This window comes from Mobula hypostoma, chromosome 7 (assembly GCF_963921235.1).
Source record: "Mobula hypostoma chromosome 7, sMobHyp1.1, whole genome shotgun sequence".
In the NCBI taxonomy this organism is placed as follows: domain Eukaryota; kingdom Metazoa; phylum Chordata; class Chondrichthyes; order Myliobatiformes; family Myliobatidae; genus Mobula; species Mobula hypostoma.
The window spans coordinates 47,752,696-47,896,874 of NC_086103.1; the positions used below are offsets into that span (position 1 = coordinate 47,752,696).

Consider the following 144,179-nt stretch of genomic DNA (forward strand, 5'->3'; position numbering starts at 1 on the left):
TTTTTGATACTGCTGATATATTGAACATGCAATCAAGCTATAAATCTATTCTCAGATATAGATGTAAACAGTTATTTGATACCTGGCAAAAAATTAAAAAGAATCTTTTTCAAAATACATATCAGTGATTTGGCTAAAACAAGACATTATGTAGAAATTTCTACACAGAGAATTATACTTTCTCCCAAGGGGTTATTCTGGTTCTTGAAAGTTCACTATCAAAGACAGCAGGTGAATTTCATATTTACACAAGAACACGGAAAGAAAGCTATAATTTAAGCAAATCTACATTGGGATCTTGCTCTTCATCCTATTTAGTTCATTTATCTTTATCCTTCCCATGCTTCCTTTGTATATTTTAATACAGTTTCAAAAAATGATTTAACTCCTTTTAAGATAATTATCCGTTGCAACAATCATATATGGCAAAGAATTCCGCATTCTACTGACCACTTACTACATATTTTTCCCTCAACTTCAATTGTTTTATGATTAATGTAGATTTGTGACCAGTCAATGCAACATTATTGGAGACCGTTTGTTTTCTTATGGTCCTTATTTACTTCTAAAACCTTTACAAGTAGAGGTTTTAAAAGTCTTAAGTCAAACTCTCTTTATATGCAAGTTCCTCTTCCTTTGTAACACCTTGGTAAATGTATGCCATTTAGATGCCATTCTTAAAATGTCTGGATCTTGTTCAAATTGAATAACAGCTCCCTCCCTTGTTAGTATTTCAGTGTTCTACTGACCTCCATTATTGAGTATAATCTCATCAAATATACCTTCAGGTGTCGATATGACTTCCCCACTGTATACCTTAGAGTCAGAGTTATAGCATTCAAACAGGTATTTCAGCCTATGGTACTCGTACCTATCAAACATCCTTTTGCACTAATTCAATACTTATCCTCTCTTCTATATTTTTTTCATTTAAGATGCTCCTTACAACATATCCTTTGAATCAAAATTTATCCTAATATGTTCCAGTACAGTCAATATCGAGTACTGTTTGATAATATTCTTCTGTTTTGCTTCAGGGTATTTTGTAACATTAAAGGTGCAACTTAAATGCAAGTTGTTATTTTCAGTACTAATGAGAAATTGCCATTTTAACAAACTCAAGTAGTTGTATTTTATTTACATATGGTCTGTGTATCATTTCTCTATATTAATTTTATCATTTCAAACACGAGATCTTTCCCTGTTTTTTCTCTCCTTAAGTATTTGAAACTTTGCCACAATGAACTGGTCATGACATATATTGGTTCAGATTATGAATTTTTTTAAAAATCACAATAACTTGCCATTCAGTTATTTTTTTTTTCTAATTTTGAAACCATACATTTTGTTCATTGAAGAGCTACTGACTTGGAAGTCAATTCAGTGTTAATCTGTCTTAAATTGTCATAAACTTGCTCCTGCAGGAAATGTGGCAAGACAACGGTGACTCCTTCACTTTGGTTTCTAACTTAGGCCCAGAGCAAAAGAGCACTAAGTATACATTCCAATAAATTCTCCTTTCACCTTTTAAAATTAAAATTTTCCACACACAGCAACAAATTTAAATTATGTGAAACAAGTGCTTTTCATCTTCAGAACCCCTAATAGGATAACATTTAGAACTATTGACTAGATGTGGAACTATCTTTACCAGAAAGGATCACTACCACTAAGTATAACTTGGAATAGGTAATAAACCAGTGACATTCAGATGCCAAGAAATGAATTAGTAAAAAATAATTAACATTTCTTGGAATGAGATGGGCACTGAGGCAGACTTGCCCCCAAAAATTCCAACTTTGTTGTGAATGAAATCATTGGAATGAAATGCCATTTCAGTTTTAAAGAGCATCAGTATTGGCATCAGCAAAATTATGAGAGAGAAGGTCCTCCTGCTAGTGGCATCATTAAAATGTATTTTAATCTATTGTACTTGAAAGCTCCCAGCCACAATAAATTTATTATCAGAGATATGGCATGAGTGTTCTTTTAAATAAACATTTTCTTCCCAACTTTTTGACTGAAAGATGTGTAAACTTTTCACCTAATCCTAATGCAACTTCAAAGATTCCTTTATAATTGAAATGACTGTAAACAAGGATACAAATGAAACTGCTTCACTACTGTAACTTTCACTGACCAATGAAAACAAAAACTCAAATATTTTAACGCAAGGGTAGGTATCCCAGTTAAAGATACCTTGGTTTTAAAACAATGACCAAGTGGTTAATGATGTGGATGAACTTGTTCAAGGTTCCTTTTCAATTAAAACAATCAATGAGTAACTATTTTTCACAAATTAATAACTTTCCATTTTGTGATCAGAACAATTTCATTTTATTTCTTGCAGCAACTCCATCCAATGTTAGACATCGACATTCCAAGTCTCTTTCACTGGGAACATGACCACGAGTAGTGAATTATCCTGTCAAAATACAAATGAAGAATGGTGAAAGTCTGAAAAATTGCAACAAACCATTAGGTGCAGCTAATCCATTTAACAAGGTAATAATTGAAAATGCCAAAAATCCAAAATAAAAAGAGCAAACATTGGCAATGCTTAGCAGGTCAGGCAACATCTGTGGAAAAAGGAAGTGATTAGGTCAAAGACCCTCAGAACTGAAAAAGAACTAGAAAAATTCCTGATGAGGGCTTTTCAAACTGAAACATTAGCTCTGTTTTTTTAAAGAAAAAGTGACCTGCTGAATACTTACAACATTTTCTGTTTTCATTGAACTGTGTAACATTTTGTTAGCATTTTATCTTGATAATTTTCATAAGCATTGCATTTTAAAAAGGGAGGGAAAAAGTAGTATAGCACAAAGTAGAAATAATGGAATTCTACATCTTAGCCATGCTGCAGTATTAGAATTGTATATTTGCCATGGTACAATTTTAGAATTCCATAATACAAAGATGAAAATTGAGGTTTGCACATCCACAAAAATAAAGTTCATTCCAGAAAATGTCAATACTAAATGGCTGATCTCCAATTGCAATAATATAGTGTCCAGAACATTGTTTGATTGCTAAACTGAATCTTTCCTTTCAAGGCCACAGCTCACATATGTCCAATGTTTACATGGTATAATACATCCCTGTGTTGGCGCGTGGCCAAGTGGTTAAGGCATCGGTCTAGTGATCTGAAGGTCGCTAGTTCGAGCCTCAACTGAGGCAGTGTGTTGTGTCCTTGAGCAAAGCACTTAACCACACATAGCTCTGCAACGACACTGGTGCCAAGCTGTATCAGCCCTAGTGCCCTTCCCTTGGACAACATCAGTGGCGTGGAGAGGGGAGACTTGTAGCATGGGCAACTGACAGTCTTCCATACAACCTTGCCTAGGCCTGCGCCCTGGAAACCTTCCAAGGCACTAATCCATGGTCTCACGAGACTAACGGATGCCTATATTATAATACATCCCACAATCTATTCGAGACCCACTAGGAATGAAAGCTCCTTAACATCACATATACTCAAAACATCAGCACTTGATAAAGAGGCAAAATTACAATCAAATTAACCACATGAAGCAATGCCAGTTACCGGCACCTCAGCAAATTTTGCTACCACAGTTGAGGCCTAGCAGAAAATTCCGTGACAGATCTCAACATAACTGGGCCCTTGCTTTTACTGGCAATTTCTGGTATTCCCTTCCCCCCACCCTCTCCAAAAAGAGGCTATTCAAAAGTTTGGTACAATGTATAAATACATTAAATTGTTGACTTCCAAATAGAACAGTGAGGCCTGGGGTCTGTGGTAGGAAAATCTGGGCTATAGGAGAGGGGATCAGTAAACATTTAGTAGAAGATCTTCCAGTAGTATCTTTCTTGAAGTAATGAGTCCAAAACTGGACACTACTCCAGATGGGATCTGACCAAAGCCTCTGAGAGCAGATATATGTACTAAAGAGGGGACTAAAGCTGCACAAGGAAGGATCGATCATTATTTTTCAAGTCATAGGTACAACTGAATTTCTATGTTTGTTCCAAGAAAACTACAATGCAAAACTGGCCTGATCAGATCTTCATATAGACCAAGGAGGGTGTAAGTGGTGTAACCCTCACCAATCCTAGTAAGGTTTTCCAAAAGGTGAATCAGACAGCAGGCTCAGCCAGGGGATTAGAGGCCAGGAAAGCGGTAGAAGTGGCTTGGTAATCCTATATGTGATAGATGTCATTCCGAGATATCTTCTTTAACTCATATGTTTTGGTCATGTCCTCTTTTAAAAAAACACTGGAAGGATATCTTTGATATTATTTCAACTGTTTTGAGTATTGATTTACAACCCCACCCCATTACTGCAATTTTTGGTTTACCAATGATAGAACCAAATCTTTTAATATCTTCAGCTTGTCGGATGGTTGCATTTCTTACACTAATGGCCAGAAGACCCATTTTGCTGAATTGGAAAGAGATCAAACACCCCATCACATTTCATTGGTTCTCTCAAACTATGTTGTGTTTAAATTTAGAAAAAATTAGAAGTGTTATTTATGATCCCTCTATTAATTTTGAAAAGACCTGGAGGCCATTCATTCAATACTTTCATATGATGTAATTTGACCTTTTCCAAACCTACTCTATTTCTTTTTAGTATATGTTGAGGGGAGCGGAGTCAACGACACTAATGGTTTTTTTGATGTTTCACAACAGCCCATGTCTTTTTTTTCTGCAGTTTAGTTAGTCAATTTTGTAGATTAGTTTTTTTTGTGGGGGGGTATATTTTTTTTCCTTTTTCATGTTAATTTGTTTATATATAATATTTGTATCCTGTAAGATTGGGAGGTTTAATATCCATGTATTAACTGGCTTTATACTTATATATGATAATTACAACAATGTAATCCCAATAACTTTGTCTGATTACTGTTATGTTAATCTTTATCACTACGATACTAATAAAAAGATTGAAAAAGAAAAGAAGTGGCTTGGCACAGGGTTTCCCAAACGGCAGCTATGAGTTTGGGGTGGTGATGGAAATTTGCTTTCACTGGGGCAATATGGCTGCAAGCACACACCCATTTTTAAATGGGTCCATCTTTAAAACTTCAGTGAAAACAAAAAGTTCCAACCCATGCCCTGTGTGATTCTGATGTAATTCCATCCTGATTCCACTGGAAAATGTATATACATTTTTAAATTGAACATTTGGATACAGAAAAGTTTAGGGATTTCAAAAATAGTTTTGTTCATAAAAAATATAACTAGTTTAAAAAACTCGCTTCAGACCATAAAAGACCATAAGACAAAGGAGCAGAATTAGGCCATTTGGCCCATCGAGTCTGCTCTGCTACTCAATCATGGCTGATTTATTATCCCTCTCAACTCCATACTCCTGCCTTCTTCTCGTAACCTTTTACACCCTTATTAATTAAGAAACTATTGTTATACTTATACTTCCCTAGACTATATTCCATCTGCCACTTCTTGCCTATTCTCCAAATCTGTCCTTTTGCAGACACCTTGCTTACTCAACACTACCTGCCCCTCCACCCATCTTTGTATCATCCACAAACTTCACCATAATGCCATCATTTCCATCATCCAAATCATTAACATACAACCTGAAAAGAATCTGCCCCAACACTGAACCCTGTGGAACACCAGGAGTCACTGGCAGCCCATGAGAAAAGGCCCCTTTGTTTCCACTCTGCCTCCTGCCAGTCAGACAATCTTCTAATCTTTCCCGTACCATGGGCCCTTAACTCACCTAGCAGCCTCATGAGTGGCACCTCATCAAAGCCCTTCTGAAAATCCACGTAAACAACATCCCCTGACTCTTCTTTGTCTATCCTTCCAGTTATTTCCTCAAAAAAAAATTCCAACAGATTAGACAGACAAGATTTCTCTTTAAGATTCAATGTGCATTTATTATCAAAAGAATGTATAAATCATGCATCCTTGAGATTTGTTTGCTTAACGGGCAGTCACAAAGTAAGGAATCCAAAAGAACCCAATTTAAAAAATTAAGACCAACCCCCAGAGCCACAAAGAAAGAGAAAAAAACAGATCATGCAGATAGTAGAAGTGAGCAACAACAGCAGCATTCAGAACCAAACTGAGTCCTTAGATCCCAATCCCTGGAGCAGCCCGGAGTGGTCCCAAAGCCTCGGAATTCATATCATATTGGCAGGGCAAATCACCGCAAAGCTCACAGTCACAAAGCACAGCAGCCAAGGGCACCCTCACAGCATTAGCATCGCAGGGAGAGGAGACCCCAGACTATCTGGGCTGTCATGGTTAAGGAAACCATGTTGACTTTGGCCTATTTTGTCATGTGCCTGCAAGTACCCCGAAACCTCATCCTTAATAAATGGACTCCAGCATCTTTCCAACCATTAAAGGCAAGTTAACTGACCAATGATTTTCTGTCTATTGCCTCCCTTCCTTCTTAAAGATGGAAGGGATGAGAGAAGATAGTCATGGAGGAATGTGCAAATAAGGATGCTAAAAAATTAGAAGCAATCAAATGGAATTTTTTGTGGAGTAAGTGCACAGACAACAGAAGCTGTTTATTTAAGTTTACAGCCTTTAAAAACCTATCATAAGAATACTTTTCAGCCCAATAACTTTGCTCATTAGGAACTCGTGATGTAAGTAATTTGAACCTTTAAACCTACTCCACAATTCAGTGAGATCACAAATGAACTGTGACCCAATTCCACACATTAGCCTTTGTGCCACATCCCATAATACATTGATTAAACAAAAAATCTATCCATCTTAGTTTTAAAATTAAGAATCTAGTCGTATCCTGCTGGTTTCAGATAATCTTCTACTCTATATTTAGAAGTATTTTCTAACTTCACCTCCAATAGGCTTGGCTCCAATAATTTTTAGATGTGCCCCCCTTTTTCCAGATATTAAAGACAGGTAGAAAGTGACAAACAATCAACTTCCCCTGAAGTTTGCTATTTTGCAACTTTAATCATGTCACAAACTAAATTCCCAGGAATAGAATCCCAGTTGTATAATTTCTGATTGTAACTCAATACCTGTAAGTCTGGATATTTAGGGAGAAAGCTTTGTCATCTTTACACTATATAGTATTTTAAATACAGATAAATATTACAAGATGTTGCATGAAAACATGACCAACTAAAACTTTGTTTTTGAGCCACATTCACAAAGAGGCAAATGGCAGGGGTTTCAATATAGGAGAAAACAGTAAAGAGGATTGAAGAAGACTTCCAAATACATTTTACTTGAGACACTTGTTTACTTCAAATAATGTTTCAATAGTTTATTTATAATCTTAGACATGGTTTCATAATGGTAAATTAGAAGGTGGTACAGCAATTAATGCTGCTGAGTCACAGCTCCAGATACCTGGGTTCAGACCATTTCCAGTAATGCCTGAGAGCAAGTTTTAGCTTGCCCCCACCACCCCCCATGACCACATGGGTTTCCCCTCTTTGCTTTTTCCCAAAGATATATTGGATACTGTGAAATTACTCTTGTGTGGGTGGATTGTCAGAGTGTTAGGGTGGAGACAATAGATCTGCGAAGGAGAATGGCTTACAGAGAGCCAAATGGAATTAACAGGACTGATCTGATAGCTAGTATCCACTCAAGTGTTCACTTTATGTGATGCAAGGAAAAAGAAAATCTGCATAAATCACATAACTGGTGATGAAGTCTGTGTGTGAACACTATTGACTTACCATTTATTCTTTCAATTCAAGGAGATATTTATGTCAGGTGCTTTTTGTAGATATCGGTATTCAGACTAGAGGGAGAAAATAAATCAAAATTCAATTTTTAACCACCATGTTAGCTGTTTAGACTGTTGATGTAATTCACAATGAAAATTAACTTGCTGTACTTGATTTGTTTATGCATTTATTTTGCTCCTTCTGAAGGTGATGATTTATATTGAGCATAGTTCCATTAGCATCAGGTATTCATTGGCATCTCTTCCAAGTAATCATCCTTAAAGTGAAAATTGCTGTTGACATCCTCATTAATTCCTCTGTTACCTCTTGAGCTGATTCTTCCAACTGACTCCTAGCAAGTCTCTCACATTCTGTTTTGAGATCATCCGAATCTTTGCTATAAGTGTCCTAACCTGCACCGTATCTTGTTTACCCATCACTCATACTCATCAGTCACTCATCAGTCATAGAAATGTGCAGCACAGAAACAGGCCCTCAGCCCATCCAACCCATGCCAAATCCTTTAAACTCCCTACTCCCATTGACCAACATGTTCTTAAAATGTTGACATCGTGCTCTCACATGCACCACTTGTGCTGGCAACTCATTCCACACTCTCACAAGTGAAGTTTCCCCTCATGTTCCCCTTAAACTTTTCACTTCTGGTCAAGCAGCCAACTGAATCTTGAAGTTTCCATGCGCACATTGAGATACCTCTATGCCCTTGAGCTTTCCTATCTTCAAGGTGCGCAACCTTCCAGTCTTTTAATTCTATCCTGATACTGAGATAATTAGCAACAGAGAAAGGAAAATTAGGAAAATCTTCTCCAGGCCATAGTTACATGTTCCACCGCAAATGAGTTACAATGTGGTAGAATCAACCACTTTCCCTTAGTGGAATATTTATAGACCTGGATGAAAAAGTGAGTCCAGAGGAGGTATCAGATACTGCATGCAGTGAACCAAAGAATAACTTTAATCAGTAGATTTTTTAAGTTAGTCTGAGAAGATTAATATTGGTGAAGACAAGAATGATGAACATGTGGGTCTTTGTGGATAATAAGACATGTCGGCTCCACTTTTGACAAAGGAGAGTTTGTGGAGCATGGGCTAAGTCAGTAAGACCATATTGAACACACAAGTGGAAAAAATAGCTGTCAAGGGCATGAAGCACAGGGTTTCAGCAAATTATGCTGCAAATTTGGAAATAAAAAGTCTTGATTACAGAGGGAAATCAGAAGTTTGAAGCACGGGTAGGGCCATAACAGGATCCTCACCCAAGAAACAAAATAGACTACTTTAAGTTTGTAAGTTGTAGGATGCTTACCATAACTGGACAGCTTTAAATGCTTTAAATTTTCCAAAGTTGACCTGAAGATGTTGACTAAACAAGACTTTATAACAGATACAAATCTGTGATACAGTTAAGAATGATACCAAACATATTCTGTATCTTAATTGTTGTGTTATCATGTCTCCAGTAGCTGTTCTATATTCATTTTAACCCCCCCCCCAAAACAATACTACTTACCACACTCTATAGGTTCCCGATGAGTCACATGTTAAGTTACTCACCAGCCTGCCAATATGATCAGCTTCCAAGTTCATCTGGGCTGGATATATTTGATCCTGCAGTTCTCTTAATGCCATGAGGTGGCACTACATTTATAAACTATTTTAGGACAACGGATCATTAAAGAAAAATATAGTTGAGTTGATAAGGGAGCTGTAATGGTGGCAATGAATACAAGGAAAATAGATGGCAAAATCAGAGATTCAGAGATTGCACATTAGTATGCATACATAACAATGAGAGATTGAATGTGTTAAATGCCAACAAAAACTGAAGACAGTAAGGGATAACTCAATGTGAATAATGCCAAAGAGTACGTTACTTATGATCTAAGAGAAAGCAATTTCAGTGGAGCAAGAAAAGCAGGACATTTCTGACAAGAACCTATGAAGTTGAGAGACCACAACGCTCTGCACATAACATAAGAGAAATTAGAGACAGAACAGTGGAAAGCATGGATGAAACAAATTCAGCCAGGAATTAGATAGATAGATATACTTTATTAATCCCGAGGGAAATTTGGTTTCATTACAGCCGCACCAACCAAAAATAGAGCGTAAGTATAGCAATGCAAAAACCACCAACAATCAAACAGCAAAATGCAAACTATGCCAGATGGAAAATAAGTCCAGGACCAGTCTATTGGCTCAGGGTGTCTGACCCTCCACGGGAGGAGCTGCACGTTCGATGGCCACAGGCAGGAACGACCTCCCGTGCCGCCAAGTGTTGTATCACGGTGGAATCAGATGTAGACTAAGGTAGATATCAAACCAGCGAATACCGTAAAGAATGGGTGAAAACTGAAACTCAAATCTGAGGTTTCAGCTGCAATTATTGGAAGACTATAATGACCCCTGGGTAGCCAGAAAAGGGAGAGAGAAATAAAGTTAATTGTTGTGAACTTCTGAGTTGGGTTCTCTGAACTGAATAATGAAGTTGCACCAATTAAAACTACAATTATGTGTATCATATGCATAAGATGAATTAAATTTGTTCCTACATTTTTTAAGATCTCTTTGCAACTTCGTTCTTTACATATTGTTAAACACTTCTGTTGTGCTATAAAAGACTTGTGTACAGATGACAGAAAAAGAATAATTTATGCTTAGGCTCTAAATTTACTTAATCCTAAATCACTCGGACATGAACACATCCACTTCCTGCGCTTGGCTACTGCCAGTTTTGGTGGTAATCTACATGGATTAAGCCAGTTTTGGCAGTAATCTACGTGAATTAAGCCATGCTAAGAACAGAATGGCTGCACATTTGACTTGACTGAATTGACAATTTTTTACATGTGAATAAACTGGCTGACAAATGTGCATATGACTGAACCTAATGTGTGTGTGTGTGTGTGTGTAAGTGGGCTGGCTGCTGTCTAAATATGAGTGCGCGGCTAGACTAACTGCTGTCTGCACTTTGATCGGCTGACTGGTGGCACAGTTGGGCCATCAGATGGATAAGTGTAACCCAGTCAAGTGTGATGGACTGCATTGGCTGCAAGTACTAGAATAAGGATTTACAATTGGATTTCCTCTGTCTTTTGTAGAACTCTCTGCTTCTCTCAAACCAGGGAAATGGCATGTGACTGTTGGTTGTACATGGCTGCACTGCTTATACAAGGGTAGGCTGGCTGATGCCTGCATGTGACTGAGTTAGTTATAAGCTAAATGCAGACAAATTGTGTACGTGAAACCAAGCTGTTCAACTGCTCTTTGTACTCATTCAGTGTAATAATACTCTTGGAAGGGCTAAGCTGTAAACCAAGAATGTGTTTAAGTTAGGTTGATGATCAAACAGAGCAAGACAGATTGCAAATCTATTTGAACTCATGAAGCTGTATTTATTTGCTTTTCAGGAACAGATAGATTTCATTTCAAGCCAGATGAGATGCTTAACAAGAGTGAAAGTTTACTCTCAAATTCTAATAGATGGTTCCTTATCTCCCAGTAGCACGGTGTGAAATTAAAGCTGGCTTCCATGAATGGCAAGCAGAAAGGAAAATAACACAAACTGAGGTCTGTTTAAAATGCATAGGAAGCAGGATTTAAAAGCTCATTTGTCTGAACTTAATTTTACTCACTTAAGTTGTTGAAAATATAAAGATCTATTGAGATAAAATATTTCAGGCACTGTTCAAGGTTTAGTACGAAGAAATATTCTTGCTGAAGTGCAAGACATGCTTCAGTTTTAGACTGGATTTTAATCTTAATCTCTTGATGTATATGAACGGGCAAGTTATTAATATTAACTACAATGGGCGAGGGTGTTGTATTGTCCTCTTTCATTATTACATCTGCCAGGTTTCCAGAATGACAGAAGCCATTATTCCAGCAATAAAAGATGTGAAATCCTGATCCCGATGACACTATCAGTAATATTAAGAGGCGATCCAACACAGCAGTGTGATAATGTTGGCAGAAATCAGCATCAGGATAGCAGAGGCCCAAATAATTTTTCTTCTGGACCAGGAGGACCAAGAATGTCCATTAATGTTGGATCTCTTCACTGGTGGGTATTTCCTGTCCTTTGCTGCCTCCGTCTACATCAATAAACCACCTCACACTGATCTCCCCTCAAGCACGTGACTTCCTGAGTACTGTTCCTTGCACTGTCAATCTCCTGCTTAATTTCTCATTCATGCCACAAATTTTTAAATAACTTCTGCTGAATTCAGACAGTATAGAGGGCCAGAAGTGCACGGGTTCTCACACTGAGATGTTTATAGGATGTAAATACCTAGCTTCAAATATATCCAGAGTGAAATTTAGGATTTATGCTGCAGCTGTCCATCAGGTAGCCCTACATTATATACAAGCACTATAACACTGGATTGTTGGACTGTAAAAATCATTCACATATTTCTCGTCATAAAAAAAATTTCAACAATAGTCTTTTGCAAAGGTCAAACCCCCCAATGTTTAACAAAACGGATAGTGATATCATCTTCACTGAGCAACTTACCTGCAGAACAGCAGCACTGCCTCTTCATTACTCTTATTGCTATGTTAGAGCCTGAACCTCTTTTACACATCACATAAACATATTGTATAGAGCATTTAACAAAGTAATTTTACTTATGAACATACTTTACCATTTTCATTTAGAAAGTAAGCAGACTTTCTGCAGAAACTGAGGGATTTTCCAGCTGAATTTACTCCACACATGATTTAAGTGATCTTACATGCACTTAATCCATTTTTTGGTGGATGGAAGTGCCTGACATTGCAGCACAAAATGCTATAAAATTTGTGTACTTGTTCAAGTGTTGTGTGTTGCCAGTATGCAGCCTGGTGTTTAACTATACACATGCCATTAACTAATTGAAATGGTGTTCTAATCTCATGCTCAATCCTATTTAGAAGAAGGAAGTCATTTGTTGAAAGGAAATCGTCACTGTTCAGTTTCCACCTGGTCACAGAATGAGGGGGATTATACAACCACTAGGTGGCTGCAAAGATCTCAAATTTCATATTCAATATATTTCTACATATATAAAAAAAGAGAAAAAGTACTCACATCTTCACTTTCAATACTCGAAATATCCTTCTCTGGGTTTTTTTCCTCCATTTCTTTTCTCTCTCTCTCTGGCATTACATCATCAAGCCAGCTTAGGTCATGTCTACTGAAGATGCATTCCATTGACTTTCGTATCCCCACCAAAGCCAGGAGCTGTCACCCATCCAATTTCAAACTTAGTCATTTAAGAAAACTTGATTCAAACCATCAAACATTTTAATGTGTTTTAGCAAATAGTAGAAAGCATTGAGATAGCTATTGTTATTAAAAGTAAGTTCATGCTCATATATTGCTGGCACAGATAACACATTTTTCCTGAGAAATACCAGCAGTTGCATTTCATTTCACAAGTGTCAAAAGCATGAGATTCCCACATGAACATGGAGGTCCCAACTTCATCACAGGCGATCGCTGTGTACTGATAACTATACTGCGCCATTGGTCTCTACACCGATTACTTAGTGTCTTCTATAAAGGATATCTATTTTGTTGTCTGGTCTGATCTACATGTGACATTAGATTAAAGAACCTTGGCAACACCCCATATAGAATACAAAATAAAACTCAATGTATCATCACACAACTACTCTCGGAATCAACCTAATGAATGTACACAAGGTGTCCAAAATAAGTATACTCTTCAGGGCCACAAACTGTGTAAAATTAATCTACAGTACTGTGCAAAAGTCTTTGGGTGCCTAAGACTTTTGCTCAGTACTGTATTTGTCAATGTGGAGCAGAGGGAGTTTGTAAATCTGGTGGGAGCAAAGGATGTTGGGAATGGAAAGAGTGGAGTGCCACAGGAGGGGTGTGGGACAGGTGGCAGAAAAGGAATGTCAAGGATAGGGGAGGGTGCAGGTGCGGACACACCCAGCCCTGGGTCACCAGGCAAGGTCATTTGATTCCAAGCAATTGGTTTACTGATCATTACAAAATGTCTCTCTGCTGCTTCCTGCTCCCTCTCCTCCTCTCCCTTCCCTTTTTCTCAACCATGATTCCCATCTCCCTGCCCCCTTCCCACTCGCAGTCACAATAGAGACCCATAATCAGAATTAGGTTTATCGTCAGTCACACACCAATGAAATTTGCAGCAGCACAGTGTAATACGTAAAACAACAACAGTACTGAGCAAAATCCTTAGGCACCCTAGCCAAGTACAGTATATGTGTATAGGAATTTACTGTACTGTATTTGCCATATTGACCATTGTAATACGCAACCACAATATGTCACACAAAACTGTGAGTGTGATCAACAGCTAGTGTTCCCTGTGTGAACATTGTAACCAAGGTACTACCAATTATTTATACTGATCCTGGCATAAACACCCAGGAAAGGCTCCAGGGATCTCTCTCTTCATGGCAACAGAATATAGGGCGGAGAAAAGGCAGAACAGCTAGTCATACTTGCAGGCAGTGCAGAGAAGGTGTCGATCTTTGCTATTGGGAATAACATGGAGAAATTCACGAAAGGTGATATTTAAAATAACTCCAGGGTATTTAAAAAATGGACAGTGACTAAATAGTCTCGATTATCCAAAGTTATAGTGTTGTGATGAGAATAGCAGCAGATTTAGTTAAAAAAAGTTTGAATACATTTACAATAATGCCTACTTCAAGAGCTAGTCAAAATTAATTATGTTTCCTTTATTTAAAATATCATCATTGCTCTTTGTGTGGGTTTGAATTTCACTCTCGGGGGCCAATTATTGTTGGCAAGGGGCAATGCACAAGATAGAGTGGTGGGCAAATTCTTTAAGATTTAGTACAAAGGGTGTGTATTTCATAAATCTCAGCTGTTTGGGATAGTTATCCAAATCTGCAAATACCAACTCAAAGAAGTAATGAGTGTGATAGGAGAGAAATGCCATGCTTAAATTCAAACAAATGGATCCATTGGAAATCAAGAGCAAGAAATTCTTAGGTATTCATGGGATCAATAAGTAAGCGGAAGAAGAACACATCAGCCAAGTTACTGATGTTTAACAATATTACCCAAGAGCAGATAGTGAGGGATTTCTTCTGTACAATTTACGTAGCTAGTTGTGACAGTGTATGCATACACCAGCCCAATGCTGCAAGATTACTGCAGTTCTACACCTCCCTCTCTGTTGACCCAGAGCCTGAGATGATGTTTGCCAGCACCACAAGCAGTTAGCTGTATCAATAAACACATGTCCTGGTCGCTAGACAAAGAACCTTTGTCATAACAGGAAGACAGTTCCTCACATTTCACAGTAATATCAACTGGCAATTATGCATCCTTCATTGGAAAGAACAGTACAGTATCTATCAAAACAAAATGTTTCTACAAGTGTGACTTCTAAGTTGCCTGAATTTGAAGTGGGTCTGATATTTGGTCTACTAATGCATGGCTTTAAAGTGAATTTTAAATACAATAAGATCTCTCAGAACCCCAAACTATATTTCCCTGTACAACTGAACTCCCCTTACACAAAAGAATGAAACAGATCTTTGCAAAATTGCTCAAAAATGTTGTCAAAAAACTTTTGAGAGTTGGAAAGTGGAATGAATCGTAGCTCTATTTTGACTTGAGCACAGAGACCAGACTTAAATTTTAATGATTCACAAACTCTTAAGTTATAAGACTGCAAGGGGTGAGAAACAGTGAGGTGCGAGACAATGGAAGGCTTTGAAAACAAAACCAAGATTATAATTTAACAAATATCTATTATAATCATATGGTCAACCATTTAAGTAAGACTGAATGCCAAGATACTTGAGTGATATTCACTTTGTGCTGTGGATTATCTGAATCTTCAGGAGCAGGAAGGGAATGTTATTCGCATAATGCCACATGATGAAAACCAATACCTATCTCAGCACCACTCAGAGAAAATAAAACAAACATACGTTTAGATGAAGAAACTTGAACAATACCTTCAATAAGCAAGGAAAGGGGAATAAATTCGGAAATTTAAACAATATAAGGGCATCATTTGGGACTAGTCTAAACAATGGTTGAGTGAACAATTGATTCTGTTATGTGTGGCGCAGGACACAAGCTTGCTGTTGCGATTCATTTCACCACACACCTACCCCCATAGAAAATTCACAAGGTTATCATCTGGAATTGGTTATTGCCCTGGAAATTTACATCACAGCTCCAGACTGGAATGATTCCTCAACATTCATCGTGCTGGAACCACTCAGCAGGTCTTAACTGAAACGTTGACTCTTGTCTTTCCACAGACGGTGTCCGACGTGAGGTTTTTTTTTGTCAGCTCTTGGGATTTTAATTTTACATGTTTATGGTGAGTATGTCCATGATCCACACATTTCCACTTACCATTACTGGAAAGATTATTGCAGCATCCGTTGATTTCAGAACCCATAAGACAACCAAACACAAGAACTGGATTAATGTGAATAGATGAACACGGCGCAGCGGGACGTGACGCAAGTATATTAAATCAGGCTGGTGATTGGGAGGTGTCAACAGCAGCTTCAGTCTATCCATGAACTATAAAAAAGACAAGTAGCAGGGAATTAATATTGTGCTTGTTTCCTCTGGACAATATCAATTAGTTTGTTTTTGCCTCTTGTCTTCCACCACTTTTTTCAAACCACCTTATTAGGCCCGATCGTCCGGTGCATGAGTACTTGCGTTTGTTTCGCCAAGGGAATGTTAATTTGTTAATCCCATGGATCAGGAGGTGTAGTTTTGGGCCTTCGTGTCAGCGAGCAGTCTCACTGTTCATGGTTTAAATGCTTTGTGTTTTTATTTACTCTGTAAACTAGTTGAGTGAGATCAGGGCCATTCCCTGGCTTGGATCTGTCTGAAATTCGGGATTGGGAGAAGTGGGTGAACTATTGGGTCTATATAACTAGCTGAAATACGAGTTAACACACAGACAATGCAATCAAGATAAAACTTGAACCAGGTGATTTAAATAGTTTCAAAATCCTGTTTTCACATTTGAAATAGGAACGCCAGTGGAATTTTCCAGCTGAGAAGGCAAGGTTTGCAGTTTCGCCCCACTCAGAACAAGGTAGGACCAAGCTACCCCTGAGGTTTCACTCAATCATCCGTGGTGGCAGAAATGATGAGTTTAAGGGCGGGTCCTATGGCGTGAACTGCCCAGTGTAGTCAGAGGTTCGCCAACTTGTCTGCAACCAACGTTTGAGATGCAGCTGCGGGCAGTGACAAGTGGACACGGACAATCTGGCCGCGTCTGGTTCTTTTATCGTATTTTCAGAATTTCATGAAATATCGTTTACTATGAATTGTGCTCCTTTTGTGAGGAACTTTGAACCCAACATCAAAATCCACGTACTTTATCAAGTTTGACCTTTGGTAATACAGCTCAATTACGACTGAAGAGTTACCCAAATAAAAAAAGTTCTTTTCATCAAGGTAACAACATTCTTTCCTCAATTATAATGCTGTTGAGAATTTCAACAATTAAATGAAATGTATCCAGAAATTCTTTGGACAATTATGGTGAAAATTAACTTATTGTGACCTCCCCGACTCACACTTTAAGTCAGTTTAAGATAATGTAAATTAAATTCTGGTGACTGGTGCCACATCACTACATTGTATCGAGGGATATTTTCAACCTCAAGGTTCCAGCTGGGAGAAGGGACATAACGTTTCCTTTCATATGTTCTTCCACCTCCTTCATATGCCACTCCACTGAAACAGATCATAGATCTACAAAGGTGCATGCCCTGCTGGGCCAAGGATTCCCCATATCATACTGAAGATACTATTAATGATTATTTATTCATTTAAACACTCAACCTTCTGGTGCTGAGAATTCTAACTTGCACGATTCCGCAGCTATTGCGTGTACCCGTCCCTCACTGACCTCATGAAGCCCAAAGTAAAGTACTCTGTAGCGCAGAAACAAAACGACTGCCGCTGCCTGCAACCCTAAGGATTTGTTATACTTGCATGATGCATCCCCAGCTCCAATGATTGCTCCAAAAGTCAAATCCTTTACTCGATCATTTATTAGCACTTGGAAAATGTAAAATCTTGAAGTGGTGAAACTTAAGTGTACCCAAGTATAAGCTAAACGTTATCGAGCGGTCAGCAAAAGATATGACATCTGCTGGTCCCAAGCTATAAACTGGGACGAGCAAAGCATGAATATGGGACTTATTCCCTTCACTTTTACCATGCCCTCACTCTTGTGACTAGTTACCACAATAATCACACAACACAGAATATAGTGCAGATAGAGAACAGATGTATGGCTCCTACATACTACTCAGACAGTGCTTCAGAACGTTAAGATCACCTGGCCTCAGGGTCACTAAAAGATTGCTATTAGGTCTTAATGCTGTATTAAATATTAAAAATAACAGGCTCAGAGGTTCCTGTTTGGTACACCCCTTTGGAGAAGGCACCTTTTCCCTAATAGTGATTAAACCTTAAGTAGTTTGAGTGAATATGAAGGAAATGTGTAAAGCAACCTATTACTGCTGGTGACCAAATCCTGGTGATTGGTGAATAAACTATTATTTGGTCTATGCAAGGCTACAAGGGGAAGCATGCATCTAGTGTATAATGTGAGTTGTATTCTCAGTTTCTGTATTTTTGGTAACAGTTGCACATACATATACTGGTTGCAAGAAAAAGTTTGTGAACCTTTTGCAATTACCTGGTTGACTTATTTACTCAGAAAATCGAGCCAGATCTTCATCTACATCACAATAATACCCAAACACAATTTGCCTAAACTAATAACAAAAAATCATTCTTTTTCATGTTTTTATTGAACACATTGTTTAATCATTCACAGTCCAGGCTGGAAAAAGTATGTGAACCCTTGTATTTAATAACTGGTAAACCTCCTTTAGCAGCAATAACCTCCACCAAATATTCCCTATAGCTGCTGATCAGACTTACACAATGGCAAGGAGGAATTTTAGACCATTCCTCCATACAAAAATGTTTCAGTTCATCAATATTTCTGGGATACCTTGCATGAACAGCCCTCTTCAGGTCATGCCCCAACATCTCAATTGGGTTAAGGTCTGGACTCTGACTTGGCCATTCCAAAACATGAATTTTCTTATTTTTAAACCATTATGTTGTTCATTTACTCTTGTGTTTTGGATCAGTGTCTTGTTGCGTCATCCAACTTCTATTAAGCTTCAGGTGACGGACTGCTACCCTGACATTCTCCTGTAAAATGTCTTGATACAATTTGAATTCATTGTTCCCTCAATGATTGCAAGCTGTCCACACCCTGAGGCAGCAAAGCAGCCCCAAACCACGATGCTCTTTCCACCATGCTTCACAGTTGGGATGAGTCTTTGGTGTTGGTGTGCAGTGCCCTTTCTCCTCCAAACATAGCAGTGTGCATTTCTGCCAAGAAGTTCAACTTTTGTCTCATCTGTCCACAGAACATTGCCCCAAAAGCATTGTAGAACATCCAGGTAGTCTTTTGCATACTTGAGATGTGCAGCAATGTTATTTTTTGAGAACAGTGGTTTCCTCCCATGAACACCATTCTTGTTCAGTGGACACATGAACAGAGACTGCAACAAGTCCGAGAGATTTCTGCGGGTCTTTTGCTGTTACCCTTGGATTCTTTTTCATCTCCTTCAGCATTGCACGTTGTGCAGTTGGTGTGATCTTTACAGGACACCCACTTCTAGGGAAAGCAACAACAGTACTGAGTTTCCTCCATTTGTAGACAATTTTTCTTACTGTGGACTGAAGACCACTTAGGTCTTTAGAAATGTTTTTGTAGCGTTTCCAGCTTCATGCAGCTCTATAATTCTTCTAAAGTCCTCTGAAAGTTGTTTTGATCAAGGCATGGTGCACATAAACAGATCTTTCTTGAGAAGAGCAGGCTCTGTCAGTAACCTGACTTTGTGTCTTTTTTTATAGGGCAGGACACCTCTGCAACCCACGCCTCCAATCTCATCTCATTGGTTGGAACACCTGACTCAAAATAGCTTTTGTAGAAGGCATTATCCCAGAGTTTCACATACTTTTTGAACCTAGAATGTGATTGTTTAAATGGTGTTCTCTGTATTGATGAGAAGAAGTACAATTGTCTGTGTTATTAGTTTAGACAGATTGTGTTTGTCTATTATTGTGACTTGGATGAAGATCAGATCACGTTTTATGAGTAATTAATGCAGAAAACCAAAAAATTGCAAAGGGTTCACAAACTTTTTCTTGCAACTGTATATCCTTTGAAATATGTATACAGTATATAGTATATATAGGGATATATGGTATAGAAGTCTGCCAATTGCTGATCTTTCTAAATGTAAAGCATAGCATGCTATGTAGGCTAATTTTAAAGATCTTTTCGGCATAATGCATTGTAATGCTACTGGAAGTCTGCCTTACTATATATTTCTGGACTGAACAGATGTGGGAATAGCTAATGATTGACGAAGTACTATTAATTTGGAAATAAGATCTCACTTGCTGACTGTAACAGTTAGTACTTTAGCTACTTTAGCAGTGATTCCTCTCTGTCATTATTGTCTGATTCAACTTCTTGCTCTGGTCGTCACATCAATAGTCATTTTGGAGTCCTAGAATCATGCAACACAGAAACAGGCCCTGCAAAGCACCCTTCCATTCAGACGATCTATATTACTCCCATTTACCAGCACTTTGCAGAGATAAGTTTTGGAGAGATCAGCAGACACCATGAGATATTCCTTAGTTTTTTTGGCAGAAGTAACAAACTACCATTTCAGAATAGTGAACCCACACTTAGCTGTGGCCCATGTGAATCAAAACATTATCAAATCTCTCCTCTTTCGCTTCCACGTGTTTACTTGAGAAAAAGTTCATGGGCATACGCTTGGTTCCTTAAAAATAACAGATGAAATTTTCTTGAAATTCCTGATAACATTGCCTGCAACAGAATGGCTAGATCAGGAAAGCTACAAGGGCAATGTGGGCAATTCAGTTCCTGTCAGGTCTACACATGCAGGCTCCTCCCAGTCTCCATCCAGCTAATAGGAGTCACCTGCCACTAATTTCCAGTGCTTCACCTTCAACCTATATAAACCCTGCTCTCATCCACCTTCCTTGTTTGCTTATCAAACTATCCAGTCGCTCCTAGCCTTCAGGTACCCTGTTGAGTGAAATATCTGTTCTCTATTGTTTTGTGGCCCCTTGTGGCTTGTTATTTTACAGTTTATTATTTAAGTTATCATTCGCTGCTAGTTGTCTCTACTGCTCTGCATTTGGGTTAAACCTTTACATTCCATGCAGTAGATCATATGTATGTTTTTGGAATGATGGCTTTCTATATTCAAGAATACCAATGCATTTGTGATAGTGACAAATAATGTCAATAACATCTTGCATGCTTAGAAATATAACCAAATAACATAAGTTAAATGATTTCTTTAGTTGAATTTATTTTGGAAAACAGCAGTACAAGAATGATCTGCTTGATAAAAATCTTGATGCAATGGATATTTACTGGCAGTATAAAACTTCAGAATAACAGTATCATTGATAGCCACTGATAGAGCTGTCCCTAAAATGGAAAGAAATCTTACAGCCATGAATAAAAGTGGCTTAATAAGGTTGTATCTGTCCTGTAAGATGCTTTCCTTACTTATCAGACTTCAGAATCTGTAGTCTTATGTTGTCTCCACATATCACCTCCCAAATTAAGCTTTCCACCTGCCCATGACCCACTCCTTGTCAGCTCCTGCCTCCCTACCACCTTACCTCATTATACTGCCTATATCCCCTCTACACTCTCAGTGCTAATGCTGGGTCTCAAGCTTAAATGTTGACTATCCTTCTAACTCCACAGTTGCTGCCTAACCATTGAGTTCCTCTAGTAGCTTGTATTTTGCACAATGGGAACAAGTTGCCAACTAAGCTTTATGGCCAGAGTAGGAATGAATAACACCAGAAAGCCTAATAACACACTAGAGGAAAACACATTTAAAATAGAGAGAAGCGAGGAAGTGGGGAGTGGGAAGGGAATATGAGAGGCGTTGCAGTGAGGAAATAGAGGAAAGAGGATTAAATAAACTATACAAGAAGCCTTGCTGTGAAATTGCATCACAGAAGTAATTTGTTTGAAAGAAACAGATGTATCCTTGTTTATTCAATGACTCACAGTTGCTCACAGGTGTCCATTGTGAAAAAAGGGAAAAATGCAATCTGTGAACTTCTGAGTACTCATCTGACATTAATTTCTAAGAAGTTTGGTGTGCCCAAGGGAGAGTCAGTTGTCAATTGTTTAATGTACAAGTCTCTTCCACATATCCATTACATATAAATCCATAAAGTTAAAAGTAATAAACTAAGCTGAAACAAGAACATTAATGATGATGGTTGTGAAATGCATATACAAAAGAAATGTCCCACTTATTCCATCAATTGTTCTATAAAACACTAGCTTTAGGATTTTTGTTGCCTTTATTATTGTTTCCATAAATATGAAGATCACCACTCATTATTGTCTAATCTGAATCTTAACTGTACTTGTGACAATGAGACTTTAGATATTAAGAAATATATATTATATAGGACTATCATATTTGCTGTGGTTGATTTAAAAAATCTGAACCACAGCAACAGCAGAAATTTGCAAATATTAAAATCTGAATGGTTTTGATGGCCAGTTCTCCATAGCATACAGTTATACAACTCTTTTATATTAAAAAAAAGCCCTTCAGTTCAACTTGTCCAATGCCAACCAAGGTGCCTACCCAAGCTAGTTCCATTTGCCTGCATTTGGCCCATATCCCTCTACATGTACCTGTCCAAATGCTTCCACCCTTTGCGTTTAAAAAATTTTCCCCCCAAGATCCCCCTTAAATCCTTTCCCGCTCATCTTAAACCTGTGCTCCCTAGTAATAGATCTCCCTGGTCTGGGAAACTGACTGTGACCATTCATCTTCTCTAAGCTCCTCATCATTCTATAAACTTCTATAAGGTCACCCCCTAAATTGCTTCACTACAGGAAAAAATGTACCCTAACCAATTTTTCCTCATAATTCAAATCTTCCAATCCTGGCAACATCCTTATGAATGTTTTCTGCACCCTCTAGTTCAATAAAATTCTTCCTATAGCATAGTGACCAGAACTGCAAAAAATACTCCAAGTGCAGTTTCATCAATGTCTTGTATAGCTGTGAAGTGACACTCCAACTCGTACTCAGTGGGACAGATGATGAAGGCAAACATGCCTTATGCCTTTTTTCACCACCCTATCTACCTGTTCCTGATCATCACAACTCATTGCATTGAAACATTTTTCTTAATGTTACACTCAGTTCTTTTTTTATTGATCATCTTTAATCTGTTATCCCCCAACACTTTTGCCTGTGGCAACAATTTCTCTCGTTCTCATTTTGCCCACTCGTAATTTTCAAGAGTTCCATCAAATCTCTTCCCTGTGGAGAACAGCCCAATTTCTCTGAGCTAACCACAAAACTTAAGTCCCTCTTCCCCAACACAAATCTAGGCAATCCCTCCCACACCCTCTTCAAGGTCTTCACATATTAATGTGAAATAGACACAATCCTTCAATAAAGTAGACGCAATTCTTCAATTGCAGCCTGTCTTCTGTTAGGTCTATAAACTCAGCCTAGGGGACAAAAAATAATGAAGAGTGCGAATGGAAAACTTTTCTATGTTCGGAAGATCAGAAGTCTCAATGCATCTTCAGATAATGTGTTCTGACTGTTTATAGCAAGCTTATTGTCATCTAGGTAATTTAAATCATCAAAAGGAAACTTCAGCTTGTCTATAAACAAACACAGATGAGACAGGCACTGCGGCCCAGCAATCCCGAACTTTGGACTTAGTAACTTGTCAATGTCTCCACTAGGAAATTTAAATACTTCCAGAATTATACAGCTAGTCTTGGTAATGGTGATATGCTCTTTCTCATTCTGGCCATATATATGTGACTGAATAAACATGTCTAATAACTATCTTCTAGAACTCACTTCTTGGAAAAATTTAGATGCCCAGGATATAACTAGTTAATGTAGAGGGGAATTGATCTGTATTACCCAAATAAGCATTAATTAATCATGACGCTTGTCATTCAACATAAAAAAAAATTATGTGACTGTAAGCAAGTAAAAGTACCCCCATAATTCCTTCCATCTGAGAAGCAAAAAAATGGATAACTTAGCATCAAACCAGGAATATCACCTTATGTGCATTGTCAGCCCATATAAATAAACATACTATTAACTATAAATGTTTTTTCTTTGGCTTTAAGGTGGATTTGAAATAATAATACAGGTCATAATAATATCACAATCACTAGGGAAAAAATTCAGTGTTACCAGTTAAAATTCAATGCCTGTCAGCTGACACTGCTAAAATGTTTTAAGCAATGATAGTTTTATAAGAATGAGAAGTTGAAGGATGAGGTGTTTGGAAAAAGCAAGGGCTTGCAGTTTTCTGTGAATATATTATTTACTAAATTCAGGTAGAAAGCACATAACAAGTTGGCTGAAGCATTATGGAAATAGATACCAGAAGCTGTCAGTACAGGCACGACACTGCAAGATCCACCACACCAGTCAAAAAGTTGCACAAATTTTCTTGAAAATCTAAAATGCGTCCCTGGAGTGATTTAAATTGCTCACTGGTTCAATTAAAATTGCTCCTTTTATTTTTGCAGTTCCATTAAGAAAGGAATGAATTACTCAACCTTCATGAATAGAATATCAGCAAGCTTTCCAAATCAATTGAAAATCTGCAAATATAGCAGCAGTTACTTCGTGGTTTGAAGGATCAAGTCACGAAAATTTAAAACCTGATTAGAAGTAATTATTTTCTCTTTCAGAAAATTGATAATTGGCCTTCAGTCTCTTCACTGTTCCTGGGCTGAATTAAAACAGCAACCAGAGTCTAAAATAATATGCAGGCAAAATAATAGTAATCATCATCTGAAGCAATGGGAGTAGCCTCTTGTTAGTAGTATTTCGTCCAGAAAAATCTTGCCAGTGTCATATTTATGCAATAACAGTAATAATTTGGAGTTCAACCTCGGGAAAATAAACTAGAGATAATAATCTCTCTCACAGACACACACACCAACCCCCACACAGACCCTGACCCTACTTAAACATAATGGAATGTTTTCTCGAATAGTTTTAAAGAAAATGTGTTTTTAAAAATCTCGTGTTTATGAATTGTTAAAGTTTTATTGTCTCTTCTCATAGCCAGAAATATAGTTAAGAGTAGCAAAAAAAAAACACCCCATTTATGGGCTAAGTTCCTGGTGGAAATAGTATGTTGTAAAGTTAACCATGTACTTGCCAATGTTTCTGACAGGAAAGGAGGGAATGGAGAATCGTTGAAAGGGATTCTCCTGTTACAGGGTGTCACCATTTGACTCCGCCCACACTATCTCTCACACATACAAGCCTTGAAACTTAGAACACTGGATCTTATTTTATTATCCTGTTCTTCACCCTCTAACCATTCCTTAATTTAATAATGAATCACCTATTGAATGTTTTGTACTATGTTAAACAACCAACTCTTAGTGAAATTTGAAATTTTAATTTTGATTCTGTTTCCACACATTTTGCCTGACCTTTTGGGTAATGATAGCACTTTTTGTTTTTATTAACCCTAGGGCCAAGAAAATGTGGCTGTTATGATATGATTAACATAAAAGTGCAACAGTCTGAGTCATGGAAATTGGAAATTTGTCCCATCAATCATTTACACTAATTTTACACATATCCCATTTTATTCTTCTAACAATTCCATCAATTTTCTGGAGAAGAAGAATATCAGAGTTGTGTTGTACATGCATACTTTGATGACAAAATGACCTTTGAACTTCCCCCAAGTTCTACCACCCACCCAAACACAAGGGAATTTACGTGACCAGTTGACTATCAGCCCACGTGCCTTTGAAATACAAGAAGAAGCTGTAGCACCCAGAGGAAAGCCAGGTGGCATCAGAGAGAATGTGTAAACTCCAGACAGACAGCACCAGGAGTCAGGATTGATCCCAGGTCACTACAGCTGTCGGGCAGCTGCATCCCTGTGTCACCCCACCTGACATCTATTTTGCAAAGTAGCAATGAATTATCAACAGCAAAAATATAAAATCTAGACTTAGAGGGACACAAGACACACAAAATAAATTGACCAAGGCAAAAATAAGGATAGAAGAGAGACGACAAATGTCATTTGTGCAACTGCTTCATCCACCTTTTTTGTAAAAATCCTGAAAGTTGAATTATTGTTTCCTTTCTTCTTAATAGTTGATTATGATTTGTTGAGGAAGAGCAATTCTTCGCAGCCTCCTCCACAACTGGGAAACAGTAGGCCTTTGGTTCATGACACTGTAGCCTGAAATGCTGTCCACTCTTGCTGCAGGCAACCTCCATAATGCAAAGTTAGATCTCTCCAGGGTGCTGCATTTGAAATCCAATCTTTTTCAAATTGGAAGGATGATTTCTGAGGCTATTTGCAGACACAAAACCTTAATTTATTTTCTCTTATCTTTTATTTTGGCAAATGATTGGATGGAGTGATGGACCAAATATATAATTTATACATCTGTATTGTAATACAGCTTTGTATAAGGTGCCACATAAAAGATTTATCCATAGGGAGGCATTGAGTTGGAAGTAATATCGATAGAGGATTGGTTAACTAACAGAAGGCAGAGAGTTGGGATAAATGAGTGTTTTTCAGGTTAATGATAAGTGATGAACAGAGTGCCACAGGGGTCTGTGTTCGGCCAGCAACTGTTCATGATATACATGAATGTTTTGGAAGAGTGGACCAGGTGTAGCAGGTCTAAGTTTGCTAATAGAGTGGAAAAGCAAATTGCACAGAGGATGTGGAGAGGCTAAGTAAGTGGGCAAGGGTCTGGCAGATGGACTACCACATTGCTAAGTGCAAGGTCATCCACTTTGGAAGGAAAAATAAAAGATCGGATCATTATTTAAATGATGAAAGATTTCAGCGTGCTGTTGTGCAGAGGGACTTTTGGAGAATGGGTGCATGAACCACAAAAAGTTGATATACAGGTGCAACAGATTATCAGGAAAGGAAAATGGAATGTTGGCCTCCATTATAAAGGGATTGAATTTAAGAACAAGGAAGTTATGCTCCAACTGTACAGGATACTGGTGTGGCCACACCTGGAGTATTGCATTCAATTCTGGTCTCCTTACCTGAAGAAAGATATACTGGCTTTGGAGGTGGTGCAGAGGAGATTCACCAGTTTGATTCTGGAGATGATAGGGTTAGCTTATGAGAAGAGATTGAGTTGCCTAGGACTATACTCGCTGGAATTCAGAAGAATGAGAGAGGATCTTATCGAAACATACTGACTTATCAATGGGATAGATAAGATAGAGACAGAAATGTTTTTTCCACAGTGAGACTAGAACTAGGGGATATAGTCTTTAGATTCAGGGAAATAGATTTAGGATGGAGATGAGGAGAGTGCCAAAGGGACCTTTTCCCAGAGAGTAGTGAAAATGGGGAATTCTCTGCCCATGGAAGCAGTAGAGGCTACCTCATCTAAGACACAGTTAGATATACTGCATTTTTACATAGCAGGGGAAAATGCAGATGGGTGGAGCTGTGTCCACAGCTAGATCAGGTAGAAGGCCTACTCCTTCTCTTGCTTCTTATGTTCTTATTGTATATTCATTAGTTTTAATCCACTCACATTATTGCATTACACATTTTTGTAAGAAGTGGGTGTACAATATAAGTGAAAGAAAGCATAATGCTATTAAAGTTACAGTATTTTATTTAAATGGTAGAGAAAGTAATGTAAGTTGAAGCAATGAGACAACATTAAAGAGAATAGCGAGACAGGAGGGTGGTATAAAGACTGAATTAAAGACTAGTAGAATATCAGAAACAGCAAAAACATTGCTGAAATCAGAAATATTCTTTGGGGAAGGACAAGGGTCACTTAACAATTTCTCTTTTGGCCCCTCCCTTTTTCTCCAAAGTCAAGGTATAGCCATGGGCATCCAAAATGGCCCCAGCTATACCTGTCTTTTTGTTGGGCTATGTGGAACAGTCCATGTTCCACATCTTCCATGGTAATGCTCTTCATTGACGCATTCTGTGCTTCATTGACAACAGCATTGGTGTTGCTTCATGCACCCACGCTGAGCTCGTCAATTTCCAACTTCCAATTTCCACCCCTTCCTTAAATTCACTTGATCCATTTCTGACACCTCCCTCCCCTTTCTTGATCTGTTTACAGATATCTTTCATAAACCTACCAACTCCCACAGCTATCTTGACTAAACCTCTTCTCAATCTGTCTCTTGTAAAAATGCTATTCCCTTATCTCCGTTCCTCTATCTCCACCACATCTGTCCCCGGGATGAGGCTTTCCTTTCCAGGACATCAGAGATATCCTCCTCCTTCAAAGAACAGGTTTTCCTTCATCCATCATTGATGCTCCCTTCATCTGCATCTCCCCCATTTCCCAGAAATCTGCCCTCACCCCATCTTCTCACTGCTTTGACAGGGTTAGAGTTTCTCTTGTCCTTACCTGCCACCCCTGGTGCCTTTTACTGGCACCTTGAAATCAGTCACTTCAGGCAGATGGGCCTCATCAGCCATGATTGACAGCTCATCTAGGAGAAGGAAAACTCTGATCTCGAAACTCCACTACCTTGAGGCTATACCCAATGGGGAAGGCTTCGGGAGTAAACCCCGAGGGAAAAATTCAGAGCTGGAGTTCCTAATGCAGTCCTACATTGAGTTCAATGCTGATTGGCAACTCCTGAGACACCACAGGTGCCACACTGTATCAGTTCCTGCCTTTCCTTTGGATTCATCAGATGCATGGAGAGGGGGAGTCTGCTGCATGGGCAGCAGCTTGTTCTCCATATTGTACCTCTCTGGCTTGTGTATCATGTAGATAGCTAGGATGCAATATCCACGATCAACCCCAGTCAACCGAGGGCCTCAGATGCTACCTGACTTACTGAGTTCCTTCAGCATTTTATGTGTGTTGCTCTGGATTTCTACCATTTGCAGAATCTTTTGCATCCATAAAATAATGTATGTTTCACTAAAATGTTACTTGTTTCTCCTGAAGTGAAACATTTGCAACTAGCTCAGACTCAATTGTTGCCACTCAGGAAATCTGGGAGGGTACTTATGGTCAGGAATCACCCTTCTGCATCATCAGATAATCATCAAATGAAATAATTCCCTTTGCATCCCAGAAAATTCAGTTTATTTTGTTCTGAGGAGTACCATCTTTGGTAAATTCTATTACACAACTCATTTTATTTGACATCCTCACCACCATGGTACAATCAGTCCCTCACCACCAATCTCAACCCCTGATTACACTGGATCTATGATCAAGTCCTATATCTCTGCAACTCCTCTTCCTCACTCATCAACTCTCCAGGACTCTGTGTGAAGACATTTCTTACTCCTATTTATTCCTGCTCTAATCTGGTCCCTGCACAAGGGGCCGTGAAAGGAGAACCAGTTGACATGGTGTCATTGGATTTCCAGAAGGCATGTGTAAATTAGCATGGCCCCCCCATCCATAAGTTATTTCCCCCAACCCTATGAAACACTATCTTATTTCAGAAGGCATTATCAAAATGATAATCTCATCAAATATCTAAATAAAAATAGTAGCTTATCAAATGCCTTTTGAAATAAGATAATGGTTCATAGGGTTGGGGGTAATAAGTTATAATGGATTGAGGCCTTGGTAATTTGCACCTGCTGTTCACCAATAAAACAGTGAACCGAACTTCCAGCATACCACATTAACAATGTCCAAAAAGGGTCGTACGATCACAAGAAAAGTGACCATGACAGTCACTTGCTATTAGACTGTATGCCTCCTTTGATACAGGCAGCAGCGCGCTGCACTCCTCCTTCAATTTCTCTGCCAACGAGCAACTCGCTGACAGGGCAGACCTGCAGTACTTTAGTCATAGTCATACTTTATTGATCCCGGGGGAAATTGGTTTTCGTTACAGTTGCCCCGTAAATAATAAATAGTAATAAAACCATAAATAGTTAAATAGTAATATGTAAATTATACCAGTAAATAAGTCCAGGACCAGCCTATTGGCTCAGGGTGTCTGACCCTTCAAGGGAGGAGTTGTAAAGTTTGATGGCCACAGGCAGGAATGACTTCCTATGACGCTCTGTGTTGCATCTCGGTGGAATGAGTCTCTGGCTGAATGTACTCCTGTGCCCAACCAGTACATTATGTAGTGGATGGGAGACATTGTCCAAGATGGCATGCAACTTAGACAGCATCCTCTTTTCAGACACCACCGTCAGAGAGTCCAGTTCCATTCCCACAACATCACTGGCCTTACGAATGAGTTTGTTGATTCTGTTGGTGTCTGCTACCCTCAGCCTGCTGCCCCAGCACACAACAGCAAACATGATAGTACTGGCCACCACAGACTCGTAGTTTAAGTTCTTAATGTATAGCAGGCTCATTGTGATGCTTAAAAATACATCTAAATTCAACAGAAGCATCTTTTGTTGACCCCGCAAAAGCTGCTGTGACTGATCGGGCCGCCATTTTACTGGAAGTAACAAAAGTGAAGTGGACTAGATACCTCAGTTGTCATTTCAGAGTAGTGGTTACTAAATCCAAAAGAAGAGCACCATAAACACTGATCTTTGAAAGTTTTCAAGTTCATTGCAGTGGATCTTCATAATGGAAAGTTTAATTTCATAGCTCCTTTAAGTTAACAGCTAATAATGTTTAGGAACGAGAGGCAAATGACCTTACCTGAACGCTGCTGAGAGCAGATACACCCATATACATAAAGATTCCATACAGCACTGGCATGGGCACATACTGAGGAACAACACAAATTCAGTTATCAATTATTTTTCAGGCTCTAGCACCACTAAATAATTTAAGTTTGCTGTTAAAGTATCAGTGCTTGTGTATTAATGCTACCTTAAGAATTGGAGCCAGGAAGAGCGATAAACCAATGAGAATAAAAATAACCAGCCCACTCACTCTCTGTTCCCTGAAAAACATATCAAGTAGCAAAGACTTAGAGAATAAGTTTAATTTTAACAACAAATAGGAACAATTATATTCTTATTCTTGGAATTTTTTTATTCAGTGCAATTGTGAACAATAGCCAGATCAGAAATGCTGATCAAGTCAGCTAGTTCCCAAAGAGAACTCTGATAGGCCAATCAGATTTTTCACTGCTGCTCAGCGATAGAACACAAAAAAAATCATATGTACAATTAAGAAACATTTAAAAATAGTAGAAATACTGGAGTCATGATGATCCTGATGAAGTCTGCTGGAGAGAGACATTTATACACGTGCTGTCCTCCATAATTCAAAGAGATTGAAGGATAAGGTTGCAGGGTGACAAAATGTGGCAGGAGCACTTGGAAATAAAAACTAATCCCTACTGGGAATAGACTCATATGGATAAAAACTGCAGTGCAATTATAAAGCAAAAAGTTAATGATATTTAAAATACATTAGCTGAAAAGCTGGATTATACAACACATGTTGTTGAGTGAAAAAAATGGCTGTCTACAATTCTCTTTCAACGCTGGCATGTACTGCACACTGCATTATTCGGAGTGCACTATAGAAGTTGAGGTTATCTGCTTAAAACTACCTTTGGATCATTACTTAAAAGATCCAGGGAAAGAACATCTTTTTCAGGCCCTGTGCTCAAGTACTTGCTGACTGATTACAGCATTCAGCATTCTCAAGCAAAAAGCAGAGAGTGCATTAGTTTTCAAGGGGATCGATTGAATTGCCAACAACAATGAGAAAGAATGAGCAGAATATGGAAGCAGGAGAAATCTGGCTGTTCGTCCCTCGCCTCTCCTGATTACCACTTCCCTGCCAAGGCCCTCAGCCAGCATAACCAATGTCGTGCTCTCTGTATGATTCCGGGCTGCGCTGAGGACCATGACTGGTTCCAGAGCTCATGAAACCTTTTCAGAGAGGATAATAAGCCAATTTGATTAAATAACCTGCTGAAAAGAATACTTGACCTGCTTAAGCCACAGGATAATTGCCTAAGTCTCCATTCGTCATGACCTTTCTGCAACTATTAACTTGCTCAATATGCTTTCCTCCACCTTTGATGCCCCCTTTCCATGAAAACAATTATTATTGCCCCCCCAGCATCTCCAGCTGATAAAAACTCTCGTCCTTGTTCTGTTAAATACAAGTTATGCATAAGTGAATGGATATGCACACAGCTGCTTTAGTAGTTCATCACCACACAGCATAAAATTGTGTTTCCTGCAGCTATCTTTCAAAATGATCATCCAGGAATTCAAAGAAATCTTTTGTATATTTTGCTTATTGCAAAACATTCTTAATTCTTTATCCCTCCATCCTCATTTTTAACAAAGTACAAAGAGTGCACAGATTTTGCTACGAAGATTGAGACCATTTGGTAAGGTCCCTCGGCATTTGCCCAGCAGGTCAAGCACCTAAGGTTCCTGCCAGTTCAAGTTCTACACCTGCAAATTCTCTCCTACCTCCCTCCTCTACAAGCCTAAGTATCTGCAATCTGGATCCTGCTTCCTTGACCCCATTCCCACTACAATTCTGATCACACAACTTCCTTTCCAGGCTCCATGACTGCTGATATTATTAATGTTTCTCTCACCAAGAAAACAATCCCCAGCACTTTCACATCTGTCGTCATTAGGCCATTACAAAAACGCTGCTGCCTATGTCCAAACTTGTATTGTGCTCTGTATTTTGATAGGCAGTGTTTTATACAATCAAATTTTCTTTAATAACAATCTTGTGAAATGTTTTGGAATATTTTGCCACATTGAAAGTGGTGTATAAATACAAATTATCAATGTTTTATGTTGTATCTATATTTTATCTTCCTTTGTTTTTTCATGTGTCAGCTGTGCTTTGTTACAATTCCGCAGAGAATAGAACTGCCCTCAGACCTTATCCAGTAGAGCATTCTTCACATGTGAGCTAATACAGTGAATATTATCAAATTATTTTAATTTGGAAAATCTCACAGCTATTACTAATCCTGGAAAATCACTGAGAGAAACAAACCTGACTGTCAACCTGAAAATACTGTACATTATTTGTCAAATAATGCAAGAAAACACCTTTCTGAAAACTGATTATATCTCATGTCTTTCAGTATTGTGTGATTTTATTTGCCTTCATATGTTTTCTTGTTTCTGCAATTATTTATACAAATTATTTTAGTTTACAGATATTAAAATTTCTGTATAACCTATATACTAGTAAATTAATTTAACCTTTGTCTTAACCTTTACTTATTTGTTCAAAGACAAAGTACTTCAGTCTTCAAAAGCCACTGGGAAACAGAGTGCAGATTCTATATATTTATTAATGAACATTTTTGTTTTTTAAAAAAGGTATTCATCATTGAATCTGCGGCACAAGCACATCTAAATCAGGACATCAACCGGCTGACAAAAAATGCTTAAGTGAAACAGTTCTAGCCAGTCCATCAATTCTAGATATAACTTACAGTTCAGAAATGTGCTGAACATGAATGTAATCAGTTCATAACACAAAAAGAAAACAATTCCTATCATACAAGTACATGCATTTATCTGAAGACAAGTGTAATTATTTATGTACTGTTTCCATAATTCTATATTAAATCCTCAGAATATTGCTCAACATACCTCACTCCCATAAATGTGGGTTCTATACCAGGGGCAGATTTTTCAGTCTCCATTTTCAAGCTGTCTATGTGCGCAAGGGATATTACAGTTGCAGACACGTACCAGGGCAGAGCCATGAATGAAGTAGGAATCAAAAGAAGAGCTATCCAGAACAGGTCTAGGTGAAAGCCAGCACCTTTCTGTGGGGTAATTGTCACAGTTTGAATTGGGGAAACAAAGAAATGCTATGAATTAAATCTGTCCAAATTATATTACCAGAGTGTTTATCTTCACTTCCATATTTTCAAAACATAAGGTAAAATCTTTTGCTGGAGTAGGACAGTGATTCTATTTGTAATAGTATAAAATAAAATTGTTTCCCTCACAGCAATTCTTTTGAATTTTCAGTTAGCTTATCATGAGAGTAGTTCTATTCCTGTTCCATGATAAACAGCTTTGGTCAACCTTTATCCATTCAATAGAAATAAATATCAAATGATGTGAGTTTCATGGTATGAAATTCCTATCAGAAAGGTCTATTTGCTAACCTCATAAGGTACATCCATTAAGTTGTCTTTCTGTACTGAAACATACAGTTGCTTTGTTCTCTTACCAGCTTACCAAAGAATAATTAAAATGTGATCCATGTTAATGTTAAATTAAATAGCGGACATACTGTAAATGCTAGCGTAATAATTTTTACTGTAGATAGTGAAAGGAACACAATGCAAAAAATATTTATTATTTATTTGATCCATCTTCCTTCTTTTTGCTGTGCTTGCCCTTGTTTTATAAAATGTTTTGCCACTATGCTATGGTAAAATATTGTATTTTTTTGCTTGTTCCTCTTCCAAGTGATATGTTTTCATATGCATACCCAGGCAGTTGACATTAGTAAGATGTTTAGTTACTTCTGGTGTAATACCCAGCCTTGAAAACATTTTCATCAGATATTCACACTCCTGCAGTATCAGATACTGAAAACAAAACATCAAGCACAGTGACCTCCAGGTTTTTCCCAAATGGCAAGGAATGTTGATCAATAACATATTTAATATATTTAATTGGAGATAATCAGATGAAATGGTGTCAAGACAAAGAGAAATTCAAGGTGACAACCAAAACCTACTGAAATAGAAGGGATTTAAAAGAGGAGGGATAGGTGTGTATACACACCAAGGATATGGTGAAACTGAAGAATTTGAGGATTTTAAGGATCAATCATCAGGTGTAAGAAGAAAAAAGCATGAACATCAAAGTTGAGAAAAAGGATGCACAAACATCCAGGCTCACAATGAATATCTGTAATGCCTGTTCTTCTCTGTGCAATCAGTGCTGGTTTAGTTCCTCTTGAATCCAACATGCATTGGGACATTTGTTGCATCCCACTCCAGATATTATACTGAAGAGAGCCAACATGCATTGGTGGTGTGATGGGTAACCACATCATGACTTCAATCAGTATGCAATACTGATTTGTTTCTAGTACTGCTGATTTGGAAAGTACTACTCTAACCAACAGCCTCTGAACAGCATGAAGCTTTCCTTTGAACCCCGCCAGCTGGGCAACTGAAGGGGTCAGCCATCACTGCTTAAAGAGATTATCAACTGCCACAGGTTAGGTAGCATTTGAAAATGTTATAATTATAAGAGTATTTATCAAAGAATCACAGAATTATGTGCATAGGATTTAATGCAAACTTTAAGTTCTTTTAAATTTGCACAGAAAATTATGAAACTTTACACTCATATATGCCGCCTGGCCCACTAAGTACTTCCAGTATTTTCTATTTCGGTTTGATAAAAGATTAATCGTGGTTTCAAAATGTATGAACTAATCAGTTCCTCCAAGACATGAATGTACCGTATTTGTAGTCATTCCCCTTTGACTACGGCATGGCTGGGAACAGGAGCAAAGGGTCACATTGCTGGAAGACTTGGAGGGTGGTCAAACTCATTCAGCTGGAGGCCATGGAAATCCAGGGTGTTCAGAAAGAGTCCTTTTACCTAGTCCTCAATAAGGAACTAAAACAACTTCACTAAGGACATTCTGAAGTACTGTCACAACCACGGACTCGGTCATGGGGTCTGGGCGCCCTCGCAGTTGGACAGCTGAGAGGGATTGAACATGCACGTTCCAATCAAGTAGGGTTTCTTTGTGATTGTGTTTAACCCCTATCCTTCATTTCAGTCTTGTGGGGGCATGACCAAAACACAGTGACCGCAATGTTCCCTGCTTACCCTAGTCCTCGTTCCAGGAAAGAAGACTACAGTTTAGATTGACACGGAAAAGGAGTGCAATTAATTTATTATTAAGTTACCACTTCCAAGTCACAGTTTTGGCCTTAGCTTTTAGTTTGAGAGTTTAATTAATGGCCCCGTTGGCCAGCTTTATTATAAACTTTTTGTTCTGCACAATTCTTATTAAAGTTCAGTGAACTTTTTAACCCACTTTAGCATCTCCCTTTCTGCACTTGGGTTATCACCACATACCATGTCAAATATAATGCATCAATCTTACACAGAGAATAGAGGTAGATCATCATTATTCTGGCTGGAGGTCCAGGAGTAATGGTGTTCACAACAATTGGTGTTGGGATCTCTGTTGTTTGTGATATATATCAATGATTTGGATGAAAATATATCATTTATTTTGTATCATGGAATTAGCAAGTTTGCAAATAGCAACAAAAATGGAGGAATTTCAGACAGTGTAAAGGACGATTAGAGAATACAGCTGCATATAGATCGGTTACAGATATGGGCAGAGAAGTGGCAGATGAAGTTTAGCTCTTCCAAGTGTGAGCTATTGGTCTTTGGCAGATCAAAGGTGAGGAGAAAGAATGCAGTTGATGGTAGGCCCCTTAATAGCATTAAGGTTCAGAGGGATCTTGGGGTCCAGGTCTGTAGTTCACTGAAAAAGGCTATGCAAGTGGATAAGATGGTAATGAGGGCATGTGCAATGTTTGCTTCATTGATTAGGGTGTTGTACTTAAGAGCAAAGAAATCATGCTGCAACTATATAAAACTTTTGTTAGAATGCATTTGGAGTAGTGTGTGCAGTTCTGGTCGCCTCAGTATAGGAAGGATGTTGAGATTGTGGTGCAGAAGAAGTTTATTGTGGAAGACTGAGAGGAGACCTGGTAAGAAGTTTTTTTTAAGTTCTGAGAAGGATAGGTTGACTGGGCTGTATCCACTACTTTTTGAAGGCTTTTCCATTCGTACTTCCGTACCAGGCCATGATGCAACCAGTCCATATATTGTGAAATATATGTGAAATGTGAAAAAGACTAAGGAGCTGGTGGTAGACCTGAGGAGAGCTAAGGTACCGGTGACCCCTGTTTCCATCCAGGGGGTCAGTGTGGACATGGTGGAGGATTACAAATACCTGGGGATATGAATTGACAATAAACTGGACTGGTCAAAGAGCACTGAGGCTGTCTACAAGAAGGGTCAGAGTCGTCTCTATTTCCTGGGGAGACTGAGGTCCTTTAACATCTGCTGGACGATGCTGAGGATGTTCTACAAGTCTGTGGTGGCCAGTGCTATCACATTTGCTGTTGTGTGCTGAGGCAGCAGGCTGAGGGTAGCAGACACCAACAGAATCGACAAACTCATTCGTAAGGCCAGTGATGTTGTGGGGATGGAACTGGACTCTCTCACGGTGGTGTCTGAAAAGAGGATGCTGTCTAAGTTGCATGCCATCTTGGACAATGTCTCCCATCCACTACATAATGTACTGGTTGGCACAGGAGTACATTCAGCCAGAGACTCATTCCACCGAGATGCAACACAGAGCGTCATAGGAAGTCATTCCTGCCGGTGGCCATCAAACTTTACAACTCCTCCCTTGGAGGGTCAGACACCCTGAGCCAATAGGCTGGTCCTGCACTTATTTCATAATTTACTGGCATAATTCACATAATACTATTTAACTATTTATGGTTTTATTACTATATTATTTATGGTGCAACTGTAACGAAAACCAATTTCCCCCAGGATCAATAAAGTATGACTATGACTATATTCTCCACTACACATCTATAGAAGTTTGTAAAAGTTTTGGATGACATGACAAATCTTCACAAACCTCTAAGAAAGTAGTGACACTGCTGTGCTTTCTTAATAATGGCATTTGCGTGAGGGACCCAGGACAGATCCTCTGAAATGATAACCCCGAGGAAATTAAAGTTGCTGACCCTCTCCACCTCATCCCTTGATGAGGACTGGCTCATGGACCTTTGGTTTCCTCATGCTGAAGTCAGTAATTATCTCCTTGGTCTTGCTGACGTTAACTGAGAGGTTGTTGTTGTGGCACCACTCAGCCAGATTTTCAATCTCCCTCCTATATGCTGATTCATCACCACCTTTTCACTTGGCCAATGACAGTGGTGACATCGGCAAACTTAAATATGGTATCGGAGCTGTGCTTAGCCTCACAGTCATAAGTAAAAAGTGAGTAGAGCAGGGGGCTAAGCACACGGCCCTGTGGTGCACCTGTGCTGATGGAGATTGTGGAGAAGAGTTGTTGCCAATCTGAACTGACTGTGTTCTGTAAGTGAGGAAATCAAGGATCCAGTTGCTCTAAGAGGTATTGAGGCCCAGGACTTTAAGCTTATTGATTAGTTTTGAGGGAATGATGGTATTGAATGCTGAGCTGTAGTCATTGAAAAGCATCCTGATGCATGCATCTTTGCTATCAGATGTTCGATGTTTGAGTGAAGAACCATTGAAATGGCATCTGCTGTTGACCTGTTGTGATGGTAGACTAATTGGAGTGGATCCTAGTCATTTCTCAGGCAGGAGTTGATGTTTCATCACCAATCTGTCATCATTGTGATATAAGTGCTACTGGATGATAGTCATTAAGGCAGGTTACCATGTTCATTTTGGGCACTGGTATAACTCTGACTGCCAAAGAGAGAGGTCAAAGGTATCAGTGAGCACTCCAGCCAGTTAAATTGCACAAGTCTTCAGTACTCAGCCAGTTATCCGACTGTGCCGGATGCTTTCCACGGGTTCACCCTCCTGAAGGATGCTGTCACGTCGGCCTCAGAGACAGAAACCACAGGGTCATCAGAGGCTGTGGTAATTCGTGAAGGTTCCTCCATATTTTGATGGACAAAGTGAGCATAAAATGCACTGAGTTCATCTGGACATGAAAACTCGTCACCAATGTCACTTGGTTTCACTTAGTAAGAGGTAATAGCATTCAGGTCTTGCCACAGCTGTCAAAATCCTTCAGTAATTCAAGTTTGGTCCAAAATTGCCACTTCACATGTGACACACATCAAAGTTGCTGGTGAACGCAGCAGGCCAGGCAGCATCTATAGGAAGAGGCGCAGTCGACGTTTCAGGCCAAGACCCTTCGTCAGGATTTTTTTTTGCGTTTAACTTCACATGTGAGATAGCTTTCTGGAGATCTTGGTATTTAATTTGATCACCAGACCTGAATGCCCCTGATCTTGCCCTCAGCAGATTGCAGATCTCATGATTTATCTAGGGCTTCTGGTTAGGGAAGACACTGAATTATTTTGTGGGGACACATTCATGTACGACTGTTTTTATGAAGTCTATGACAACCCAGGTGTATTTGTTCAGTTCTTCTGAGTCCTTGAACACACCCCAGTCTACAGAGGAGCAGAATTTGTTCCCCAGGGTAGAAATGCCAAGCACCTGAGGATATATTAAGATTGGAGAGGAAATGCTTAAAGGCGATATTAGGGGCAAGTTTTTTTTTGTGCAAGTGCCTGGAATGGTTACCAGGGGTAGTGGTGGCATCAGGCTATTTAGTGAAGTTTAAGAGGCTTTTAGATAGACGCATGAATATAAAGGCAATGGAAGGGTATGGATGATAAATAGGAGAGAATATCTAAAATAAATTGGCATCAAGATCAGCACAAGATTATGGGCCAAATTGTTGTACAGCAGGGCAAGGACTGCACTTCGGTAGCTGTGAAAATGTCATGATAATTGACTTTTGAACTGTGGTTTACTTTCACATCAAAACAGGAAATATTTGAGACATCACCATCAAATACTGCAATAACTGCATTACTACATTGGATTCTCTGACATCGTCTGCAGAAAGAGAGCACTGGATACTTGTTCTTGCCAGGCAGAACAAACGTATGGCTTCCTACGGAATACAGACTTCCCATTGTGCAGATTGCTTCCATTTGCTTGCAAAGCTCTTTCTGTTTGTTACATGTCAAGCCTGAGATGTACCGCAATTGAAATGATGCCACTCCTTCGATGTCCAGCTGCTGTGCAGACATGCATCAAAGATCACGTGCCAATTTCCATATACTCAGAGGCATCTACACTTGACAGTTTGTAGCTGCGTAACAATAAGACTACAGGTATATACTGACATGATTCCAACGCACAACTTTAATAAACAGAAAAGGTCATGCTATCATATGAAATGTTGGAAAACTGATCATTAATATGTTGATGCAATTGTAAGGACTACTCTGGAGAAATTCCAAAATACTCAGCAGAACAGACTTAAAGATTTCTGGTAGTTGCTGTATGGTGTTCATCCTGACCTTCGTGGGAGCACTTCTCCTGACACCGGTTAGCTGGTAGGCAACCGATAAACAAAAGCATTGGGAAGAGCAGGTAAAAAGTCAGATCTTCCTGACTTTGTCAGAAGAGCAATTTGGGAACAAGCCATCCAAATGCAGAGGAGATACCCCAAATAGTTTCCTGGACTGGACAACTTTAGTTATGAAAGGAAGTTGGACAGGTTGGGCTTACTTTCTCTGGAGAAATGGAGGCTGAGGGGTGATCTAAATATGCAAGAATATGAATGGCATAGCCAGGCAAAATCTTTTTCCATTGGTAGGGATATCAACAACATAAAGGCATAGGTTTAAAGTGTTAAATGTGCAAATTTCATCTTTTTACAGTGTGGTTGACTGTCAGAAGAGTTAATGGAATGAGATAGAATTATTACATTTAAGAGGCATTTAGACAGACAATTAAATAGGCAAGACATGGAAGGAAACAGTCCTCATGTAGATAAATGGGATTCGTGTAGATGGGCAAAAAGCTAGGTAGGGGCATGGTGGGTTGAAGGGCCCATTTTTGTGCTCTTTGGTTCTGTGACTCTGAATTAAGTTGACTATCATACCATATGTCAATGGCAATAAACTTGAACTTACACATATGAGATTACATGCGAGATCAGAGTACTCATCTTCAAATACCAACAGCACAACCCAGCTCAAGTACACTTAAATTCACAAAATTCCTCTTGTTAGATTCATAACATAAGACTATTCAGCTCATTTCTTCTGATGCAGAAAACACCAAAGTCGAAGTTTATTATCAAAGTGTCACCATATACAACCCTGAGATTAATTTTCTTGCAGGCATTCACATTAAATACTAGAAACAAAATAGGACAGATAACAGCCAATCTGCAAAGACTGTGCAAACTGTACAAAACAAGAGAAAAATAGTAACAATAAATAAATAAGAAATAAATATCGAGAAAATGAGTTGGAGAGTCCTTGGAAGTGAATGTATGGATTGTGGGGACAGTTCATTGATGGATTGAGTGAAGTTATCCACTCTGGTTCAAAAGCCTGATGGCTGTGGGGTAATAACAGTTCTGAAACTGGTGATGTGGTCGAAAGACTCCTATACCTTCTTCCTGATAGCAGCAGTGAAAAGAGAGCATGACCTGGATGGTGGGGAATCTTGATGATTGATGTTGTTTTCCTGTGACAGCACCCCATGTAGATGTGCTCAATGGTGGGGATGGCTTTACTCATAATAATCTGGGCCGTATCCACTACTTTTAGCAGGCTTCTCCAGTTTTAGGGTATTGATGTTTCCATACCGGGTATACCTTCCACCACATATCTATAGAAGTTTGTCAAAGTTTACCAATTTTTTTGCAGACTTCTAAAAAAGTAAAGGTACTGTCGTGCTTTCTACGTGCTGGATCCACGTCAGATCCTCTGAAATGATAACACTGAGAAATCTAAAGTTCCTGACCCTCTTCACCTCTGATTCTCTGATGAGCACTGGCTCGTGGACCTCTGGTTCCCTCCTCCTTAAGTCAACAATCAAATACCTGGTCTTGTCGACATTGAGTGAGAGGTTGTTGTTGCACTATTCAGCCAGATTTTCAATCTCCCTCCTATGAACTGATTTGTCAGCATTTTTGATTCAGCCAACGGCAGTAGTGTCATCAACGAACTTATTGGGGCTGTGCTTAGCCTCACAGTCAGAAGTATAAAGTGAGTAGAGCAGAGGTCTAAGCACACAGCCTTGTCATTTATGTCATTTACATATTAACGTTATTGCTGTCTTCAGACCAGTAGGGAGAGATTACCACCACTAATCAGTCCTAATATCCTTTATGATTGTAATTGTGATTGTTGGTGTAATTTAAAGGTTAGCCCTGAGGCATTCCAGAGGGAAAAGGATATTGGGAGGTGTTTCAGTCAATGAAATTAAATAAGTAAACACGATGAATTCTGCAGATGCTGGAAATTCAAGCAACACACATCAAAGTTGCTGGTGAACGCAGCAGGGTCCTGACGAAGGGTCTCGGCCCGAAACGTCAACTGTACCTCTTTCTAGAGATGCTGCCTGGCCTGCTGCGTTCACCAGCAACTTTGATGTGTGTTGCTGAAATTAAACAAGTCTCAGGATTATGAGCAAGCTTCGACTAACTGTACTAAAATTTATCACAAGGAATATTCAGTGCCTATAAAAAGTATTCACCCCCCTCCCCCGGAAGTTTTCATGTTTTATTGTTCTACAACATTGAATCACAGTGGATTTAATTTGGCTTTTTTGACTCTGATCAACAGAAAAAGCCTCTTTCATGTCAATCGAAAACAAATCTCTACAATGTGATCTAAGTTAATTGCAAAGATAAAACACAAAATAATTGATTGTGTAAGTATTCAAACCCCCCCCCCCAGTTGAATATGACACACTAAATCATCACTGGTGCAGCCAATTTGTTTTAGAAGTTGCATAATTAGTTAAATAGATATTTGTTTTCGGAGATCTGTGGTGTAGTCAAGGGGTTTCAATTGATTGTAGTAAAAGTACACCTGTATCTGGAAGGTCCAACCGCTGATGAATCAGTATCCTGGCAAAAACTACATCATGATGACAAAAGAACACTCCAAGCAACTCCATGAAAAAGGTTATTGAAAAGCACAAGTCAGGAGATGGATACAAGAAAATTTCCAAATCACTTCCAAATCCCTTGGAGTACAGTTAAGTCAATCATCAATAAATGGAAAGTATATGAAATAACTGTAAATCTACCTAGAGCAAGCAGTCCTCAAAAATTGAGTGACTGTGCAAGAAGGGGACTAGTAAGGGACACCACCAGCAGACCTATGACAACTCTGGAGGAGTCACAAGCTTCAGAGGCTGAGATGGGAGAGACCATGCATAAAACAACTATTGCCTGGGTGCTTCACCAGTTACAGCTTTATGGAACAGTGGCAAAGAGAACGCCACTGTTGAAAAAATCTCCCATGAAATCTTGGCTAGAATTTGCCGGATGGCATGTGAGAGACTCTGAAGTCAGCTGGAAGAAGGCTCTATGGTCAGGTGAAACCAAAAATTGAGCTTTTTGGCCATCAGACTAAATAATACTTCTGGTGTTAGCCAAACACCGCACATCATCAAAAACACACCATCCCTACCGTGAAGTATGGTGGTTGCTACATTGTGCTGTGGGAATACTTCACTGCACCAGGCCCTGGAAGACTTGTGAAGGTAGAGGGTAAAATGAATGCAGCAAAATACAGGAAACTCCTGGAGGAAAACCTGTTGCAGTCTGAACGAGAACTGCAACTTGGGAGATTTGTTTTTTCAGCAATACAATGATCCCAAGCATAAAGCCAAGGTTACACAGGAATGGCTTACAAACAACAAAGTCAATGTCCTGGAGTGGCCAAGTCAGAGCTCAGACCTCAATCCAATTGAGAATTTGTGGCTGCACTTGAAAAGGGCAGTTCACTCACGATCCCCATGCAATCTGACAAAACTTGAACAGCTTTGTAAAGAAGAATGGGGGAAAATTGCAATATCCAGATGTGCAAAGCCAATAGAGACCTATCCACACAGACTCATTGAAACTACTGAATGCTGAAAGGACTAGATAGGGTGAATGTGGAGAGGATGTTTCCAAAGGTGGGGGTATCTAGAACTAGAGGAGTTCTAGAATTGAGGAGCGAACTTTTAGAATAGAGGTAAGGAGGAGTCTTTTTAGCCAGAGGTTGGAGAATCTGTGGAATGCTCGTCACAGACAGCAGTGGAGGCCAAGTCCATGGGTATATCTAAGGCGGAAGTTGATCGTTTCCTGATCGGTCAGGGCATCAAAGGATACGGTGAGTAGGCAGGTGCATGGGGTTGAGTGGGATCCGGGATCAGCCATGATGAAATGGCCTAATTTTGCTCCTATGTCTTATGGTCTTAGGGACTCAAAGCTGCAATTGCTGCTAAAGGTGTATCTACTAAATACTGACTTGAAGGGGGTGTACTTATGCAATCAATTATTTTGTGTTTTATATTTGTAGTTAATTCAGATCACTTTTTAGAGATGTGCATTCATTTTGACACAAAGGTATTTTTCTGTTGATCAGAGTCAAAAAAGCCAAATTAGATCCACTGTGATTCAATATTGTAAAATAACGAAACATGAGAATGTCTTGGGGGGAGCGGGGTGAATACTTTTTATAGGCACTGTAGAGAGTATATTCAGCAACTAAAGGAGAAACTTGAACTGAATAAACAAGAAATGAAAAAATGGATGATATAAAATAGTAAATGAAGTAAATAAAACAATACAGAATTTCTAAAGAATTAAACACCATTTATAAATTTGCAGATGATGAGAAGGAGGCATACAGGAGTCAGATAGATTGGCTGGTTGAGTGGTGTTGTAACAACAACCTCAAACTCAGTGTCAGTAAGGCCAAGGAATCGATTGTGGACTTCTGGAAGGGGAAATGAGGAGAACATTTACCATTCCTTACTGAGGGACCAATGATGGAAAGAGTGGGCAGCCTCAAGTTTCTGGGTTTTAGTATCTCAGAGGATCTGTCTTGGGCCTAATGTATGGATGCAATCACAAAGAAGGCACTCTGGTGACTCTACTTCATTGGGAGATTGAGGATATTTGGTAAGTAAACAAAGACTCCTGTAAATTTCTGTAGATGTATGGGGAAGAGCATTCTGACTGTTTGTGTTACAGCCTGGTACGGAGACTACGGTGCAAAGGATCTCAAGAAGCTGCAGAGGTTGTAGACTTATCCGGTTCTATCCTACCATCGAGGACTTCTTTAAGAGGCAGTGCCTCAAGAAAATAGCATCCACTATCCCGGACATGCTCTCTCCTCATTACTACCATTGAGCAGGAGGTACAAGAGCCTAAAGACCACACTCCACTGTCAGACTTCTGAATGGTCCACGGACACTACTGTATTATTCCTTACTTGAACTATTTAATTATTTTGAAGTTCCTAGTAATTTAATGTCTTTGCCCTGTACTGCGGCTGCAAAACAACAAATTTCACGTTGTATAAGAAGGTGCTAAACAACCTAATTCTGACTTGGAAGTTTGATTGTGGAGGATGAAAATATCCTGCGTATTAGATAAGCAGCAAGGAATTTCTTTGCTTCTGCCCATGTTAAAACATCATAATATCTGGTCAATGTTTTTCTAATTTTTTTGCAAATGAAGGTGGAAGTGATATTAATTTTTAAACAGAAGAGTTTATGGTAAAATCAACAAGGGTAGTTATGGAGCAACTAATAGGTTTGAGTAATGTTATTTTTTAAAGAAACGATAGAATGGATAAACAGAATACATTTTATGTTGAAAACCAAACTATTTAGTCTAAGGAACTAAATTAAAGAACTGTTTCCAGTGGCACCATTAAGATGATGACTCGTGCGAGCAGCTCCAAAGGAAATCTTCAAATATTCCTGTTTAAGACTAATACAGCCAAAATCCACAGCTACAGCCATGAACGATACAGTAAACAACATCGTTCTAAAATCTATCGCTACTCAAAGTCGATGATTCTTGGAGGGCAGACCCCAGACACAAGCATGGTTTTCCTTTAAGACAGTGGAAGAGAGGATGATGTGCTGGATTAAAAGTTTGTTTAAGGAGAAGAGGGCTCCAGCTTCCACTATCACCGATACAGCTGGTCAAAGGCCTCTGAGCAAAACTGTTGTAACAAAGGGATATCAGAGTCTGTTCTGTTCTTTGTTTCACGGAGACTTAGCTACCCCCTGCAATTCTGGTCACAGCGATACAGCTCACTGGCTTCACGACTCATCACCAAGATAGGACTGTTGAGTCTTTCAAAGGCAGACGGGGTGGAGTATTTTGTATGATCAACTCCTTGTGGTGCGCAAACATGGTGGTTCTGTCCCAGTCCTGCTCATCCAATCTGGAACATCTAGCGATCATCAATTTTATCTGCCACAGGAGTTTTCAGCCATCACCTTGGTAGATGTGTACATTCCACCTCAAGCCCACGTCAAAAAGGCTCTTGACGAAATGAGTGACATAATCAACAGGCATAAAACCGTGCACCCTGATACCTTTCCCATCATTTTGGGAGATTTTAACTAGGTCAGCTTGAAAAAGTCCCTAAATAATTATCACCAACGTATCACTAATGGAGCCAGAGAAGCCAACACACTGAACCACTGTTATACTATCATTAACAATGCTTACCATGCCATCCCACACCTACCCTTTGCAAAGTGTGTTCATCTAGGCAGAGGCCGAAGCACCAACAGACAGGATCAAGAAAGTATGGACAAGGGAAGCGGAGGAGCACTTACAGGGCTTTTTGAGTCAGTGGACTGGACAGTATTCAGGGATTCATCTTTGAGTCTGAATAAATTCACCACAGTGGACACCAGCTTCATCAAAGCCGATGTGGACGAGCATCAGCCTACGAGAACATTCTGTAGATATCTGAATCAAAACCCGTGGATGAACCAAGAGATTCATAGACTACTGAGCGTTAGATTTGTGGCATTCAAGTCTGGTGATCTAGGACTATACAAGAAATCGAGGTATGCCTTACAGAGGGCTGTCTCAAGAGCAAAAGAACAATTCCGATTAAGGTCAGAGGTGGAATCGGATGCATGCCAACTCTAGCAAGATTTACAGGCCATTACCTCCTACAAAGCAAAGCTTAACCTTATGAATGGCAGAGATGCTTCACTCCCAGATGAGCTCAACACCTTTTATGTTCGCTTTGAAAGGGAGAATAAAACTACAGCTATGAAGATACCTACAGCGTCCAATGACCCTTTGATCTCTGCCATGGAGGCCAACATCATAACATCTTTCATGAGGGTGAACCCTGGCAAGCAGACAGGCCCCGACAGTGTACTTGATAGGAGTCTGAATACCTGTGCCAACCAACTGGTAGGAGTTCAAAGACATTCTTGCTCTCTCATTGCTACAGTTGGAAGTTCCAGGCTGCTTCTGAAGGGCAACATTCAGACCATGCCTACGAAGAGCAGGGTGAGCTGCTTAATGACTATTGTTCAGTGGCGCTCACTTCTACGGTGGTGAAGTGCACAGAGAAGTTGGTTACAGCTAGAATCAACCCCTGCCTAAGCAAGGACCTGGACCCAGTGCAATTTGCCTATCGCCACAGTAGGTCTACAGCAGATGTGATCTCATTGGATCTTCACGCAGCCTTGGATCACCAAGACAACATTAATACTTAGGTCAGGTTTATTGACTACAGCTGAGCATTTAACACAATCATTCCTACAGCTCTGATCAAAAAGCTCCAAACCCTGGGCTCTGTGCCTCCCTCTGCAACTGGATCCTCGATTTCCTCACTGGAAGGCCACAGTCTGGGTGGATCAGAAATGAACTTCTCCGCCTCACTGATGATCATCACTGGTGCACCTCAAGGATGAGTGCTTAGCCCACTGCTCTACTCTCTCTACACCCACAACTGTGTGGCTAGGCACAGCTCAAATCCCATGTGGAAGTTTGCTGATGACACAACTGTTACTGGCAGAATCTCAGATGGTGACAAGAGGGTGTGCAGGAGTGAGATATACCAGCTAGCTGAGTGATGCTGTAACAACAACCTTGCACTCAATGTCAGTAAGACCGCAGAATTGATTGTAGACCTCAGAAAGGGTAAGACGAGGGATAACACACCTGTCTTCATCGAGGGAGCAGAAGAGGAAAGGGGGAGCAATTTCAGGTTCTTAGGTATCAATATCACTGACAATCTATCCTGGACCCAATCTATCGATGCAGTTACAAAGAAGGCTCGACAGTGGCTATATTTCATTAGGAGTTTGAGGAGATTTGGTATATCACCAAAGACTCTCGCAAATTTCTACAGAGGTACCATGGAGAGCATTCTTACTGGCTGCGTCACCGTCTGGTATGGGGGGCATGCCACAGGATTGAAATAAGCTGCAGAAAGTTGTGAACTTCGTCGCTCCATCATGGACACTAACCTCAGCAGCATCCAGGACATCTTTAAGGAACAATGCCCCAAAAAGGTGGTGTCCATCAATAAGGACCCCCATCACCCAGGACATGCCCTCTTCTCATTGCTGCCATCAGAATGCACACACTCAATGGTTCAGGAAAAGCTTCCTCCCCTCTGCCATCCCATTTCTGAATGGACATGAACCCATGAACATGACTTTGCTACATTTTTTTCTGTTTTTGAACTACTTACTTAATTTAACTTTTTTTAAAAGGTACATATTTCTTACTGAAGTTTACAGTTTTTAGTATTATGCTTTGCAATGTACTGCTGCCGTGTAACAACAATTTCATTCTGAGATGAAACCAAATGAGTGAAAATCTGGTTGAATATGAAACAAAGCACCAGGGTAAAAAGTTGATTAGTCTTCAAGTGTATAGCTGATTAGAATGAATTTTGGGCAAAATGTAGTGAAATATCATTCAAAATACAGGAATGGGTTTAAAGAAGACTAGGAATTTAGCAGGGTAGTAATATTTGCAATTTAATATCATTCATTAAAATTAGAAAAAATATGCCAAGGAAAAAGACAAGGCATGGAAACATACATTTAAAAACAATGTTTCTGAAAGGACATGTTAATTGAATTTTAGATTTTAAAAGTAAAGGTGTGGAATATAGCAGTACACTAATGACGATGAATTTTTCCAAGTCATTATTTCTGTTACAGTTAAAATACAACACAGTTTGGAGCTTCCTAATAAATAAAGGCATTAAAATCAAAGAACTTTCAACATAGATTTGCAAAAACGTCCTTAGGAGTTCAAACCTATAGTTATAATAAAAGAAAGAAAATACTGCATCTTTTCCTATTAAAGTGGAGGTGGATATTAAATTGAGATTTATAAATTGATGAGAATATTAATTAAATAAAATTTCTTTCCGATGTTTGGTGAATCAATCACAAAGGGTCTTTAATACCATTAACAATGAAGATGGATGTTGAGAGAGAGAGAGTAATTAAAGCATAGACTATTGTTTTCTTTTGAGGAAACATTTGCTAAATATTTACAATGGCAAATGGTGTATGTCTAGCAAGAACTCAGAAATCTCTATGTGCAATTTACTCAATCTGTTCTAGCAGCCAGTGAATATTTTGTAACTGTTGAGTGGTGTCACAGCAACAATGTCAGTAAGATGAAAGAGCTGATTGTGGACTTCAGGAAGGGTAAGACAGGGGGAACACAAACTAATTTTCACAGAGGGATCAGAAGTGGAGAGATCAAGCAATTTAAGTTCCTGGGTGTCCAGATCTCTGAGGATCTAACCTGGTCCCAACATATCGATGCAGCTATAAAAAAGATGAGACAACAGCTATATTTCATTAGGAGTTTGACGAGATTTGGTTTGCCAACTAAAACACTTGAAAACCTCAAGAATGTACTGTGGAGAGTATTCTGACAAGCTGCATCACTGTCTGGTACAGGGGGGTGCAGGTGCTACTGCACAGGACCAAAAGAAGCTACAGAAAGTTGTAAAGTTAGTCAGCTCCATCTTGGGTACCAACATCTGTAGTACCCAAGACATCTTCAAGGAGCGGTGCCTCAGAAAGGCGATGTCCATTATTAAGGACCCCCATCACCCAGGACATACCCTCTTCTCACTGTTACTGTCAGGAAGGAGGTACAGAAGCCTGAAGGCACACACTCAGCAATTCAAAAACAGCTTCTTCCCCTCTGCAATCCGATTCCTAAATGGACATTGAACCCATGAACACTACCTCACTTCTTTTAATATACATTATTTCTGTTTTTGCACTATTTTTAATATTTTCAATATACATATACATACTGTAATTGGTTTACTTATTTATTTATTAACTCTTTTTTTCTATATTGTCATGAATTGTATTGAACTGCTGCTGCTAAGTTAACAAATTTCACAACACATGCCACTGATAATAGACCTGACTTTGATTAGGTTTAGATTGATCATCTCCAAAAGAGCATGCATAAATGATTTGCTTCAAATGATTTTAATACATTTCATTTACAGGACAACATAATTGCAGACATTTTAAGTCATTAACAAAAACAACAATTCTATCCAAATATTTTGAAATAATGTTGGAACTGTCTGGTGATAGTTGAGAGGAATCACCCTGCAAAGGTTTAATTGATGCAGTGGCTAAACAAACAATCAAAAACAGAGACAAATTGATGGCATACCTTGAGCTTATGTTCTTTACGGTTCAAGATGACTGCAGTAATCTGCTGATCCATAAACACAAGTATTGTGACGAGTAAAGCAGGCACAATCGCAACGAGGCATATCCACCATTCATTTGCTCCAAATGGATACACAAACCACCCTCTGCTTGGATTTGTTGGCTTTAAAAAAAAGGTCACTATTTATTGCACTGTAGTTCTAAAAATTAAGGCATTAAAATATGCTAATCCCAAAAGTTAACTGAAACAAAAAGAATTGTGTTTTTTTCTGTAACTCTAACGGTTCATTGGTTATTATAAGGCAATCAAAACTTGAAGGATTTTGTGATGGCAGAATTTAATATTAGGTTATTACATTTTGAACAGTGTTAATATTAGAAGTTTTAGAATGCTGCATTGTATTTTGGAGATTGCACTATGTGAATCTATGTTATGCAAATGATGCTACCCTTTTACCTGAGGGTAAACAAAGTATGAGAAAATAAGAATGTGCACTGTCAGTTGTATCGCTCTTAGATAATTGAGATAGATAAGAGTTTTCATCTGCCTGGAAATATCGGTGTTTTCAGAGCAACAAATATATTTTAATGTTCTAAATTTGGAAAAGGCTTTGTACAATAAAACTCCAATAATCCATTATCCTATGTCTGCACAGTGCCTTGTGCGATAAAGCAAATAACTAAAATGCAGATTGTGAACATTCATATTCTCCCAAAGTGCAATTTAAATGTTACACACATTCAATTTTCAAAAATAAGCAGAAAATCACAAAATATTCAACTGAGCACAGAGAATATTATTCCTTGGTTGAAGTAATGGATGGTGCCTGCACAATATGCTGTAGAAACAGAGTGAAATAAAACTCTGGTGTCTTGGACATGTCACTTGTGACTTTGTGCATGCTTGTGACTTTGTGTCACCAGAATGGTGGGTTTTTCAAACTATGGGGTAATGCTCCTATCAATATACCAACACACTTGGCATTCACGTTTCTTTTACATTTGTAAATTAGTGTTTTCTGTGAAGCAGGCGAGCTTAAGAGACAGGGGAAACAGGGACCTTGTGAGTTTGAAACATATTTAGGACTGGGACCCCAGCGTGTTTGAAAGGAGCATTGTAACTGCTACCAGGCGAGCCTGATGCTGAACCATGAGTACTTTGAAGAACAAGATTGCAGATTATTGGAATTTTACTATAGCATATATGACAGACTTTAGAAACAATGAGTACACAGTACTGAATCAAATTTACAAAGCAAAAAATGTTTTATTGAATAGTAGAATTACTTTCCTATAAATAGTCAATTAAGTAATCTAGTTGCAGACACAGACTGGGTAGCTAATTATTTCTGATGTTCAGTAACACAAACCTTGAGCTCACTTGGCACGATGAGTTTGGGGGTGTCCACGCCAACAAGTATATCAACTCCACAGAAGATCAGTATTGACAAAATTATGGAAAAGTCACTGATTAACTTCCTGACCTAAGGAAGAAATCAGTAAAACATATACCAAAATTGACATTCCCCAAAACAATTTAAAATGATATAATTTGGTCTACCTGATTCATTATAAGGCAAGCAAAGCCTTCTAAACCAAATACTATAGTAATGGATTCAGTTTCTTTCCTTGTAATATCTTCATGAATACATTGAGACATAGCAAATGTATATAACTAATTAAGTATTTTCTGAAAGACTGAACCCTTAAACCATTTACCTGTTAAGACAAGCTAGCAGATTGAATGCTAGCAATGTCACATTGCTATAAATCATGCACATCACGTGAATCTCATACTGGTTTTCAGACTCTCTTTACCCTGAACCTTTGTTTATTAAAACACACAGAAAAAGTTCACCCCCAAAGAGCAGAGTTAATAACTATAGTGATAAACAACAGGAATTCTGCAGATGCTGGAAATTCAAGCAACATACATCAAAGTTGCTGGTGAACGCAGCAGGCCAAGCAGCATCTCTAGGAAGAGGTGCAGTCGACATTTCAGGCCGAGACCCTTCGTCAGGACTAACTGAAGGAAGAGTGAGTAAGGGATTTGAAAGTTGGAGGGGGAGGGGGAGATCCAAACTGGTAGGAGAAGACAGGAGGGGGAGGGATAGAGCCGAGAGCTGGACAGGTGACAGGCAAAAGGGGATACGAGAGGATCATGGGACAGGAGGTCCGGGAAGAAAGACGGGGGGGGGTGACCCAGAGGATGGGCAAGAGGTATATTCAGAGGGACAGAGGGAGAAAAAGGAGAGTGAGAGAAAGAATGTGTGCATAAAAATAAGTAACAGATGGGGTACGAGGGGGAGGTGGGGCCTTAGCGGAAGTTAGAGAAGTCGATGTTCATGCCATCAGGTTGGAGGCTACCCAGACGGAATATAAGGTGTTGTTCCTCCAACCTGAGTGTGGCTTCATCTTTATAGTAGAGGAGGCCGTGGATAGACATGTCAGAATGGGAATGGGATGTGGAATTAAAATGTGTGGCCACTGGGAGATCCTGCTTTCTCTGGCAGACAGAGCGTAGATGTTCAGCAAGGCGGTCTCCCAGTCTGCGTCGGGTCTCGCCAATATATAAAAGGCCACATCGGGAGCACCGGATGCAGTATATCACCCCAGTCGACTCACAGGTGAAGTGATGCCTCACCTGGAAGGACTGTTTGGGGCCCTGAATGGTGGTAAGGGAGGAAGTGTAAGGTCATGTGTAGCACTTGTTCCGCTTACATGGATAAGTGCCAGGAGGGAGATCAGTGGGGTGGGATGAGGGGGACGAATGGACAAGGGAGTTGTGTAGGGAGCGATCCCTGCGGAATGCAGAGAGAGGTGGGGAGGGAAAGATGTGCTTAGTGGTGGGATCCCGTTGGAGGTGGCGGAAGTTACGGAGAATAATATGTTGGACCTGGAGGCTGGTGGGGTGGTAGGTGAGGACCAGGGGAACCCTATTCCTAGTGGGGTGGTGGGAGGATGGAGTGAGAGCAGATGTACGTGAAATGGGGGAGATGCGTTTAAGAGCAGAGTTGATAGTGGAGGAAGGGAAGCCCCTTTCTTTAAAAAAGGAAGACATCTCCCTCGTCCTAGAATGAAAAGCCTCATCCTGAGAGCAGATGCGGCGGAGACGGAGGAATTGCGAGAAGGGGATGGCATTTTTGCAAACAGGGTGAGAAGAGGAATAGTCCAGATAGCTGTGAGAGTCAGTAGGCTTATAGTAGACATCAGTGGATAAGCTGTCTCCAGAGACAGAGACAGAAAGATCTAGAAAGGGGAGGGAGGTGTCGGAAATGGACCAGGTAAACTTGAGGGCAGGGTGAAAGTTGGAGGCAAAGTTAATAAAGTCAACGAGTTCTGCATGCGTGCAGGAAGCAGCGCCAATGCAGTCGTCAATGTAGCGAAGGAAAAGTGGGGGACAGATACCAGAATAGGCACGGAACATAGATTGTTCCACAAACCCAACAAAAAGGCAGGCATAGCTAGGACCCATATGGGTGCCCATAGCTACACCTTTAGTTTGGAGGAAGTGGGAAGAGCCAAAGTAGAAGTTATTAAGAGTAAGGACTAATTCCACTAGACGGAGCAGAGTGGTGGTAGAGGGGAACTGATTAGGTCTGGAATCCAAAAAGAAGCGTAAAGCTTTGAGACCTTCCTGATGGGGGATGGAAGTATATAAGGACTGGACATCCATGGTGAAAATAAAGCGGTGGGGGCCAGGGAACTTAAAATCATCGAAAAGTTTAAGAGCGTGAGAAGTGTCACGAACATAGGTCGGAAGGGATTGAACAAGGGGTGATAAAACAGTGTCAAGGTATGCAGAAATGAGTTCGGTGGGGCAGGAGCAAGCTGAGACAATAGGTCGGCCAGGACAGGCAGGTTTGTGGATCTTGGGTAGGAGGTAGAAACGGGAAGTGCGGGGTGTGGGAACTATAAGGTTGGTAGCAGTGGATGGGAGATCCCCTGAGCGGATAAAGTCTATCTTGGGTAGGAGGTAGAAACGGGAAGTGCGAGGTGTGGGGTAGGAGGTAGAAACGGGAAGTGCGGGGTGTGGGAACTATAGTGATAGTCAGGTTTAGATCATCCCTGATATTTATCTCAACAAAACATGCTTCAGTGAAACTCAGTGCAATCAGCACATATCAATCCATTCTTCATCAATCAATTTGCATTGGTTTCCTGAAGGAATGTGTTCAGGAATGAGAAAACTAGCTGACATCTTCTCTGAGTCATTAAATTTACATGGAACATTTGAAAAAGAGCATATCCATATTCTTACAATTTCCAGGTAACATATAATGTCAAATTGGATTCCAGGTTAATTGCAAACAACAGAAAACTTGAATTCCAGAAACCCAGATCTCAATAATATTCCCCTGATCTCCTGAAAGGGGGTTAGATAAAGATTCAGAGAAAAAGGAAGAGAAATGTCCAAATATCTCCAATATGCACAGTGAGAGCCTTTGAAATAGTGTTGCAATGGGGCCGTTATCTGGGTTTTTATTATGTTCATCAGATCTATACATTTACGCTGTACAGTTATAGAACGTAGAAAATCTACAACATATTACAGGCCCTTCAGCCCAGAATGTTGTGCCGACCATGTAACCTACTGCAGAAGCTGCCTGGAATTTCCCTACTGCAGAGCACCCTATTTTTCAAAGCTCCATGTACCTATCTAAGAGTCTCTTTAAAGACATCTGATAAGGCTGAATTTGCTTGGGCTTGGGAAACCCAATTAAGTAGCTGTCAGCTTCCAAATGTAAGAACATGTTACAGTTCCTTTGTTAGAAGGAAAACTGCGGTCTTTCCAACCTCACAGAAAAGCATTCCAACATAGCTATTGCTGCTCTTGCAACCTCCTGCCACAATCACCAACTTCATACATCCTTAACCCAAATCCCAGAATGTAACTTTCCCCAATCTAGTAACCATGTCTGAATCAGGCTGTGGTTTCAAGTCCAAAGACTTAAGTACAAACATCTACTGTGAAATACAGAGGCTGCATTGCAGAGGTGATATCTTTTGGTGAGAATTTCAATCAGTCTTTCTTTTGAGGTCTGAACAGAGGAATAGTAACAGTTTTCCCAACAGATTCTACCAGATAAATTCTGTGCAAAAATGTTATTTTAGGTTTCTTTGTAAACCAGGAGGAGCAGGAGTACCTCCAGCCCACCTCCTCCCAATCATCTTCAGATCCTCTCATTCCGCTGACTGTAGCAAACTCCCTCTGCCAGTCCCTGACCATGGGTCGCAGCTTGAAAATTCCCCTCTTTCCCACAAGCTGCAGGGTGCAATGTGCTGGATCTGGGCAGGACTCCAGAAATATTTGTGTGCGTGAAGCACACATGAAACCTACATGTTCATTTCCAGCCTGGTATATTGCCATCTTTGAGAAAGTTACACCCCATAAGCACCCCAACGTTCCATTAAAATTTACTCCAAAAGTTTTGGTTTTTTTTGGTCTGCTAACCAGTCCTAATTAAGTATGAACTCCCCTGTCCAGAATTACTGTGTTCATGTTGCTAAAATTAGTTGTGTAACAGTCACATGATTTAGTTATTTTTAGTTTCAGAACTGCCTGGAGGCAAATTTTCTAGCATACATATTCTTTCCTAGCTGAAGTTGCTTTTAAAGTGGCAGTCTTTCCCTGAGTAACCACTCCTATCAGATTCTATTTTATTTCAGCCTGATTGAAGTCAAACTGATGCCACAGAACATATGCCAATACTGTATTGTGCAACAGGTCAATAGATTAGCTAGTTATAAACTGGCAAACTGAGATGGAAATCACAGGTCTTTGAAATTATTCTTTCTTGTACAGGAGAATTATTATATAAAATGCATACCGCAGTTGGAAAATATCGGCTTGTTTTAAAGTTCTTCAGTGACATGGAACAAACAAATGTTCCAAAGAATAGAATAAAAGAAATCAGTGCAATATCTGGAATATAATCACAGGTTTCACCAGCTAGTTGTCCTCCAAACTTCAGACAATCCTTTTTTGTCAGTGAGGACCAGTTGCCAGATTCCAAGTCGAACTAAAGTGAAACAAAAATGAATAAATGGGCATGTGAAACATCTTGTGAGTATTAATTAAGCACATCTAGAAGTCACAAAAATGTTTCAAAACAAATTTATAATTTGAAAATCATCCTGTATTTTGTTACAAAAAATGTTATTTCCAAATCTAACTGTGTCACATGAAACTAGAAATATAATAACACTCCCAAAAAATATCACAATAAGAGTTCAACTGAGACTAAATGCAAAATCAGTACCAATTAATTATACAAGCTCCTGATCTGGTACAGAAACTGATGAGTTCACCTCTCCCACATCCAGGTAAAAGTAGGTTAACCACTTCAGATTATAGTGAAGAAAAATCATTTGAAATTCCCAGTTCTAGTTTCTCCTCCAGTGACATGCAATAGAATGGCAATTATGCACATGCACATCTGTACAATTACTGAGATGTAGCTGTTGCTTACTGGCAGTTGGGGGAGTGACGGTGACGTGGGGGTAAGTAATCAAAGTAAATCAACATTTGGGTGGTTATAGGAGGGATAACAAGAGGGAGAACTGGCAAAGTTTTTACACTGTTAGAGTGTGGCAACTTTGAATTTCCAACTTGGGGTGTTAGAGGTTGAAAATTAGGCAACAGCGGAATCAGGAAAAAGGCAAATTGGAAATCTGGAATTTTGGAGGATATTGTGGGAAGGGCCATAAATGGGGCAGTTTAGTATGATTTAAGAAAAGGGACATAAACATGAAAATAAGTGATTAACCTGCTTAGCTGGCAAATCAGTGACACAAAACGACATGGAAATATTGGGGGAAAAATACGATTTTGATAGTATCACACCGGGAGGAAAAAGCATTAGTCAATTGAAATACAAGGCAATAAAGCTCTGTTCATTCATTAGCACCCTGACGGCAATCTAATTATCAGTGAACTCAGGGACCTACTACAGTTGCCTTTTCTATTAAATCCTTTTGGACAAGAAGGTCGTAAAAGGTTCAGATTTATCTTTTATAGGGAAGCAGAGTGAGAATTAATCTCCAGGCTTCATCTATGCGCTTCAAAAACATCAATTTACCATTCATGAGAACTACATCTGCCACACCGTGCAGTGACTTCAGGCTATGTGGCCACCTGTTGGCCAAAATTCTCTTTATGCTCAGACAGGCAACATGAGTTCTGATATACGTACACACCCTGACAACAATAATTTGTAAACAAAGATTTTGGAATGCATTATTGAAGGAACACTACATAATTGTAGTTCACTATTCGGCAACAACTTCTTGAAAGGGGAGAAAAGTGAAAAATGCTTATTTCTACTTGGAGAATAAACTTACAGTTATGTTGTAGGAGACGGGGCCAAGTTCAAAGTTTGCCTCAGTTGTTTTGTTAAATAGACTTGAAACATTACCTGAAAGATTTCCACAAAATGAAATATAATAAACAAATTCTGGCTCCTTTCAATGCTCACTGACAATTTCTTTCTGTGTAATCTTACCTGTTTCAGACGGTAGACAAGAGCAGTGATATAGTGTAACATGGTCAACATTATAATCAGAATTGATTGGATAATTCTTGGCCAAAATAAACATTTTCTTAAAAGCATCGTGGATGAAAATGAAGCTGATTAACGTGCAGAAGCCTTCCTCAGTGAAACGCGTGAAGTATTGGATTAGGTAGCTGGCCTCAGTGGCAACCAGGAGGAGGCAAAAGAATGCTGTCCATAGTCCAATCCAAAGACGAAACTCCAAATAGTCAAGCTTATGATCACTGTGAATTCAGAATTTTAAAAATATATAAAAAGAACACCAATCAAGAGCATTTAAATAAACTGAAATTCCCTTTCCACCATGTGGTTTTAAACAGTTCCCCGCAAGGTTTATTGAACTCACTAAACTGTAATGCAACAAAAGAGCAGTAATGTTCAAATTATGTACCAGATTTGTACAGCTAATGCACTGAAGTAAGATCATTTTCAGCTGTCTTTTTACCTAAACTATATCCTCCTTTTTAGTGAAGACTATATTCTGAGATTAAACCTTTTCCAAAAATTCTCGAGAATTCAGAGATTCGGTTCCTGAAACAAAGATCGCCAGATCTAGTTTCAGTGGTGTGTTAGCTCATGCCATCTGAGGACTGAAAATTTACAGCCTCTGCTCTAGCTGTGAAATTGTGAAAAAGATGCCCAATACTTAAGCCTCCTGATATATACAGCTTAATGAGAGCACATACATTTATAAGGCATAATATATGGCAAAGTTTCCCAAAGGAAAACTCACTTTCAATTCTGTGTGCAAAATATTCATGCTTTTTTTTTCCAAGAGTAAGTGTTCTTTTCCATTATGGAACTAGATAGGGGTGAAAAAGGACAGGTGCACAAATTTGTATCCATCAAATCACAAAATCCTTTCAGGTTTATAGATTTATTTTCTGTTGAAAATGCCATTCAAGTAGTGCAAATTGACAAAAAATTGTGTAACGCAAATTTTCTTTAATTTTTAAGAACCTCACATGTATCAACCAAAATGGCTCAAATTGTTAATTGGATAGGATAGGGATAGGGGGCATATAGGAAGACAGTTTCTGGAAAGGTGTAATAATAACAGGGTTGTCATGGTGGGAGATTTTAATTTCCCAAATATTGACTGGCACCTCCCTAGAGCAAGGGGCTTAGATGGGGTGGAATTTGTTAGGTGTGTTCAGGAGGTTTCCTGACACTATATGTAGATAAGCCTACAAGAAGAGAGGCTGTACTTGATCTGGTATTGGGAAATGAACCTGGCCAGGTGTCAGGGCTCAGTGGGAGAGGATTTTGGAGATTGTGATCACAATTCTATCTCCTTTACCATAGCATTGGAGAGAGATAGGGACAGACAAATTCGGAAAGCATTTAATTGGAGTAAGAGGAAATATGAAGCTATCAGGCAGGAACTTGGAAGCATAAATTGGGAACAGATGTTCTCAGGGAAATGTATGGCAGAAATGTGGCAAATGTGCAAGGGATATTTGTGTGGCATTCTGCATAGTTACGTTCCAATGAGACAGGGAAAAGATGGTGGGGTACGGGAACCATGGTGTACAAAGGCTGTTGTAAATCTCATCAAGAAGAAAAGAAAAGCTTATGAGAGATTCAAAAAATTGGGTAATGATAGAGATTTAGAAGGTTATAAGGCTAGCAGGATGGAGTTTAAGAATGAAATTAGAAGAGACAGGCGGGGCCATGAGAAGGCCTTGGCGAGCAGGATTAAAGAAAACCCAAAGGCATTCTACAAGTACTGTATACAAAGAGCAAGAGGATAAGACATGAGAGAATAGGACCAATCAAGTGTGACAGTGGAAAACTGTGTATGGAACCGGAGGAGATGGCAGAAGTACTTAATGAGTACTTTGCTTCAGTATTCACTATGGAAAAGGATCTTGGCAATTGTGGGGATGACTTACTGCAGACTGAATTGCTTGAGCATACAGATTTAGATACTAAGAAAGAGGATGTACTGGAGCTTTTGGAAAAGTCACCGGGACCTTTCGAGATGTACCCTAGGCTACTGTGAGAGGCGAGAGAGGAAATTGCTGAGCCTCTGGCGATGATCTTTGCATCATCAGTGGGGACTGGAGAGATTCTGGAGGATTGGAGTGTTGCGAATGTTGTTCCCTTATTCATGAAAAGGAGCAGAGATAGCCCAGGAAATTATAGACCAGTGAGTCTTACTTCAGTGGTTGGTAAGTTGATGGAAAGGATCCTGAGAGGCAGGATTCATGAACATTTGGAGAGGCATACTGTGATTAGGAATAGTCAGCATGGCTTTGTCAAAGGCAGGTCGTGCCTTACGAGCTTAAGTGAATTTTTTGAGGATGTGACTAAACACATTAATGGAGGTAGAGCATTAGATATAGTATATATGGATTTCAGCAAGGCATTTGATAAGGTACACCATGCCAGGCTTATTGAGAAAATAAAGAGGCATGGGATACAAGAGGACATTGCTTTGTGGATCCAGAACTGGCTTGCCCACAGAAGGCAAAGAGCGGTTGTAGACAGGTCATATTCTGCATGGAGGTCGGTGACCAGTGGTGTGCCTCAGGGATCTGTTCTGGGACCCCTACTCTTTGTGATTCTTATAAATGACCTGGATGAGGAAGTGGATGGATGGGTTAGTAAATTTGCTGATGACACAAAGGTTGGGGGTGTTGTGGATGGTGTGGAGGGCTGTCAGAGGTTACAGTGGGACATTGATAGGATGCAAAACTGGGCTGAGAAATGGCAGATGGAGTTCAACCCAGATAAGTGTGAAGTAGTTCATTTTGGTAGGTCAAATATGATGGCAGAATATAGTATTAATGGTAAGACTCTTGGCAGTGTGGAGGATCAGAGGGATCTTGGGGTCCGAGTCCATAGGACACTCAAAGCTGCTGCGCAGGTTGACTGTGTGGTTAAGAAGGCATACGGCGTATTGGCCTTCATCAATCATGGGATTGAGTTTAGGAGCCGAGAGATAACGTTGCAGCTACATAGAAGACTGGTTAGACCCCACTTGGAGTACTGTGCTCAGTTCTGGTCACCTCACTACAGGAAGGATGTGGAGACCATAGAAAGGCTGCAGAGGAGATTTACAAGGATGTTGCCTGGATTGAGGAGCATGCCTTATGAGAATAGGTTGAGTGAATTTGGCCTTTTCTCCTTGGAGCGACAGAGGATGAGAGGTAACCTGATAGAGGTGTATAAGATGATGAGAGGCATTAATCGTGTGGATAGTCAGAGGCTTCTTCCCAGGGCTGAAATGGCTAGCATGAGAGGGCACAGTTTTAAGGTGCTTGGAAGTAGGTACAGAGGAGATGTCAGGGGTAAGTTTTTTACGCAGAGAGCGGTGAGTGCGTGGAATGCGCTGCCGACGACAGTGGTGGAGGCAGGCATGATAGGGTCTTTTAAGAGACTCCTGCATTGGTGCATGGAGCTTAGAAAAATAGAGGGCTATGGGTAACCTCGGTAATTTCTAAGGTAAGGACATGTTTGGCACAGCTTTGCAGGTTTTCTATGTTTCTATGTTAAGAAGTAAATGACATTTATCCTAGCTTTAAAATCCAAGATAATTGGCATGATTCCCAAGCTTTCATATTCTTCCATGCAAACAAAAAGTGAGTTGAATAAGCATTGCTTGGTAGGCCAGTGATATTACAGACTAAGCGAAGGAACTTGTGTGTAAATTAATTATCCGCAGTGGCATCCAAACATGAACTGTGTAAACAAATGCTTCAAGTACTAATGTATCATAAATTCAGAGAACATGCAAGCTACTTTGTAAACTTTACTAACAATTTAGGATTTTCAATCTCTCTCAGCACTCAGATTCCTAATAAAATTCTATCATGTAACACAAATAAACATCAGATTCCAAGATAGTGGATACTGCCAAAAGGAATAATTTCAATTAAGTCTCAATTCTCTTATATAGAGAGAGACAGTAAAAAATGTCAAATAGTGATGTTGAGTGGATGACATCAATTTCAGCTCTCATATTCTCTACAATTAAGCAGTTTGCTGATTGTCCAAAATAAATACGAACGACATTATTGAAGTAGTGAAGAATGAATATGGAGAAAAAGAACAGGTCCCAAAATAGTTTCAGAAATTAACAATAAAGATTCTGCCTTTTGTTTCACTTTGGTATCATTGTAACTCATCTGCTACATCTGTTTCCATTCCAAATGCATTCCCTTACACAGTACGCCCAACAAAAAAATGACACATTTTAAATTAATTATTGTACAATTTTTCTGGCATATTCACAGCAGAAAAGAACAGAGATCAAAACATAATAACTGTACCTGCTAAAGTTGAATAAAAGGCGCTCAAAGACTAACACAGGGCCAGTGCTGCCCAGAATTGTTAATGGTTGACCAGCAAAGAGACAAAATACTGCTCCAGCTATTGCAGTTCCGAGAAAGCTCTCCACTACTCCCTAAAATAAGATATAATTATTATCATTTTTAAACTAAAAGCAAAATAATTCAGAAGCTGGAAATGCAAAACAAACACATAAAATGCTAAGAAAGTCCAAAAGGTCAGGCATTATTTCTGGAGAAACAGGCAAAGTTAATACTTCAGGTCTATGACCTGTCATCATAAACTTGTTTTGTTTTCTGTACTTACTATCAGCAGAGGAAGAAAACAAAGCAAGAAAAAGCAGGAAGAAATAATCAGAGAATGATCAGTCAAACGTATTAGGAAGGAATAAACAAAGAGAAAAACTGTAAGGGAAAAGCTCAGAAAGGATGGAGGCACTGCTGCAATTTCAACTTGCCTACCTACTTGGGCCCTTCGCTCCCTGCAATTTAAACCCACATTTTAAAATATTGTCGTATGTACAGAAACCATAATTCAAAGCAAACACCAGATTTTTCTTTCTTTTGGTAAGTTAACGTATCACATTATTAACCATCGATTAGAACTGCAAAGACTGATACAATCCAGTAAAACTGGTAATCACAAATTGTGCAATTCAGAATTGGATCATGGGGACTCTGATGTGCCTCATCAGAAGATCAGGTGCCAGTTCTTGGGATTACAGTTGTCTTTTCTTCAACAGTATAAGAACCCAAAAGCCCAGAATGGGAGCAGGTTGAAGAATTAAAGTGACACAGGACTAAATGGAATTGTCCTGAAACATGGTCCTCCAATCTGTATTTGCTTTCTTCAGCTTAAGAGGTAACTCTATAGGAACACTAAATGACATACACTAAATTGGAAGAGGCTGGAAATTTAACATAAAGTAGATAGTCAGCTGAGCGGGAAGCAACTGAGAAAGGAGAAATGGCTGGATCTGGTCGAAAATATTAATTGTTTCTTTCTCCAGAGGGTGGAAGGTCTGACATCCAGAGCCTGTGATGAAATTGATTCTGGAGAGCTTTGCAGGTGGCAAAGAGCAGAAACTGAATAGTTAAGGTGGATTTGGAGACCATGGTGGACAAGCTGTAAAAGCGAAGAAAGGCCCTTCACCCACAGGAAACTCTTCATACGCGTAATGAAACGACAGTGGAAGAAGATAGGAAATGGAGATGTACAGATTTCAGATTCAGATTTACTTATCACATATACATCAAAACATACAGTGAAATGCATCATTTGCATTAGCAACCAAGACAACCTAGGTATGCACTGGGGCAGCCTGCAACATAGCATGACCACAGTTCTCAGCAGAACTACACAGAACACAACTCAATGTAACAAGCAACAAAACAACAACAGCAAGTCAAGCCCCTTTCCTCACTTTCACCCTCCCTCCCACCCACCAACACACTCAGACAATCTTCCAACTCCAGGACAGGCCATCAGACTACTGATCGGCCTTCGGGCTCCAACCTTCATATTGACCCCCAGTCTAGTCGATGATGGGACCCGAAATTCCGGGCTTGAGCTCCAGGTGCGCTGACTGATCAGCCCCCCGTGCTTGCTCATGCCACCCGGTTGCGCGTAGCAGAGGCCTGACCTGAGGATGGCCTTCGTCACCCGTCCACGACACTGGATGATATCAGGGCCGCAAGGACTTGGACGTTCAGTGACCTCACATGAACAATTATGTTAATTATATATGTACATCATCCACCTCCCACCAAATGGAGTAGGTACCTCACACATGGCACAATGCAATTCCTCTGGCCAGACACTGTAAACTAGTACTGTATATAAATATAAGTCACAATATTGTATTACTAATAAAATAAATGAAGTAAAATACAAACCTGCATATTATCAGTTGCGTCTCCCAATATGCCTCCAAATGTAATTACATTTGTTACACTGGCCAAGTAGATGAACAGAATAGCTGAAAGGCACTGAAGGTTCATACCATCATAGAAGTCACTGGCAAACCATGGTGCTTTTCTTTTGATATCATTAACAAATCCCCCAAAAAACCTAACGAGGAGACAAAATTATTTGTATTTGCAAATTGAGAATGGGTTTTAACAATTAAAGGGACAATGCAAGGTTACAGTAATTTTAGTATATTTTGCTCTCTGTTACCCCAGTAAATTAAATGATAAATGCTGACCATCAACACTGGTGCACCTCAAAGTGTGTGCATAGCCCATTGCTCGACTCTTTCTACACTCGTGATCGTGTAGTTAGGCATAATTCAAACGGCATCTATAAATCTATAAGTTTGCCAACGCAACAACTGTTGTTGACAGAATCTCAGATGGTGACATGGAGATGTACAGGAGTGAGATAGACCACTGAGTAGTATTGTACTCAACATCAGTATGACAAAGGAATAGATTGTGAACTTCAGGAAGGGGAAGTGCGCAGCTTCAAGTTCCTGGGTGTCAGTGTCTTTCTATCCTGGGCCCAGCATATTGATGCAATGATGAAGAAGGCACATCAGCGGCTAGACTTTATTCGGAGTTGGATGAGATTTGGTTTGTCACCAAAGACCATCACAATTTCATGGCGTATGTCTGTGATAATAACTCTCATTCTGATAAATGTATTGCTTATTTTCAAACTGGGTCACAGAAGCTAAGGTTCAAATACAGATCTGTGCTGAGTACTCAGCTCAAATATATTATGTCTTGGAAATAAATCTGAAGAAACCTATGTATTATATACTCACTTTCCTGTTTTCTTCAAATCTTCAGCAACATGCAGAGTACTCCCATACCTCTCTTCATGAATACGACCTCCTTTGTGAATGCAAGATTTAGAACTACGGGAATATGCAGATTTTCTGCAAGATAAATGTTAAGAATAACAAAGAGGGACTTAACTGCGATGCATTTCAAAACAAATAGACTCAGATGTCATTTATACTAGAGAGTCGGAAAAAATAGCAAGTAAATTTACAAATCGTGAATAATAATTGTCATTAAACACTCAGGAGTCATATCTAGAAATAGATTCAAAAGCAGTGGCAAATCAGACACATAACCTCTTTTCAATTTTAATAAAATCATTAATATTTTGCATTGTGATTAAAATAATGAAATTGAGGAATAATTAAAGGAAATTAGCTGGTAGACTAATAAAATAAAATTGTTATGCTTGTATAAGACCTTCCAATGCCTTTTCTGTGGTGGTCTATTTACCTGTGTTTAATTAAGTACAATTTGGTCAAGAAAGAGAGAATGCTGCTTCAACAACTTTTTGTCTTTGAGGAAGTGACATGAAATTTGGACAATGACCAACCCTATGGTGTTACGTTTTACAACTCCAGAAACTAATTGAAGTAAAAACACAGGGGCCCTGGGATGCTTGTGTACCTAGTTATTCTTTTAGTGTGACGCTCAAATATGACGTGCCATGATGATGTATGTCATTCACATATCTTTACATATAACCAGTATTGAATTATGTAAACAAACAAGAATCAAGCAAAATATTTACAATATTACTCGAATATTACTGAAATATTAAATACAAATTACATATGGTACCTTGATTAGCAAAATATTTTCTAATCTTTCTTTCTTTTTAAATCTTTTTATTGAATAAGTATACAAAAAGGTAAGCCATATAAACATTAATACAATGTTAAAATATAATAAAATTACAGAAGGTATCAATACCAAAAAAGAATACTACAAACAATGTAATTTAAACATAAGAAACCAAGATAACATAATAGTATACTAAATTTTATATATATATCAATAATATTTTCTAATCAAATTCAAATTTGTGAAGAACCAAAAACCCTAAGAATGGATAAACATTAGTTAAAGCTTAGAAAAGATTTCACCACGTAATTCTATGTTCACGTAGCGAAAAGTACTAAATGTGTTAACACACAATCTGCTGGATGACCTTGTTGGATTGAGCAGCATTGATGGGAGGTAAAAAATTGTCAATATTTCTGGCCGAAACCCTGCATCAGGACAGAGTAAGGAGAATGGGAATGGCATGAAAGGATTATGAGGCAATTGATAGACTGAGGAGGGAGGGCAGGTATTGCTAGGTAGGGGCGGGGAGCAGGGATTGGAGTTGGAAGACTGGCAAGTGAATCACAGGTGGAGGGGAGAAAAAACAACAGAAATGGGTTGCTTCAGGGCATGGTAACACACATAAAATGAAGAAAATAACTAATGTGTGTACTCCTTGAATGCCATTTAAGTATTATAAGGATGAACGAGATAGAGACCCAGGAATATTGGTGGACTCAAAAGACAATGTGTCCAATCGATTCAGGCCAATTAATAAATCCAACAGAAGTTATAGAGCCATAACAATTAAATCATAACTCATAGCAGTTAAGTGACATGCTGTAATTTTTGCAGAGGGATATGCCTCTGATTCTGATTGTCAGAAGGTGAGAGATACATTCCAATGTGGAGAGAATGACTGAGCTGATCCCCTGTGTCAGGATCATGTGCTGTAATAGATACTGCAGAAACATTTTATTCTCATGGCATGGGAACATCATTGGCAATGTCTGCATTTATACTAATTCCCCTTGAACTGAGGAGGCAATTAGAACACAATCACATTGGTAAGACCATAAGATATAGGAATAGAAGTAGCCCATTTGGCCCATCGAGTCTGCTCCGCCATTTCATCATGGTTGATCCATTTCCCCCTCAACCCCATTCTCCTGCCTTCTCCCCGTAACATTTCACACCCTGGCTAATCAAGAACCTATCAAATTAGGTCTTAAATACACCCAGTGACCTGGCCTCCATAGCCATCTATGGCAACAAATTCCACAGATTCACTACCCTCTGGCTAAAAAATTTCCCCTCATCTCCGTTCTAAATGGACTTCCCTCTATTCTAAAGTTGTGCTAGACTCCCCCACTATAGGAAACATCCTCTCCACATCCACTCTATCTACCTTTCAACACTTGACAGGTTTAAATGAGATCCCCTCCTCATGCTTCTAAATTCCAGCAAGTGCAAGCCCAAAGCCATCAAACCCTCCTCATACCATTACCCTTTCATTCCTGGAATTCTTTTCATGAACCTCCTTTGAACCCTCTCCAATGTCAGCACATCCTTTGCTAGATATGGGGCCCAAATCTGCTCACAATACTCCAAGCGAGGCCTCACCAGTACCTTATAAAGCTTCAGTATTACATCTTTGCTGTTATATTCTAGTCCTCTTTATATGAATGCTAACATTGCTTTTGCCTTCCACACTACCATAAGCTCAGAGTTACATATCGGCTTGACCAGGTAAGAATAGCAAAGAGCAAAGGTTTCAGTAAACACAACAGTTCTTAAAAAAATTTCAGTCCAGTAGTTTCATAATTATCATCAATAAGATGATGTTCTAAAAAGGTAGAGCTACTATATTTGATGAATTTTAATTCCTCTTTTGTTTCAATGGAATTTAAACATACATCTTTGGATTAATAGTCTGGAGCTTTAGCTTCTGATCCAGTAACTAAACCATTGCCGTTAATATTGAGAAAACAGAAAATGTTAATATAAGATATGATATCAGTCATTTTAAACCTTAAGAAGGGAGACTAGGTATTAGAACCTCATTGATACACTAAGTGTGGGCTTAGTAGCAATATCTGTTTATATTGAGTTAAATGCGTGGTAGTTAAGAGAAGATAAGAGGTAAGAGAAGATTGGAATTGGGTTCTACTTCTGAATCACACTTTAGAACCCACTGTTAGAGCTTGCTAGAAAAAAGTGTTGATGATTGAACAATATGCCTGATTCATGAAATTGTTTTTATTTTTGGTGACTGGAATTCTTACCATTTGGCTCCAGATGAACCTTCTGGATGAAAGCACTGCCCTCATCTTCAAGGTGACCTAGTCTGCTCAAGCAGCAAGAACCTTATTCAGTGGAGGAAGGTTTTCAATTCATTACTGATCTGTTTTTAGGTCTACAAGTATTCAGTGGAGGAAGGTTTTCAATTCTTTACTGATCTGTTTTTAGGTCTACAAGTATTTTGAATTTGATAAGTAAAGATGGGACAGAGCATCACATCTGCCTGCTGTACCTACCTACCCATACTTACCAATTTCAAGTTGGAAGGTTGCTAGAATCTCTTACTGCCACCAATCCAACTGTCCATTAGGCGGCAGCACTGGGAGCTGAATCTCCCAGCCTTCATGTTGAAGAGCAGTCAAACGGATGTACAAAAGAACAAAAATAAGTCTCATCAATTTGTACAGCGTTTACCTCTTGTGTACTGACGGAAGTAGCTTCGGTGGTTCTATCCGTAAAGTGGGATCCAGCCTCCCGGGAGGAAGCACAGTTACCTCATCAAGGAAATCATCAAATCCAACTAGAAGGTCTTCTCTTGCTTTTGCTTTGAATGCCACAATATGGAATAACTGCAAAGTAAATTATTTATTACTTCATCTGACAATTAGTTAACGAAGTATCTACAAATATTTCTTTAAAAATAATTACCAATAACACATCTTTCAAATTATTTTGTGGGGACTTAGTATCAAGGATATTTTAACATAAAATTAAGAAATGTTTATGCTGCTCATGCAAATTTTTTTTTCCAGAGTAAACTTACTAAATAGGAAAATAACGGCCCAGAATCTGCTACAAATATAGTTGTAAAAATTTCTGCACCATGAAGTGGATGTAAGTCATCCAGCAGTTGTAATTTTGAGCTGTAGATTGGTATGAGTTGCTGAAAGAATTGTGATATTCTATAGTGACCCTCATGCAGAGAGTAAATCAAACTTTTTGGTGAGTTCCATGAACCTGCTGCATTTCTATAAAATAGTCTGTTAAATTCACCACAGTAAGTAAGGGTTGCTAATTAACAGCATTAAATACCATCTGAATGAAAATATTAAAATTCCTGTAATAACTGACTTAAATGTTAAACTACAGTTTTTATTCTTATAGCTGCTAAAATACAGTACATCAAAGGACTTTACAAAATTGTTTATTTTTCCCATGTATCCTTTCTGTCTCTTCTGTTCTCTCTTAATTAAGTAATTATTTCCTTTGATTATACTTTTTACATCTGGTTTGATATTAATTCCCAAACACAATCCTTTTCCGTGCCCTCTTAAATCTTTGTTCAATCCTTAAATCTCATGGTTCTTTGAACATTGAAGAAAATATGCAAACTCCACACAGACAGGACACAAGGACAAAATCAAATGTGTCCTAGAGCTGAGAGGCAGTAGAACTATCTGCTGCACCATCATGTGATTACCCATTGTCTTACATAAAAGAGACCCAAATGCTAATTTTATATCACAAATACTATCACAAAGTCCATGAGTTATAACTTGTACAGTAAACATATTATTGTGTTAAAACCCAGTTATTGGGTTAAACCAAAATCTTTATATTTATTATGTACTCTAGCTTGCCTCATCTGTAAGTAAAATTCCAACAGCTCTCCCAATATGATGATAAATCATTGCCTTTGCTATTGGCCCCAGAAGAATGAAGAGAAATCTGAAATAGAAAGAGAAATATTCAAGATTAAAGTATATTTATAATCAGAGAATGTATAAGTGATACAAACTTGAGATTTACTTGCTCACAGGTAAACACAAAGCAAGAAACCTGAAAGAACCCAATTAAAAAAAAAGAATACAAATAAAAATAAAAGACCAACACTCGATGCGCAAGAGAAAAAAACATGGAAACAATTGTGGTGAACAATAATTTTATTGAAGCAAAATATGAACTAATTTGTTGCAGACTTAATTCTGCATTTTAAAGAATTTTGTTCAGTGTCACCTTAAATATAACCAGCAACAATAATAGTTTTGAAAATACATTACTACAGTTTGCCTCGCATAATTTATCATTATTTACTCAACTGAAAATTGAATCTACCCAAAATAATTTACAAGATACCTCAGTACTTAATGTATTAATCAAAGACAAATAGCACAGAAAGGTGTGTCTGTGCTGGAGATTTAGAAAATAATTCTAAAAAATTGAAAAAAAACAAACTCTGCTCTGATAAAGGGAGTCATGACTCATTACTTCTCCCTGGCAAGCTATTGGCTGATGCTATACAAACATTAGTTTTACTATGCAAAATTAAATCATAAAACTTGGCAGAGAAAGTGATGCCCATAAAACTTTGGCTTTCAATATTTTGCACATATTTACATATTGAAAAATGTGAAAATTCCATGTTGAATTTTGCTTAAATAGAATTCATGTTCTTACAGTTTACTAGGACAAGCTAATTTTACTAAAATAACAATGTTTTAATGAATACTACATTCAATATATGAGTGCAAAGAGCTATCTAAGAGAACAACAAAAAGCAAATGTCACAATTGTTAAAATTGAGATACAATTTCCATTTAAAGAGGGCAGACACTTGCAGTGCAACACGTGAAGTAGTGTTTAGTTTACAACATAAAATACATTGTTGGGTAATGGGAGTCAAAATGTCACACACTTAGTCAATCTGCTGGAACAGAAAGCACCAGCTGCTGTGGGTCATAAGTAATGAGTCATACGGTATAAAAAGGATTTGAGCTGGATCTTTAGGGAGGGACTAAAATTAATCCCACTCTCCCTGTTCAAAAGAAGAAGAAATAAAAGGGATTATCATTTCTGATGTCTATCTAGTAGCTTGCTGTTGAAAGACGGGCATTTCTAGTACACTGATTAGAAAACGAATCAGATGAACGATAGCGATTTTCCCAACTGTCCCTGCTTGGCCTTGAAAATACCATTGGAAAAATAAGGAAAAGATCTATCAAAAAATATCTTGAAGTAAGCCACTAGGGACAGGCTGATGTAATCAGTGATATGAATAACATTTGCAATATGCGAAGCTAATTCTACACAAATGTATGTGATGCAATATACTTACCTGGTTGGCAGAGGCACTTCTGTAAGAGCCCCAAGGATCACTGCCTGTTTTAGTCGAACAAAGGCAACAAATGGCTTATCCAGAAAGTCTACTTCACCTACAAGCACATTAATGGCTTCAGCACCCTCCGGGATGTGCTTTTTGAACTTATTTTCCAGCTACGTAAATCAGAGATTTTTGATTGTGAGATATAGATGTATGAAATAACTTAAGTAAAATTATAAGAGAATTCATATTCTTTTGTATGAATTCAACATAGACCAAAACAATAACGTTATTTTCTTTTCAGCAACCAAACATTAAAAAACAATCGAACTAATGTTGCACGTCTAACAATGAACAGAACTGAATACCCTTGCAAAAGACTTCAATTATTTTTTAAACAAACATTTCAGCAAAGAGAGATCCTGGGTATATCTGCTTAATGCAAAAGCCATAGTTACAGGTCATAATAAGAATTAGGAATGAGGTTGATGGAAAAAGATTTCCAGGTGGGAAATTATTATATTGCCTGCAGGTTCAACTGATATTACAATTGGAAGTTTTTTTTTGTTTAGTTGGATTGTCACTTGATGCTGAGATTGACTGACAGGATCTCCTTTGCCTGCTGGGAAAATGTGGCGCACAGACCGAGGCCAGGGAGTGAAAGATGGGGAGAGCATGTGCAGGCTCTTCGGATCAGGGTTATTAAGGTGAGATGGACATTATGGAGGTGGGAATGGGGGAGGGAATCACTGAAGATCAAGGAGAGAAATTTTCAAGTTGGAGTTGCAATAGAATTTTTAAAATTAATATTACCGAAAATTTACAATACTGAAGGAAGCCTTAGGCTCTTTGTGAATTTGCCAGAGGGTACGGAACTGAAATGGAAATTGTGGAGTGTATCAACAATGATCACAAGACAACAATCCCAAGTGAGATATTACTCCTGGAAGAGTAATCCTGAGCTAGACAATAAACATACAAATGTTTTCAAGCCTAATTGCAAAGGTGTGGTGCACACAGAAACAAGTGCTCAATGGTATGAATCGGGCTTACAATACATCTCAGTTCACAGATTAACAAAATATTTTTATGGGAGAGTAATTGATTGTACAAATCATTGCCACTACAGCATGAATATGGGAGCACTGCTAATACTGTCAAAATGATCAAAAAGGCCTGCAATTCTAACTTTTGTTTAATAAGGGCAAAAAGACCCTAATAGGTGTTATCTACAGGGCCCAAACAGTAGCATGGATATTGGGTGCAAGTTGAATAGGGAGTTAACAATGGCATGTGGCAAAGGAAACGTCACAGTAGTTATGGGGGATTTCAACATGCAGGTGAACTGGGAAAATCAGGTTGGTACTGGACCCCAGGATAGGGAGTTTGTAGAGTGCCTACGGGATGCATTTTTGGAGCAGCTTGTACAAGAGCCAACCAGGGATAAGGCTATTCTGGATTTAGTGTTGTGTAATGAACAGGATTTGATAAGTGATCTTGAAGTAAAGGAGCCATTAGGAGGTAGTGACCATAATATGATAAGTTTTTATCTGCAAGTTGAGAGGGATAAGGGCAGATCAGAAGTGTCAGTATTGCAGTTGAACAAAGGAGACTATGGAGCCGTGAGGGAGGAGCTGGCCAAAGTTGACTGGTCGGATATCCTAGCAGAAAAGACAGTGAAACAGCAATGGCAGGTATTCTTGGGAATAATGCACATGCAAAATCAGTTCAACCCCCGGAGAAGGAAGGATTCAAAGGGGGGAAAGTGGCCACAGTGGTTGACAAAGGAAGTCAGAGATAGCATAGCATTAAAAAAGAAGTATAACAGAGCTAAGGTGAGTGGGAAGACGGATGATTGGGAAATTTTTAAGGAGAGACAGAACTTAACTAAAAAGGCAATACGGGGAGAAAAAATGAGGTATGAACGCAAGCTAGCTGGGAATATAAAGGAGGATAGCAAAAGTTTTTTTAGGTATGTGAAGAGAAGGAAGATAGTTAAGAACAATGTTGGGCCCTTGAAGAATGAATTGGGAGAAATTGTTATGGGAAACAGAGAAATGGCAGACGAATTTAATAAGTACTTTGGATCTGTCTTCACTACGGAAGACACAAGCAATCTCCCAGATGTATGGATGGGCCAAGGACATAGGGTAACAGAGGAACTGAAACAGATTGACATTAGGAAGGAAACGGTGATGAGTAGACTGATGGGACTGAAGGCTAACAAATCCCCAGGTCCAGATGGTCTGCATCCTAGGGTACTAAAGAAGGTGGCTCTGGAAATTGCGGATGCATTGGTGATCATTTTCCAATGTTCCTTAGATTCAGTATCAGTTCCTGAGGATTGGCGAATGGCTAATGTTATCCCACTTTTTAAGAAAGGAGGGAGGGAGAAAACAGAGAACTATTGCCCTGTTAGCCTAACATCAGTAGTGGGGAAGATGCTAGAGTCCATTATTAAAGATGAAATAGCGGCATATCTTGATAGCAGTGATAAGATTGGGCCGAGCCAGCATGGATTTACCAAGGGTAAATCATGTTTGACTAATCTATTGGAGTTTTTCGAGGATGTAACCAGGAAGATAGACACAGGAGATCCAGTGGATGTGGTGTACCTTGACTTTCAGAAGGCATTTGATAAGGTACCACATAGGAGATTGGTGGGTAAAATCAGAGCTCATGGCATTGGGGGGAGGATATTGACATAGATAGAAAACTGGTTGGCAGATAGAAAGCAAAGTGTAGCAGTGAATGGGTGTTTCTCGGAATGGCAGGTGGTGGCTAGTGGGGTGCCACAGGGCTCGGTATTGGGACCACAGCTGTTTATGATTTACGTCAATGATTTAGAGGAAGGCATTGTGAATAACATCAGCAAGTTTGCTGATGATACTAAGCTAGGTGGCAGTATGACATGTGATGAGGATGTTAGGAGAATTCAAGGTGACTTGGATAGGCTGGGTGAGTGGGCAGAAACTTGGCAGATGGCATTTAATGTGAATAAGTGTGAGGTTATTCACTTTGGGAGCAAGAACAGGAAGGCAGATTATTATCTGAACGGTGTGGAGTTAGGTAAGGGAGAAATACAAAGAGATCTAGGAGTACTTGTTCATCAGTCTCTGAAGGTGAATGAGCAAGTGCAGCAGGCAGTGAAGAAGGCTACTGGAATGTTGGCCTTTATTACAAAGGGAATTGAGTACAAGAGCAAGGAAATCCTTTTGCATTTGTACAGGGCCCTGGTGAGACCACACCTGGAGTATTGTGTGCAGTTTTGGTCTCCAGGGTTAAGGAAGGACATCCTGGCTGTGGAGGAGGTGCAGCGTAGGTTCAGTAGGTTAATTCCTGGGGTGTCCGGACTGTCTTACGCAGAGAGGTTAGAGAGACTGGGCTTGTACACGCTGGAATTAAAGAGATTGAGGGGGGATCTGATTGAGACATATAAGATTATTAAGGGATTGGACAAGATAGAGGCAGGAAATATGATCCAGATGCTGGGAGAGTCCAGTACCAGAGGGCATGGTTTAAGAATAAGGGGTAGGTCATTTAGGACAGAGTTGAGGAGGAACTTCTTCTCCCAGAGAGTTGTGGAGGTGTGGAACGCGCTGCCTCAGAAGGCAGCGGAGGCCAATTCTGTGAATGCTTTCAAGAAGGAGCTAGATAGGTATCTTATGGATAGGGGAATCAAGGGTTATGGGGACAAGGCGGGAACCGGGTATTGATAGTAGATGATCAGCCATGATCTCAGAATGGCGGTGCAGGCTCGAGGGGCTGAATGGTCTACTTCTGCACCTATTGTCTATTGTCTATTGTCTAATTAGATTTACTGACAATGAAATTCATGGAACATTAAAAAACCCTGTTTTCCTGTCACTTGCTTTTCATTAGAGGCTGAGGTGGAAACCACATCAGCATTCACGACTAAATTGGTCAGGGAGATGAAGGAAAGCATGACAAGGGTCATGGCAGCCAACTGGACAATTATGATCAATTTATGGTTAAAAGTAAAGATCAAAGAGATTTAGTTGCACCAAATGACCATTATACAGCTTTTATGGGTTAGAAATTGTGCCTTAAAAGTGTTTGGACCCTATATTGTTTGACATAAGGCCAACAGGCTATGAAAAGCTACTGCATGTGAAGCCCAGAGCATCATGGACAAGAAAGCAAGCTGAGTAAGCCCCTGACACACACGAAAAAAGCCCATCATCCATGTACACCTTCCATTGTGCAGACTCAACCTCATGGAGGGAATCAATTGTGCAAGGGATTGAGGATGATTGGAGAGGAGGGCCACAGTGGTGGGGAGAGAGACCCTGTGTGGGGGAAAAGATCATGGATGAGGGAGAGAAAATCGGAGAGAGAGGTAGTCTATCACTGGAGAGAGATGGACAATTACAGTAAAAATGAGAGCTAAGAGGTAAAGAATAATTATGGGGTTGTGGTGTTAAGAGAGAGACAGTATGATCTGTCAGAATGTGTCTGAATTCTTACATTAGTAGCCCACTTCCAGATTTTTGTTCTGGGTGTCCTGTGAACATGATATGTATGAGTATGATATTAATTCAGTAGGTAAAATAAGGGGAAAGATATGCTCTTGGAATTTCAGTTTAAGACAAGGAGCGATAGTCAGGTAGGGAGATCAAGATACAGGATTTGCCCTGGGAGGGGTACCCTAACGATATTAGCAGCAAGAGGGAAGATAGCATTGATCACTAAGGAAGAACACCGAAAGAAAAACTATCTAGAAGAAGCCACAAACATCTTTGAAGCAGCCTCAGTTAGATCAATCCCCTTAAAATAACTCCAAATTAAGCCTCAATTCTTTGCATGCCAGAGGACTCTAAACTCCATGTGTCGCAGTTGCACATTAAAGTTTTGTACTGGAGATTTCTAAACAGGTATTAGGTGTTTGGCATTATTTTCCCTACTGAATTAACGTCATACTCATGCACATCATATTCACAGGAGATCCAGAACAAAAATCTAGAAGTGGGCTACTAATGTAAGAAGTCAGACTCATTCATTTATCAATTGAGTTTTGATCAAATTCAAGTGAGTACCAAAAATATTGGGCTATTCAAAATCGAATTTTGAGCCCAATATATTTCTTGCAATTCTTTCTCATCAGTCATCTGCATATGACAAGTCACGTATCACAAATGTATACATAAATTATATGAATGGTGTGTTAAGCTTAAAAGAAACAAAAACAATTCATATACCGATTATGTTGATTTGCTTATTTAAAAAACTCCAAAATACCCTCAAATTGACATTTGTTTTGTAAAAGCAAAAGCTTATAAGGAAATGTGATGTGTTGTATTTTGAAATATTATCCTATCCTTACCTGTTCCTGGAGTGGTTTCTCCGAGATTTCATTAGAAATATCTGTAGTTCTGTTATAATTCATGGGAGCAGATTTACCTAAAAAGGAAAGTAAATCCTCTGCTCAGGTTGATTTTTCATTTGTTTATCCACACTGAAAATATTCTGATGTCATTTGCAGACCAAAATTAAACAGCTTTTGTGTAAGTTGGAATATGTAGTTGGTCAAAATGTGTGCAATTTCAGTCATTATGCATGCATATTATGCTGCACTAGCTCAATCTTACTGAGAAAATGGTTCATTTTTAGTCACCGTAGACATAACAAAAAGATGGGGGCAGAGGAGACCAACAAAAGTTACTTCTAGGGTGAAGGGCACAAAGGAAGACGGGTACTTTCCAGTCTTACAGCATTTAGAGGTAAGTATAGGGTAACACGTGTAAGAAGTGTGACATCACTGCAGGACATATTGTGTTTGTGTGCACAATCGGTGAAGAAACCAGACATATTTTTAGCTGAAACTAGGAAACCTCAGGGAAGTATACATTACATTGACAATGGGAATGGAAAAGAATTGGAGCAGGCTGAAGTAACAAAATTGTTGAATGAGTCAAGCAACTCCTGGTGGTAGGATGGGTCTTAAAATTAATTATTAATCACAGTAATGTTACTGGGAACCAAGTCTCAACTCAAGCACGGAGAATTAAAGGCTACCGTATACTGATTGCCAAATCTAATCTTGTAACTGTTGAAACAGGAACAATGCAAGATTGTATCTAAATCGTTCATCGCTCTAAGGGTCACTTTGTATTTATGATAACATGTGTGAGCCCTTTAAGTTTTCTGTAAAAATGATCGAAATGCTCAGCAAGACAACCAATATAATTGAATTTGAGGGAGGTGGGGGAACTATGCCCCCTCCAAATGAAGTAATGTGAGAGCATGAGCAAGTATTCTTACTAATTGATATAAACACAGGTATTTATGCCACTTTAGCAGATAAGACAAGATAAGGCACTTGACAAGGGAAGAAAGAACCTGCTTCACAGCTGTTGCCTGCAGCCATTGGGCTCCTGGACTCCCGGACCAGCTGCAGTGCTGAACTCGCTATGTGGCTGTGGACTCACTTTCAGGGACTCAGCCGTTCATCTTCTGTTAATTGGTTGTTTGCTTTTTTTTTAAAATTGATTGCACAATTTGTTCTTTCTTTTTTGCACATTGGATGTATGACTATCTTTGAGATGTGGGGTTTTTTTGTGTGAGTTCTATTGTTTCTTTGTTTTATGGCTGCCTGTAAGAAGATGAATCTCAAGGCTGTTAGTGATTTACAAACATTGATAATAAATGTACTTTCAACTTCGAAAGCAATGCAAAGTCACTTTATACAGCACCTTTAGCGATTATAGAAAGTTATAAATTCAGAACCAAGAACTAAAGGTCTGGCAAGACCATTAATAATTATATAATTCTGTTTAAGAATCTGTCCCGACATTGTAATTTTGGTAGCTTCCTGAATAGAACCATCAATGCTCCAATTACTCTTAGATAGCAACGGGTAGGTCACATTCTTCATGTTCTTGACATCAGACCTCTGAAATAGATACTCTGAGCTGTATCACATCAAGAGGGTACCAGGAGGAGAAAAGAAATCCATCAACACTGTCCTCAAAGCCTCCTTTTAAAGGTATAAAACCCTATTAAATTATAGGAAACTCTAGTTTATAAATGCTGGAAATGGAGGAACACCACTCAGAATTTGCAGTTCCTTTGACAAGAACATAAAAGGTGTTCAGCATAGGTGGCAAAATGAGCAACTACCTGCCATTTTATCCTTCCCAACAAGCACCTTCTGCTCCAAGTTTGGTAGAGTTTGGGTAGGCAATCAACACTATATTTGCTTTTAAGATGATGTTTTAAATGCACAGACGAGAGAAATTTTGAAAACTGAAAGATGTACTCAGGGGGCTTCATGTTGAGGTTTATAATATTAAGGTCCAAACTCTAAATGCACATTTGTGCATAAAGAAGTAATTTATGTTAGCCTAAAAGTGAGCATAGAAGTTTACAACTAGTTGAAGTTGATTGTTGTATGAAGACACTGACATGAACATAAAGAATGGAATATTCATCCACATGCAGCACAGGACGAAATCAAAAGAAACTGCAGAAGCTAGAAATCTAAAGTAAAAGTAAAAAATGCCAGAAGTGCTCAACAGGTCAGCCTGCACCTGTGGGAAAAGACCATCAACATTGTTTTCAGTGCGTGATCATGGGATGAAGTGAACTACAGAAAGTTGTAAAATTAGTCAGTTCCATGGTGGGTCCTAGCCTCTGTAGTACCCAAGACATCTTCAAGGAGCAGTGCCGCAGAAAGGCAGCTTCCATCACTAAGGACCCCCACCACTCAGGACGTGCCCTCTTCTCATTGTTACCATCAGTAAGGAGGTACAGAAGCCTGAAGACACAAACTCAGTGATTTCTGAACAGCTTCTTCCCCTCTGCCATCTGATTTCTGAATGAACATTGAACCCATGGACACTACCTCACTACTTACCATTTCTCTGTTTACACGATTTATTATAATTTAATTATTTAATATGCATATATCTCCTTACTGTAATTCAGTCTTTTTCTATACTTATCATGTACTGCTGCCGCAAAGTTAACAAATTTTACAAAATATGCTGGTGATACTAAACCAGGTTCTGATTCTAATCCTGCACTGTACTGTTCTATTAGCATGTTCTCTTTCAAAAAGCTAAAATAAGCACATGGGGAATTTGATATCCTTCTGTGTTGCTGCCCATGATTTCACTAGTTGACCTGTAGAACACCTTTCTCTGACTTCCAACATTCCAGGTTCTTGATTTTTGTCACATTATCACAGAAGTATCAAACTCACATGAGAACCTCCCTGTAAACTGGGAAAAAAATGTTTCATTTTCAAAGACAAATCCCACAGACACATTGGGAAAACACGCCAGAGCAGGCTTTACCTATTAAATCATGCACCAAAGTTCATTAGTATCTTTGGGAAATGAAAATAAAGATGATTTGGAGCACAAATCCAATCTCAATCTTCTCTATTAACCAAGAATTCCCAGAGACACCATTGACACAGAACTGGGAGAAAGTCATTCTACCACATACTTCAGCAAACAACAAGTTGCAGAAATTGGATACAAAGAGGAGAAAATTATAGATAGAATTGCTTAAAAGTAGTAACTTACTTGTACAGGAAATTCTCCTCCCTAAATCAACCATAACCTGTATTCTGGACTTTTTTGTGTGGTGCTTATGACCCCTAAGAAGGATATATGTGACTTTTTCCTTGAGTTCACTTCTAAGATTGCCATTTATGATTTCTTTGTTGACAATGATCTCTGAAATCAAAACAAATATGACAGTTAAATTTTATAATTAACTTTAAACTCATGAATATGTCAAACAATTACCAAAACCTCTTATTTTTTCATTGTTTTGAAAGCATACATTTATTAGGAACATACTTTATCATGGATCAAGATTCTAATAGGATGATTCAAAATGTGATTTTGTCAGCCTGGTAAGTACGTGTTGGTTTTGAGGCATCATAGCAGAAGTGAGTGAAAAAGAATGTAGAAAAAGGAAACAAGCAGGTTTTGACTAACAGACAGAAAAAAATGTCTCGGGCAGGAATGGCTGCTGAGTGTGCTGGGTGTTAGGTTTTTCAAAAAGGATAGGGAGGGAGGCAAAAGAGTTGGGGGCATCGTATGTGATAGTACCATGATTGCAGACAAGAAGGAAGTCATGGATGTCTACTGAGTCAGTGTGGGTGGAAGTCAGAAACTGGAAGCGGGCAATAACTCTACTGGGTGTTTTTATAGACCCCCCCAATAGTAACGGAGACATCGAGGAGTAGACAGGGAGGCAGATTCTGGAATGGTGCAATAATAATAGGGTTGTTGTGGGAGATGATTTCAACTTTCCTAATATTGACTAGAAACTCCTTAGAGCAAGGGGTTTGGATGGGGTGGAGTTTGTTAGGTGTGTTCAGGAAGGTTTCCTAATGCAATATGTAGATAAGTCAACTAGAAAAGAAGCTGTTCTTGATCTGGCATTGGGAAATGAACATGGTCAGGTGTCAGATCTCTCAGTGGGAGAGCATTTTGGAGGTAGTGATCACAACTCTATCTCCTTTACCATAGTGCTGGAGAGGGATAGGAGCAGACAATTTGGGAGAACATTCACTTGGGGGAGAAATATGATGCTGTTAGGCAGAAACTTGGGAGCAGATGTTCTCAGGGAAATGCATGGCAGAAATGTGGCAAATGTTCAGGGAACATTTGCATGGCATCCTGCATAGGTATGTTCCATTGAGGCAGGGAAAGGATGGTAGAGTTAAAGAACCATGGTATACAAAGTATGTAGAAAATCTAGTTAAGAAGAAAAGCTTATGAAAGGTTCAAGAAACTAGGTACTGTTAGAGCTTTAGAAAATTACAAGGTTGCCAGGAAGGAGCCTAAGAATGAAATTAGGAGAGTCAGAAGGGGCCATGAGAAGGCCTTGGCGAGCAGGATTAAGGACATCCCCAAGGCATTCTACAAGTATGTGAAGAACAAGAGGATAAGCCGCGTGAGAATAGGACCAATCAGGTGAAATAGTGGAAACATGTGCATGAAGTCAGAGGTACTTAATGAATACTTTGTTTCAGTGTTTACCAGGGGAAAGGACCTTGGCATTTGTGGGGATAACTTACAGTGGGCTGAAATGCTTGAACATATAGACATTAGGAAAGAGGATGCGCTGGAGCTTTTGAAAAGCATTAAATCAGATAAGTCGTTGGGTTCTGACCAGATATTCCCCAGACTACAGTGGAAAGTGAGGGAGGAGATTGCTGAGCCTCTGACGATGATCTTTGCATCATCAATAGGGATGGGAGAAGTACCAGAGGATTGGAGGGTTGCAAATGTTGTTTCTTTGTTCAAGAAAGGGAGTAGAGATAGCCCAAGAAATTAAAGATCAGTGAGTCTTACTTCAGTGGTGGGCAAGCTGTTGGAGAAGATCCTGAGAGGCAGGATTTATGAACATTTGGAGTGACATAATCTGATTAGGGATAATCAGCATGGCTTTGTCAAGGGCAGGTCGTACTTTTCAAGCTTGATTGATTTTTTTGAGGGTGTAACGAAACATATTGATAAAGGTACAGCAGAGGATGTAGTGTATATAGATTTTAGAAAAGCACTTGATAAGGTTCCACATGCAAGCCTCATTCAGAAAGTAAGGAGGCATGGAATCCAAGGAGACCTTGCTTTATGGATCCAGAATTGGTTTGCCCGCAGAAGGCAAAGGGTGGCTGTAGATGGTTCGTATGCTGCATGAAGGACGGTGACCAGTGGTGTGCCTCAGGGATCTGATCTGGGACCCTTCCTCTTTGTGATTTTTATAAATGACCTAGATGAGGATGTACAAGGGTGGGTTAAGTAAGTTTGTTGATGACACAAAGGTTGGGGGTGTTGTGGATAGTCTGGAGGGTTGTCAGAGGTTACAACGGGACATCGATAGGATGCAGAACTGGTCTGAGAAGTGGCAGATGCAGTTCAACCTAGGTAAGTGTGAAGTGGTTCATTTTGGTAGGTCAAATTTGAAGTCAGAGTATAATATTAATGGTAAGACTTTGGCAGTGTGAAGGATCAGAAAGATCTTGGGATCTGTGTCCGTGGGACACTCAACGCTGCTGCGCAAGTTGACAGTGTTGTTAAGAAGGCATATGGTGTGTTGGCATTCATCAACTGTGGGATTGAGTTCATGAGCCGTGAGGTAATGTTACAGTTATATAAGACATTAGTTTGATCCCACTTGGAGTACTGTGTTCAGTTCTGGTCATCTCACTACAGGAAGGATGTGGATGCTATTGAGTGCAGAGGAGATTTACAAGGATGTTGCCTGAATTAGAGAGCATGCCTTACGAGGATAGGTTGAGTAAACTTGGCCTTTTCTCCTTGGAGTGACGGAGGATGAGAGTTGACCAGATAGATTGTATAAGATGATGAGAGGCAGTGATTGTGTGAATAGCAGAGGCTTTTTCCCATGGCTGAAATGGCTAACATGAAAGGGCATAGTTTTAATGTGCTTAGAAGTAGGTACTGGGAGATGTCAGAGGTACGTTTTTCACTCCGAGAGTGGTGGGTTTGTGGCATGTACTGCCAGCGACAGTGGTAGAAGTGGATACAACAGGGTCTTTTAAGAAACTCTTAGGCAGGCACATGGAGCTTAGAAAATCAGAGGGCTATCCTGTAGGGAAATTCTCGGCAGTTTCTTGGTTACGTGGTTAGCCCAACAATGTGGGCCGAAGGTGCCTGTAATGTGCTGTAGATTTCTATGTTCTATGTTCCATGTTTCTTTGGCTACTGAGGAAACCAAGGCAAATGATGCTGTGAAGGAAGGTGAAACAGAGATTGAAGGTCAGACGATTTGTGGTGTGGGCTCAAAGGACAGAATGGTCTCCTCCTACTCTTATTTCTCATGATCCTAATGGAACTGTGGCTGATTTCTCTCTCCCTCGGACCACATGACCAAATGTAACATCTCACTTACTGCCTGGATGAAATTAGCTGAAAGAAAACCTCAACGTGAACTCGACTGTACCTCTTCCTAGAGATGCTGCCTGGCCTGCTGCGTTCACCAGCAACTTTGATGTGTGTTGCTTGAATTTCCAGCATCTGCAGAATTCCTCGTGTGAACCTCAAACTATTGCCCAACACTACAACAGCTCTTCTATTTATTGAAACATGGTCTTGGATCTTCATAAATTACTGCTGGTGTATGAGCGGATATGACTAACTGAGTAACATTTTAACCTGATGATAATAGACTTGAAATTGCATGTACAATTCTAAAAAATCATTTTAATTAACAGCTTGATAATAATAACTCCTGATTTTGATAAGATGATGTTAATTTGAAAACAAAATAGATGTTCTTCTGAACTTTGCCTCCTTATCGGAATATTATCTTCAACCCCTGCAGTTGCACGCAATCCACATAGAAAATGTTTTCTTGGTAGTTATTTTTCCAAAAGTGAATATGTACAGTAGACAGTCTAATTGCTGCAGTGGAAAAGGCATTCACAGCTATACTTCAATATTTCCTTCGTAAGACCACTAGATGGCTTTAACAAAGAATAATGATTAATTTTGGTCTCCCTGTCTAGAGTGTGTTTGATCCATTCAAATGTAATCTCAAGACTCTTACTCTAAAAATATTTTTTAAAACTTGAAATTGCATATTTTAACAGATAAGGGTGAAAGCAGGATATTTTTGTATGGTGTTTGGTACAATCGACACTATAGCTGTCCTAATCTTCGGTTTTATTTTATTCTTTATTTTATGAAGCAAAATATTGTATTCAGTTTTATTCAGGGTTCCAAATCATTGAGTGAGCTAACTGTTCCCTGGTGCAATGTGTAACTTTCATTTACAGAAGTCTAGTTTCATAACTTAATCTAAATTATGAACCTACAATCCAAAACATCTCACCCTGTTAAAGATATTGGCACATTTCTCATATTCCTATTGTCTATATGCCTTTAAATATGGGAAGCGAGTAGTCCAAAGGTCACATGGAGAACAAAAAGTAGTTCATGAATTATTGGTTCCTAATTTATCTGATTTCCAGAAGGATCTAAGTTTATGTGCTGAGGTTTGAAAATCAAAGTCAAATGATGACCAGGTCTCCGAGTGCCAGTTTTACCTCTGCCTGCATTGTAACAGCATATTCCTGCAGAGATAGCTTCCAGTATGAATTTGAAGTTGTCTGTGCCCAGCTGCACTTGGGGAGAAAGATGGAAGGATTTGGAAGACATTTTGTTTCTCTGCGTTATATCATTTCTGTTTGTTGGAAAACTTGCAAATGTATCAGTTAGGATTTGGTCACTTAACCCCTTGAGATTTTTCTGCCACTTAATTGGAATTGCAGCTGATTTCATTGTATCAGCTGCTCTGCATTCCTATCTACCCCTAGTAACCTTCCACCCCTTATCAAGAATTTATCTATCGCTGACTTGAAATGTCAAAAATGCCTTCTAAGACTCAAGACCATCTGAAAGGAAAAAAATGCCTCATCTCTCTCTGGGTGGATAACCTCTTATTTTTGAACAGTACCTCCTAATTCTCCAGTAGATTATCCCACAAGGGAAATAGCCTCTCCACAATCACTTTGTCAAGATCAGCTGAGGGTGACAGTGTAATACAGACTGAGGTTAGATTTACAATGTCTTGTGTGAATAACTAAATAGTACAAGTTTTGGAAATGCTCAAAAACTACATACAATTAGCTCTTTGTTCTTAAAATAGTTGGGGCCAAGTCCCCTTACGGACTTTGATCTCCTGCTAGAAACAAAGAGAACTTTTTTTCCCAGTTGCTTACTGGGGTTTTCCATCATCTAGGTTCAAACCCAAATAACTTCATATCTTCACAGACACAAGGAAATCTGCAGATGTTGGAAATTCAAGCAACACACACAAAAATTGCTGGTGGAACGCAGCAGGGCAGGCAGCGTCTCTAGGAAGAGATACAGTTGATGAGATACAGAGATAGTAAGAGATTTGAAAGTGGGAGGGGGAGGGGGAGATCCGAAATGATAGGAGAAGACAGGAGGGGAGGTGTGTATCAAAGAGTTGGAAAGTTGATTGGCAAAAGGGATATGAGAGGCTGGAGAAGGGAGAGGATCATGGGACAGGCAGCCTGGGGTGAAAGAGAAGGGAGGAGGGGAGCCCGGAGGGTGGAGAGCAGGCAAGGAGTTATAGTGAGAGGGACAGAGGGAGAAAAAACGGAGAGAAAGAAAGGGGAGGAATTATAATAAATAAATAAATAAATAAATAAATAAGGGATGGGGTGCGAAGGGGAGGAAGGCCATTAACAGAAGTTGGAGAAGTCAATGTTCATGCCATCAGGTTGGAGGCTACCCAGATGGAATATAAGGTGTTGTTCCTCCAACCTGAGTGTGGCTCCATCTTTACATTAGAGGAGGCCGTGGATAGACATGCAGAATGGGAATGGGACGTGGAATTAAAATGTGTGGCCACTGGGAGATCCTGCTTTCTCTGGCAGACAGAGCGTAGGTGTTCAGCGAAATGGTCTCCCAGTCTGTGTTGGGTCTGGTCAATATATAGAAGGCCGCATCGGCAGCACCAGATGCAGTATATCACCCCAGCCGACTCACAGATGAAGTGTCGCCTCACCTGGAAGGATTGTCCGAGGGCCCTGAATGTTGGTGAGGGAGGAAGTGTAAGGGCATGTGTACCACTTGTTCCACTTACAAGGATAAATGCCTGGATGGAAATCCAGAAATCCCACCTCTCCCGGAAGTTCCGGGAGTCTCCCACATATTGATAGTGGCTCGCTGATGCCTGGAAATTATATACAATATCCCGGAAATTGATTTTTTTTGAGAGGGAGAGTGAGAGCAAGCAACCTGATAGGTCTGCTTAGCACGAAGAGAGAACAATCAGTTTTCTCTGTGGGTGGGTTTTACAGTCGACCTCAAAAATAATGACAGTGTTGCTCGCTGCACTGTTTGCAACAGTGAATTTTCTATTGCCCATAGTGGGTTAAAATGTAAAAGACATGTTGAGCTGAGTTTAACAGGTGTCATTCGTTCATTAGCATAGCGAACGTTATTTAAACTAGCTGGCTGGCTGCTAAGGAGCTATGCTATTGATGTCCTACGTGATGAGGCCAAACTCCCCGTAGACTTGCTTGAAGTTGTAATAGAATAAACATGATAATATAATATAATATAAGTACATATTGTAATGTCACTTTTTCTGCATATACCCAACTTGGTTTACAGATTAGACAGAGTCACTAAACAAAGTATTACACACACCCTTGGAGGTCGACGGGGGGCGTCAGTATGATATGCGGTTGCGGGGGGCAGTGGTGCTACCTCCCTGAAATGAGTTTTTGCAGGGTGGGATGTCTAGAGATCGGTGGGAAGGGATGGGGGGGCAATGAATGGACAAGGGAGTCACGTAGGGAGCGATCCCTGCGGAAAGCGGGGGGGGGGGAGGGAAAGATTTGCTTGGTGGCAGAAGTTACGGAGAATTATATGTTGGACCCGGAGGCTGGTGGGGTGGTAGGTGAGGACCAGGGGAACCCTATTCCTAGTGGGGTGGCGGGAGGATGGGGTGAGAGCAGATGTGTGTGAAATGGGAGAGACGCGTTTGAGAGCAGAGTTGATGGTGGAGGAAGGGAAGCCTCTTTCTTTAAAAAAGGACATCTCCCTCGTCCTGGAATAAAAAGCCTCATCCTGAGAGCAGATGCGGCAGAGAAGGAGGAATTGCGAGAAGGGGATGGCATTTTTGCAAGAGACAGGGTGGGAAGAGGAATAGTCCAGGTAGCCGTGAGAGTCCGTAGGCTTATAGTAGACATCAGTAGATAAGCTGTCTCCAGAGATAGAGACAGAAAGATCAAGGAAGTGGAGGGAGGTGTCGGAAATGGACCAGGTAAACTTGAGGGCAGGGTGAAAGTTGGAGGCAAAGTTAATGAAGTCAACGAGCTCAGCATGCGTGCAGGAAGCAGCACCAATGCAGTCGTCAATGTAGCGAAGGAAAAGAGGAGGCAGATACCAGTATAGGCTTGGAACATGGACTGTTCCACTAAGCCAACAAAAAGGTAGGCATAGCTGGGGCCCATACGGGTGCCCATGGCTACACCTTTAGTTTGGAGGAAGTGGGAGGAGCCAAAGGAGAAATTATTAAGAGTAAGGACTAATTCCGCTAGACGGAGCAGAGCGGTGGTAGAGGGGAACTGGTTAGGTCTGGAATCCAAAAAGAAGCGGAGGGCTTTGAGACCTTCCTGGTAGGGGATGGAAGTATATAGAGACTGGACATCCATGGTGAAAATAAAACAGTAGGGGCCAGGGAACTTAAAATTATTGAAAAGATTCAAAGCGTGAGAAGTGTCACGAACATAGGTAGGAAGGGATTGAACAAGGGGGAATAAAACCGTGTCAAGGTATGCAGAAATGAGTTCGGTGGGGGCAGGAACAAGCTGAGACAGTGGGTCTACCTGGACAGGCAGGTTTGTGGATCTTGGGTAGGAGGTAGAAACGGGAAGTGCGGGGTGTGGGAACTATAAGGTTGGTAGCAGTGGATGGGAGATCCCCTGAGGTGATAAGGTCAGTGATGGTGTGGGAGACAACGGCCTGGTGCTCCTTAGTGGGGTCATGATCGAGGGGTAAATAAGAGGAGGTATCCGCGAGTTGACGCTGTGCCTTGGCAAGGTAGAGATCAGTACGCCAAACTACAACAGCACACCCCTTATCAGCGGGTTTTATAGTAAGGTTAGGATTGGTGCGGAGGGAGTGGAGAGCAGAGCGTTCGGAAGGAGTGAGGTTGGAATGGGGACAAGGTGCGGTGAAGTCGAGACGGTTGATGTCCCGTCGGCAGTTAGCAATAAAGAGATCCAGAGCAGGCAGAAGATCAGAGCGGGGTGTCCATGAAGAGGAGGAGGGTTGAAGACGAGAGAAGGGGTCATCGGTGGGGGTGGGCGAGTCCTTGCCGAAGCAGTGGACTCGAAGACGGAGCTGGCGGAAGAAGAGTTCAGCGTCATGGCGGACACGGAAGTCGCGTCCCATTCCCATTCTGACATGTCTATCCGCAGCCTCCTCTACTGTCAAGATGAAGCCACACTCAGGTTGGAGGAACAACACCTTATATTCCGTCTGGGTAGCCTCCAACCTGATGGCATGATCATTGACTTCTCTAACTTCCGTTAATGCCCCTCCTCCCCTTCACACCCCATCCCTTATTTATTTATTTAATATTTTTTTTATATTTTCCCCCTTTTTTTCTCTCTCTCTCTTTTCAGCTCTCCACCCTCCAGGCTCCCCTCCCTGCTTCTCCTTCTCCCCAGGCTTCCCATCCCATGGTCCTCTCCCTTCTCCAGCCTGGTATCCCTTTTGCCAATCAACTTTCCAGCTCCTAGCTCCATCTCTCCCCCTCCTGTCTTCTCCTATCATTTCGGATCTCCCCCTCCCCCTCCCCCTCCCCCACTTTCAAATCTCTTACTACAATTTCTTTCAGTTAGTCCTGACGAAGGGTCCGGGCCCGAAACGTCGACTGTACCTCTTCCTATAGATGCTGCCTGGCCTGCTGCGTTCCACCAGCATTTTTTTTGTGTGTAACTTCATATCTTGTTTGTATGCACCTTTATAGCAAAGCTTGAAGAGTCCTGCTACATAGTATATCCTGGGCTAGATGTCTAATTTGTAATCTGCTTAAATACAGTAGCTTTATCAATGTAAATATATTTGTTTGAATCGGCTGTTGCACGTGGTAGATCTGTCCTTTGAAAAAACTCTGTCAGTAGCTCTGTTTATCATTTGATGTTAAGTTAGCAGCCTAGGCTGCACAATAGAAACTTCTCAACTTTTACTCTTTAGGTACAGTATTTCACTTGTCTATTCTTCACCCTTACCACAAGAGCAAAGTACACCAGCTTTGTCCTCCTGGAGAACTGGAAGTTGTTTCATACCTTTTTAACTGTTGCAGCTTTTCTGATGTGAACATTGTGTTTATTATCCAGTGAGGGACTGGTGATTGCTGTGGAACCTAGACAGAACTTATAAAACTATTTCTAAATGGTTTATTTTGAGGATAATTAGTTGATATTATAGGATTCCCTGTTCCAGTACAACACTTTTTGTACTTACGGTGAGAACAAAGTGCTTAAAAAAGTTATCCTTAGTTCTTATAGTAGAATTTTGTCATGGATTCGAAAGACAGCATCATCAGCGAATAAACACTTCCTGATATATACTGTACCTTTCTAGCTTTGGCCTTCATGTTGAATCATGGACAGATTAAAGTGTTTCCATTCCAGTCTTGTACATAGGCAACACTCTCCCTTCCATGTTTTAAAAATTGCAATTCAGAAGTAGTGAAAAGAATATTTTAAAATGTAAGAGGGGAAAAAGCCCAAACTTTCTTTAGTAAGTATTTCACTTCAACACTATCCAAAGTACACCAAACAAACTGCACAGTGCCCTTTGTGAATCCTATATTTACTAAAACTGGAAATAAAGCAGCTCTGGTGACAGTGACAAATGATTTGATGAAATCTACAAGAACAATATGCAAAGTCTGATTTTGCTTCCTTGAAGTTCTTTTACTTATTTAGAGACAGAGCATGGGAATAGGTTCTTCTGGTCCGACAAGCTGATGTAGGTTTGAAGTCTACAGTTAATCTTCCATCCCTGAATCATACTGAAACTCAGGACCGGCATGACCCACCAGCTGTTATTGGTATGCTGAGATAATCATAGAACAGAACAGAATGGCACAGCCCCAGAATAGGCCCTTTAGCTCATGATGTCTGTGCCCAGAAGTATTCCAATTTAAACTGCACATCTGCTTGCATGTGGTCTTTTTTATTAATTCCCTTCCTGTATATGTGCCGGCGTAAATGTTTTTAAATACTGTATGGCTTTTGTATCTGCTTTTACCACATCCTCTGTCAGCATGTTCCAGTACCTACCACTCTCTGTAAATAGCTTGCTATGTAAATCTCCTTTATGTTTTCACAGAGCTATGGACTTACAGGTCTTTTTTTTCCCCTCTTGTATCTAATATTGACTCACTCCTTTAACTGTTACTATCATTTCTATTTTCCTTTGGCTAAGTACAGATGGCTTGCATCACATCTCACGTTATCTCAGTCTTTTTCCGTCATTTACATCCAGTTAGTGGAAGCTCAGTGCTAGACTTTCTGTAAGGTTTTCCACTTGTTATAGCATCTTTTCCAGGAACTACGCTACCGGATAATGGGCCAGTAGACTTGCTTAACTCTTCTATGGTGGACTCCAATCTTAACCCTGGCATGATATAGCTGAAATTTATTCTTTTGATTCAGTGCTGTTGTTTCTTTCTTGCAAATATAACCTTGTATAATCATAAATGTGCAAAAGTCTGCAGATGCTGGAGATCCAAAGCAACACATACAAAATGCAGGTCAGGCAGCATCGATGGAAATTAATAAACAGTTGACATTTTGGCCAAGACCCTTCTTCATGACTGATAAGGAAGGGGAAGACGCCAGAACAAAAAGGTGGGGGAGGAGGAGAAGGATAGCTAAAAGGTGAAAGGTGAAGCCAGGTGGATATGAAAGATAAAAGGCTGGAGAGGAAGGAATCTGATTGGAGAGGAGGGTGGACCATAGGAGAAAGAGAAGAAGGAGAGGGCGCGGGTGGAGGTGATAGGCAGGTGAAAAGAGGTGAGAGGCCAAAATAGAGTATAAATGAAGAGAGGAGGGGACGGAAACTTTTTAACCAGAAGGAAAAATCAATATTCATGCCATCAGGTTGGAGGCTACCCAGATGGAATGTAAGGTGTTGCTCCTCACCAAGAGGACCCATAGACCTACATGTCAGAACGAGAACGGGAATCAACATTAAAAATGCTTGGCCGCTGATATGTTCTGATTTTGGCAGATGGAGCGGAGGTGCTCAATGAAGTGGTCCTCCAATTTACAATGGGTCTCACCAGTGTAGAGGAGGCTGCATCAGGAGCAGCAGACACAATAGGCAACCCCAGCAGATTCAGAGGTGAAGTGTCCCCTCATCTGGAAGGACTGATTGAGGCCCTGAATGGAGGTGAGGAAGGAGGTGAATGGGCAAGTGTAGCACTTGCAGGGATGAGAGCTGAGTGGGAGATTAGTGGGGAGGGACGTACAGACAAGGGAACAGAGGCAGCGTGGGAGGGGGAGGAAAATGTATGTTTCATTGTCAGATCCCTTTGGAGACGGCAGAATTTGCAGAGGATGATGTGTTGGATGTGGAGGCTCATTGGGTGGTAGGTAAGGACAAGAGGAGCTCTATCACGGTTAAGGTGGTGGGAAGATGAAGTGAGCATGGGTATGCGGGAAATGGAGGAGATGCAGGTGAGGGCAGCACCAATGGTGGAGGAAGGGAAATCCTGTTCTTTGAAGAAGGAGGACATCTCTGATGTCCTGGAATGGAAGGCCTCATCTTAGGAACAGATGTGGTGGAGATGAAGGAACTGGGAAAAGGGAATAGCATTTTTATAGGAGACAGGGTGGGAAGAGGTTTAGTCAAGATAACTATGGGAGCTGTAGGTTTATAAAAATTGGTGGTCAACAGTTTGTCTCCAGAGATGGAGACAGAGAGATCAAGAAAGGGGAGGGAGGTGTCAGAAATGGACCAGGTGAATTTAAAGCAGGGTGGAAATTAGAGATGAAGTTGATTAGCTTACATGGGTTCACGAAGCAGCACCAATGCAGTTGTCAATGTAGTGGAGGAAGAGTTGGGGAGCATTATCGGGGAATGCTTGGAACACGGATTGCTTTATGTAACCAACGAAGAGGCAGGCGTAGCTGAGGGCCATGCGGGTGCCCATGGCTTACGCTCAAGGCTGAAGAAAGTGGGAGGAACCAAAGGAAAAATTGTTGAGGGTGAGGACCAGTTCTGCCAGATGGAGTAGAGTGATGGTGGAGGGGAACTGATTGGTTCTTTTATTGAGAAAGAAGCGAAGAGCTTTAAGGCCTTCTTAATGGGGGATAGAAATGTACAGGGACTGGACAGCCATGGTGAATATTAGGCAGTCAGGGCTAGGGAATTGAAAGTTACTGAGGAAATCGAGAGCATGAGAAGTTCTAGGTGCAAAGGGACTGATCTAAGGGGAATAGAATGGAACCTTGTTTAGTATTCAACCCATTGGGATATCTGTTTGATTTTATCTGTAATGGCCTTTGTCACTCAGTTTGAAAGTGGTGAAACACAGCTGCAACTGTGAGAGGCAAAGAGAAGGAGATATTCCTGTAGGAATCCATATAATTCCAACAGAGGTTTTAGACAAAGGACATATCTGCACTTGTCTAAGGAACAGTGAATCAGAAGACAGTACTTCCTAGATAGATTGTTATATACTTGTGTTTCTTTTGATACCAAACATGCTAGTAAGTGTTTCATTAGAAGGATAATGCTTTTGATTTTGAAGATCCAAAATTGCATTTTTCTCTGAAAGACTTGTTTGAATTTATAAAATATTTCCCATCCTGTGGAAATAAAATGGTGTAAATATTAGTTGACAGCTTAACAGCTAATTAGAGTTATCATTCATATTTACCTAATACCTCCTTAAAATTTTTGGCTTCTAAATCAAACAGAAGTGTTCCCTTTTCGATGCAGGTACGTAGTTCAAACAAGCTGTGTAAAGACAATGTGCCAACATGAGGTTTGCTCCATCTTTCACCTCCTTCTTCTATTTTTTCCTCAAACTTTATCCACCTGTGAATAAATATCAGATTGGGCATTTGAAAATGCATGATTTTTTTACACTTGAAGAATTCTATACTTACACATTAAACACACAAATAATACAACTTTTACTTAGATTGTGCCTCATACGAAGCAAAAGGAAGGCAAAGGCTAAAGTTTGAGGAGATACTAAGTAAACAAAATTTGAGCAACAGGAGAGAAAATACGGTACGATTTGAAAAGAGGTACAGATGGAGGGATTCAGTCATCATGGGAGAAAGGGAGGAAAATATAAAGAGTTAACTGAAGAAGAAGTTGCATGGGTTTAAGGAAATCAAAGTGGCAGTCAGGCCAAGTACCTGGAGGAACTTAGATATAAGATTTTTAGAATTGAGAAGAATGAAATACAATCAGAAAATGCTGGCAATATTCATCCGGTTAGGCAGCCACTGTGGAGCTGAAAAACAAGAGTTAACGTTTGTGATTTGGTGTGTTTAATTTTGTGAGAATATTAGATGAAAGCCTGAACAATTTGAAGTAACACATTAACACTTTGTGAGCTTGCAGTATGTAAAGTGTCAAGGTGTCTATACAAGTTCCACTTCTCCCTCTCATCTGGATTCACCACCAACTTGTGCTCCTTCCCTTCCTCCTCCCCCACTGACTCTTTCTTTTCAGTCCTGGAGGGTGTCAGCCTGAAACATTAACTGTTCATTTCCCTCCATGGATTTGGCCTGATCTGCTGAGTACCTGCAGCATTTTACATGTATTGACTCAGAGTTTAGGAACTTTTAAAACTCTACTGCACAGGACCACAGAAGCTTACTGAAGAAGTTATTTAAGAAAGAGATTGATGGATTTTTGACATGGGATAAAGATGAGGAAATTGGAATGAATGTCAAAACTGGCCCACAATGATGTTATTGAATTGGCGAGTAAGCTAAAGAGGCTAGATTCATTTATGTTATGTTCCGTCACAAATGCTTCTGAAACACCCCGCTCAGATCTACATAACATACAGCCTCTGGTCTCAAACAAGCTGCGTATTCAGGGAATGAAATCCCTTTCAGTTGATGTAGTCGCCATTGTTGAGCAACTCAGAAGCCGGTGAGCATCGTTCTTATCATCTTGTGTCTTCGGAATGTTTGGAATATTCAAGTTTGCTGATGATACCACTGTCATAGGCCAAATCAAAGGTGGTGACGGTTCAACATATAAGAGGGAGATTGAAAATCTTAAACACGAGAAAGTCTGCAGATGCTGGAAATCCAAAACAACACACACAAAATGCTGGACAAATTCAAGTCCAGCAGCATCTATGGAAATGAATAGATAGGTGACATTTTGGACCAAGATCCTTCTCCAGGACTGAGAAGGAAGGGGATGCCAGAATAAAAAGGTGAGGGAAGGGGAAAGAGGCTAGATTGAAAATCTGGCTAAGTGGTGGCTCTCACTAAACCTTTTCCTCAATGTCAGCAAGACCAAGGAGCTGATTATTGACTTCAGGAGGAGGAATGCAGAGTCCATGAGCCAGTCCCCATCGGAGGATCAGAGGTGGAGATAGTCAGCAACTTTAATTTTGTTGGTATTGTTATTTTGAAGGACCTGTCCTGAGGCCAGTACGTAAGAGAAATTACAAAGAAAGCACAACAGCAACTCTACTTCCTCAGGAGTCTGCGAAGATTCAGCATGACATCTAAAACTTTGACAAACTTTGTATATTGACTGGCTGCATCACAGCCTGGTAAGGGAACACCAACACCCTTGAATGGAAAATCCTACAATAAGTAGTGAGTACAACCATGTCCATCACAGGTAAAGCCCTTCCTCCCACTGAGCACAGCTTCACAAAACTTTGTCACAGGAAAGCAGCATCTATCATCAGGGACCCCAACACCCAGGATATTCTCTGTCCTTGCTACTGCCATCAGGAAGAAGGTACAAGAGCCTCAGGACTTACATCACCAGGTTCAGGAACAGTCAATACCCCTCAACCATCAGGCTCTTGAACCAGTGGGATAACTTCACTTGCCCCATGTTCCCACAACCTATGGACTCACTTTCAAAGACTCTTCATCTCATGTTCTCAATATTTATTGCGTTTTTTAATTATTATTTTTGCATTTGAACATTTTGATGTCTTTTGCACACTCCTAGTTGGTGCAGTCTTTCATTGATTCTATTATGGTTATTATTCTATTATGCATTAATTGAGTCTGCTCTCAAGAAATTGAATCTCAGGGTTGTAAACGGTGACATGTATATTCTTTGATAATAAATTTGCTTTGAACTTTAAAGAATTTTCTGCTCTTTAATCCTGCTCCTTCCTGTAAATGGGGTTAGAGTTAAAGGAATTTCTTATGGTGTGGAAAGTCTTGGTGATCTTCCTAATGCATCAGTGGCACATCAGAGTTTTATCCAACATCCCACTGAATGAAAATGGGAAAAACCATAATTCTTTGCAGGTATGTAGCTAATATAAACTCCGCAAGTTCAGTGTACTAATGTCAGGTTTGCTCCATCTTTCTGCGGCTTCTTCCTCTGGATGTACAACTACTCTGCCATTGCTTTTTGACAAAACATCTAAACAAATAATAGTCTGAGGCACTTTATCACAGGATGTAGCAGATATTATGCTTTTTGACAGGATGGGTAAGCAGAAAAAAATAATTCTGGGAAAATAAAAGAAAAAAGGTACGTTTTTTACCAGATTTTAAAAGAAATTGCTAAATTAAAATAAAAAGAATAAGCTAAATTTTCAAGTATTTAAAAGAATAAGAGGTTATTTTTATCCAATACTTGAGCTTTTTGTTCTGAATATGCTGCCTCATATTTTACAGAGTATTGGACATTGCTCCAGCACCTCACCCAGTTGTGTATTCCACCTGTAAATGCCCAAATACAGGGCTATTCATACTTAAAGGCATGATGTTTGTGAAACCCCGCTGGTTTCCTTGGCTGCGTAAATCTGGGGAATACACTTACACTCCGGTTCCACCAAATCCATGAGATTCGGACGGCTCTCCCACCCCAAACCCCGGATTGTGTGGATGCTGTGTAATTTGCTACCCTGTTACAACTCAGTGCCAAGAAATAACAGACAGCACACGGCATACGATGAAAAGAATTATATTATATTTATGAATGTTAACTGAAGGGTTAGTAGAGAAACGAAAGAAAAGAAAAACAAAAAGGGCCCTTTATAATTAGGTAGTCAAGTGTGCACAAGTTGGAACTCAACTCTTCCAAAATTCATATTCACCGATCCTCAGTAGACCTCCACACCTTGCTCCTTCGAATCATGGTCCCCCACTGGGTCAAATCCTACAACTGCTTCCCTCCAGCATCTTCTCTCTTCCTCTCACTCCAAACAAAGACCCCAGATCACACCAGTACCTGGCACCCCCAAAGAAAAGCCCTCTTCCCTGCTTGGACGGCTCACATTCCAAAGCACCGGTTATCTCTAATCATAACCCAAACACTGCTTCTACAGAAAGACTATTACGTTAGCAGTGAAACCTTTACCAGGGCGTTACATATGAATAAATATGTCAGCTCTGATCTGGCTCATTATAAATCTTGAAATCAACTAACTAGAATCTTACTGCCATGTATTTTAATTTCAAATAACATTTATACTATAGTCTCTCGGTATTCTGAATGCAGATAAGTAACCTGAAATTGGCGTAATTAAAACTTTCTTTTTAAATAATATGTCTCTGCTTAGTCTAAAAGTACGATTCAATAGGGGTACAGTGTAATAAGGTACTGTGCTGTAGTGGTTAAAGTTAAAAGTGGTATAGAAACAGAGGGTCCCTGAGAGTATGAATGCACAAGCTATTGAAGGTGGCAGGGCAGGTTAGAAGAGAAGTTTATAGGCATCAGTTAGTCTCATGAGACCATGGATTTGTGCCTTGGAAGGTTTCCAGGGTGCAGGCCTGGGCAAGGTTGTATGGAAGACCAGCAGTTGCCCTTGCTGCAAGTCTCCCCTCTCCACGCCACTGATGTTGTCCAAGGGAAGGGCATTAGGACCCACACAGCTAGGCACCGGTGTCGTCGCAGAGCAATGTGTGGTTAACTGCCTTGCTCAAGGACACACACGCTGCCTCAGCCAAGGCTCGAACTAGTGACCTTCAAATCACTAGACGAACGCCTTAACCACTTGGCCACATGCCAACACAAGCAGAGAACACAAGCCATCCAAGCAGAGAAGTTAAGAAGATATAAACAATGCTGAACTTAATCAATATAGGCTTAGAGTATAAAAGGAGGGAAGTCATGCTGATTCTTAATAAAACAGCGGTCTGGCTTCATCTGGAAAATTATATTCAATTCTGATTGCATCATTATTGAAAGGATGTAAAAGTATTAAAGAGGATCAAAGATTTACATGAATGGTTCCTGGATTGCAAGGATCGATTAGAGGCTAGAACTAGTTTCTTTGGAGAAAAAAAAGCTGAGATAAGATTTGATTGAATTATGTAAAATGACGAGGAGTCTTCCCAGATTGGATGGTGGGAAGCTGTTCTCCATGGTGGAGGAATCAAGGACTCTATGTCACTGGTATAAAATAGATAGGAAGCGACTTAAGAATAGAATCTATTTCACACAGTGTAAAGTGGAATCAGAAACACGCTGCCTGCATATGCAGAGGAGGCAGAGTCCAATGAAGTTATAAAGAGGGAATTGGATAAATATATGGTGAGAGAAAAATCTGCATGGTTGTGGTGCAAGGGCTGGGGTATGGAACTATTTAGATACTTCGAATGTTGAAATGGATGTACAATAATATGAATTGAATCCTTCTGTGGTATAGCACTCATACAGAAATTGTGTAGTATTATTTTCAAATCTTTGAGAAAATATTTTGAAGCAGTGAAACCATTAATCATTATGGTTTTCTGTGAGACTCTTTGGAGGTAAATTGATACTGTTCCTTTGAGTTCTAGATTTTTTGCTTTTTATTCTAAAATCCTTAATTTTAGTAGTGACTACAGTAATTGTGTCTGAAAGCACGTACCTCCAGGCTCAAGGACAGCTTCTATCCCACTGTTATTAGATTCTTGTATGGACTATTTGTACAATAAGATGGACTCTTGGCCTCACAATTTACCTTGTTATGATCTTGCACTTAATCATTTACCTGCACTGAACATTTTTCAGTAGCTTTTACAGTTTGTTCTACATTGTCATTGTTTGCCTTATTCTATTGTACAATGATTTGTTCTGCATAAACAGCATGCAAGACAAGCTTTTCACTCTATCTTGGTACATGTGACAATAATAAGCCAATACCACTACAAACACTTGCACTAAAGTTGGCAGTTCTTATAGATCATTATTGTGCTCTCTCTGAAGGATAAATGTATGGTTATAAAAAGATCAATGATGCAACTGAACTGAGATCATGTCATACATAGTCATAGAGCACTACAGCATAGAAACAGGCCCTTCAGCCCATCTAGCCTGTGCTAAACTATTAATCTGCCTAGTCTCCTTGACCTGCACCTGGACCATGGTCCTCCGTACCTCTACTATCCATGTACCTATCCAATTTTCTCTTAAATGTTGAAATCAAACACGCATTCACCACTTGCGCTGGCAGCTGGTTCCACGCTATCACACCACCATCCGAGTGAAAAAATTCCTCCTCATGTTCCCCTTAAACGTTTCACCTTTCACTCTTAATCTATGCTTCACCCAACCTCAGTGGAAAAAGCCTATTTGTATTTACCCTATCTATACCTATCATAATTTTGTATACCTCTATCAAATCTCCCCTCACTCTACGCTCTAGGGAAGAAATCCTAATGTATTCAACCTCTCCCTATAATTCAGGTCCTCAAATCCTGGCAACAACATAGAACATAGGACATAGAAATCAATAGCACTTTACAGGCCCTTTGGCCCAAAATGTTGTGCTGAAAATGTAACCTACTCTAAAAACTGCCTAGAATTACCTTACTGCATAGCCCTCTATTTTCCTAAGCTCCCTGTACTGACCTAGGTGTCTCTTAAAAGAACCTATTGTATCTGCCTCCACCACCATCGCTGGCGGTGCATTCCACGCATCTCTGAGTGGAAATCTTACTCCTGACATCCCCTCTGTTCCTACTTCCAAGCACCTTAATTGTGTTAGCCATTTCAACCCTAGGAAAAAGCCTCTGGCTATCCACACGATCAATATCTTTCATCATCTTATACAGGTGTCCCTCGCTTTACAAAAATTCGCTTTATGCCATTTCGGCTTACAAAAGGTTTCATAGGAATGCTCTACTTTCGGATAGCAGGGGAAACCTGTACACCTCTATCAGGTCACCCCTCATTCTCTGTTGCTCCAAGGAGAAAAGGCCAAGTTCACTCAACCTATTTTCATAAGGCACACTCTCCAATCCAGGCAACATCCTTGTAAATCTCCTCTGCACTCTCTCTATAGTATCCACATCCTTCCTGTAGTGAGGTGACCAGAAATGAACACAGCACTCCAAGTGGGGTCTGACCAAGGTCCTTGCAAATTTTCTCTGCACTTTTTCAATCTTACTGATATCTTTCCTGCAGATAGGTGACCAAAACTGCACACAACACTCTAAGGTAGGCTCAGCAGCATCTTATACAACTACAACATAACATGCCAACTCCTGTGCTCAATATTTCAACTTATCAAATCAAGTTTAATTATCATTTAAACCATTCATAGATACAGCTGAAAGAGACAGCGTTTCTCTGGGGCCAGGGTGTAAACATTCAAAGTAGCGAATAACATAATTCAGAATAGTGAGCAAAGAAGCATTATGAAGGCTAATGTCTCACATTTTCTTTACGACTCTATCTGCCTGTGTGCCACTTACCACGAATTCGGTAGGGATTTGCATTCCCAAATCTCTTTGCTCCACCATACTCCTCAGTGCCCTGCTGCTCACAATACGAGTCCTATCCTGGTTTGACCTCCCAAAGTATAACAGCTCACACTTTTTTTTTTACTGTCCATTACACCACTGGTGTTTAGAGCAGCAATGAAAGACCTACATCTTTGGCAGTGTTCAGGGCTTCTTTCATCATATCAGTAGCTTCCTCTTGGTTTTCGCTACTGTCAGTCATGCAAATCATCTGTAGAGATTCAGGAATACCGTTGCATCATATGTAGAAGGATTCTTCATTGCTGTTTCTGTAACAATTTTGTTTTACCAGTCAGGGTGTGTTTGCCCTGAGCTGAACCCCCGAACATGGAGGACCGGTGGACCACCCTTAGTGTGTCCTCTATCCTTTGAACTGTTTGACATGGGCGACCCTACCAAGAGCCAAAGCATAAAGCCCTGTCTCAAGCCAACATAGCTCTCCGGGTCATTGAGGCACGCAAACCTCCAAGGTTATGGTCTCTTGGAGGACCTCACACTTGTCTGCATTAAATTCCATCTGCCATTTTTCAGCCCCCTTTTTCCAGCGAGATCTTGCTGTAAGCTTTGAGAGTCTTCCTAGCAGTCCACTACACCCCCATTTTTGGTGCCATCTGCAAAATTTGTTAATCCAGTTTATCATATTATCATTCAGATGGTTGATATAGATGACAAACAACAAAGGACCCAGCACTGATCCCTGCACCACACCTCTAGTCACAGACCTCCAGTCAATGAGGCAACCATCTACTACCACTCTACCACTCTCTGGTTTCTACTGCAAATCCAACGTCTAATCCAATTTACTACTTCATCTTGAACGCTAAGCAACTAAACCTTCTTAAAAAAGCTCCCATATGGAATATTGTCAAAGGCTTTGCTGACGTCCATGTAGACAACATCTGCTGCCTTGTCTTCATTAACTTCCTAGTGACTTCCTCAGAAAACACTATAAAATTGGTTAAACATGAACTACCATTCACGGTGCCATGTGGTCTATCCTTACTCAGTTCCTGTCTATCTAAGTATTTATATATCTAGTCCCTTAGGATACCTTCTAATAACATACTTACTACTGATGTCATGTTCACTGGCCTATAATTTCCTGGCTTATTTTCAGAGACATTCTTTAAAAAATGGAACACTAGCTGTCCTCCAATCCTCCAGCACCTCATCTGTAGCTAAGGATGTTTTAAATATCTCTGCTAGGGACCCTGCAATTTCTGCACAAGCTTCCCAGAGGGTCTGAGGGAACATCTTGTCAGGCCCGGGGGATTTATCCACCCTAATTTTCCTCAAGACAGTAAACACCATCTCCTATGTACCTCCTCCTCTGTAATGTGATTACAGTCCATGACCCCACTGCTGCTTTAAACATACAAACGTAGAAACATAGAAAACCTACAGCACAATACAGGCCCTTCAGTCCACAATGCTGTGCCGAACATGTCCCTACCCTAGAAATTACCTAGGGTTACCCAGAGCCCTCGATTTTTCTAAGCTCCATATACCTATCCAGGAGTCTCTTAAAAGACCCTACGGTATCCACCTCCACCACTGTTGCCAGCAGCCCATTCCATGCACTCACCTGCGTAAACAACTTACCCCTGACATCTCCTCTATACCTACTTCCAAGCACCTTAAAACTGTGCCCTCTCATGAGAGCCATTTCAGCCCTGGAAATAAGACTCCGACTGTCCACACGATCAATGCCTCTCATCATCTTATACACCTCTATCAAGTCACCCGTCATCCCCCATCACTCCAAGGAGAAAAGGCCAAGTTTACTCAACCTATTCTCGTAAGGCATGCTCCCCGATCCAGGCAAGATCCTTGTAAATCTCCTCTGCAACCTTTCTATAGTTTCCACATCCTTCCTGTAGTGAGGTGACCAGAACTGACACAGTACTCCAAGTGGGGTCTGACCAGGGTCCTATACAGCTGCAACATTACCTCTCAGCTCCTACACTCAATGCCACGATTAATGAAGGCCAATGCACCGTATGCCTTCTTAACCACAGAGTCAACTTGCGTAGCAGCTTTTAGTGTCCTATGGACTCAGACCCCAAGATTTCTCTGATCCTCCACACTGCCAAGAGTCTCACCATTAATACTATATTCTTCTATCATATTTGACCTACCAAAATGAACCACCTCACGCTTATCTGGGTTGAACTCAGTTGATTCTAGTTTTGCATCCTATCAATGTCCCATTGTAACGTCTGACAGCCCTCCACACTATCCACGACACCCCCAACCTTTGTGTCATCAGCAAATTTACTAACCCATCCCTTCACTTCCTCATTCAGGTCTTTTATAAAAATCGCGAAGAGAAGAGGTCCCAGAACAGATCCCTGAGGCACACCACTGGTCACCGACCTCCATGCAGAATATGACCTGTCTACAACCACACTTTGCCTTCTGTGGGCAAGGCAATTTGGATCCACAAAGCAAGTTTCCCTTGGATCCCGTGCCTCCCTACTTTCTCAATAAGCCTTGCATGGTACTTTATCAAATGCCTTGCTGAAATCCATATACATTGTGGGGAGGAGAAGATGGCGGCGCGATGCAGCGTGCATGGCCGCTCCGAAATGATATTGTATTTGTAAGTAGGGGCGGTGCACAATCCTGATTTGATGGAGACAGATGTGAGATGCACGGAGGAACATCTGGAGAAAATTCTGAAATGCCTGCTTCGCTGCCGTTGCTACTGTGCGATCGAGAATCTCCGGGGGGGGGGTGGGAAGGCCCCAAATCCTCGGTTTTGCCTATTGCCTGTTGCCGGGGCTGGGGTCGAAGCGCCCGGCAGAGATGGTGCTTGGTGCTCGGTGTCGGAGGGCTAGTCGGAGGCTCGACGTTTTCGGACGGACTCAAGAGTTGGCTGTGGTCAGGTGCTTCCAGGGTGCTGCATCAGCAAGTTTGCGGCGCTGGAAGTTCATGGCAGGAAGAGAGTTTCTCTTCCTTCTACCGTCTGCGTGAGATGATGGGACTTTCGAGAGACTTTGAGATTTTTTTTTACCGTGCCCATGGTCTGTTCTTCATCAAATTATGGTATTGCTTTGCACTGTTGTAACTATATGTTGTAATTATGTAGTTTTTGTCAGTTATTTTACTCTTGGTTTGTCTTGTGTTTCTGTGATATCATTCTGGAGGAACATTATATCATTTCTTAATGCATGCATTACTAAATGATAATAAAAGAGGACTGCGAGTCCTCATAACCTAATCTAAAATCTCCTGCTCTACCTTCATCAATGTGTTTAGTCACATCCAAAAATTCAATCAGGCTTGTAAGGTATGACCTGCCTTTGACAAAGGCATGCTGGCTATTCCTAATCATATTACGCTTCTCCAAATGTTCATAAATCCTGCCTCTCAGGATATTTTCCATCAACTTACCAACCACTGAAATAAGACTCACTGGTCAATAATTTCCTGGGCTATCTCTACTCCCTTTCTTGAATAAGGGAACAATATCTGCAACCCTCCAATCCTCCAAAACCTTCCTGTCCCCATTAATGATGCAAAAATCATTGCCAGAGGCTCAGCAAACTCCTCCCGCGCCTCCCACAGTAGCCTGGGATACATCTTGTCTGGTCCCGGAGGCTTATCCAACTTGATGCTTTCCAAAAGCTCCAGCACATCCTCTTTCTTAATATATTTTCAATTTGATGTAAGTCATCCCTACAACCACCAAGGTCCTTTTCCGTAGTGAATACTGAAGCAAAGTATTCATTAAGTACCTCAGATATCTCCTCCAGTTCCATACATACTTTTCCACCATCACACTGGTTGGTCCTATTCTCTCATGTCTTATCCTCTTGCTCTTCACATACTTGTAGAATGCCTTGGGGTTTTCTTTAATCCTGCTCGCTAAGACCTTCTCATGGCCCCTTCTGGCTCTCCTAATTTCATTCTTAAGCTCCTTCCTACTAGCCTTATAATCTTCTAGATCTCTATCATTACCTAATGTTTTGAACCTTTCATAAGCTTCTCTTTTCTTCGAAGAGACTTTCAACAGTATTGGAATGCACCTATGCAGAAGGCCACACAAACATCCCCTGAATATTTGCCACACTTCTGCCATACATTTCCCTGAGAACATTTGTCCCCATTTTATGCTTCCAAGTTCCTGCCAGATAGCTTCACATTTCCCTTTACTCCAACTTGTTTCCCTAACTTGTCTGTTCCTATCCCTCTCCAATGCTATGGTAAAGGATATAGAATTGTGATAGAAAAATGCTTTTCCGCTGAGAGACCTGACACCTGACCAGATTAATTTCCCAATACCAGATCAAGTACAGCTTCTCCTCTTGTAGGCTTTTCTACATATTGCATCAGGAAACCTTCTTGAAGACATCTAACAAACTCCACCCCATTTGAACCCCTTGCTCTAAGGAGATGCCAATCAATATTTGGGAAATTATAATCTCCCACCACGACAACCCTGTTATTATTACACCTTTCCAGAATCTGTCTCCCTATCTGTTCCTCGATGTCCCTGTTACTATTGGGTGGTCTATAAAAAAACAACCAGTAGAGTTATTGACCCCTTCCTGTTTCTAACTTCCACCCACAGAGACTCAGTAGACAATCCTTCTATGACTTCCTCCTTTTCTGCAGCTGTGACACTATCTCTGATCAGCAGTGCCATGCCCCTACCTCTTTTGCCTCCCTCCCTGTCCTTTCTGAAACATCTAAAGCCTGGCACTCTAAGTAACCATTCCTGCCCCTAAGCCATCCAAGTCTCTGTAATGGCCACAACATCATAGCTCCAAGTACTGATCCATGCTCTAAGCTCATCCGCTTTGTTCATGATGCTTCTTGCATTAAAATAGACACATCTCAAACCATCGGTCTGAGCGTATCCCTTCTCTATCACCTGCCTATCCTTACTTTCGCACTCTCTCCAAGCTTTCTCTGTATGTGACCAACTGTCCCTTCCTCCATCTCTTCCGTTTGGTTCCCACCTCCCAGCAATTCCAGTTTAAACTCTCCCCAATAACCTTAGCAAACCTCCCTGCCAGGATATTGGTTCCCCTGGGATTCAAGTGCAACCCGTCCTTTTTGTACAGGTGCTTTGTCTCACTTCTATAGACTGTGTCTGTCTCCTGAGGAAATGCAGATGCAAAAAATCCATTTAAGGTCTCGACTATCTCTTTAGGCTCCATACATAGATGACCACGCTATGCTTCCAGAGGACCAACCTTCTGCTTGATATCTTTTTGCTCTTAATATGTCTGTAGAAGGCCTGGGGATTCACCTTCACCTTGTCTGCTGGAGCAACTTTATGCCTTCTTTTAGCCTTCCTGATTTGCTTCTTAATTGTTCCCTTGCATTTCTTATACTCCTCAAGTACCTTACTTGCTCCTTCCTTTCTATACCTGCTATGTACCTCCTTATTCTTCTTAACCAGGGCCTCAATACCTCTTGAAAATCAAGGTTCCCTAAACCTGTTAAACTTGTCTTTTATTCCAATAGGAACATTCAAACTCAGTACTCTCAATATTTCACTTTTGAAGGTCTCCCACTGCCAAGTATACCTTTGCCAGAAATCAACCTGTCTCAATCCACACTTGCCAGATCCTTTCTGATACCATCAAAGTTGGCCTTTCTCCGATTTAGAATCTCAACCCAAGAACCAGACTTATTCTTCTCCATAATTATCTTGAAACTGATGGCATTATGATCACTAGATGTAAAGTGTTCCCCTACACAAACTTCTGTCACCTGTCCTATCTCATTCCCTAATAGGAGATCTAGTATCACGCTCTCTCTAGCTGGGACTTCTATTATATACTGATTAAAGAAACTTTTCTGAACACATTTGACAAAGTCTAACCCATCCAGTCCTTTTACAGCATGGTAGTCCGAGCCAAAATGTGGAAAGTTAAAATCACCTACAATCACAGCCTTATGTTTCTTGCAAAAGTCTGCAATCTCTCTACAAGTTTCCTCCTCTAAATCCTGCTGACTGTCGGGTGATCTACAGTGTAATCCCGTTAATGTGGTCATTCCTTCCTTATTCCTCAGTTCCTCCCATGTAGTCTTGGTAGACGAGCTCTCCAGTCTGTCCTGCGTGAGCACTGCTGTGACATTTTCCTTGACTAGTAACACCACTAGTCCCCCTGTAATCCCTTGTCCCGTATTTCCCCCGCTAAGGTAGAGCGTTCCTATGAAACCTTTCGTGCCGAAATGGCGTGAAGCGAAGAAGCAATCACCATTAATCTATATGGGAAAAATGTTTGAGCGTTCCCAGATGCAAAAAAATAACCTAACAAATCATACCAAATAACACAAAAAACCGAAAATAAATAACACTAACATATAGTAAAAGCAGGAATGGTGTGATAAATACACAGCCTATATAAAGTAGAAATAATGTATGTACGGTATAGTCGGGAAGATGAAGGGAAAGCCGATTTGTGGGGAAAAATTAGCACATACGCGAATGCGCATATCACATGCGCACGTCACTCATGCACACACCGGTGCCCGCGCAAGGCTTCATAATCGTGGTAGTCTTTTCCCGGGATAAAGTGTCCCGTGAGTTGACTGCTACTTTTGTCCCTTATTTGGGATTGAGAAAGTTGGCAACCCTAACTGTAAGAGACATGTTGAGGTGAGTTTAACCCTACTTGAACACCGCCCCCCCCCCCGGTCAGCTAGAAAATTGTCAATATTAAATCGGTCCGTGGTGCAAAAAACATTGGGGACCCCTGCTCTAGCGCTCTAGTTTCCTTCCCCTGAAACTCTAGCTTAAAACTTCTTCCCCCTCCCCCTCCCCCTCCCCCACCACCCCTTGTGTAGCATTAGCAAACCTTCCTACAAGGATATTAGTTCCCCTCCAGTTCAGGTGCAAACCATCCCGCCTGTACAGGTTCCACCTTTCCTGGAAGAGAGCCCAATGATCCAAAACTCTCAAGCCCTCCCTCCTGCACCATCTCCTTAACCACATGCTAAGCTATATGATCTTCCTATTCCTGGCCTCACTAACACATAGCACAGGTAGCAATCCTGAGATTACAACCCTGGAGGTCCTGTCTATTAATTTAGCACCTAACTCCCTGAACTCACTTTGCAGGACCTTGTCACCTTTCCTACCCATGTCATTGGTACCAACATGGACCACAACCCCTGGCTGCTCATCCTCCTGCTTAAGAATGGTGTGGACTCAGTCCAAGATGTCTCTAACCCTGGTGCCTGGGAAGCACCCCATCCAGGAATCTCGTTCTCTTTTTCTTTCTTTTTAAATCTTTTTATTGAATAAGTATACCAAAAGGTAAGCCATATAAACATTAATACAATGTTAAAATATAATAAAATTACAGAAGGTATCAATACCGAAAAAAAATACTACAAACAATGTAATTTAAACATAAGAAACCAAGATAACATAATAGTATACTAAATTTTATATATATATCGATAGAAAAAAAAGAAAAAAACCCCCAAAAAAAAACCCACCGTGCAACTAACTAAAAGCAAAGCAAAGCAATGGGCTAACTTGAAACCAAACAGAGTTAAACTTAAAATCACGTCCTCAATCCCGACCTCCATTAAAAACAGTGAAAAAAAACAAGAAGGGTATATATTACATTAAATGAAAATATCGAATAAAAGATCCCCAAATCTGTTCAAATTTAAATGAAGAATCATAAAGGTTACTTCTAATTTTCTCCAGATTCAAACATAATATCGTCTGGGAGAACCAAAAAAAGGTAGTTGGAGCATTAAGCTCTTTCCAATGTTGTAAAATACATCTTTTCGCCATTAAAGTAAGAAATGCAATCATTCTACGGGCTGAAGGGGAAAGATTACTAGAAATTTTAGGTAGTCCAAAGATAGCAGTAATAGGGTGAGGAGAGATATCTATATTTAACACCTTAGAAATAATATTAAAAATGTCTCTCCAAAAAGTTTCCAAAGTAGGGCAAGACCAAAACATATGAGTTAAAGAGGCTATCTGCCCCGAACATCTATCACAAAAAGGATTAATATGCAAGTAAAAACGCGCTAACTTATCTTTGGACATATGTGCTCTATGAACAATTTTAAATTGAATTAGGGAATGTTTAGCGCAAATAGAGGCAGTATTAACTAATTGTAAAATCTGCCCCCAATCATCCACAGAAATGGTAAGCCCCAATTCCTGTTCCCAATCTACCCTAATCTTATCAAATGGAGCTTTCCTAAGTTTCATAATAATATTATAAATCATAGCCGATGCACCTTTCTGACATGGATTAAGGTTAATTATCGAATCTAAAATATATGTAGGAGGAAGCATTGGAAAGGAAGAAAGTATAGTACTTAGGAAATTTCTAACTTGCAAATATCTAAAAAAATGTATTCTTGATAAATTATATTTGTTAGATAGTTGTTCAAAAGACATAAGGGAACCATCTAAAAATAAATCCAAAAACCGTAAAATACCCTTAGTCTTCCAAGTTTGAAAAGCGCGATCCGTAAAAGAGGGAGGAAAAAATATGTTACCTAAAATAGGAATCGCTAACCCGAATTGATTAAGATCAAAAAATTTTCTGAATTGAAACCAAATACGCAAAGCATATTTAACTATCGGGTTAGAGACCTGCTTAAGGCGTTTCGAATCAAAAGGGAGAGAGGAACCTAAAATAGAACCAAGTGTATAGCCCTGAACAGATTGTAGTTCCAATGCTACCCATTTAGGAATAGATAGTATATCCTGATCAAGTAACCAAAATTTCATATGTCGAATATTAATTGCCCAATAATAGAATCTAAAGTTAGGTAATGCTAAACCTCCATCTCTCTTAGCTTTCTGTAAATGTATTTTACCCAGTCTCGGATTTTTATTCTGCCAAATAAATGAAGAAATTTTAGAGTCTACTTTATCAAAGAAAGATTTTGGAACAAAAATTGGTAATGCCTGAAACACATATAAAAATTTTGGCAAAAAAAACATCTTAACTGCATTAATACGACCAATCAAAGTTAAATATAAAGGAAACCATTTAGATGAAAGTTGAGTAATATGGTCTATTAATGGTAAAAAGTTAATCTTAAATAAATCTTTATATTTACAAGTAATTTTAATCCCAAGATAAGAAAAATAGTTATCAATCAATTTAAATGGAAATTTATAATATAAGGGAAGATGTTTATTAATCGGAAAGAGTTCACTCTTACTAAGATTTAATTTATAACCTGAAAAAGAACCAAATTGTGCTAATAACTCTAAAAGAGCAGGAATGGATTTCTCAGGATTAGAAATATATAAAAGTAAATCATCAGCATAGAGTGATAATTTATGGGACTTTAATCCCCGAGTTATCCCAGTAATATTTGATGATTCTCGAATAGCAATTGCAAGAGGTTCTAATGCAATATCAAATAATAGGGGACTAAGAGGACAACCTTGTCGAGTACCTTGAAAAAGAGGAAAAAAAGGTGAGTTTAAAGAGTTAGTACGGACCGAGGCTACAGGGGAATGATATAACAGTTTAATCCAGGATATAAATTTCAAGCTAAAGTTAAACATTTCATGCACCTTAAATAAATAAGGCCATTCTACTCTATCAAAAGCTTTCTCGGCGTCTAAAGAAATAACACACTCAGGAACATTTTGTGAGGGAGTACAGGAATCTCGTTCTCATCCAAAGAACCTGCTGTCTGTTCTCCTTACCATTGAATCCCCTATCACCTGCCTCTTCCTCCCACCCCTTCCCTTCTGTACCACAGAGCCAGACTTAGTGCCAGAGATCTGACTACGTGGCTTTCTTCTGCTAAGTCATCCCCATATTGTTTCCTACACTTAGAATAATTAAAACAGAAATTACATGGAAACGAAGTTCCTCTCGGCAAATAAAAAGATCTTTTCTAAGTATTTATTAAATGAGGTTTGCTTTATTTGAACATTGCCATTTGTTAACTTATTAATAGCTGGAGATAAATGTTTTATTTAATTCTATACCGAAGTGTTACTGCATTCCAATGTAAAGGAATAGTTAAAATCTTACCTCGTTGTTTCTTTCCAATGAAATTCTTTCTCATTAATTGGAATAAGTTCATCTAATTCAGTGAAGAGCGGAGGGACCTTGGGTTCATCCTCTTCACCCAGAATGGAGCAGGTTCTCTCAGTAGCAGATGAAGCCTTTATATTAAATATACTTCTATTTTCTGCTTGTGAGATTAAAAGAGAACTGCGACTACGTAACTCAGATTTCCCTTCATTATCACTGGGAACTTCACTGGTCTTACTGAAGAGCAGCTCTTTTTTCTCCTCTGGTGTCATTGCTCATCTAGCAAAGTGGACTAAGGATCTGAAATTGCTTATTGCTGCAGCAAAGCTGAAACATCACTGAAGTGCTGTCCCTTATATGCAGTGACTCACTAATTCTCATCCACTACCAGCATAACTGAATATCAGCCTGACAACATTGGAACTTTCCTGGAAAATTTTAGAAAAAGCAAGTTCAGTCCAGAATGATACAGGTTCCTGTAACTGAGGATGTGTTTTTTTTTAAATTTTAAAAACAACAGCAACATTTTGTAAAACTGAAAATAAGGTCACCTGATATTTATACAATAAGCTATGTATTACTTGCTATGTTGTTACATTTTATTTTACAACAGATAACCATTCTCTTCAGCTAAAACAACATTTGCAGGTAATTCTGGGAAACAAGAACTTTAATTATCTACAAGAAATTAGTTGAATAATTTTCTTTGTTCTTATCAAGGAGTGAGTTCTTCCTGGGATAGAGTTTAAAGGATTTACTGTATTACTGGGCCTAAGATTGTTCTCCTTCACGTGTTCGTATGCCCAGTCACGCATCTATTTGACTGTGGAGGAAGGGGACTACTGATGAGCTTAAGATAGAAGTTGATTTTAAGTTCTGATTTCTTCCACAACAAAGATCTATGGTGCATTACAGAGATAATGAACACAGAATTCTTCACTTATACTGCTGAGTTTCATATCAAATAATTGATCCATCTTCAGTATGCTTCCAACCAAAATAAGCTTACAGGTTTTTAAAATTTAAGTGATAATTAGTATTTTTGGATGTACACTCATTTTCATTGTAATAATGTCTGCCAATAACAAGAGGGATTTTTTAAAAATTGTTTACATTTTGTCCAATTAATTTTACATGATTAAAATTATTATTTCATCAACATTAAAGTAGGCTTGGCCAGAGGTTCACAATAAAGTTGTAGTCTTCCTTTCAAAAATAAGCTGCCATGTTTACTGTATAAATAATGCAATATATACAAAAACAAAAATCACCATTCATTGTATTATTATAAAAACAGCATTGTAACATAGCAAAACAATTTTTACTAGAACTCAGATAAGGAATCTTTAAAAAAACATAATTCTGAGAATACTCCTATATTTTCTTTGCCGTCTTCTAAAGAAATGGCATGTAGCTGGATTTGTTATGTAAATCTTCAGCTATTCTTTGAGACAATTAAGTTTATCATACTAATGTCTGAAGCTAGGTTAGTAATATTGCTGTACTATTCAGGGATAGAAGAAATCATATACCATGCTATGGGCAACCAATATCCACACATAGTTTTGCAGATTTCTCAGAATAATGCTCATTGATTAAACCTTTATTCTCACAAAGTTATTGTTAAGTATGCCAAGATGGATAATATCATTACATCACTCTTCCAGATAAATCAGCTCAGGATGCAGTGATGCCCTGAAGACACCGAGGAGCTGACAGTGAACCCTAAGTGCAAATTCATAAATTTGCTAAACTTTCTGTATGAAATGAAGTCAGGCCAGTTGTATAATTTCCTTGTACCTTAGCACATCAACAAATTTGGATTGGTAGAACCAATGTTATAATGGCAGATCATGAAGAGCTGTTGAATGACTAATGTAATTAGGGCAATTGTCTGGTTTGGGATGAAGAAATGTACTGCTTCACTGGCTGCTTGGGTGTTGGAGGGGGAGGGATCCTGCAACACATATGTGCCAAAGGAGGATTTAAGCGTTTAAGGAAACATCCTGGTACAGCTGGTAGAGCCAATGTCTCAGCACCAGAGGCCCAGGTTCAATCCTGCCCTAGTTTGCTGTCTGTGTGAGCTTGCACATTCTCTCTGTTTGTATAGGTTTCCACCTGTATCCCAAAGTTGTATGGATTGGTTGATTAATTGGTCATTGTAGTTTCCCTGAGCTTTTTGGTAAATGCTAGAACCTGGTGAAAAAGTGGGTAGTATAAAAAATGGAACTGATAAAAACAGATAGTTGAATTAATTTAATCCTGATGAGTGTGAGGTGCTGCATTTTGGGAAGACATATAGGAGTAGGACGTATACAGTAAATAATAAGACAGTAAGAAATATTAATAAACAGAGGGAACATGGAGCTCAAATCCATTGTTCCCTAATAAAAGTGGCAACATGGGTTGATGGAGTGGTGAAGAAATTGCATGTCATGTTTGCCTTCATCGATCAGGCCATAGAGTATAACAGTTAGGACTTCATGTTGTACCTTTACAAAACAGGTTGGACTCCTGCGTGCAATTCTGCTTTCATATGACAGGAAGGATGTGTTTGCAACTGGAGAGTGCAGACTCACTGACCATTGAGTCATACAGCACAGAAGCAAGCCCAATGGCTAGCACCTTCATGTTGACCTTTTTAACCATCTACGCCAACCTATTTTCCCCTATTAGGGTCATGTTCTTTGATGATGTTTAAGAGCCTGTTTTTTTTTTTGTTTTGTTTCTGTGCTGTTTGTGTCTAAAAAAATAAAATCAGAAAAATCATGGAGGACAAGAAAATAGCAAAAGGTTGGTTTTCTCTCCAGGAAGATTGTACAACCAGCTGAGTGCAGTAATCAGAACATAATCTATTTCAACTGGATCTGTTAATTGCCTGTTACCAATTTCTGTATTGTGTTTGCTTGGTCAGTACACCATAGGAGAATGAAGATAGAAGTAGATCAGAAAAAAATACAGAAGGAAAAAGGGATACAGGATAAAACTTGTTAACAGAATTATATCGGAGATAATGGAACCCAAAGACCTTCAGCTCAAAAAATTGCAGATAAAAGATCACCACCTTGTTAAACAGAAGCTTCATTTTCTTGAATTACTGTTGTTAAGCAGCCAATCCATTGCTGCGGATGTTTTGTTCAGTTTGAAAGTTAAAATCTACTAAACCCTTATCACAGTAATCCAAGCTACAGACAAAAGCAGAAGTAAATGAGATCGTCACAGAAAGGCATTAAGCGACAGGTTTTGTGCCCATGGGAACAAATTTCTGGAATAAATGAAATAAAGAATTTGCCAGAAGACTCCTGATCCCAACCATTTCAGCTAGTTCATCAAATGTCCTTCTATCCTAAGGTCAGGTGTGGGGATGTTGCTAACTGTATCATGCTCAATGCCATTTGAAACTTCCCAGAAATTCAAGCAGTTTTTGCTTACATGCAACAATACCTAGTCCGCATTCAGTCATGCCCTAATAAAGAGGCGAGTAGCATTTGTGCCACAACCATCCACAGTAAGATAAAGTTTAACCACTAGTGAAGTCCCATATTAGCATCCTAGGGGATAGAGGTCACCGTTTACCAGAAACTCAACAAGAACATACTATGACTACAGGAAAGGCCAGATAGTCTTGTCCTTTCCAGCAGCTATAATGCCTGCCAGATGTGGGGTGTAGTAATTTCCACTCAGCGGGATAAGTGCATTAACTCTCACGAAGCTCTGCACCATCAAGGGCCCCGCACAGAAATGACTGCATTAAACTTTTTCCCTCCACCACCAGTGAGCAGTAACTGCAGTGTGCACCTCCCAAACCTGTGACCTCTAACTCTAAAAACAAGGCCAGCAGTCACATGGGAACAACACATCAGCAGCCTCACACACTATCCTGACTTGAAAATAAATTTCTGGTCTTTCACCGGTCATTATCATTCATCATTATGTATTGTATTGTGTGGGCATGTGGCCGAGTGGTTAAGGCATTGGACTAGCTACCTGAAGGTCGTGAGTTCCAGCCCCAGCCGAGGGAATGTGTTGTGTCCTTGAGCAAGGCGCTTAACCACACATTGCTCTGCGACGACACTGGTGCCAAACTGCATGGTCCCCAATGCCCTTCCCTTGGACAACATCAGTGTCATGGAGAGGGGAGACTTGCAGCATAGGCAACTGCTGGTCTTCCATACAACCTTGCCCTGGCCTGCGCCCTGGAGAGTGAAGGCTTTCCAGGCACAGATCCATGGTCTCGCAAGACTAACGGATGCCTGTATGTATCGTATTGACATGGGTGATCATGGTCTTAGCCATGACCATGATTGTTTTTGGCAAATTTTTCTATAGAGGTGGTTTGCCATTGCCTTTGTCTGGACAGTGTCTTTACAAGATGGGTTACCCCAGACATTATCAATACCCTTCAGAGATTACCTGCCTGGCATCAGTAGTCATATAACCAGGACTTGTGACATGCATTAGCTGCTCATATGACCATCCCGTGGCTTCATGTGACCCTGATTAAGGGTCTAAACAGGTGCTACACCTTCCCCAAGGGTTACCTGCAGGCTGATGGAGGGAAGGAACACCTTACGCCTTCTTTCACCATTACTGGCTCCAAATTCTGTAACCCACTAGCCAGCAGCATAGTTATGAATGTCCTTACCAGGACTACTGGCAATCAAGAAGGCAGTTCACCTCCCACCTTCTCAAGGATAATAACAGATGGAGAATAAGTGCAGGCCTTGCCGGCAATTCTTGGATCCTGGAAATGAATACAACTACGAAGATGTGATGAGGTCTTTAACCAGCAGGTGTGCTGTGTTGGAGGTGAGCTGACACTGCCGTACAGAATCAAGTCAACCTTGTAAGAACGGTGTCTGGTGAAGAAGGAAGTGTGTACTTATTGGCCACTGTTACTGCAAATTATAATTTTGTCTCAGATCACACCTCAGATTAGAACAAAAAAGGAATACAAATTAAAACTAACATGGCTGTATGACAAGAGGCTAAAATGTGCTGACAGAGAAAAGGAAAGTTTCATTAGGCAGCTAAAGATTGTGCAAACTAGCCTCAAAGAGGGAATTTGGATGACAGTCATATAGAACAAATGAAATATGGTTAAGGAATCATTAAGAATGTATATTACTGTGCACTGACACCCAAGGATGCAAGTAGAGAAGGCTAATGTAGTTAACTAGGATCTGGGAGTTGCTGGAATGCAAGTATGTTGAGTGCATAATTATCCAAAATGAGAATTTTTTTGCTTAATTACAGTTGTTTCTCCCCCCCCCCCCCCCGTCCCCGAAATGTAATGTGGCTCATTAAACTGGCTCCAGCTTCAGGTGTATGCTCATTTAAAACCAGCTTTAAAGGAAATGCATAATTTTAGTAAAGTAGTATTTTTCTAGGTTTTTGCTGCTCTTTTTGAACAATTTAAAACTATTGACATAGAACATGGAAATTTACAGCACATTACAGGCCCTTCGGCCCACAAAGTTGTGCAGCCATGCAACCTACTCTAGAAAGTGCCTAGAATTTCCTTACCACACAACCCTCTATTTTTCTAAGTTCAATGTACCTGTCTAAGAGGCTCTTAAAAGACTCTATGTATCTGCTTCCACCACCACCGCCGGCAGTGCATTCCATGCACCCACCACTCTCTGTGTGGAAAAACTTACCCCTGACATCCCCTCAGTACCCATTTCCAAGCATCTTAAAACTATGCCCCCTTGTGTTAGCCATTTCAACCCTGGGAAAAAGCCTCTGGCTATCCACACGATCAATGCCCATCTTATACACCTGACATCTGAACTACATTTTTAGTTTCCTTGGGAACTATTTTATAACATTAGGAAAAAGTAAAATTTAAATTTAAAAAACATTTCAGCAAGCATGCACGCTTAAGTGCAATGGTAAAGTTTGAAACTAATGCACATATTCATGGAAAATCTCTCAAGTTCTCAGTATAAAATCACACTTTTTTATGTTTTGGATCTATTTTTAAATTCAAATGTACAGTATACTATTTATGTGAATAGAATAAAATTCTGATGTAGACTTGCAAAATATGTTTTAGGGTAATTCTGGAATCTAGGCTGTCACGAAAGGACCAATCAAAGACAGTAGGATCTTCCCATTAGGTTTAATGTCTATTTATTCAGAGGTCAAAACATGCCTCATGGATCATCTACAAAATTCTAGTACAGGGGTGGGGGGGGGGTGGTGACACAAGAGCTAGTAGATGGAATCAGATGGACAAATAGGAGAATGAACAGAAGAGCTCTGGAAAATTCAACATTCATACCATTGGGTTGTAAGCTACCCAAGACCAACATGAGCTGTTCTCCTAGTTTGTGTTTGGCTCACCATAGCAATGGAGAAAAGCATAGGCAAGTCAGTGTGGGAATGGGGTCTTGAAATGTTACAGACAGCTCAGTGTGACTGTTTCAAGAGCTAGGAGTAGCTTTAGAAGAGTTGCCTAGACAATGCAGAGATCACATTGTGACCACTGAATGCAATAGATCAGGTTGAAGGAGGTGCACATAAACCATGCTTGATTCTCCATTTCCAGCTCCTATGTATTCTCAGTGTGTTCTGTTTCAGATTTCAAACAGCTGTAGTTAATAGAATTTTTCACCTACATTAAAAATTACTTTCTCATTAACATGCCAAAGGGCAGGAAGCCTATGTAAAACAAACATGACCATGATGTGTTTTACCAACATACATCAAAGTTGCTGGTGAACGCAGCATGTGTTTTACCAAATTGTCCAGTGCCATAAATGGATAATCCCAGAATTTCTAAAACTAAGCAAATACTTAAAGATTGAGGGATACATGTTCCTGGAGGCTATTTTACTGAAACAGCATTGTGGAAAGTGTTTTTGCATAATACTGAAAGACTAAAAAGGAATATGTGAACTATTATATTGATTTTCTTTAACTTTAATATACTATTGAAAGAAAATATTTATCAGTTGCCCAAACTGGACTCTTTTGAATTAGTGGTGAAGAGGACGTCACTAAACAAACTATTATCTATCATGGACAATCAGGCACATCCTCTCCATGACCTACTGAATAGGCAGTGGAGCACCCTTTCAAACAGATTCATTCAGCTCTGCTGTCACAAAGCTCATTACAGAAAATCTTTCCCACCAGATGCAATAAGCATATTTAACAATTCATCTCTGTGTGACAGGAGAACATATATCATAGTACAATAGTGTTTTATTATTTCATACATTATTACACATTGGTAAATTATTGTGGTTATTATTCTGTACTTTATCAGTTATTATTATATTTATTATTGCTGAGTGTTTTTAAATGCTACTATAACAAAATAAGTTCCCACTTGGGATCAACACATTACTATATCTCCTCTATTTCCTATCATAGACTTTTAAAATGTCTTGCTATCTAATCATTGTCTTTACCTTTCATGAATCATATGTGATTCTTAAACAATTTATACAGCATGCACTGCTGCAGCTATCTCAAAAGCCACGTGCTATCCTTAGCTATCTGCTTTACCGATTTAGTCCTTTTGCTGCTCCTGCATGTTCCAGGCTTGATCTTTACACAGTAATGGATCAGAGATTCCTGGGAGTCAGTAAGGATATTGTAATCCTTTTTGAGAAACCCCTGAATCTTTACTCCTGTCTCCTTGGTAATCTCTTCTCTTGACAGAGCTCAGAAAAGGCTGTGGTGTCAGACATCCTATCGAAAGGACAGTTTGTCAGAGAGGGTGGGGTGGCTCTGTTGGTGAGGAATGAAATTCAATCACTTGCGAGGGGGGACATAGAATCAGGAGATATAGTCAGTATGGATAGAACTGAGAAACTGTAAGGGCAGAAAGACACTAATGGGAGTTATCTAGGGTGCAAGTTAAATCAAGAGTTAAAATTGGCATGTCGCAAACGTAATTCTACGGTTGTTATGGGGGAATTTCAACATGCAGGTAGACTGGGAAAATCAGGTTGGTACTGGACCCCAAGAAAGGGAGTTTGTGGAATGCCTCAGAGATGGATTCTTAGAGCAGCTTGTATTAGAACCTACCAGGGAGAAGGCAATTCTGGATTTAGTGTTGTGTAATGAGCCAGATTTGATAAGGAAACTCGAGGTAAAGGAGACATTAGGAGGTAGTGACCATAATATGAAAGGTTTTAATCTACAATTTGAGGGAGAAGGGAAAATCGGAACTGTCAGTATTACAGTTGAACAAAGGGGACTATGGACACATGAGGGTGGAGCTGGCCAAAGTTAACTGGAAAGATACCCTAGCAGGGCCGGCAGTGGAACAACAATGACAGGTATTTCTGGTAATAATACAGAAGATGTAGGATCAGTTCTTTCCAAAGAGGAAGAAAGATTCTAAGGGGAGTAAGGAGCGACTGTGGATGACAAGGGAAGTCAAGGACAGTATAAAAATAAGAGAGGAAGTATAACATAGCAAGGATGAGCAGGAAGCCAGAGGACTGGGAGACTTTTAAGGAGCAACAGAAGATAACTAAAAAGGCAATACGGGGGGAAAAGATGAGGTACGAAGGTAAGCTAGCCAAGAATATGAAGGAGGATAGCAAAAGCTTCTTTAGGTATGTGAAGAGGAAAAAATTAGTTAAGACCAAAGTTGGGCCCTTGAAGACAGAAACGGGTGAAATTATTATGGAGAACAAGGAAATGGCAGACGAGCTGAACAGGTACTTTGGATCTGTCTTCACTAGGGAAGACTCAGACAATCTCCCAGATGTAATAGTGGCCAGAAGACTGAGGGTAACAGAGGAACTGAAGGAAATTCGCATTAGGCAGAAAATGGTGCTGGGTAAACTGATGGGACTGAAGGCTGGCAAGTCCCCAGGGCCTGATGATCTGCATCCCAGGAGGTGGCTCTAGAAATCGTGGACACATTGGTAATCATTTTCCTCAGTTCCTGCGGGTTGGAGGGTAGCTAATGTTACTCCACTTTTTAAGAAAGGAGGGAGAGAGGAAACAGGAAATTATAGACCAGTTAGTCTGACATCAGTGGTGGGGAAGATGCTGGAGTCAATTATAAAGATGAAATAGCCGCATATTTGGATAGCAATAGCAGGATTGGTCCAAGTCAGCATGGATTTACGAAGGGGAAATCATGCTTGACTAATCTTCTGGAAATTTTTGAGGATGTAACTATGAAAATAGACATGAGAAAGCCAGTGTACCTGGATTTTCAGAAAGCCTTTGATAAGGTCCCACATAGGAGGTTAGTGGACAAAATTACAGCACATGGTATTGGGGGGTAGGGTACTGACATGGATAGAAAATTGGTTGGCAGACAGGAAACAAAGAGTAGGGATTAATGGGTCCTTTTCAGAATGGCAGGCAGTGACTACTGGGGCACCGCAAGGCCCGGTGCTGGGACCGCAGCTATTTACAGTATACATTAATGATTTAGATGAAGGGATTAAAAGTAACATTAGCAAATTTGCAGATGACACAAAGCTGGGTGACAGTATGAAATGTGAGCAGGATGTTATGAGAATGCAGGGTGAGTTGGACAGGTTGGGTGAGTGGGCAGATGCAGTTTAATGTGGATAAATGTGAGGTTGCTCATCAGATTGATTCCTGGGATGGCAGGACTTTCATATGAAGAAAGACTGGATGAACTAGGCTTGTACTCGTTGGAATTTAGAAGATTGAGGGGGGATCTGATTGAAATGTATAAAATCCTAAAGGGATTGGACAGGGTAGATGCAGGGGGATTGTTCCCGATGTTAGGGAAGTCCAGAACGAGGGGTCACAGTTTGAGGATAAGGGGGAAGCCTTTTAGGACTGAGATTAGGAAAAACTTCTTCACACAGAGTGGTGAATCTGTGGAATTCGCTGCCACAGGAAACAGTTGAGGCCAGTTCATTGGCTATATTTAAGAGGGAGTTAGATATGGCCCTTGTGGCTACAGGGATCAGAGGGTATGGAGGGAAGGCTGGTGCAGGGTTCTGAGTTGGATGATCAGCCATGATCATAATAAATGGCAGTGCAGGCTCAAAGGGCCGAATGGCCTACTCCTGCACCTATTTTCTATGTTTATCCACTTTGGTGGCAAGAACAGGAAGGCAGATTATTATCTGAATGGTGTCAAGTTAGGAAAAGGCAAGGTACAATGAGATCTGGGTGTCCTTCATCGGTCACTGAAAGTAAGCGTACAGGTACAGCAGGCAGTGAAGAAAGCTAATGGCATGTTGGCCTTCATAACAAGGGGAATTGAGTATAGGAGCAAAGAGGCCCTTCTGCAGTCATACAAGGCTCTGGTGAGACCCCACCTGGAGTATTGTGTGCAGTTTTGGTCTCCAAATTTGAGGAAGGACATTCTTGCTATGGAGGGAGTGCAGCGTAGGTTCACTGGGTTCATTCCAGGGATGGTGGGAATGTCATATGTTGAAAGATTGGAGTGACTGGGCTTGTACACACTGAAATTTAGAAGGATGAGAGGGGATCTGATTGAAACATATAAGATTATTAAGGGATTGGACACACTAGAGGTAGGAAACATGTTCCCGATGTTGGGGGAGTCCAGAACCAGAGGCCAGTTTAAGAATAAGGGATAGACCATTTAGAACGGAGTTGAGGAAAAACTTTTTCACAGAGAGTTGTGGATCTGTGGAATGCTCTGCCTCAGAAGGCAGTGGAGGCCAATTCTCTGGATTCTTTCAAGAAAGAGTTAGATAGAGCTCTTAAAGATAGCAGAGTTAAGGGATATGGGGAGAAGGAAGGAACAGGGTACTGTGGATGATCAGCCATGATCACAGTGAATGGCGGTGCTGGCGCGAAGGGCCAAATGGCCTACTCCTGCACCTATTGACTATACAATCACCTTACTTTTGTTAAGTTTTGGCCACAGTAAACTTCTGAACTTATTCTCATCTACAGCTGGTGCACCTTGTTATTGCATGAACAGAGAAAACAATCTCAAGAGAAAAACGATTCCTCCCCCAAAAAAAAGCCAATTTCCCCAGCAAGTGCAGAGTAAATGATTGTTGAACATAATTAACTAGTCACCTTCAGAAGTGTGGTCACCAAGCTTAATTCCCAGGAATTACCTAATCACCTCCATTCTGGCTCATTGTAACGAGCTTCTGTATAATAAAGATAAACTGGCTGCCTAATAGAAGTGTTCTTTAAACTAATATATGCCCAACTAAGGTTAAATTTAAATCCAAAGATTAACAAATAACTGTAGACATTTGGTTTAGTTTGCAATCTCAGAATATAAGAAAACCAGGTACTCACATCTATTTTTATTGAAAATGTAATGCCTAAAGTGAAGAACGAAGCAAAATTCAATGGATTTATATATTGTGCTGAAAGCAGAATAAATATGTAGGAAGATACCAGAATCTCTAATAAATGATTTATTAGTTGCACATTACATGAAGCTCAGTCTATCAGAGGTGCTTTGCTATTTAATACTTGTTCCCATAGTAATTTCCATTTTCAAAGGAATATGTAGAATATAGCTGTAACAAGCACATGGCCAAATGCCACCAAAACACTTTCCAAAGGTACAGAAAAATCATAATAAAACACAAAAAATACAAAAAAAGTATTTTCTCATTGTAAACACGAGGAATTCTGCAGATGCTTGAAATTCAAAGTTGCTTGGTGAACGCAGCAGGCCAGGCAGCATCTCTAGGAAGAGGTACAGTCGACGTTTCAGGCCAAGACCCTTCGTCAGGACTAACTGAAGGAAGAGCTAGGGTCTCGGCCTGCAACGTCGACTGTACATTTTCTCATTGTAATGACTTTAAAATGACAGTCTATACGTCTTAAAAGGGAAAAAAATGACTGGTGTCAATTGAATTATAAATAAATGATGAAGTCAGCTATGAAATCAAGGAATAAGTGCTGGTCATGAAAGAAACAATTAACAGTTTTCATAAAAGTGATTTGGCAATGCAGTTTGTGTGAAAGATTTACAATTGCTTGCGTAGAGAATGTTGGACTGAATACCAAATTTGGTGCATGCTATATTAGGGGCAACCTGCATCCAGTCCAACAATGCTAAGCGTTTTTCAGATAAAACTTATTTCTCAAATCCAAGTTATTTACTCCCAAGTTCATACAACAGATAAAAGTCAGTGCAAAACATTCAAGTTTGTTATCAATTTCCTTCTGCTATAATGACTGCAAGAATGCCTTCACCTGTTAACAAGAAAAACACACATTTAAGTGTTAACGGCTGTCATAGATCTTCAACTGAAGTGCTTAACATGAGAATGAATTAATATTACGTTCCACTAACGATGAAAGATGAAAGCTGCACAAAAAATAACTGGATACTAAAGTTTTTTGAAAATCATTTTACATGGTCAAAAGACCTACGTTATCTAAATCAGCATTATCTCTTCACTAAATTTGATTTGTCAATCAGAAAGTTTAAAACATCCAAAAGCTGAATGACAGGGAACAACTTAACTTTTGAATGAATTGGCAATTCAAACCTGAATCAAAGTATAAACAAGAGAAAATCTGTAGATGCTAGAAATCTGAGCAACACACACAAAACTCAGCAGGCCAGGCAGCATCTATGGAAAAAAGTACAGTTGACGTTTCGGGCTGAAACCCTTTGGCAGGACTGGAGAAAAGAAGTTGAGGAGTAGATTTGAAAGGTGAGGGGAGGGGAAAGAGAAACACCAGGCAATAGGTGAAACTTGGAGGGGGAGGGATGAAGCAAGGATCTAGGAACTTAATCGGTGAAAGAGACAGAACGCCATGGAAGAAAGAAGAAGGGGCGGTGCAGGGAGAGGAGGAGCACCAGAGGGAGGCGTAAGCGGACATAAGAGAGGGACAAGGGATAGGAAATGGTGGGGGGGGGGTGGAGGCATTACTGTTAGTTTGAGAAACCGATGTTCATGCCATCAGGTTGGAGGCTACCCAAACGGAATGTAAAGTTTTGTTACTCCAACCTAAGTGTGGCCGTATCCCGACAGTGGAGGCATCTCTTCCATTTCATGCACGTCTGCTCTTAACCCGTCCTCCCACCACACTACCACGGGTAGGGTTCCTCCCCTACCACCTCACCAGCTTTCCTCAGGGATCACTCCTTAAGTGACTCCCTTGTCCATTTGTCCCTCCCCACCGATCTCCCTCCTGGCACTTATCCTTGCAAGCAGAACAACTGCTTCACCTGCCCCTACACCTCCTCCCTCACTACCATTCAGGGCTCCAAACAGTCCTTCCAGGTGAAGCAACACATCACCTGTGAGTCTGTTGGGGGCATATACTGTGTTCAGTACTCCTGGTGTGGCCTCCTGTATATTGGTGAGACCCGACGTAGATTGGGAAACCACTTCGCTGAGCATCTACGCTTCATCCGTCAGAACAAGCAGGATCTCCCAGTGGCCACCCATTTTAATTCCACTTCCCATTCTGATATGTCCATCCATCGGGATAAGGCCACACTTAGGTTGGAGGAACAAAACCTTATATTCTGTTCGGGTAGCCTCCAACCTGATGGCATGGACCTCAATTTCTCAAACTTCCAGTAATGCCTCCAGCACCCCCACCATTCCCCGTGTCCCTCTCTCATGTTATCTCCTTGCCCGCCCAGCACCTCCCTCTGGTGCTCCTCCCCCACTTTCTTCTATGGCCTTCTGTCTCTTTCTCCAATCAACTTCCTAGCTCTTTGCTTCATCCCTCCCCCTCCAAGTTTCACCTATCGTCTGGCGTTTCTCTCTCCCCTCCCCCCACCTTTCAAATCCACTCAGCTTTTTTCTCTCCAGTCCTGCCAAAGGGTTTTGGCCCAAAACGTCACCTTTTCATTTTCCATCGATGTTGCCTGGCCTGCTGAGTTCCTCTAGCATTTTGTGTCTGAATCAAAGTATTTTGCTTTCTAAACAAAAAAGGTATCCCTCCATTTTTGATTCACCAGATGTTGAAATTTGTTTGGCTCTCACTCTATGGGCAAGTTTTATAAACCTGCCATCTTCTAAATACAAAAATGGTTTAAAGTTGTAATTTCTGGAGAAATTTAATTTAAATTTACCTTTTCTAAAATGTCCTCTTGTTTAATCTTGTCATCCTTAAAATCTTCATTAACATCTAGCACCAAAATAGGAATCTCCTTCAAGTATTCAAAGTCAACCCTGAAACAGGTCAACAATAAATCAGTAACTTTTCAAAGGATTTTTGTCAAAAAAAAGTTATATAATTTACCAAAAGGAATTTAAATTTACAACAAATTGAATACATCTTACTCACTTCATTGTTCGGTTATGAAGCCATGATTCATGCTTATAATCTAATTTCTCTAGATACTCTAACTCAATTCCTTGTTCCTCCTCACGGCCTCTTAGATGAAGTCGCTCCATACATTTCTACAAAAGGACAAGTGACAAATTCAGTTTACAGGAATCTTTGAAAAGTTAAAATTAGAAGAAAAGAAAATCACTGATCCTTACTTCGGGAGTTGCTCGTAGGTAGATTATGGCATCCAATTCGATTTCTGAACCAAATTGGTTCAATATCCAAGCATGCCAATCTTGGTAAATGGACCATTCAGTTTCATTAAGGTTTCCAGATTCAAACAACGATGAGGCAAATACATACCTGATGGGGGGGGGGAAGGAAGTGATCACATCATAAAAACTCAGTATTCTACAATGAACACTGCTAAATATTAAAACCAATAAACATGATCAAATAATTTAGTCTTACAGATGAGAACAATATTAACACAATTTTAGAGGCAAAAAAGTTATATCACTATTTTGTCTCACCTGTCACTGTATACAGATCTTTCAAAGAACTGTATAGGATGTTCTGCTTCCTGAATTTTGGAAGACAAAGGCTTAAGCTGTGCCCGAACTCTACTCAGACAAGCGTAAGTTTGAAATGTGTATGCCCATCTACTTGGTTTGTCATAGAGCATCTGGAGGAGATTGCCACCACTCTTTTGGGATGTTGTAAGTTCCTTTTGTGTAAAAGTAAAATCAAAAGGAAGTTAGGGGCACTTTCCCTAAATCTACATTAAAAAATTCCAAATAATTCAGCCTTTCAGTGCGACTAGAATTTGAATATCAGTCTCATAATCAGACAACAATTTTCTGTCACTCATCAGACATTAGCAATAGGGAAGCAACTTCATTAATTTACTAGCGGGCTCAACAAACTTTACACTACAATTAATTAGAATACAACAAATAATTTTAGTCCCAAGGTGCAGCAGGAACAATTATTTCAGGGAAGTTAACATACATTTGTTGTAACTTTCAGCCTCCTTTTAAAAAAACTGTTTTCTGAATGTGGTGGGAAATAATGACGATTAATTATGATTTTAAAGCAGAGCAAAGTATATTAAATGTTATTTTTATTAAATACCTGGTATTCATTTTCAGTGGTTTGTACGTTACACCATTTCGCAATAGGTTCGGGAACAACTTCCCACTCATCACTGCTTCGTTCCAAAATCCGAACAAAAGTAGATTTCCCTGCAGCTATTTGAACAGAGTAAATTCAGGATTATTCATATAATTTAAACAAAAGCATCAAAAAGTGCATCTGCAAATATATTTAACTAAAACAATTTAGACGTCATTACTGTTTTAAACAATACTTACCTTAATCGTTAATAAAATCAACACTGATTACGATAGAATAAAGCACTGCCAAAGAAATGTCATTAAAGACAACAAAAAACATTAAGAGTTAAGATTTGGCAATTCTACCTGGCTAAAAAACGAAGGAAAATGCTACTGAACTTTAAACTCTCAAAACTGATTGGAAGATTTCCCGCGCAACTGGCTTCTAGGGTATCAGTCAGAACGTTGTTTCTTAGTAAAGATTTTTATACCACAATGAAAATATTTTAGTTATTATGATTTAACGTAATATTTTAGATAAATAAAACTTTTCTGAAAAGGAAAATATATCTTGTAGCTCACAGTACAACGGAAACTTCTAGCCCGCCAAAACACATGGCGCCAAGTTTTGGTCTTCATCCTATTCGATTAAAAAAATTCTAAATCTATAAAATAAAACCCTTAAAGATGAGGTTATCACAATCATATATCCATTCTAACCAAAGCACTAACTTTAATTGGGAGCCAAATCCAAATGCACTTATTTTCATTCTAAAGGTGTCTAATCTATTTCACTCACCAATATTCCCCTCGATTGAAATTTTTTTAGCTCTCTTTTCAAAGCTATCATTGAAAAGAGGACTGATGCACATTCTTTTTGGTGGTGTAGCCATTCTCCTTCTGGACGATTCTGCAACTTCTCTCGGCCGGCACTAGAGACGTTTGAAAGTGGCGGGATCTGATCAGAGTGCCCTAGCATTTGTAACGCCTTTTCCTGTCGGGGCTCTCGAATCAAGCATCTTCCGCCAAAAAAAAAAATCGACTGGTGTAATCGCTAAACTTTTCTGTCTATTGCAAGCGACTACGTTCAGCTGTCGTGACCTGATATAATAAACCTAGAAAAGTTGCGATCCCACAATGGCATTCCTTTAAAAAAGAGAGACGAAGATAAACTTAAAAGAAATGAAAGGAAAATTATACATCCAAAAAAGCAAGAACATTTTCTGTGTTACCTCGCACACCAATTGGAGTAAACTTTTCCACCCACTGGCGCCATAGACGGTGAAACATTCGGCTCCAGTGCTGGAAGAAAACGTCAAGTCTGAACACAAGAGATTCTGGAAATGCTGGAAATCTTGAACTGGACAAAAAAAAATGCTGGAGGAACTGAGCAAGTCAGTCAGCCAGCATCTCGGGAGAGGAATAAACAGTCGACTTTTCGGGCCAAGAGCTTTCATTAGAACTTCAGAGATGCTGCCTGACTTGCTGAGATCCTCCAGTATTTTATATGTGCTCCTTAAGAAAACTGTGAGTCATTCTCTAATTCATGTTCTTAAAAGAGTAATTATACTATAAACACTGAGTAAAATTTTATTTCAGAAAACCATTTTATTCAAAATTCAGTATTTTTATAGTCAACCTATACCGTTTCAAAATCTTTGCGGCACAAAAATAGACCATTCTGAGCCACTAAGTCCACATTAGTGATTCTGCCAATTGCCATCATATTCTCATTTCATGTTTTCCCTGATTGCATTGACAGTGGTCATCACATCCACGACTTCTGGGATAGAACATCAAACAGTACAGCACAGATACAGGCCTTTTGGCTCACAATGTTGTGCCAAACCAGCTAAAACGTTTAAAAAATACACCAAAACTAATCCCTCCTACCTACAGAACATCCATATCCCTCCATCTTCCTCATATTCATGTGTCTTATCTAAACATCTCTTAAAAGCCTCTGACGTATGTGCCTCTACCACCATACCAGGCAGTGCATTCCAGGCATCCATGACTCCCTGAGTAAAAAGCTTACCCCTCACATCCCCTTTGAAACTAACCCCTCTCACCTTCAAAGCATGCCCTCTGGTACTAGACATTTCTACCCCGGGAAAAAGATACTCCCTGTCTACTCTATCTATGTCTCTCATAAACTTATAACCTCCATCAGATCTCCTCTCAGCCTCCGGCACTCCAGAGAAAACAACCCAAGTTTGTCTAGTCTCTCATGATAGATAGCACATGCCCTCTAAACCAGGCAGCATCCTGGGAAATCTCTTCTGTTCCCTCTCCAAAGCCTCAACATCCTTCCTATAGTGAGGTGATCAGAACTGTATGCAACACTTCAGATGTGGCCTAACCAGAGTTCTATAAAGTTGCAACATAACCTCTTGACTTTTGAACTAAATGCCTCAACTAATAAAAGCAAGCATTCCATAAGCCTTCTTAACCGCTCAATCAAGCTTTGTAGCCACTTTCAAAGAGCTATGAACTTGGCCCCCAAGATCTCTCTGCTCAGCAACACTGTTAAGGGTCTTGCCCTTGTTCTATATATACAGTATCTATCACAAACAGCAGAGGTCCCAGCACAGATCCCTCCAAAACACCACTAATTAGATCTCTAGCTCAAATAAGTCCCTTTGACCACTACCCTCTGCCTTCTATTCGTGAGCCACGTCTGAATCCAAACAGCCAATTAGCCATGGCTCCCTTGCATCCTCATCTTCTGGATTAGCCTCCCAAGAGGAACGTTGTCAAACTCCTTACTAAAAGTCCCTATAGACAACATCCACTGCTCTACCTTCATCAAACTCTCGTGTCACCTTGTCAGAAAACTCAGGTTGGTAAGACATGACCTGCCCTGCACAAAACCAAGCTGGCTCTCCCTAATTAGGCCAAATGCTCATGTGTCCTATTCCTAAGAATTTTCTCCAGCAATTTCCTTACAACCGACGTGAGACTCACCGTTCTATAGTTTCCAGGATTTTCCTTTGATCCTTTCTTAAACGGAGGCACAACATTAGCCACTTGCCAGTCCGCCAGGACCTCACCTGTGCCGAAAAAGGACACAAAGTTACTGGTCAAGGCCCCAATAATGCCTTAGGATTTACCTTAATCTTACTTGCCTAGGACTTTTCATGGCCCCTCATGGCTCTCCTAATTCCCTTCTGGAGTTCTTTTCTGGCTTCTTTATAATTCTCATGTGCTCTGTTTGATCCTAACTCTAAAGTTTTACATATAGTGCCTATCAAAATTATTCACCCCCACCCCCCCTTAGAAGTTTTCATGTTTTACTGTTTTACAACTTTGAATCACAGTGGATTTAATTTGACTTTTTTAATACTGATCAACAGAAAAAGATTCTGGTGTCAAAGTGAAAACAGATCTTTACAAAGTGATCTAAATTAATTACAAATAAAAACACAAAATAATTGATTGCATAAGTATTCATTCAGTCCCTTTAATATGCCACACCAAATCATCACTGGTGCAGCCAACTGGTTTTAGAAGTCACATAATTAGTTAAATGGAAATCACTATGTGCAGTCAAGGTGTTTCAATTGATTGTAGTAAAAATACACCCGTACTGTATCTAGAAGGTCCAACTGCTGATGAGTCAGTATCCTGGCAAAAACTACAGCCCAAAGACAAAAGAACACTCCAAGCAACTCTGTGAAAAGATTATTGAAAAACACACGGCAGGAACTGGATACAAGAAAATTTCCAAGTCACTGAATATCCTTTGAGTGCAGTTAAGTCAATCATCAAGAAATGGAAAGAATATGTCACAGCTGTAAATCTGCCTAGAGCAGGCCATCAAAAACTGAGTGACAGTGCAAGAAGGGAACTAGTGAGGGAGGCCACCAAGAGACTCTACATCTCTGGAGGAATTACAAGCTTCTGTGGCTGAGATGGGAGAGACTGCACCTACAACAACAGTTGCCCTGGTGCTTCACCAGTTGCAACATTATGGGAGAGTAGCAAAGAGAAAGCCACTGTTGAAAAAAACCTGAATGAAATCTTGGCTAGAGTTTGCCAGCTTGGCATGTGGGAGACTCTGAAGTCATCTAGAAGATGATTCTATGGTGTGATGAAACCAAAATTGAGCTTTTTGGTCTTCAAACACTATGTTTGGCACAAACCAAACACTGCACATCATCAAAAGCACACCAACTCTACCATGAAGCATGATGATGGCTGTATCACGTGGTGGGGATGCTTCACTGCATGCAGCAAACCCTGGAAGGCTTGTGAAGGTAGAGGGTAAAATGAATGCAGCACAATACTGGGAAATCCTGGAGGAAAACCTAATATGGTCTGCAAGAGAACTGTGACTTGAGAGAAGATTTGTTTTCCAGCAAGACAATGGCCCCAAGCATACACAGGAATGGCTTTAAAAACAACAAAGTTTATGACCTGGAACAAAGTCAGAGTCCAGACCTCAATCTAATTCAGAATTTGTGGCTGGACTTGAAAAGGGCTGTTCACCCACAATACCCATGCTAATTGTGCAACTTTGTAAAGAATGAGGAAAAATTGCAGTGTCCAGATGTACAAAGTTGACAGATGCAAGACTGAAATCCCTGCCAAAGGTACATCTACTAAAGAGTGACTTGAGGGGGGTAAATATTTGTGCAGCCATTTTACGAAGTTATTTGAAATGTTCTTTTGTCTTATTGGTGGAGTTTTTGCCAGGATACTGACTCACCAGCTGTTGGACCTTCCAGAAACGGGTGTATTTTTACTACAGTCAATTGAAACACCTTGACTGCAAACAGGTCTCCAAAAACAGATCTCCATTTAACTAATTATGTGAATTCTAAAACCAATTGGCTGCACTAGTGATGATTTGGTGTATCATATTAAAGGGGTGGGTGAATAGTTATGCAATTATTGTTTTTTATTTATAATTAATTTAAATCACTTTGTAGAGATGTTTTCACTTTGGCAAGAAAGTCTTTTTCTGTTGATCAGTGTCAAAAAAGCCAAATTAAATCGACTGTGATTCAATGTTGTAAAACAATAAAACATGAAAACCTCCAAGGGGAATGAATACTTTTTATAGGCACTGTGCTTTTCCTTTTCCTCTTGACTAAATTCATTACCTCTCTAGACATCCAAAGTTCTCTTGTCTTTCCATACCTGGCCTTCCTTTTAAAAGGAACATGCATTTCCTGTACTCTCTGGAATTGATCTTTAAGCACTCTCCACATGTCTGATGTGGACTTGCCAGAAAAAGGTGTTCCCAATTAACTCTTCTTAGTTCCTGCCTAATGCCCTCAAAATTTGTCCTACTCCAATGTAAGACTCTCCTACTTATAGCTATCCTAAAAGTTAAAGAGTTGTGGTCACTGTTCCCTAACTGCTCACCCATTGAAAGGTCAGTCACATTACCCAACATCAGGTCCAGTACACCCCCTCCTCTCGATGGACTGTTTACATATTGATTTAAGAAACCCTCCTGGACACTCTTAACAAATTCTGCCCCATCTAAACCCCTTCCAACAAAAGGTCACAGTTTATATTAGGGAAGATGAAATCCCCATGACAACAACCCTATTATTTTGACACATTTCCTTAATCTGTTTACATATCTGCTCCTCGATGTCCCAGTGGGTATTGGAGGATCTGTAGTGCAATCCCATCAGCGTGATTGCACCATTCCTATTCCTGAGTTCTACCTAAATGAACTCGGTGTCTGACCTCTCCATTTTGTCTCCCCTGAATGCAGCTGTGGTATTGTCCCTAATTAATAATGTAACTCCTCCTCTCCTCCTCCTTCTCTGCCTTTTCTAAAACTTCAAAAACCTGTTCCATTAATCAACCATTCCTGCCCCTCTCCCAACCAAGTCTCTGTAATGGCCACAACATTTGGTTCCATGTACTGATCCATCCTCTAAGTTCATCACCCTCACCCATAACACCCCTAGCATTAAAATACACACTTTAAACAATCCATCCTAACATACCTGTTACTTCGATTTTGCTTATCAATACTTTCCCTAACATCTACCTTTCTGTCCAATCCTTCACTTAACTACCTAATGCTCCTGTTCCCGGCCCCTTGCAAATCTAGTTTCAACCCTACTGAGTAGCATTAATAAATTTCCTAGCCGGGATATTGGTTTCCCTTCAGTTCAGGTGCAACCCATACCTCTTGTATTGGTCACCCCTTCCCCAGAAAAGGTTCTAATGATCCAAGAACTTGAAACCCTTCCCCATGTACCATGTCCTCAGCCACTCATTCTCTAGAACAACAAAAGTCCTCCTGGGTTTACGAATGCCAGCTTGTACAATTGATGATGTGTGTTTTGGGAGACATTCTGAATTTTGATCATTTCCTCTTGCAATCTCTCTTCCTGTTCTTCCACCTTGCAAAGAAATGGATTAATTACCCATTCTGGAATTTCCAGATAGTTAAAATACTTATATCGATTCTGAAAATCCTTCTTCAGTGACTGTAGGTGCAAGCAGTACTCTTGCAAATCACTGTCTGTGAAAGAGAGAACCATACTTTCCATGCAGGGAAACAGTGAGAACATTCTTCTCTCAACGTTTTGCTTATATATTTCCCATAAAAGTGGACACTGCACTGTCGCTCTGTGCATAGGCAATACACAATGTCAATCATTTCATCAACACAATGAGCTACAGAGCTATAACTTATTCGAATTGATTTTAAAATATGGGTATCCATTTTGAGAACAGTGGTGAGCACTTCTGATACAGAAGCGTTATTAATCTTTCACCAATTGTATGAGATTTTCCACACTTGCTATCATCTTGGAAATGTTATAAGAAGCAATGAGAGCACTATAAAGGTCATTTTTAGCTTTCTTGGCAAATGACTCCAGTGTGCAAAGCTTTTCAAATGCTTCTTTCATCTTCTGGAACTGAGTAATGCCAAAAGTAGCCTTTTCAGAGTGTCTTTTACAGAAGTGTTCCTGCAATCTTGATGGTTCCATGGCTTCATTAGACAGTACAGTATTACAAATAAGACATGTGGTGTCGCTGATCCGACAGGAACAGAATAAAACCATACCCCTTTCTGTAGTTTCTGTTTCTTAGCGGGATTAGAATTCAAGACTTCACCGCCTTCAGGTTCATAGATTTCACGCCATTTTTATCCATTATTAACAGGGATAAAAAAAAACCCAAACTGGGAACACCTATCGGATGTTGATGATGGCAGCGAGTTAACACGGACGGAATGATGGTAGCAGCACGCAAAGGAACGGCAAGGCAGTGAAAATTACGTTGACAAAGATTCAGATTGAAATCTGAATGTTAGTTAGGATAGAGCTAGAGTTCGCCAAGCTACCTTTATACTATTCCAGTTAGCGGGATTGGCCAATCACATAAGGTCTCATACTCCGCAAAGATAATTCTTGACTGTACACATGGAGCCGAGGTCGCCTTGAACACCTCAAGAGGAACCCTCGGGGTCGGCAGGTTGACTGATTAGCTTGATGCGAGACCTGTTTTCTGTAGCTCTATAGAGAAAGTTGAGGGTGTACGACTTCAACCCTTAAACTGCATGAACCCGTCCCGTGGCGCGAGTCAAGGGGAACTGTCGGGCACCCTGGTTGCTAATTTATGCATCCCCAGTAATGTCTGTTGGGTTGGTAAAGTCAGATGAGATTGCCGAGTTTCAGAACCGTTGTGACGACGAGTGCTCACCGTCTGCAGAACTGTGGTTCTTCCTGTGTTCCAGTGCCTCATGCGTTTTTTTTTGGAAGTGCCTGCTCTACTAACGGGCGGTCAGATCTCGTGCTTTCAGTTCAGGCGCCGCTTGCCACCTCCCCCCGCCAAGAATCTTGAACGGCCCCCCGACAACTTCTATTTTCTGTCATGCCCCCTTAGGACATGTAACCACCCCCGTTGGGGAGTCACAGACTAAAAGCCAAATGCAGGACATTAGTATGGGGGCGGAAATACTGCTCTATTCCTTTCCTTTTCGTGTAAATGTTCAAATGCTTCTTAGACACTTTGATTATACCTACCTCCTTTGGCAGCTTGTTCCATTAAACCCCCAACCTCTGGAAAAACTTGCTTCTAGGATCTCCTTTAAATATGCCCCCTCTTACTTGAAAACTGATGTCTCTAGTTTTAAGACACCCCTATACAGGAAAAAATGCTTTATCTACCCTAATATATGTCCTTTATAATTTTATAAACCATGATAATGTCACCCCTCAGCCACCTGTACTCCAGTGAAAAACAATGGTAGCCTATCCTATCTCTCTAGAAATGAGGAGCTCATTTCTAAAGCCCTCCATTCCATGCAACATCCTGGAGGATCTCTTCAGTACTTTTCCCAGCTCTACCACATCCTCTTAATTGTGTAGTGACCAGAACATGGGGGGGGGGGGAATACATTTTGACACAATTAACCAGCTGCCCCAATTAGCCAAAGTTTCATGGAAATAGTTAAAAAGGTTTTTAAAAATGACAAACTACCATTTAACTGAGTAACAAATTATATATTTAAATGAAATACAGGACAAATCACAACACTACAAACACCACTACTGTCTATTAGTTCCTAAAAGTTACCAACAAAGGAAATCATCCAGTGTATGCCGTCGTGTTCTCTTGATTGACTGTAAATAAACAAAATCAGCAGAGACACCTAGAATATTTTTTTGACTACTGTTAAATCTTTTCATGGCATCTTGGCAAAGGTCTGAATTATTTTTAAGTTAAAATAAAAATCAAAATGATCAAAAATCACTGCTTTTGAATTGGCATCTGAAGCCCAAATGGATAACATGAGTATAAGCAAATAATCTTAATTATAAATTGTCCGCTCTAATGGCTACACAAGTGCAGTAATTCATGCTAGTTAGAAACTGTTCAGCAACAATATCCTGTCCCAACTAAGCAGTATAGTGTCCCAAATAAACAAAGGGAATCCCAGCTATTTCCTCAATTATTTTTTGTTCTTTAAGAGTTATCCCAATCAAGTGGCTGCCCAATGGCTCAATTAACCAGAATCCACCATCAGGCCAGTACTAGGCAACCTGAAAGGCATTTTCTCACACTTGTCTCAATATATTTGATCTGTCACCATTCCACCCAACTTTGCTACCTAGGCAGTAACAACATGCATTTTGAACTTTGAACTCATTGCTGTTTAGAAAGTTGTTCTAAGATTTTAACCAAGGAAACATAAATTAAGCATTATACTTCCATGTACAGGTGGTGAGCAACTTGGAAGAGACTTCAAGGCAATGTTGTGTCCATACAACTGCTGCCAGTGACATTTTCAGTGGGGCAAGTTATGGGTTTAGACAGGACTGTTCAAGAGGTTTTAGCCAAATACCACAATGAATCTTGTCAATGGTGCACACTGTAACCAGGATGTGTTAGTGATAGAGAATGTGGATATGTATGGTGTTGGATCATGTGCATGTAGATTAGACTGTCTGTTTTACTTTGGATTTTTGTTTACTGCAATTGGATCTTCGCGTTTAGGCAATTGGAGACCATTTGTTCAAATTCCTAACATTGTTTTGTGGGTGGTGGAATAACAGTGGAATCAGGAGATGTGTGTCTGGCATTGGATACCTAGCTTTTGATCTGTTCATACAGCCAGGTATTAGAGCACTTGTTGGAGTGGAACTAAGTTAAAGGACAAAAGCTATTTCACTTTCACCCTCAGTAAAGCTTCAGTACATAGCCAAATGTATGTAGCATATCTGTGTGTTCAGAGCCCAAGCTCAGATACTGGATTTGAAAGGATGGGCCTTACACTCAATATTTGGAAAATATTGGTGCTCTACGAAGCCACTCCCTCTGCATAACAAAGCTCTTCCAAGATCCTAAAAGCCATGAATCATTTCCCATATCTTAGGAGCTGCCTTTCAGTAAAGGCAATCAGAAAAGAGGAAATATACCAATGTCATCAGGGTTCCAGCACAGCCTTTAACTAAGTACTTGTATTTCAAAACCATAAGCCAAACATAAAGCACACATCCACCCTACGACATGATCCCAGATAACCTAAATGCTTCTGAAACTTGGGCTCCTTAAAAGCAAGTACCTCAAAGCACATAAGGCATGTCATCAAAAACCTTAGCAAACTTTTATAGATGTCTGGTGGAAAGTGTGCTGACTGGCTGCATTTCGGCCTGGTAAAGGAACACCAATGCCTTTGAGCGAAAAGCCCTACAATCCCAGTACATCACAGGTAAAACCCTCCCAACCATTGAGCACATCTACATGACACATTGCTGTAGAAAAGCAGCATCCATCATCAAAGATCCTCACCACCCAGACCATGCTCTTCTTTTTGCTGCTGCCGTCAGGTAGAAGGTACTGTCTGTGCTGGTATCTCAGGACTCGCACAACCAAGTTGAAGAACGGTTACTACCCCTCAACTACCAGACTCTTGATCAAAACTACACTCATTTAAGGACCTTCTGTTATATTGTTATTTCATGCTCGTTATTTATTGCTATTTATTTATAACTGCATTTGCAGTTTGTTTAGTTTATAGTTCCTGATGTTTACAGTTACCATTTACTAAGTATGCCTGCAGATTTGCTAAGTATACTCGCAGAAAAAGAATCTCAGGGTTGTATGTGGCAACATGTATGTACGTACTCTGATAACAAATTTTACTCTGAACTTTGAGTTACCAACAACATGGTCTTTACAAGATTCTCAGACCAACATTAACCTCTCTCAGGTTTAAGACCCAAATTACATTTAGTTGACAGATCATGCCACCTGACTCTCTGAGCACTGTCATGGAAAGGGATTACCAACTGGACAAAAGATTTAAGAATATTCTCAAACCTTCTTGAAAAAGTGCAACATCTCCACTGACCCCTGGATTTCCTTAGCACAGGTGGAGGAGCAGTATTCAGACTGGCCTGAAGAACCTTGATTCCATGGCTTGGGAACACACAGATACCTAATACAAACAACGGAAGGAGTGGATCACCTCAAACTATCCACACATCCACCTCATGAAGTAGCTCTTGCCCCACCTGTTGAAGAGTCTGTAATATTAATACTACCCTCATCAGCTAACTATTCCTGCAAAAATGAAATCAATGAGATCATTTTTTCATCTTGAGGACTGCCTAAGGAATAAGGTTACAGACCAGAAGGGGAACAATTAAATTGCTGAATTGTAACAAAACTCATCTGATCCACAAGTGCCCTCTGGGAAACATGCTATCTTTATCTAGTTGGTGAAGATGTGACTTCAGTTCATAATAAGGGTGTTTTTTTAACAATTCTCTGAAATCACACTGCAAGCAATTCAGTTTTATCATATATGCTCAATGGTTTAAGAAGGCCTTCTGGGTGAGATGGGAGTTGGCAATAGATGTTGCTCTTAATAGCAATACTGACATCACATATTCAAACAAGTGGGAGAAAAAGAGATCTGAAGGAAGGCATGTATCTCTCTTAATAGATGTAACTTTGTAACATCTTGTGAACATTAATTTCTGATTCCAGCATTTGTTACTTTCCAATTTTAAGATTGGTAAATAGCATTACAATAGCCAATTGATCAATCATAATTGAAATGCAATTATGTTTGCACAGTATGTGGGCATCACAACAGAAATCAAAGCTGTCAGAATTTCCAACATTTATGTTTCATTTAGTTTCTTTACCTGAAGCCACATACAAATAATTTCCAATAGACACTGTAACTAACTTTGTAACTAACTGTAACTAACTATGTAACTAACTTTTCCCCTTCAAAGCCCATAAAAATGTTTAAAAATTAGCTGTTTAAGCCTTAAGTACTACAATTCCCTTCCTAGATCATGCTTGAATTTACTTGTTTACTCCTTTAAGTCATTCCACTGAGCCAATTTCTTTGATCATGCTATTGCTCACAGGTTCACTATTTTATTTGATAAGGATTCTTTGAAGCATTTTTGAATTTGCAAGCACATTACAGTCGACCTATACCATTATCCAATTGGAAAACACTGATTTACAATTGACACCCAAAGTGCAAACATATCAGAACAAAATCTAGGATTTAGACAGACAGCACCTTTTGTAAAGTTGTTTTAAAGAAGCTTTATCAAATTTAGAGGTATGATGGTGAAATCAATCGAGATGGAGAGTGATTTTGCAGCAATGATTCTACTGAAACTACATGCCAACATTGGGAGAAACATAGTGTTGGAAGGTTTTAGAGATGAAAGAAATGAATTAAGATAAGGTGGCTGAAAAAAAGGTGTGAATGAATGGACCACCCTTGTCACAATGCTATTAGGATGGGACAGACAGTGAGAAGTATTGCAACAGGGAGAAGCTTAAATAGTAAGAATTTGCTACTCCTGAAAAGTCTCAAGTAATAAAAAATACACTAATCAAATCATTCACTTAGATTCCTCGATGAGCACAGACTTTATCAGCCAGTGTGTAAAGGACTTTAAACTAAAGAGGTCAATCCAAGTGTTTCCAACCCAGAAACCACAAAGGAACAGAGCTGTCCACTCCCTAATGAAGCCAAGCACTGCAGCATTCAAATAGGATGGCCCTGACCTATGCAATGAATTGAGACATGACCTTTATAAAATTGTCAGGGATGTCAAGAAACAATTAGCAAAGTTGTTAGTTGTGGCAGGGTGTACATGCTATAACGGGCTACAAAATAATATCAGGCAGCACTGTTGACAACAGTGCATCCCTTCCCAATGAGCTTAATGCATTCTATCAATGTTTTGAATAGAAGGGGAATGGAACATCTCCACCACTGGGACAACCTTCAATACACCACAGTCACTGGCAAAGACGCCAGATCAGTCTTACAGAGAGTGAACCTGGAAAAAGCATCTAGCCTTGATGAAGCTCCCAGCCCTGCCCTTAGATTCTGTGCAGATCAGCTGGAGGGGTTATTCACACATTTTTAATCTCTCGCTGCTTTGATTGTTAGTTCCTATCTGCTCTAAGATTCAAAGTTCAAAGTAAATCAATTGTCGAAGTATATGTCACCATACACCACCCCGAGATTCATTTTCTTGCGGGCAATTACAGTAAATACAAGAAACACAGCTGAATTGATGAACGGCCGCATCCAACAGAATGGATGAACAACTAATGTGCAAAAGACAACAAACTAAAAATACAAAAGATAATGATAATAATAATAATAAATAAACTATAAATATTGAGAACATGAGAGGAAGAGACCTTGAACACGAGTCCATAGGTTATGGGAATAGTTCAGTGATGGGGCAAGTGAAGTTGAGTCAAGTTATCCCCCTCTGGTTTGAGAACCTGATGGCTGAGGGGTAATAACTGTTCCTGAACCTGGTGGTGTGGATCTTTAAAAACACAAACATAAGGAAATCTGCAGATGCTGGAATTTCAAGCAACACGCATAAAAGTTGCTGGTTAACGCAGCAGGCCGGGCAGCATCTCTAGGAAGAAGTACAGTCGACGTTTCAGGCCGAGACTCTTCATCAGGACTAACTGTAGGAAGAGCTAGTAAGAGATTTGAAAGTGGGAGGGGGAGGGGGAGATCCAAAATGATAGGAGAAGACAGGAGGGGGAGGGATGGAGCCAAGAGCTGGACAGGTGATTGGCAAAAGGGACATGAAAGGATCATGGGACAGGAGGCCTAAGGAGAAAGAAAGGGGGAGGGGGGAACCCAGGGGATGGGCAAGGAGTATAGTGAGAGGGACAGAGGGAGAAAAAGGAGAGAGAGAAAAAGAATATATATATAAAATAAATAAATAATGGATGCAGAATGAGGGGAGGTGGGGCACTAACGGAAGTTAGAGAAGTCAATGTTCACGTCATCAGGTTGGAGGCTAGAAGGAATATAAGGTGTTGTTCCTCCAACCTGAGTGTGGCTTCATCTTTACAGTAGAGGAGGCCGTGGATAGACATATCAGAATGGGAATGGGATATGGAATTAAAATGTGTGGCCACTGGGAGATCCTGCTTTCTCTGGCGGACAGAGCGTAGGTGTTCAGTGACATTCGTCCCCCCCATCCCTCCCCACCGATCTCCCTTCAGGCACTTATCCTTGTAAGCGGAACAAGTGCTACACATGCCCTGACACTTCCTCCCTTACCACCATTCAGGGCCCCAAACAGTCCTTCCAGGTGAGGTGACACTTCACCTGTGAGTCAGCTGGGGTGATATACTGCGTCCAGTGTTCCCAATGCAGCCTTCTATATATTGGCGAGACCTGACACAGACTGGGAGACCATTTCGCTGAAACCTACGCTCTATCTGCCAGAGAAAACAGGATCTCCCAGTGGCCACACATTTTAATTCCACATCCCATTCCCATTCTGATATGTCTACCTACTGCGTCCTCTACTGTAAAGATGAAGCCACAATCAGGTTGGAGGAACACCACCTTATATTCCGTATGGGTAGCTTCCAACCTGATGGCACGAACATGGACTTCTCTAACTTCCGTTAATGTCCCACCTCCCCCTCGTTCTGCATCCATTATATATATATATATATATGTTGTTCGTCCATCGTAGACGTCGAAGAGGACCTCGACACCATAATGATGGTGTCGAGACTAGCACGTGATTTGGATTTAAGTGAGGGAGAGTTGTGCAGCGTCAGCCTCACTCTCTCTTCCCAATTCCCATCTGGATCCAGTGGCAAGACAGAGTCTAGACGGCTGGAGATGGGACTAGGCGCAGTGGATGACCAGGACGTCTTCTGTGTCTTGTCCTGCTCTACCCGTTCCACAACGCTTGCAGAGACTGCCTTCTTGACCATTGGACCTTCCGCTGGTCTCATCCGCTCAATCCGCCAGAGTCTGTCTTCACATGCTGGGATAGACAACTCCCTATCTCACCGAGGGTTTGAGACCCGTCGGCTACCCTCACCTGGTTTAGCCAGCTTGTCGAAGCCGTTGCCTGGGATGTGGCCGCTGTCGCATGCAAACAGCTATGGGGAGCCACAGGTGGCAGCTGTATATATTCTTTTTCTCTCTCTGTCCCTCTCACTATACCCCTTGCCCATCCTCTAGGCTTCCCCCCTCCCCCTTTCTTTCTCCCTAGGCCCATGATCCTCTCATATCCCTTTTGCCAAATCAACTGTCCAGCTCTTGGCTCCATCCCTCCCCCTCCTGTCTTCTCCTATCATTTTGGATCTCCCCCTCCCCCTCCTACTTTCAAATCTCTTACTATCTCTTCTTTCAGTTAGTCCTGACGAAGGGTCTCGGCCTGAAACATCGAATGTACCTCTTCCTAGAGATGCTGCCTGGCCTGCTGCGTTCACCAGCAACTTTTATGGGTGTGGATCTTGAAGCTGCTGTACCTTCTTCCTGATGGTGGTAGTGAGAAGGAAGCATGGGTTGGACGGTGGGGGGCCTTAAAGATATATGCTAGTTTCCTCTGACAGTGCTCCATGTAGACATGCTCAATGGTGGGGAGGGCTTTACCTGTGATGGACTGGACTGAATCCATAACTTTTTGTAGGCTTTTCCATTTAAGATATTGGTGTTTCCATACCAGGACATGATACAACCAGTCAATATATTCTCCACCACACATCTATAAAGGTTTGTCAAAGTTTTAGATGTCATGCCAAATCTTTGCAAACTCCGATGAAAGTAGAGGCACTGCTGTGCTTTCTTTGTAATAGCACTTACATGCTGGACACAGGACAGATCCTCCGATATAACAACACCGACAAATTTAAAGTCGTTGACCCTACCCAATTCTGATCCCCCGATGAGGGTTGGCTCTTGGACCTCCAGTTTCCTTTTCCTAAAGTCAATAATTAGCTCCTTGGTCTTGCTGACATTAAGTGAGAGGTTGTTGTTGTGGCACCACTCAGCCAGATTTTCAATTTCTCTCCTAAAGGCCGATTCTTCAGCACTTTTGATTTGGGCAAAGACAGTGGTGTCATCAGGAATCTTAAATATGACATTGGAGCTGTGCTTAGCCATAAATATAAAGTGGGCTAGGCACACAGCCTTGTGATGCACCTGTACTGATTTGAGATTGTGAAGAAGATTCTTTTGCCAATCTGATCTGACTGGTCTGCAAGTGAGAAAATCAAAGATCCAATTGCACTAGGAGGTATTGAAGACAAAGTCTGGAAGCTTATTGATTAGTTTTGAGGGGATGATACTGTTGAATGCTGAGCAGTAGTTGATGAAGAGCATCCTGATGGATTCATCTTTGCAGTCCAGATGTTTCAGGGACGAGTGAAGAACCAATAAAATGGCATCTGCTGTGAACCTGTTGTGATGGTAGGTAAATTGGAACAGATCCAAGCCACTTCTCAGTCAGGATATGGTTTGTTTCAACACCAGCCTCTCAAAGCACTTCATCACAGTGGATGTACTAAGTGCTGCTGGACAATAGTCATTGAGGCCGGTTACCACGTTCTTCTTAGGCACTGGTTTAATGGAAGCCTGCTTGAAGCAGGTGGGTACTCTAGACTGCTGAAGCGAGAGGTTACAGATATTGGTGAACACTCCAACTGGCTGATCCACACAGGTCTTTAGAACTTGACTAGGTACCCCATTTGGGCTGGATGCTTTCTGTGGGTACAGCCTCCTGAAGGATGCTCTCACATCAGTCTCGGAAAATGACATCACAGGATCATGGGGGGCTGTGGGAATCTGTGAGGGTTTCTCCATGTTTTGACAGTCAAGGCATACATGGAAGACACTGAGCTCATCTAGGAATGAAGCCTTGTTGTCACCTATGTTGCTAGCTCTAAGACCATTATCATTCCAGTACTAAGAGAAAGAAAGTAATGTGCCTTGATGGCTTCTGCCCTTCTTCTTTCCAGTTCTGATGAAGGTCCAAAAGATCAGCTGTTCTTTTCCTTCCATAGATGCTGCCTGACCTGCTGAGTATCTCCTGTATCTTGTGTATGATTCTCCAACATCTGAAGACTCTCTTGTGCCTTAATGACTTCTGCCTGGTGGCTCTGACATCCACCATTGTGAAGTGATTTGAGATGTTAGTCATGGCACACGTCAACTAAAGCCAAACAGGCTTGACCCACTGCAATTTGCCTACCACGAAACAGTTCCATGGTATCACCATCTCCATGGCCCGGCAGTCGTTTCTGGAGCACCTGGATGGTAAAGTTGTCAACATCAGATTACTAGTTATTGACTATAATTCAATACTATAATTCCAAGCAAATTCATCTCCAGATTCCTAGACCTGGGATGCAACACGTCTCTTTTTAACTAGACCCTTCACTTCCTAATAAACAGTGCACAATCAGTAAGGATAGGCAGCAATACCTCCGCAATGATAATTCTCAACACTGGTGCCTCACAAGGCTCCATTCCAGAACCCTACTCTACTCCCTGTACACTGGTGACTACAAGTCCAGATTCTTCTCCAATTCCGTCTACACATTTGCAGATGATACAATTGTGCTGGGCTATATCTCAAGTAATGATGAATTGGAGTAAAGAAGGAGATAGAAAGCCAAGTGACATGGTGTCATGATAGCCACCTTTCTCTCAATGTACTAAGCAAAACAAAAGAATTGATAATTGACTTCAGCAAGTGGGGCAGTGCACATGCTACTATTTACATAAAGGATGTTGGGTTTTAGAGACACACATAAAAGTTGCTGGTGAACGCAGCAGGCCAGGCAGCATCTCTAGGAAGAGGTGCAGTCGACGTTTCAGGCCGAGTCCTGACGAAGGGTCTCGGCCTGAAACGTCGACTGCACCTCTTCCTAGAGATGCTGCCTGGCCTGCTGCGTTCACCAGCAACTTTTATGTGTGTTGCTTGAATTTCCAGCATCTGAAGAATTCCTGTTGTTTGGGTTCTAGAGCTTCAAGTTTCTAGGAGTGCACATCACCAATAGTTTCCTCTGGTGCAACCACATTGGCACCATGGCCAAGAAAATATACCAGTATCTCAGCATCCTCAGGAGGCTGAAGAAATATAGCATGTCCCCTTTGACTCTCACCAATTTTTAATCATAGAAAGCATCTTATCCAGATGCATTTCAGTCAACCAAAGTTTGCGAATATAGCTGAACTCTTGGACAAAATTACTGATAATCTGCCAGCAACGGAGGTAATAGTGGTGCTCAATGGAACTAGGGATTCTATGGACACTAGTCCCGGCGATAGCGACCTGGCCTAAGCAGCTCAGCTGAGGGAGCACAGACGCAGGCGGTGCAAGAAGAAGCAGAAATATGGCAAGAGACCCAGGGCACCAGCTAGGCTGAGAGCTAACTCAAGTAGTCACATTGTCAAGTTCGCCAGTGACATGGCAGTGGTGGGGTCTCATCACCAATAATGGATAGATGGCCTACAGAGAGGAAAAGCTCAAGGCCAGGTGCAAGGTAAATAACCTCTTCCTCAATGTCATGAGAACAAAGGAAATGGTTATCAACCTCAAGAGAACTCACTCCGCTCATTTCCCTCTTTACATCAGCAACACAGCAGTGGGAACTGTAAGCAGTTTCAAATTCCTGGGAGTAGGTATCTCATATAACCTCTCATGGTCGCAGAACACATCCAACACAATCAAGTAAGCTTACTTTCAGAGGAGGCTGAAGAGACCAAGACTAGGCACATCTATACTCATGTCCTTCTACAGATGCAGAGTGGAGACCATCCAAACAAGCTTCATATCTGCATTGTATAGAAAATGCACTGCAGTACACAGAAAGGCTCTACAATGGGTAGTTAAAACTGCCCAACGTATCACCAGCATCAGCCTACCCACCACAAAGAACATATTGAAAGATTCAGAGTACATTTATCATCAAGAATGTATGCAATATACAACCCTCAGATTCATCTTCTCCACAGACTGCCATGAAATAAAGAAAACCATGGAACCCGTTCAAAGAACAAACATCAACCACCCACCTCCCCAACATGTACTAAGAAAAAATAAATTGTGCAAACAATAATAAAAAAGGAGCAAAAAACACAGAATATAAAACACAAAAGCAAAAGAGCCCAGGTATAATCAGTTCAACTCAGTGTACATTATCTGCAGGCCGTCCCAATTCAAAATTGCCCAAAATATGTAGCAACAGAAAGGACTGACCAGAAATGAAAAACACATCATAAAGTGAACTGCAGACTCCAATTCACAAACCGTACCCAAGACTCTGGCACCATCCTCCGACAGCATTGAGGGAGAGGGAGAGAGGGAGAGAGACCATTTGAACACAGGATGTTCCTTCTGGAGCAGTGAACGAGAGGAAGAGAGAGACCGTCGCATGCAGACATCTTGCACCAGCAGCGGCGAGAGGCCAGCAGACGATGCTGAACACCCACCGGACTTCTGCTCTCATCCTCAATGATTTCAATCTTCCTCGATGCTTTAATTGGCGAGATCGGCGAGAAGTCAAACTCTGGGCTTCTTGGCCTTCTGGCCACACGGCTTGCTAGAAAATGCCCTTGGAGACAGCAAAGCACCAGGTCACACAAAACACACCACCACAATATGGATCACAGGCTCCAACAGTAGCAGAAACACATTTGAAAGAAAAAGATGTAAGGCTGATAAACACCTCCACCCACCAACCCCATCCCTCCCCACCTCCCATCACTACGACTTTATCATTTCTTGTCAGTCCCCCTATGTA

General features: G+C 40.2%; 2 protein-coding genes across 2 annotated transcripts; both read right to left on the reverse strand.

Annotated features, from left to right (window-relative positions):
- Window positions 1-539: 539 nt before the first annotated feature.
- On the reverse strand, window positions 540-109,577 carry LOC134349900 (electrogenic sodium bicarbonate cotransporter 1-like). The gene is made up of 22 exons (XM_063054863.1): window positions 109,303-109,577; window positions 92,278-92,438; window positions 79,380-79,532; window positions 76,172-76,248; window positions 70,843-71,000; window positions 69,368-69,455; window positions 68,202-68,356; window positions 64,682-64,795; window positions 63,810-63,984; window positions 61,896-62,029; window positions 57,571-57,842; window positions 57,410-57,483; window positions 55,897-56,088; window positions 51,436-51,549; window positions 50,067-50,228; window positions 33,377-33,555; window positions 30,651-30,723; window positions 30,477-30,545; window positions 16,058-16,231; window positions 12,749-12,901; window positions 7,666-7,730; window positions 540-2,425 (listed from the first exon to the last, which is right to left on the reverse strand). Exons 1-21 carry the CDS (start codon window positions 109,575-109,577, stop codon window positions 7,677-7,679), a joined length of 3,006 nt encoding a protein of 1,001 aa, XP_062910933.1. The 3' UTR covers window positions 540-2,425; window positions 7,666-7,676.
- Window positions 109,578-120,659: 11,082 nt separating this feature from the next.
- Window positions 120,660-125,659, reverse strand: zgc:110540 (deoxynucleoside kinase). Its single transcript, XM_063053405.1, has 7 exons — window positions 125,422-125,659; window positions 124,642-124,757; window positions 124,041-124,234; window positions 123,723-123,870; window positions 123,523-123,638; window positions 123,308-123,407; window positions 120,660-121,464 (listed from the first exon to the last, which is right to left on the reverse strand). Exons 1-7 carry the CDS (start codon window positions 125,513-125,515, stop codon window positions 121,438-121,440), a joined length of 795 nt encoding a protein of 264 aa, XP_062909475.1. The 5' UTR covers window positions 125,516-125,659; the 3' UTR covers window positions 120,660-121,437.
- Window positions 125,660-144,179: the final 18,520 nt, after the last annotated feature.

Coding starts and splice junctions, on each gene's coding strand:
- LOC134349900 (XM_063054863.1), bottom strand. CDS start 109,577: ATGACACCAGAGGAGAAAAAAGAGCTGCTCTTCAGTAAGACCAGTGAA. Junction 33,556..50,066: donor GTAAAGAACATAAGCTCAAG/GTATGCCATCAA, acceptor ATTACCCCACAG/AAAGGTGCTGGCTTTCACCT. Junction 16,232..30,476: donor CTGCTCTCAGCAGCGTTCAG/GTAAGGTCATTT, acceptor TCTTTTTTATAG/TTCATGGATAGACTGAAGCT.
- zgc:110540 (XM_063053405.1), bottom strand. CDS start 125,515: ATGGCTACACCACCAAAAAGAATGTGCATCAGTCCTCTTTTCAATGAT. Junction 124,235..124,641: donor CCACTGAAAATGAATACCAG/GTATTTAATAAA, acceptor TTTACACAAAAG/GAACTTACAACATCCCAAAA. Junction 121,465..123,307: donor AAGAGGACATTTTAGAAAAG/GTAAATTTAAAT, acceptor TCTTGTTAACAG/GTGAAGGCATTCTTGCAGTC.